The sequence below is a fragment of the Anarhichas minor genome, unplaced genomic scaffold, assembly GCF_050575085.1.
Source record: "Anarhichas minor isolate MPS153535 unplaced genomic scaffold, ASM5057508v1 ptg000034l, whole genome shotgun sequence".
Lineage (NCBI taxonomy): Eukaryota > Metazoa > Chordata > Actinopteri > Perciformes > Anarhichadidae > Anarhichas > Anarhichas minor.
In genome coordinates this window covers 709,776-853,954 of record NW_027466480.1, presented here as the reverse complement: position 1 = coordinate 853,954, position 144,179 = coordinate 709,776, and the positions used below count along the sequence as shown (strand labels likewise).

The window sequence follows — 144,179 nt, the reverse complement described above, 5'->3', positions numbered from 1 at the left end:
GACCCTTCCACCACCCGATCCGCCCACCATAAGTGTTCTTTATCGATAGTTACCACTCTGTCACTTGGTCTGACCATTGCATTGTCACATGGATGCGTAATTCATGTGTCCACCTAAACAAAAGTCTCCGAATTGACTTTCTATTGGCATCGTTTTTGTCCATGGTGAAAAAATAGACAATTCTTGTCCAATGTACACAAAACCAATAGATTGCACTTTGTGACTATTTGACAACCTGCCGTGATACTGGGCCGGATGAGGTTGGTTGGACAAACACGTTAGATGATGGAGCGAACCACAAACAGCAAAGTGAACTTAATTAAATTAGAAGGGGCTCCAATATTGATACACAAAGCACTCCATTTGAATCCAGTGCTCCACTTTGCTGCAATGGGAGAAGCAACTTTGAATAGAGCATGCATAAGCTCATTGTAGCAGATCGATACAAATTATGGAGCAGGGCATCAACTGCTAATAGTTTTTTTGTATATCAATGACCTAATTAATTCAGTACAGTACTGTGAGAAGTTTGCAGAAAACAGTCAGCACACTGTTACACGGTTGATTTGTTGCTATCAACGAAATTATTTTTCCATCGCAAATTATTACGCATGTCAATATTCGGACTGCTTCTGGTGTGGCTGATTTTACTGCTGGATGTTCATTACACGCATACACATGCATGTGGTCGTACGTTGAAAAGCACAGACTCCATGCACTTCCACGTTGGCACACCCCAGGGTCGATTTACAATCTCCAAGATGACTTTCCCATAGTCCAGTGCTCCGGATGTTGCCCTTCCATGTAATTTGATTTCAGGGAAATTAACAAACTGATTGCACTGGGGTTTTGCTCCATGCAGCCGACCACTGCTGCAACACACACACACACACACACCACGGTGCTAATAGTGAAATGTGAATCAGTTAAAGAGATGATATGCACAATATTTCTGGTCCCATCTCGTAATCTGATGATGTCATGTCGAAGATTAAGCTGTCTAGTAGAAAAGGCGCTTACGAAAATCAGCTTGCAACTCGAAGGTGCCGTGCTTGATCATTTCACGGCTGTCACGTGTTTGTGTGCCGATGACCTGTAAAGCACTTTCCCAATCCACGCTCTGATCTTCCAAATGACTCAGGCTCAACAGCAAAAGCAACAGCAAAGTTTTCTCACGGGGAAAAATGACATGTGGAAGGCAAAGTACTTGTCATACAGCAGTTGAACTGATGACAGACAGGATACATTGCTATTAGAGCATGAATTTATGTATGCTAATACCTCTGTGTCATCAATTTTTCTGTCATTTCTTCTCTGTAAGCAGATGTTCTGCTGACTCCAAAAGCTTTAATACAAGGTGTGTGTGTGTGTGTGTGTGTGTGTGTGTGTGTGTGTGTGTGTGTGTGTGTCTGTGTGTGTGTGCGTGTGTGTTCTGGTAATGCATTAAAGTGTTCATGGGAGTTAGCTTTTGGAACTTTCGTATTATTGTTATTGTTATTATTATTTATCTAGCAAAGAACTTGTTAATTTTTCCCCCCCTAAACCGGCTGTACATTATGTTTCCAGACAGATTAATGTTCATCTGTTCAGAATCTTGTATTTTTGGGAGTTATTATGAGAGAATGAATGATTTCCCAAGTGTTCTGCGGACAATAACTGAATGGAAATCATGAATCCTTTGTTTGAAAATAGTGGATCGGCCAGATGTTTGTAATGACAGGGGGCTAATGGTGCACGGCACAATAAGTACTTCATTTTGAGCAAAGTATGCTAATGTTTGAGCTCGTTCAGCCTCATCTCGAGCACAAAGCAGAGCAGTTACATTAAATTAAAGGCCCAACATGACACTGCTGTGCCCTTTCAGCAGCAGTTGTCACATCACAAAATGAGCCGAGTTTCCATTCAAGTGTCAAGTGAATTTTAAGCAAATTTTAAAAAATGTCGCCAAAAACAAAATACGAAATAGGCTTGTAGCCATCAACTCATTTGAAGCGAATGAGAATCAGAAGTTGGCGGTGTAGGCCACGCTTTAGCATTGGGTGTAATCTGCCAGATTAGATTAGAAGAAGAGGTAAAGGTTGCGAACCGGAAACAAAACAAGTCATTGCAAGTCAGTGCTAACAAGTGGCTATATGAGACTACTGAATGTCATCACAGCGGCTAGTCCACTTTTACGCCGACTAGTCCGCCTTTACGCTGACTAGTCCACTGTTACGCTGTTACGGTGATCTTTAATCCAGCCATTCTCCTTTAAAAAAAATCAAAGCACTGTATTTTTTCAGTGAAAAGCAATGCAACCCAAAAGCAATGAGCCTTGAACACATCACAACATGATTGAAACGTACCATCATTCATTATACCTCTGGCTGAGAAGGTTTCGGAGAGAGCGAGCTATAAAACAGCAGTCAGAGAGCTGGAATGATATCAGTGTCTTGTTCATAGGCTCTTCTTTATCTGAGTGGATGGATAATCACCATAAATACCAAGTATGAGCCCAAATGCTCAGGGGAAAGGAAGTCCTCCTTCCTGCATTGTGGCACCCTGCACCAAAGACTTCAAATATTCCACACTCTTACTTCTCATTCAAACTTTTATTACCTCGGCCTGGCTCAGACCTTTTTGACTGATTTCTATCATTAAAGCTTGGTCGGGGTATCTGTCTGATGTTCCAATGAAAGCAGTGATAACGATAAAATGTCAGCTATGTCTGGTCCCTTTTTTGTTCGTTTACCTCCCTTTCCGCAGGCAATAATGGTAAATCTCAGTTTTCTGTTGCAGCCTGAGGAGGAAGTTTTATCAGATAATGAAGAGATCACATCTGTGAGTTTGGAAAAATGCAACTTTGCATCTATGATATTGTGTATCTAAGGGTGCTTTCACACCTAACCGGTTCGGTTCAGTTAAGAACAAACTCAGGTCAGTTTGCTCGGTTAGTGTGGTTTGTTTGGGCTGATGTGAAAGCTGTCAATTGAACCCCGGTACAAACCAAACAACCTAACTGAGATCGTCTAAAAGGGCGGACTGTGGCGTGATTCGTTTGTGGTCTGTAAGCAAAAAAAAAACGATAGCAGCTACGTGATTCAAGCACGATTTGAAGAGTCAAACTACTAATAAATTCATCTGCTCGTGTAACGTGTTCAGGAAGCGATCTTGTGATTTATTTGTATAAAGGGAAATAAATACGAGCACATCATCGCCAGTATTTTCCACGATTTAAAGGGTGAAAGCTGCCCCATTAAAAGGTTTGTGACAGCAATCCCGCAGTCCCGATTTTCGCAATATTGGTTCGCACCAGTCATCCAGCAGGCTTTTGTACAGTCCTGTCACTACCACTATTTATCAGAACATGTGGTCAATTCGCAGTCTTAGAATACTAATAATGCTTATAATCAGTTATTAATCAAAGAACATATATATGTTGGGATCTGACTATATGGCTTCGACATGTGCTGTGGAACAAAGAGAGAGAGTCAGGCCTTGCCTTTTGCAAGCAAAGGTTTCATCCTGATTGTAGTTTGATGAGCACCAACCCCCCAACTTTGAAGAAATTCACATTAGGGTGTGAGTTTCCTCCCCGAAATGCCACACTGCTCTCATTGGACGAGAGCAGGGATGCCGAGGCGGGACCTCCGGTAAGACGATCTTGCTCCCCCAAAAACTATGCATTCCTGAAGGTACCTGAAAGCAGCGCTGCAATCTATTTGGCCGAGAGCCAAGACACCCCAGGACCCCTGTGGCTCAGCCACTGTTCTACAAAACTACCTGCAACCCCCACCTCAATGCTCATTTCATTGAAGCTCAGAAGAATCCCCCCCTCAACCAACACGATTGCATCGTACCGTAAGGCGAAATAGATTATGGGCAGAGTTAGAGAGAGTTAATTTGTGTTTATTTTATCTTGTTTGTGTGCTTAAAGTACTGTTCATTTTTATAACGTGGTGTATGCTTTATGATCACCGACACTGGCGATCCCTGAAATTGCTAGTGTTGTGTAGAAGTTAGCGTGTATTTCATGCTACTGTGATTCGTGTCGAGACAGCCGCAGTGAGGTCGAAGTTGCTTCTCATCAGTTCAGGAGGTCAGAACCGCCGGCTGAGACAAAGAGTCGCGGTTCTTGCTCCCCTGGCTGAGAGAGCAATCTTCCGTACTCCCGCGCGGCGCGAAGGATCTTAATCTTTTGTTTTATCTCATTTTGTTTTGTTCCTTTCCCTTCTCTTTTACTAATCCACACACACACACACACACATATAGCTTTGAGCTAATGTAGCTACGTGCTAAACGGCTACCGGCACGTATAGACGCCAGGTCTCCTGTTGGCTATCCGCCATGTTTGAGTCTCACGCATGAGAGACGTCACCACGTCCCAACTACGTCATACGTCGCTGAGCTGTTCCCTCGCTCCTCCCCCTTACGCACACATACACACACACACACACGCACACACACACTCCCCCCCCCCTCTTTTCAATCGTCTGTTGATTTTAGATAGCGTGCTCATGAATGTATAGTTGTTAGTTTAGATATTAGTTGACTAGATCATTAGTATTAGAACGTAATAAACGCTTATATTTTAAAGAGCAGCTGTCTGTGATTACTTTGTGCATGTGTATTGTGATAATAGCTGTATATGTGGTCTGTGCTTGAACTTAAACCTTAAACCTTCACTCTGAATGTGTACTCAGACTATTGACATTGCAAGTGAACACTAATTATGAGACTTAGTTTTATCGTTTGGTTATTGGTCCCTGTTCGCAGGGTGGTGCCCCGTTATTATTAATAATCATTAATAATTGTTACTGACATTAATAATTCTATTGATGTCAAGAATTTAGTTTCTTAGATGCTGATAACCCAAACACGCTCCTTTACGTTCCCAACATAATGGTGCCCCCTTTTTGAGGCTATGTTATTCCCAACATATATACACATTGGAAGCATTAAGGTGCTGCATTAATGTCGGTCAGTAATTCAAATACGATTTCCCCAAGTGGGTCCTGGTGATGCCAATGACAATCACCAAAACTGTCCAATCAACGCATTACCTGTCATTCAGTATGATTCACGTTTACTCCTCTTGGTTTGTTTGTAAAATGTCAGAGTGAACAAGACAAGAACCAGAACTTAAATGCAACAATGTATCATTTTATCCCTTTTGGTCCTGACCAAATGAACCAAACTACAGGCGTGAAAGCACTTCTGTGTAAGTGACCAATAATGGGTGCATGGCTTCAGTATGCAGTAGAGTCAAACTCCTCTCATCATTATCACAATACTTCACCCCAAAACTTTTCTAAAGTTAATCATCTGATGGCATTGTGCAGCTAGCGTGAGTCAAACACACGGGGACTCCATTAGTTCTCAACTTGAACATTTAAACGCACTTAAATTATGTAAATTCAGTCACATTATGTGGACAAAATGTACTCAACAGGACGGAAAGCAACAAAATGACAATAGAAGGATGTGTGGGCAAATTCACCTTCAATGCACTTTTGATGTCTGTTCCTTTGTGTGACCACCACCACTACCACATTGCTCCGTAATTAAATCTGCCAAAGCTACTAGTCTCACAAAAGGAAGGCTGGGTCACAATGGTTGGACTATCCGAGGGTGCAAAAAGTGAATTGCAGTGATCCCTTTTACTGTAATTGTGATGCCGTTTCCTGAACTTAAAGTCAAGACCCTGAGGGGGCGAAACAAATCTCTTGCCCGTCTCTAAGGCTTTTTTTAAACCCCAAGTTTGCCAGTTTACTATCGATCTTGATGCCAAAGTAAGCAGCTAATTAGCACACTATGCTACAAGGTATCTCTACAAGGCAGTCAACATGACATGCAATGTGCTTGCTGGTTTGTATTGCACCGCAGCCGTAACTAATTGTTGTGACAGACCAATGACAGGGCCTGACAGGACGATGTAATGAGACCAGACTGGAATAAAGAAGAGTTTTATTTCATTTTCAATACCTGGCTGTTTGGATGGCTAATATGGAAATAGAAACCCATGCTGTCTGCGAAGGGATGTTTTACATTTATTACGTCATAAAGCTTGGTGGAGCTGAGGAGCACTGCAGATTTGGGTGATCATTTCCTGTTGGTTAATTATGACAGGCAACCACTTTTGCACACAAGTAGCCATACGATCCATCATTTTTGTTGACATATTCATAATAGCTACTTTAAGATTAACTAAAGGTGGGGTTGAACACTGTATAAGCCTTTCAATTAATAATTTCATTTATTTTTTAGAAAGTACAGTAGTTATATTGAAAGCTGTCCAAAGCAAGGTGTGTGAATTACCCTGAGTAACCAAAACACTACGTTAGACCTTTCTCTATCTCAAAACCCATCTGCCGTTGGTCTGATGAGGATTTTGCCTCTGTGGCTAACAGTCAATATTTCTGGGTGTAGCCAGTGCATATCTGGATAACTGGTAACAGATATCCGGGCAGAGACTTCCTCCTCCGTCATTGTTTACTGTGTGATTAGCAATTTGAAACACATGAATGGAGTAGGGGTCTACAAACGGATTGTTTTATGTTTCAATGCAAATCTTTTTTTTAAAAAGCAAATAAAAAGCTTGCATATGCGTTCTGCCCTCTTCTGCTCTCTACTGTTACCTGGATGATCGGTCAATACTACTCGCCATACAAACGGAAACCAGAAGGCTTCCGAGACCAAATTCTTGCCCCGTTGCCTAAATATTCAGCATTCATATCCAGTTTAATGAGATTAGACTCCAACCTGCATTGTTGTGTTCCTTCTCTGTTTTGTTACATAGTCAGACAGCCCATAGGCTGCTGGAGGATGGACATCTTCTCACCTGCCCTGCCTGCTATACTGCATGTGAAGTCCACCTCCAACGCTTTAAGAGGTTAAGTAGTTTCTCAATTTCAAGCAGAAAGTAAGTCTTTTGTGTGTACACGTTAAGCAAACTTGTAACCTGTCTTTGCTCCCTCAGTTGTCATCTGGCATTCACTTATCCGACATCTGCTGAAGATTGGTGAAGGGTTATTGTGAAACTGGCCTTCTCAAAGAACTCGTGACTTCAACCACGCTCTTTGATTAAAGCCTTACTCTTTCATTTCATTTATGCTGTGTGTGTGTGTGTCAGGGCATGCATTATAAAAGCATTTGCTTTTTATTTAAATATTTTTATTGAAAAGCTTTTATCTATTGACATTGAATTAGCTGAAAAATGCACCTCTCTCTCTCTCTCTCTCTCTCTCTCTCTCTCTCTCTCTCTCTCTCTCTCTCTCTCTCTCTCATGCGTGTGGGTCTATAATCTGCCCTGTATACAATACACAGGTTCAAGGCCTGGATGAAGAGTCATGCACCTTGGAGGCTCTGAAAGCTCCTTACACCTGCTCATGACCTTGAGAAAGTGGTAATATCATTGTACAGGGGCGTGCACTGATAGAGAAAGAATTTCAAATTAAGGAGACTGGATACAATAGACAGAATTTGCACGCATCATTCAAACTGAAGTACTCCTTCCGTAAAAAGGTAAATGGTAAAGGTAAATGGATTGAATTTAAATAGCGCCTTTATTTCGCTTTACAATTGTCTCTCATTCAACCATTTACACACACACACACACACTCATACACCGACACACAAGCTGCCCTGCAAAGCGCTGGCCTGCTCAACTTGGGGTTCAGTGTCTCGCTCAAGGACACTTCGACATGCGGACAAGAGGAGCCTGGAATCGAACTGCCAACCTTGTGATTAAAAGACGACCCACTCTTTTTACTGAGCCTGACTCTATGAGATGAGTGACATAACAATATTTATAAAGAACTTGAAACTAGTTCAAGTTCTTTATCATATGTGATATCAGTGTTATTATATGCACAATTACACATTGCACATCTCAGGCCCCCTCATTTTTAACACAAGCATAGTCATCGCGACTTTTTTTATACTTTTTCTTTAACTGCCGAGCTATTTCACACTCAATTACTGTGATGATCATTGTTGTATCAGTGCTTGTCATCAGAATGATTAGAATATTTGCTCTCACCAGCGATATTATGATCTGCTGTCTACTTGCATGGCAGTTAATAAGTTCACTATTCACTTATTTCAAAGTTACGTTTCCTTGACCTCATGGGAAAACGTCACGAGGTCAAAGAAAGATGTGGACAATTCATAAGAATTTAGGAAAAGCCAACCGCGGTGCTCAGAGAGTCCTACGGCACTTACACTGGGCTACAAAATCATGATGCAATAGTGTGCAGATGTTATTGACAAAATAGTTGATCCCCCAAAGATATAACACAGATAAGCAAGGGCTCAGCATTACTGCTCTTAATGAATAGACAATAACTGGTCTACCCAGCTCCTGCTCCTTTCAGTGGGTGCCTGGAAGGAGGTGGAGGGCATGGACTCTTTTTCAACGTCTGCGTCAGGCAGGAGGGACATTAGTATCTCCTTATATAGGATGCTTCAGCAGCAGTCTGGCCATTGTTTGGCAGTGAGCATGAGGCAACAAGGGTGGGGGGCTGAAATGACAGCCTCCCCCCAAAGTGCCTCATGCATGACATCAAACCTCAACCAAGTAGCTGCTGTTGCCTCAACACTGTCCGTCCCTGTGCTGGTGGGCTGTAATCTTCAACTGGAGAATGTTACTGAAAAGGAAGTTGAGGAAGAATCTAACTGCTCATAGTCACCTGCCTGTCATCAATCAGAAAATAATCTTTACTGTCATTGTGCTGATCAAAATCAGTTCAACAGCTCTCCAGCAGTGTGAAATCAATATTTGTCATTCCTGATAGCAAAATTATAATCAAAAATGATAGGATAGATATACCCGCGTTCCTCTTTCTACTAAAGAGCTGATCCAGTTGAACCCTTGCTTTTAATAAGGCATCAGTGTCTGACGTGTAATAAATTAATGATATTCCTGAAGACTGACATTACGCTCAAAATTAAGAAATAAGTAATGCAAAACAAAGTCACGTTGATCATTTGAAAGCAGTTTTCAGCAACAACAATGTTTATAACCTCTTAAGCATTACCAAGTTATGGCAACGGCAACTTACATGATCTGCTTTTGTCAGTCATGATGGTTTGTTTTCGTGCACTGCCGAATGGTGCGTCACTTTAAATGCTGTTGTCGATTGGAATTGTGGGACGGAATTATCTCCTTTCATAAAGGATGTATGCTGTGCTAAAGGAGATGAAAAGGGAAGCAGTAAAGCACCTTTCCTTACCATTTAGAGATTTGGAACAGCTCTTTTCATGGCCGCCACTTAGTTCATTTCAGTTAGGAACTTTCCAAGGCAAAAAATACTTTTGACCGCAGCCCAAGAGTCTTATCTGATATTGATTAATACAGTTATTGGATAACTTTTATCCAGAGTTATATTCACATTATTTTAAAAAGTAATTCAAACTCCTCTCCCCTGAGGTCTTATCACAATCCCAGCTGGGAAATCACAATGGTCTGACCAGTTGGAATTAATTGCCTTCACATCGAACAAGCAGAACAAACCTTTCCCACTGTGGATATTTTGACATGTCATTGCAGGAAAAAGCACATCTGTTAACCAGTAACGTTGATGGCTCTGTTCCATTCAGGTGTGCCAGCCCGCCGTGGCCGGGAGCCATCACGCATAATAGCAGGACCCTGGCACAGAGTACCTAAGTGGAATTCAGTCATCTCAATTCATGCTATTAGTTACACCTGTGTCTGAAAAGCCAGAATGTGTTCTGTGAAAAAGGTCTGTAACATAGAGATGCTTTGATTCATAAATGCTGGCAAATATACAAACAATACCAATGTGCAGGTAAATGCTGATATGAACATGAAAAAAAGCACAGTGTGGCACAGCTGTTGCAACATCTGGGGCATAGTTAGTGTCTGAGAGTGCTGTAGAAAGGGCCTCTCAGGCACTTAGGAGAGTTTTGACGCCAAGATATACACGCAAACACGTCTCCACAGATGTAGGACAGTGATGAAGTTGGCCTGGCAGCCATGAAAAGAGCTTTTCCAATTCTCTAAATGCTAAAGAAAGGCCTGGCATCACAGACAAACTACATCTTCAGTTGTTTGCTAAACTGCAGAGCTGTTAAAGGGATGGTTTGGATGTTTTGAAGTGGGGTTGTATGAGGTACATCAGCACGTCCCTAGTTTGGTGTAACAGACAGCAGGGGAGCAAAGCAATGTACTACTGTGGACAGGACGGAAGCAAAACATATTTTAGATACCTAATATTTTCACCTATTTACTTTACCATTAGACAGCTATACAGGCAATGTTTCCAATAGGGAACTGATCCTGTTACCACGCCGCTGCGTAGACCAGCAACTCCCGTGTTCTGCAAGGAAACACAATCTAAGGAGCGCCTGGAGGCAATATCTTCAAATTTGGCACAAGCGCCCACCTGGAATAAAGATCGAGCTGATCAGTTTTTGGTTCTCGTAATATGTGACGAACGCTTGGATTGAATTTCTTCAAATTTGGCACAACATTCCACTTGCCCTAAAGGTCAACGGATTAGAATTTGGTGGTCAAAGGACATTTTACTGTAACTGTAGTTTTCATTGGAGTCTTAAACTGATAATGATAAAATACATATTATAAATAAAATATATTGATTTGCTTGCATGGTGGTACTTCTGTCATCTCCTGCAAGTAATACACGGACTAACTATTGCTTTAACCTTACTGTGGAATTTAGAGGAGAGCGCTAGGAAACCAGCCAGGCTATGACAAATACAGCTTTTCAATAAAATGACCATGCATTTACATTCAGCTGCCTTTTCCCTTTAAGCATCATTTAACTGTAATAGACTGTATAATGAATGTTAGACCAAGCAACTGTTTGCCTTTCCATTTTATTGCATTTTTCTCTTTCTCTTCTTCAAAGTAGTCATACAAAATATGTTACGTAAAGCTGCTCGCAAGAGGAAAAACTTTCTGGTTGCAATCTAAGAGAAAAAAAATGCTTCCCAAGGCCTTTTGGGAAAAAGGCAGAACATCTCCTAAAAGTGTGAATCATTGCACATAAATATAACCCATACGTGTGAAACTTTGAGTTTCTCTTAGTGGGACATTTCTTGCCCTTGTGGGGGACATTGAAGCTGATATAACCTGTGAGCATTAATGCAATCTGCAAAGAGAGGGAGACACAAACGGAGGGAGAGAGGAAGAAGGAGGTTTGAGATGGTAAGAAGAGAAACTAGACGGATGCAGAGAGATTTTGATGTGCACAGCTGTATCTCGGGTAGAGCAGGCATCTCTTCAGGACGGCAGTATAAGATGGATTCATTTGGCATTACGTCCATGCTGCCTTTTCTCACGGACAGTTTTCTCACAGTGATGAATCACATGGTTTGTGAGTTGCGGAGAGTTATGCCTCTTTAATTTCTTTTTGTTTCTGATATTTGTTTTCCGTTTTAACTCAACAGATTCAAAGGCTCTTATTCATTTTTAAGGGCTGGATTTTACTGCTTTCTGGCATCGAACAAAAACAACTTTGCATAGAAAGTAGCAATTATTTTTCATTAAAAAAGTGTAGATGGCTTGATTGCACGATAATTGATTGTGTAAAAAAAAAAAGATGATGCAAGTGTGAGTGCAATGTAGATGTGTGTGATGGTTTGAGGGATCATCCTGATCTAAGTTTTAGAAAAATATTTCCACATAAAAGGACATTAGCACTCGCATCACGTCACAAATTACTCCCCGTAAGTGCAGCTTATGATTTGATTTCATTCTCAAAAGGTAAACCACCGTCTAAATGCTATAAGAAAAAAGTAACCTATAGTCTCAGGAATAATACCGGTCCAAGCAATACAGAAACACAAGCAGTCAGCCCTCTTTCGCCAGATTACTGCAATCCCATTTCGTATTCTGCTCTGGTGCCATTTTATAATCAAGTGGCTCATTTTGTCCATAAAGAGTTCCTCATTCAGACTGGGAAAATAGAGTTGGAGACAAAGGAGAGGAAGTCATAGACAGAAGAATGATGCAGGACATTTAACCACTTCACTATCTCTGGACAGAAAAACACATCAGCACTTAATCGGTATGTGAGCCCACCGCTACGCAAGCTTTGAATATCTCATCTTGGATGTGCAATCTTATCTGCGGTTGGGACAAAAATTGATTGTCTTTCTCTCGCAGTGAGGGCTGCCCTTTTTAAACTTTTGATCCGTAGTGATCCAGATAAGGCCCGCACGGTGGGAGACTGTTATCACCACTTGACATATTGGATGCTAGAAAAAAAAGCAGACTGATCAAACATGCGTTGAATCAGCATTGGCAGCTTGGCGACAAGAATGCCGATTAAAATGTCATGACGCCACAGCGCTCGAATCACCACCTGCATATGTGTGGTAGAAGTAATTGCAGGGCTGCTAACTTTATTTTACTCTGTAATTTTTGAGAACATTTACGGAAAAATCAGCTCAAATTACATTTTAACACATTGACATTTTCTTGCTCTCAGAACCGGTGTCAATGTTGGCTTTCTTTCAGTCGGACCCGACTGCAGTCGGCCGGAAGTGCCAGTAAAAGCACACAGAAAGCAGACACTCCACAGATTCCGGACATATGCAAATCCAGCTACAACAAAGCATCAGCGAGATATGAGCCAAAGAACACCAACGACAGAAATCGCTTCATCAAACGATAGTTGTAAAATTTCTCTTAACGTTGCTGTTTTTCAGTGATATGTTTATTTTCCCGGTAATTCCACACTGAGATACGTTAGACCTACATCCTGTGTTACACTAAAATCAGTAAGAACGGTCAGGAAATTCTATACATTTCATGATTTGCGATGGTTTGTCATTTTTCAAAAAGTGTTTCCCAAGAAATAAAGTTTGAGAAACACTGGCCTAAATGATGCTTATAAATCACCCCGAGACCTAGCAAGAGGAAACCGCTAACTTGCTTCATTCTCTTTGGTGGTTTACGATGCTTTTTGTATCATTTCTTTTTGCTAGCATGTTTAATTGTGTTAGTTGTTGTGACTTGCAACAATAACTTTATGTGCCACAACCTGGCTCGAAAATATGTGACAAGAGAGGGAGACCACACAACTAACTGATACTAATGCAAAATGCTATATTAAGTAAGCATGTCTGTCATGCATGAGTGTGAAACACAAAGCACAAAACAAATGACAATCTCAGTAGGCAGGCCCAGGGAAGAGGCCAAGAATATCCTGCAGGTCTACTTTGTATGGCCTACTTAGCCCCGCCTAATCAGGTGAGCTGCGTCAGTGTCGAGGTCTCAGCTCCGCAGACCAATTGTCGAAGCAAAGGGGAAAACACAGCAAACAACAACACCCTATGCTATGTGAACAGCCACGGTATTGCCCCTCAATTCAGGCACTGCTTATCTTTTTTTTTTTTTTAAAGGAATGCTTTCCTTGAATGCTGATGAGTCTACAAGCCTGAACCTGGATAGAATCCTTAATGTTTTGCTTCGATTTTATGATGATGAGCTGGGCAGAGTTATAACACAGCGGCCAGCCAGCAGGAAAGTAAATATTGCTGATGCATCAGCCTTTATGCTGGAACTAGGAGAACTAGAAGACCAGAAACTAATGGTATGTATTAGAAGCAAGTCATCATTATTCTAGTGGACAACTGTGCAGTGATGAGGGGTAAGAAGACTGGAGTGGAGACACAAGCAACATAAATACAGGTAAAGCAAATGTAAATTGCAAAGGCCAATTATATAGATGATTTAGAAGAACAGCAGTGAAGAAACATCGTAAGGAATGAATGGATGAATGAAACCTTTATTGCCCCCAGGGGGATTTGCTTTACATAAAGAGCATGAGAATATCAGAAAGAATATCAAGAGAATGTCAACAAACATGTGACATAACATAAATCGTTTGGGAAATCGATAGAGGACATCAGGTGCAATTTCAAAAGATGTGCAGAGTTCAGACCATTATGTTGAAAGCTTGTAAAGCAGCTGAATGTTGCAAGGGACAAAGGATGTGATGCCTCTTTTAGGTTGCTCCCATAGGCATGCTATACCTTCGTCTGTAACACCTTGCCAAGTTCCCTCAGTTATGTTCTCCTTGTTTTGAAATGTATGTCCTTTTTGAGTTTCCTGTTTTATTTTGACACTCCTTTCCCTCTTGTTTAAGATAGCTTTACTTCCTGCCCTTGTGTGTTTCCTGCCCTGATCAGCTTCACTCTTTTTTCTACGACTGCCTATTTGCCTCACCCCTGTTTTGGATTTGTTTGCCTGAACTGATTGCCTACCTGTGAACCAAACCTCTTCCAGTAAAGACTGTTTTTTTAAACTGTCCTGGTGCTTTTGAGGCCTTGCCTCAGTGGTGGCTATACGGCCTTCACATTGTCCCGGAGATTAAAGTGCATATTCAGATCTGGATCTGCTATGTTCTTGTAAGCTGAATTCGTGATCTACTCAATTGTTGTGTACTTAATACTGCACATTGGTTCCCCTGTTATCTTGCCACCCAGCGAGGAGTTTTATCTAAAGCTATGGCCATTTCTTTATGATTAAAATCATCGAGTTTTTTGAACAACAGTTGGAGAAGTGTTTGAACCCAGCTCATCTGTGGGATGGTAGAAAACACGGTGGTATAGTCGGACGCACCTATTAGTGGTTTTCTGGTTACCTTGGAGCAACTTATTATTGCAATAGCATCGATTTTTTTACTTTAGAATACAATTTGACATACTGCTGTGGCAGCGTCGATTGTTGGTAAAAAGAATCTCTTGGGGAATATAAACCAGGGTCACAAAAATCTGTCCAATTTCCCATGCCACATATTATATGGGCCTTTATTAGCTGTATTTTAGGTGTGCTCGCAGTGTCTCACCATTACGTTTTTCCACCAATTGCTGTTTATGTACAAACACACACCTCGTCCAAGGCAAGGATCTCTGTACTTTTCTCAGAGTTTGACGAGTTGACAGCCTTGATCAACTTGTTCAGAGGTATTTTCATTGAACTAGCATAAAAAAATGAATTTGTTCTTCTTTTATAGCTATCCAACCTCTCAGGGATTCCTGAAAGGGCTTGAGCACAAATAAAAAGCCAGTACACTTGCTGCATTATGGAGATGGCGGTCCTGGTAGGAGAGTTACTCTCAAAATTCATAAAGCCTGAGGCCATCTCACTGGGTGCTAAGGAATGACTGAAGGTGGATGTCCAGAGGAGAGACCTAGAAGCTGTCTGTGGGAAGATAATGCAATCGTGCAATGAACAAGGCAGAGTTGAGAGGAAGACATGGGTAGAGAATATGTACACCTCGCTCAGAGAAGGATAACCCGTCCATGTCTGCACTGACCCCATCCTTGATTCAAGGTGAATCTGTCGGTTGAATTTTTATCTCAAGAGCCACAAGAGGCCCCAGCACCTCCGCGGAGGCCCTAGCATATCCTCACAAGACGGGAAAGCCTGCTCATCCTCCTCAGGAGGCCCCCAGAGTCCTGTTGAAACAGAGTGCCTTAGATGAGCTCAAGGATTGCATTTTCAATCCCAAACAGATTAGAAAATAGACATTGCACTTTACCTCTTTGGTCATTTTGCACATCTGTTATTTCCCTTCTTTCTCCAATATAACACACTCATACAAAAAAAATGTACAAGCTTGTTTTGACATGTATTACCTTAACCAGGGTACTCAGGTCTGATAAAGCTTCACCAAAGGGAATAGATTGTAGTTTGTTGTTGTTAGCTGTCACAGTTCCAGATATAAGAAATCGTTTTTTTCACTTTGAACTAGAAGTGATTACACTGAACATGTACTACCGACTGAAATTACAGAGGGGATTTTACGAGGTCACTGACCCATATGCCATAGAACCTTTAGTATTCAAATATATGTAGATCTACATAATACATTTAGGTAGTAATCTAAACCTCTTTTCAAGATGTCGGAAATGTTCCAAATCTGCTTTAGAGAGGCATTATCAAAACCAGAGTGCATTCTTCATTTAGCGGTTACTGGCATTATCTGTGCATATACAGGCAGTATATGCTATTTATGCAGTATAAGCTACTTATCAGATATGCATTAATCATCAACATCTAAACATGTATTTGCCTCTATATGGGACCAACACTACTGAAAGGGGAAATGATTCTTCATGAAGTCAATGATTGTTCAATCTGTCTTTAACTGTGTACAACCTTCCAAGTCATTTTTTATTCAGATCGTCCTGCTTTACAGATTGTTAAGCAAACTGTGTCAACTCAGTTAAAACATTTATCCTTCCCTGTAACTACCTCCTTCGAGTCGACTCTGCAAAGAAGAGGGAGAGAGCAAACCGGCTCCCAGTTCCGATGAAGACCACAGAGCTACCGCATTTATCAACACGCAGCAAAGAGGAGTTTTGCACTGACATGCTCAAGCTCCATTGCGACTCACTGCACACTGATACGTACAGACGCAACACATGGCATTCAAAGTGCAAACACACACACTTGGTTGTCTGATGAGCCAATAAAGTGCAGTGGTTCATATCATGTCATGTTAATGTTTTTCTCCCCTCTGGCTGTGTGTCTGTGTGCCTTTCTGTGAAGACGCCTACTTGTTGTTGCCTGCAGATGTTAAAAAGTCGACTAGCACATGCTGTCACTGTGGAAATGCAAGTTCTCCACATGCAGTTTGGGACTCTTAAGAGGTTTCTTTTTAGATAATTTGGGGTTAATAAAGTAATATATCTGATAGTGATCAAATACAGTAACCTGTTCACTTCGCATTGAACTTTAACAGTAAAGTATACTTCATGCTAACATCTTGTTCATGGCTGGTTATCTAAGAAACAAAAACCAAAATTGTACAAATTCATAAATGTGCTTCATGGCCATCTAATGCTGGACACACAGAAATGTCCCTCCTAAAATACAGTTAGCACAGCTGTTGTCTCTCTCAAACAAACCTGATATAAATATGAATATGAATTTTTGCATTTTAAAATGAAGAAAATGATCCAGTTATAGCATGTTGATGTAGAATGACCCGTTTGTCACTCGCTAGTCTGTCAAGTTAACGTCACGCTCTTTTCCCAAACCTCAGTCGTTTTAATTGCCCAAACCTAGACTTCCTGTGAAGCTAGCTGATGCTAGAGGGATACGTAGAGTGTCTTAGTTTGAAGCTTAGTGCGACTGAACAAGCTGCGTTATTTGATGCATTGGTGCATCTCCTTTTAGCTCTGTTTTGGTCTTTATTAACTCCTGAGTAATATAGCTGGATTGATAGCTTGCTACATGCTATGTTTACCAACACTAGCTAGTGGCTAAGTGTATTTCCCTGCGTTAGATGCTGGGAAAGTGAGAAGAGGTCAGTAATAACAGTAAAGTTACTGTAAAGTTGCATGCTGGAAAACCAAATTATTAAGCTGTTACTAAGTTTTACATTGTCACATGACTGATTATTCATATTAAATGGATTAGTGTAGCTTTAAGAAACGGCAAGGCTGCTTAATCTCACTTGTGTAATTACTGTTTATTTATGAAATTACAGTGGACAAAATGGCAGTTGACACAACTAAGATCAGATGAACATCATTGCTGTCACAAACATTCACACTTCAAATGTGTGTGTCAGCTGCAAAGTCTTAACACTGGTTGATTTTCTAACTTTTGAAAGTGCAGTAAGTGGGTATCTCCTAAAACTGCACCTCCATCAACACAATTTGTCATGTTACGAAGGTATCGTCTGTATGTACTGGATTTGTTGCTGCTAATCGTTGACTATGTAAGATCTCACAAGAAAAATCTCTTTCGCTCCCAGTAAGAAGTCTCATTATTTTCCAAACTGACGTGTCATCCTGATGCACAACCCAACCCCGAGCTAAACTCCAAATGACATGACCAAATTAATTTGTATTGAACCAGCCCTCAAGGCAGTAAGGACCGGGTAAAAGCTGCTTATTTCTGAGCCGGTGCAAAGCCCGCACAGAAAAGTAATAGCCACAGTGAGGTGAATGGGTATCAGCACCTGCCCTGGGGGTTAAATGATTGGTTTCTGCAAGTTCCTTCTTCAGCTTTCAAAGAAAACTGTCACCAGATAGTAATTGCACAGATATAATCTTTTAAGATAATGTTATCCACATACGAGGCCATTTTTGATATATAAACATCTACAATTGTATCCGTGTCTTGAGGCACATAGTGTACATTTACCTTTTCTTCCATACAATGCCCTGTATATTGCTTAAATTACCAGCACCACAAACACCATAAATTATGCAGAATTCCTCTACGGGGGCTGGGTTTGACCATTTTTCAAAATACCTCAGCCTGCAGCCACCAACACCCAGCTCTTTATCAATATGGAAAGTGTGAACACGTTTCTGCAGTCACTGAACAATTCAAATAATTATTGTGGTAATTATAGAGGCCGCAGCAGCTTGCCATGTCCTTTTTCATTTGAAACTGCTGAAACGCTACTGAGTGAGTAAAGCCAGCCAGAAACCAGCCAGCATTACTAATAGTGCTTTGATGGCCCTGATCTTAACTATGGTTGGTAAAGCCATATAGCTCTGGGTATCCAGCCAAAGTCACCACAATGAGAACGACTTCTAATGATGTCGAGCGCTTTTATGCTCTGCGTTGAATTTTTTTCAACTCAAAGCGTTTAGGGTGTTCCTGCAGAAGCGTGAGGCACCATAGAGTGATAAAACACGAGGCGCTCGGCAACGCACAACTCTGTCTCATTGGAAACAATTGCAAAAAGTAAAACACGCTCTGTCGGATCGAGGCCTTACTCTGTGAGAGTGAGCCCACTTGAGATAAGGTTGCACTGATAGAGAGGATGGATGCTCTGAACACTCACAGCTACTTTGACTCTGGCTGAAATACAACTGATATCACAGCTGTAGCTCAAATTACTTCAGTGAGGGAGGAAGCAATGGGGCTATTTTGCCTTGTTGCCGGCAGGGATTTTATGGTGAGGTCTGATCTGTCGATCAATCCATCCAATGATTTGGTCCAGAGAAACATATCTCAACATCAACTGGGCTGATTTCCTATGTGTATTCATAGTCCCCTGAGGTGGATTCTTAATCATTTTGGTGACTTGCTGACCTTTTGACCAATCCCACCGACAGTCAAAGTTTCCAAGATCAATTCTTCGTATATATGGTCTTCTGAGTGCCAGCATGAGGTCAATTGTATTATATTTTATGTAAATGTGGTCAGCAGTTTGACAGGAAGTTTGCTAAGCACAATCACGCTCCCCAGAGCATCTACAAGCTTTCCTGAACTTCTACTGGGCACCCCTTATCTAGTTCTTTGTAAGGTGCAACCGCTGTGTATATGTTACCACATTCAATTGTAGACACTAGATTAAGTGCTGCAGGAATGAGAGTAAATAAAATGAGTTAGTATTTTTCACTTCTGGTTCCTTCGACTCAAAGTCAGTGGGTTTTTAAAATGTTTTTTTGGTTAAATGTCTGAAATAAGGTCTTTTGAAGCTTTTACTAGTCCACCCTTACGTCCCCGTTGTGTATACTCGCTTTCATGCGATTTATAACCGTTTGTAACGTTAGCGTTTCACGTATGATGATTGTATCAACACATAAAAAAGTATCTTGATGAACAAAACATAATATATCATAAACTTGTGTTTGCTACGGAAAATCTGCAATAATAATAATCTGCAAATAATCCAAAAACAAATGTATGCTGTTCAAGCATTAACTATAGACCAGAGCCTTATTATGGAGCATCACATTTACATCACAGACATTTGTGATGTTTATTTTTATTTTTGTTTTCTTATTGACAATATGCATGTATTTGCCGAACTGTAACAGGAAGAATTATGGCTAATGAGCCACTGTTAAATGTTTACATTTTTAAAATAATGGATAAAGGTATTTATCATCATGCTATTACTTTTGTTTTCGCTGCTGTACCGAAATCACCAAAACTGAGGTACAAACCCAACCGTGAATTTTGTGTACCGTCACACCCCTTGTATTGATACACATGATGTCTGGAAAGCCATGTGGATATTGCCATGACATGTGGCACACATATGCATGTCCCCCTAATACAAATTTCCCTTTGTTCAAAACTTTGGTTTATCACCAAGTACCTGCAAAACTAATGACATTCTTGTCAGACACAGCTGTTCTGTGTTCAGTGCCAATCAGCTAATTTTAGCATGCTAGCATAACATTGAACAAATGCTAACATGAACTATGTAATTACCACGCTAAATCAACTTGAGCTGTCGCAAGTCATTACCTGTGTCCAAGCACAGGAGAGTATCTGCCGTCATCCATCATTATCTCTGACAACCACAATTATATTCCGAAATATGCAGACAGCAGGTTCTTACAGAAACGTGACAACAGGCCACTGATCTAACTGCATCCGTGATTGTACAGTAGTCATGTCCTGCTCCCCCTTGATCACATATCTTAGCTTCCCCTCACCCACACAGTAGTCCAGGTGGTATCTGATGTACAGTTGGAGGATGAAGAACAGCATCAACAAAGTGAGAGATCACAAACATGACACCTTTGTCAGGTTTTCTCATCTAGTTCTGCTGGATTTTGCATGTTTTCATGTACGTGCTAAATCACATTACACTGTGCTTTACGTCAATCACCTGACAGATGGATGTTCCAATAACGATCCATCAAGTCCTGCACAGCACTCCAGCTGCATGCTGACAAGATTTTAAGATTTTTTTTCCGTCTTGATTTTGATATGACTTGCTAGAGACATTGAGCGAGTAAAACATTTAAGGAGCAAGCCAGTTATTCTAGCAATAATTTGAATGGACAGGAGGACATGAACGCCAGGACATGTAGATCGTGTTGATGTTAGACAAAACATAATTTCTGTAAACATTGTAACTACGGTAAAAATGCTCTTGGAAATTCTGCCCACTTTTATGCTACTTTCACAGTACTTTTGTCAATAAGCGTGTTTCAATACAAACGTTTTTTCAATTATTATTTGGGTATTTTCGATGAAAGTCACCAAATTCTTTTTTTCTTTTTTTTACCATTGTGTATGATTTAGGAGGATTTATTGGCAGAAATGGAATATAATATTAACTTTTATCTCTTTCAAGAACCATTTTTTTGTTTTCGTCTGAGTCTGTCATGTTGCACCACCATGTTCCAACAGCAGCCCAGAATGGACAAACCAAACACTGGCTCTAGAGAAGGCCTTTCACATTTTTACGGTGATGTGGCAGCTTGAATTTGGTGCTTTGCGAATGCACCGGTTGGAAGACGAAGAACAAAAAAAAAAGAACAGGAATAGTGGTTGCTGGTGCTGGTTAACCACTTTGTGTTGTGTGAAGTTTGAGAACCCACATCTTGACAAAAGGAAGATAATGATTACTATTCATCACAAGAAACAGAAAGCGGATATCCTCATCAGCATCGAAGCAAAAACATGAAAAATCTAAAATGAAATTGGGACTGACGACCACATAAAACAACGATTAACTTTGATGAGGAAATTGCTGATGAGGGCAAATGTTTTCAGAGTGACGCCAAAGTTGCCTGCTTTCTGTCGGTGGTGCAACTCCAGCTGTAAATAGATGTTTCTAATACACTTTGACATTGTCACACCTGCTTCTTCTACGGTAGACAAACATTTGTCTTACTGCCACTCACTTTTAATTAAATGAAAGCCAAAGAAGGTCACACTGACAATACGTTTGAATTAATTGGAAGTATGCAAATTGACAACTCCTCATCCTCCTTGTCCCTATAATTAGTACTAAATCATATTGCACTTCCCAGGATCTTTCCTCGAAGAGTAAGCTTTTGAAATTAAGTTTTACTGAATAATAAAGGTTTTGGGGTTGTACATAACCGCAACGTCCCTGGTTCAAGAAAAGTTTACACAGGGATCAAGAAAATAATGAATTCATCAGTAAAACCACAAAATCAGCAGTTACATGCCATGATTAATTTGGCAGAAATGACCTTAAACTTGCACACAATTTCAAAGGAAACATCGCAACTTCCTACATTTCCCACAATGCCTTTTGGCAACCTCTAATTAGCCTAGTTTCATTCAAAGTTGGGTGCTTTGTAATGCAAATATGCACTCCAACTTTATTGTGAACACGGACCACAATATGTCTTCAGGCTGCATTGCATTGTGGGTGGTGAGGCTGCTGGTGGAGAAATTTCTATTTTCCTCTCATCTGTGATGGATTCCTCCACAGCAAGACTATCAACATCTTCATAGTCTTTGATTCTGGGGGACAGACACCAAAACTTGACATTTACATCACTGTTAGATGTTTGCTCACCGCCCGTAGCTGTTAAACGTTATGAAAGTGTTCCTGGGGATTATCAAGAAGTGATAACCTCAGAGCAAAATTACATCTTTTCACTCAGAAAACCCAGTATTTCATCTTTGGACAAGAAAAACTAAAGGCATCCCACAAAGTATTAATTATGAAGTCTATTGACTTTATATACACACACACACACACACACACACACACACACACACACACACACACAACTCACACACACACGGCGCAAAAAGTAAGGAAGCAAAAAACCCAAGGCTATGCTATGTGATTTATTCACTCAATAACCAGCAGGACGATCATTTTTCTCCATTTGGCTGCATTAGCCCTCTGAGAAAAACTGTAAAAAAAGGCTAGTAAATAAGAAATAGTGAATGGAGAAAAAAAGGAGTAGAATTACATTCTTGAATCTGACCTTCTACCAGCTGATGGCATGATCGCCTGATGGTAAAGTATGCATGTGCACATAAATCATGCGAGATGAAAAAAAAGTCACTTGGCTACGGAAATGAGGCAGGAGAAAGGTTTTCGTGAAAACTGCTGAGTGAGATGCAGCTGAATCCATGTCACCGTTGCATGAACAATTTATGTTCCTCCTTATTCCCTCCATCCCATTCCATTTATTCATTCTTCAGCCTACTTCTCCTCCAGCTTCACCTTTGATCCTCTAGCTCACTTTTTCACAGAAAGAGGGCTTTTTCCTGCCTGGAAGCAGCCCTGTGAATACCTTGTGCTGACTTGTATGTGAATACATAACCGCCTGAGGTTTCCAGGTCATACGGTGCAGTGAAGGGCAACGCAGGGAAGCAGCTCTGGGACTGAAGTTGGTGTTTTTTTTGGACTGGACAACAGTGTGTCTCCAAAACAGCTATGCGTCTGTTTTACAGGACCAAAAAGAGAGAGATTTAAATATAAAAATAGATGCATATTTAGAAATGAACAAGTCTGCAGGGCCGGTTTTGTGCCTAAAATTCAAAATTGATTTGAAGCAGTATTAATTGATGGAACAGCTGTAAACACAACATTGACAAATTATCACTGTATTAAAGTTGTTATCGTGAACCTCTCAGCAAATAGTTGCTTTAACCTTTCACAAATCAAGCAAACATGGAGCAACACTATCAATCATTGGACTCGTGTGAAAGTCCACGATTCATTCATATGTCATCCTTTTAGCTTTGTTTTTGGTCTCCTCCAGCTTCCATAGTTAATTGTTAATGTATATGAAGCTCAGTCAGGAAGACTATACTCTTGCATGCCTGAGCCCGTTGTTTTTTTCTCATACGTCTGCCAATCACTCCTCACGCATGCTCACTCATTATTTCCTTGCTGGCTAATAGAACTTATATTACTTTTTGGGTCATCTATATTAGGAGAAACTAACTTCTTAATCTTAGAGGGGGGGAGAAGCTTGCAGTCTAACCTACTAATCTTTCACAACTTCTACTCTATTCTATTCAATCATATATGTATACTCATCTATGTGGGGGCAGCTATTCTGTTATGTAGTTTATTCACTTCAACAGTGAGATTAAAGCTCTGATCACATATTCATGGTCCCCGCAGAGCATCTCTCTGTTTCCTCTTGTGAAAAGCTGCAAAAATGGCACCGCTAATAAGCTTTTGAAAAAGCAGAGAGGGAAATGAATCCAAGACACTCAACTCTTGAAAAATTGAAATGCCAGATTCTTGTTCTCTCAGCAGCCTGTCTTCCTGGTTCTTTTTTCTGTCTTTTAACAGGACATCACTGTGTTGTGATGGAAATGAAGCCACAGTGAAATTGAATTAGATGACTGCTGCTACCCTCTCATTTTCTCTGGGTTTTTCCATTTTAGGGTTCTATTATCCTGTTAGCATTTTCACGCTTTCTTTAGAAACAATTACCTACTTGCTGCTTCTGTTAAATGCAGTCATCTTGTCTCCTCATTTCTGCTTGCTCCTTCGCTCCACCTCCAGCCGAGCTCTACCGGCGTCAACGCTCCATCGTGCAAAAGAGGAGAAGGTTCACTGATGCTATATCGTCACCCAACCCTAACATCGTCTGCCTTAATGTATGCCAGTCAGTAAATGTCATTAGGAAATAAGACTGTCACAAGGGAAACAATGCTCCGACAATGTGGCGTTCCCTTTTTTTTTGCAAATTCTGTCACACAAGCTTTAAATTCAGGAAGTAAATAAACCCGCTGTTTAGAAGGTAAATATGGTAAGTAGGCACAGAAGTGAGTGGGTGTTTGAGGCAGTGAGTTGGTTGAAATGTATAAGTAAGAAAGTAAAAGAGTACTGTATGTGAGAAAGTGAGGAAAGCTGCATTAAATAGGAAGTGAACTGTGAAGGGCTTTTGTAAGAAAGTGGGCGAATCGATTAGTGTGTGAGTGTGGGTAAGTAGAAGCAGCGATGAATGAAAAGTGAGAAACCACGTGTTTAAAGCTTTGACCATTTCACAACGTAGATGAACCGGTCAAGTATTTAAAACTGTGATTGTTTCACAAGGTTAAATGGAACGGTCATGTATTTAAAGCTGCCTCAATGTTCATAATGTTTAACAGAAAAGTCACATTTAAAACGGAAATAGTTTCACACAGTTAAATACTACAGTCGCGTGTTAAAAACTACAATAGTTTCAAGACCTTAAACAAAACAGTCACATTTAGAACTGCATCTTTTTCACAATGTTCTATAACAAACAAGTTAAAAACTGTAATCGTTTCACCGTGTTAAATAGAACGGTCACATGTTTAAAACTGCATCTCGTTTTGGGAGTCATTGGCAAACAACCTATTCTGTTGTTGATAAAGTCACGTTGGATAAAGTCATTGGTTACTAATTAACAATGTTAACTAACGAACAAGCCACTTGCTATCCTATAGAGTGCCATAAACACAATTCTTTTCCTAAACCTAACCATGCCATAGTTGCTATGGTATTGTAGGTATCGTGGAGATGGAAATTACAAAAGACATATTTTGTCACAAAGTTTGGAGGATATATTCTTCATGATAATGTTTCATTAAAAACTGTTGATTGACAGCTATGGGTGCTTTATTTTGCATTTATAATGACAATGTACATCATACGGTTTCATTCTATAATTAGTGTATTCTTGATGTGGGACATCAACGTTTTTTTGTCTTTGTTTACTATATTACCAGCACTAATTGCTATTAATGTGACAGCTCTCTTTCGCCGCCTCTCCCTCACTGTGCACTACTGTCCCACATTTTGTTCTGCGTCCTGAAACAGCCACGAACCAATGTGATAATGTCAAAGATACTTATGTGCTCTCACCAGGAAATCTGCAGAGATTAGATAGACAGAAGGGAAGGAGAAAACAGAGTGAAAGAGGTGGGGACGGAGCTAGAAAGCGAGTTACCGGCGGGCCACCCTAAGAAGCAGAGAGTAGGAGAAAAGTGCAGAAAGCACAGAGGGGACGGACTCAGAGTTCATGTGGTTCAGAGGGAAGCTGTGATGTGATTCACTTAACTCCCTCCAGACGAATCCTTTTACCCCCTTCCTGCAATTACGGGGCCTTGTTTCCTCTCCTAATCCATCTGAATGTTTGTTTGTGTTTGTTTTTCTGGTGACTAGAGCGTGCATATACAGATGTGCGCACAAACACACACACACACACACACACACACACACACACACACACGCACACACACACACATGCACACACACACCATAAAGCCTCCTCCTGTAATAAATCCCTCATTACTGGCTGTAGTTGTTTTTTCTTTTTCCTCTCTGCTCTGTTCTGGCAGTTGGAGCTGTTTTCCCTCGCTCTGCATTATTAGCTTTGTGCTGTGGAAACACAATATGGGACCTCCGTCACCCCACAACATCGGGACATGGGGAGGGAGAGGGAGAGGGAGAGAGAGAGAGAGAGAGAGAGAGAGAGAGGGAGAGGGAGAGGGAGAGGGAGAGAAAAGGGAAAGTACACTCTAATTAGCGATGCAATGCTACTGTCGCCACAAATAATGATTCTGATAGAATAATCACATCAACTTACATCGGTGATGTTAGAGGGCAAGCGTCCTGATGGGAGTTTTAGAGAATTTTGGACACCAGATGGCACATCCGCCATTAAATAGTACTCCAGCAATCTAGTATTGCACTTCCATAAATATTCTCAAGAAAGATTGGCCTAAATCTAAGCAGCAGGGCTTGTTCTCTGCACTAGGATGTTTGGACTCTTTGGGTCTCCGTTCCCTGATAGCTCAGCTTTGATAATATATATATTTTTTGTGACATTAAAGTCAATTGCACTGTCTTTGCAGTACAAGTCTGTGGGGCATGGAAGAACAACATGGTTCGATCTAGGGCAGGGGCTCTCAACCTTTTGTAACTTAAAAGTATAATGTGTATTTATGTTGTAGGTTGCAGTTTGTAGACACAGCATTCAAGCATTCAAAACTCGGCCCTTAATTCTCTCCAGCTCAAGCTAGAGAGCGAAGAGAGGGACCGGCGTAAGTGAGAACAAAGCCGTGAATCAGAAGAATTAAACGTTATTTTCTGATTGGTTCTCGGTGCTGATGTTCTAAACCTCTTACTGGCAGGGGTGTAAACGTGGGGTCCAAATGCTCTTTGCCGACACCAAGGAGAAGCCTGAACACAGCAAAATAAGAGGAACATAAGAAAACACAGTTGGAGGGCAAGGTCTCTGCAAATATAGACACCATCACACTCTTCTAGTGGGTCATGTGTGATGATTCAGAGGGATTCTTTTTGCAGCAGTTTATCATTGTTTTTTTAGGAAATTGTTGCATATTATACCTTTAAGGCCCACTTCTGAGGAAAAATCAGAGGACCACCATCGCAAATAAAAGACAAGAAAATCATAACATGACCTAAAAAAAGAATCTGTCAGCTGTAATTACCAATCACCCAAACACTGATTGCCCTTATGAAGCCAACTGTAATGTATTAGGGGTCATATTTCCATACCACACCCTTTTTGGTTGCAAGACCAAAACCATTTTATGTCACTGCATCCAAGGGAACGTTAGCTTGCTAACTATGGCAAAACACGTTTATCTCTACCTGGTGATGCAGTGAAAATGATGTCTCTTAATGTGATATTCTGTATTGAGGTGAATTACAGACCACATTTAGACACAAAAACAATTACATTACAACAACTTACAATTTTGAAACTAACCATTTGGCAGTACCTCTGCGAGCCACCAGATGTCGCTCTGGGGCCTACCAATGGAATAGGGCACTCAATAATTCAGGTCTAAGCTTTCTTAGAGGTTGAGATCGTCCAACCGCTAACGTTCTGGTCATTAAGTTCAGTTCAACATAACAAACGCACAGTGCATGCATGCATGGGAGGGTCTTTCCAACCATAACGCCCTCATTTCCCTCAAGTGAGTTCAGATCCATGTCAAGGCTGAGATCAGACAGCTGGTCCTTTGGCAGATGTGGAGCTATTTGGAGACAGTGTGCTCAACAGAAATGGTTATTCGATTTCATGGGTGGCACATAGGCCCGTTGCTGATGAAATGCTCTACTTCCTTTTTTGATGATGATAACAACGCCAAGCTCATACGCTGGGCAGGTAGCGCTCCCATTTCAAACATCCAGACTGAAAGGTGTAGGAGTCTGACTACTACTGTGACGTTTTCAGGACACACAAGTAAATATATATATCAGGGCAAAACTGGCCTAATTCCAAATGGGAAATATCAGTCAAACACACATTGGCCATTCTGTTTCTGTTTTCGTCTTTGGGGACTGAGAATCTTATCTGCAGCTGCTCCACCGACAACATGAGACTGTGTAAACTTCAACTTTGTGTGAACTTCATGGGAACTATCAGCAGGGCTGGAATGATATTTGACCACACAGATTTCTTGGCTGACAACGTGACATGAAATTATTAGCAGCTTATTTATTTATTTATATGTTTTTAACGCCGATCGCGCCATCTGATTGGTGTTAATGTATAATAAGGGTGGTTGTGATTATATTTAATAGAATATGATTTATGTCTTTGAGGAAGTTACTTGAGTATTTCCCTTTTAAGCTGCTTTATGCTTCTACCCGGACGTAGATCCTTACGCAATTAGCTACAATAGCTATCCTTCACTGCTCATGCCAATTGCCAATCATTGTTATGCTGTTCACTCCAGGCAAACTGCTGTTGCTGCGGCACGAAACTTGATACAAATGGCTCCCTTGGGTGCTGCAGCAACACCTCTTCCATCAGCTGGAAGTGTGTTGAATCAACTTTGTGTTTATGTTATACAGACGTGATGAAAGTATTCAGTTTGTTACTCAAAGCTAAAATAGAAAAGTTTCATTGGAAGGAGTTTCTAAATTCTTAGGCTCGTGTTTCCTCCTGATAAGAGAGTTTTTGTTGTGTGTGTGGAGTTCACACAGTCTTTCCATCTTTTCTTCCCACAGTCCAAACACACGCCAGGTCAGGTGGATTAACATGAGTGTGAGTGGACGTCTGTGTGTGTGTTAGCTTTGCGGCGACCCCTCCGGAGTCTCTCTTGACACAGCTGCCTGCTCAGAGTAAACTTCACGACCCTGACAAATTGTGAAGTGGCTAATGAAAATGAATGCTTGCTTTCAGATGGTATTTAAATGGTTTCAAAACTGAACGGCTGATTCTTTTTTTTTTTTATCAACCACACACAAAATATCATCCAGTACAAGGTTACTCCCGTTGATCGACAACGTGCTCTTACATGTGTGTGTGTGTGTGTGTGTGTGTGTGTGTGTGTGTGTGTGTGTGTGTGTGTGTGTGTTTGTGAAGACATGTCCAGGCAAGCAACCAATGGTAGGGAATGATTTGACGCCAATTAACAAGATCACACCCACACCTTGTTTGCAGAGCACGAGTCAGCCTCCAGGTGAGGACGCAGCTACGAAAATAGAGGAGAAAATGTGTTGCACTGATGGATTGATTAATAGATGGTGAAAGGTGAAGGAATGGAGGAGTCGGGGGGGATTCAGGAATCATCCAAAGAGGGTAAAAGTATCTCAGCTGAAAAGGGTCATTGTATTTATTCAAAATCGCACCCTGCATGTTTCTACATTATGTCCATGGACAGAAGCGCGTGTTAGCAAAAGCTCTTCCTGTCTCCATCGAGCTATTTTGAGGGGTTCGACGTACGTGGCAGCTGCCAGTGTCTGGAGCCACTTATCTGACTCCAGGGAACCATACTCCTACTCACAATCATCACATAATGACACATGGTGACACTTTTTCCTACATCGCTTCCCAAGAAATAGACCTTTTGGAGCCACATGTCTCTGGTGTCCGTGTAACATGTGGAGCATATTACTTTGCTTGTTGTTTGTTTGAGAGACAGGATGCAATGAAGACGTCTGATGTGATCTAATCTATTATAAACCACTGCATGTATTGTGTGACATTATAAACAAGAGTTTGCGGTTTTGTGGGGACTTTTCTCAGGGGTGGGGATGGTGGTGGTGGTGCAGGGGATTTTTCTCCAAATGTATGACACAGTGCCATCTGCTGGTGGTCTCCTGTATCTGTGATTTCAGCATCAACTAGGTCCATTGTGCATATGCCCTGAGGAGTCTGAAGGCCACAGCTTGTTTGCAGTATAATTATAATCAAAAATAAGCTTTCAAAATGAAATAGGACTGCAGGGCCAGAATCCAACAGGGGGACTGGTTTCAGCATTATAATGGTCCTGTTGTATTACCCAATGTAGCATGGATAATCATGAGTCGAGCGGGGTCAGTGAGTGTACCTTTGTGAAGGTACAATGAGCACAATAGTTTCAATCAAGATACAGTCTACTTCAGCAAAGCACTGCGAGAACAATTTTTCCAAAAGAATAGTGAAATTTAAAGAAGTAGAGGTAGAAATATTCAGACTTTTAGTCTGTAAAATGGTCCCAGCTCCAAAAACACTTCCTACATTTCCCATAAAGCAGCTTGATATGATCTTTTCGTTAACAGTCAAGGTTCAAGGTTTTTTGAACATATGAGTGGAATGTTTGGGTGTCCATTTGTGAAACATGAAATAGTTGACAGTGCACTGCGCTTTGGCACAAGACAAAGTACAATATAGTTTGGTTTTTCTGTGCTGTCACTTGTACTAGTAGCATTTTTTTTAATGTGAGTTGATCCTCCATGCGTCATTCAGGGACAACATCACCCACCAGCACCACTGTTAAAAAAAATGTAGCTGCTGTCGGTGATAGCTTAACTGGCAGTAAGACAGACGTGACAGACGCCTCATACAGAGAAATACCGTCCGGCTGTGTCCGTGCCACTCGCTAACTCTGGGACTGACCAGAGGGGAATGTGTCAAGCCGGAAGGAGGAAATTAAGTATCTGTCTTTTGCTACTACATCAGGTGTATTGGTGAGACACCGAGGGGGGGGGGGGGGGTGCTTCTCTGCCTTGCCATAGTGGTTGGGTCGTGGGAGCAGCACAGTCTTAAACCTCCGGGCTAGTGTCTGCAGAACAAACTAACAGAGTGTTCAAGATGAGCAGCAGGGTGGGATTGAGCGGTTGAACTGTGAACTCACCCGTGTGTGTGTGTGTGTGTGTGTGTGTGTGTGTGTGTGTGTGTGTGTGTGTGTGTGTGTGTGTGTGTGTGTGTGTGTGTGTGTGTGTGTTCCTCCCTCAGGGGAGCAGAGGGCAGCTGGGAGACTCACTAACCATCAGACTGTTGCCAGAACAGCCTGCAGAGTTCGGAGGACGCGTGGAGCTGGGCAGACACAGAGGTTTGCTGAGTTCACAGGATCACTTTTATTTCTGGGAACTATCTTTGGTGAGTAACTATGTTTTTTTTTATTTTGTGCGCTGTATAATTAAGCTGTTTTTGTTGATATTTTGCCTTAATCGAGTACTGAAGAAATGAGTCAGCATTTCTGCACCTCGGTTTCCCTCGTCCTTCACATCTTAGCTTTGTACTTCTACTGATTACATTCACACTTCTTTAAATCTTTAAAGTGGTGTTCATTTGTGAACATTATCTTTGCTGAACAAAACTTGTAAATATCATAAACTTGTGTTTGCCACAGAGTTTATTCTCTGCAATAATCCATAATCCAATGGAAAAACTCCCATATTCTATGTATTCGATTGGATAGCAACAATCGATATACAGACGGGGAACATTGGGAGAGACAGCAGGACAACCAATAACAGGTTGGACATAACGGGTATATAGTATACATCTCGAAAAATACATTGGAAAATATGCTAATTTACTTTCTTGCAGAAATTTGGGTATGTATCGGGGTAATCTTTACCCACAAAAGGCAATACTACAAAATGTAGCAGACCATCACTTTTACATACCACTCAACTTTTGAGCTGATAGGAAATTTCTCACTTTTAGCACTAAGGGTAAAACGTAAACAAAATAAAAATCTCAATAATTTCTTATCAATTTATCTAGTATTTTAGTCAGTGCACAGGTTAGCTGAACATGCAAAATTGTGAAAAAAAATATAAATGTAATGGATTTAAATGGAGCTTTTGTTTGAAAAAAGAATTAGTAGGACCCCATTATTAGTATCAAATTACACATATCTTTACAGAAGGGGTACTTAGAAACAAATTATGATTTTATGATTTCATGATTTATTTGTATTTGTCTTTATTCATCCATTTGGCAGATGCTTTTGTCCAAAGCGATGCGCAAATACGGTCCAATCCAATTAAGTTACAGCAGATCGAGGAGAAGTCTTGGAGAATAAGTCAACACGTTCCAGCTGACACCAGGTTGTGGGTGTATAGTAGTAGTGATGTGCAATTACTTTCTGAGAGAGAGAGCATATCAGGTGTGTACTCTGATGACAGAGGTATGAACAGATAAAACAAAGCATTACCAATAAAAAAAACATATTTTTGCACTGACCTCTAGTTCTATCCCTGTTTCTGGAAAACATGTTTTATTTAAAAATATTTTCTCCAGCACTGTGAGCACTACAAACTACATGTATCTCACCTCCATTGTATTGGTATTGCAAAACCTGAGCAAACAAAACTGAAACTATCTGCATAGCGAAATACCACAAACTATGTGTTTTTGCAATGTGTGTGAACCAACCCTTTGACATGCATCACAGAAAACTTCACTAGATGTGCCAAAGTGTGTGATCTACTGGGGAACAACCAATGATTTTGGTGTTGTAATGCCCGACCCAAACATGCTTCCAAAACCACAGTCCTTCCGGCCTCTCCTCATGGCTAAAGGAGGAGGGCCGCTGAGCTACTGAAACAAAGCAGGTACAGTGTACATGAGTAATATTTCACTCCTGTCTGCACTCTTTCTCTCCCTTCCCTCTCGCCGTCCTCCTCTCCTCTCCTGTACTCTATATAGAACTGTAATTACAGTGTCTTCTTTTTCTTATTAGCAGATACGACTTTCATAATGGTTCCCTGGAGAGCCTGTCTAAACTTAATTACTGCTGGCCAAACACTTACTGCTGGCTCTTCCTCTTGCTGCTCTCTCTCTCTTCCTCACCCCCCTCTCCCTATTTGCCTGTCTCCCTCTTATTAGACAATGGCAGCTGGAGGGAGAAGGAGCCAGCCCGTCAGTGATACGACTCGTAGAGAGCCCTGCACAGGAAAATGAAAGCTGGTCTTGACACAGGCTTGACTCAGACAACACTGAACAACCGTTGGGGGGGTTACGGCTGTTGCTGTTGTGTGTGCTAATTTACTCGTTGATTTGAATAGTGTGTGTGCGTGTGCGTGCGTGTGTGTGTGTGTGTGCGTGCGTGCATGTGTGTGTGGTGTGTGTGCACATGTGAGGATCTATTCCTCTGCGCGGTGTAAGCCCTGAAATCGTGCTCTGATCTTCGGCTGAGTAGCCCGCTCTTTTAATTCCCATTTGTTTGATTTAGAGAGATTAGCCATTAATTACTGGCTCGAGGAATTAAGCACACACACAACCTCACACAGAGTGCGGTGCAAAGCTGTTAAATAGTGCTCATTACACCGGCCCTACGGCACGAGCCAAAGGCACATAGAGCTGAGATAGCATTGTCAAACAGGACTCGCACACACACACACACACGCTTGTATATGCAGACACACACACAGAGACACACACAGCTGCTGGGGGAAAACTATCGGCCAAAAGATGCTGTTCTGGGCGAAATCTGGCAGGTTTTAGCTGAGTGTATAACATCAACCTCCCGCGTGAGAGCACATGGGATTAGCGCCGGAGAGACAAAGCTGACCGAAGCCAAGACAGGATGAAGACTATCTCAAACACAAGGTACCTGAGCAAGCACAAAGGCAGGCTGTTCAGTGTTTGCACACAGAGCCCATCAAAGCTTTCCAAAAGCCTTTACATCATGTTGAGCTTCGCTTCACATTGTCCAAATGAGTCCTTCGGCCTGCAGAGAATAGAACGGAGCGGAGTGACACGTTGGAAAAGATGGATTTAACGCTGCGCTAATTAAATTTTTTCAACTCAACAATGGATGAAATTACAAAGTGACACGTAAAAATGGGCCGCTTGCAGCGACAAACCCGACAGATAATTAACCCCCACGCTCTGCGAAACGTATTTCAGCTCATTGTTTTGGGTTTTCTGGCCCGGAAAACTCGTGAAACTTGTTTCCAGCCGTAGCTGTCAGCAGAAGTGCTGATAAACCCACCGTGCACCCATCACTAAATGCTTCCAGCTAGCGGACATAGTGGAGCAAGGAAGTGATTTATAAGGGGATATTTATTTATTTGATCAGGGTTTTTTTAATGAAATGTTTCATCTAATTGTTCCCCTTGAAAACGAGATGGTACATCTCAAGGGGTTACGTCTCATCCTTGAAGTAGCTTTAAAGAAGCATCATTTAAACCCAACATCCCTGTGGGTCAAATATCTCACAGAACACTGGATCATGTTACATTTAGTCCATTTTATTGAATTCGCCAACAGACAAAGTTGTAAAAAAGAAAAAATGGACAAATACTGTGTAGGAAAGTACGGCACACCCCCAAAATATATGTAACCAATTGTAGGCAAAATAATGATGCCTTTAATCCAGATGACCACTGATAGGGTCTGTCAGTGTCTCTGTCTTGATTTGTGCAGATGCTGAGAACTCCTTCAGTGGCTAATGAGGTTCACAAACCTGCCAACACAGAGGAAGCACATAGTGACAGCTTCTTTATACGTGAGTCAGGCCCGGTCCTAGACTGCTTTGAATGGAGGGGCGTAAGAGATGTTGGTTGCTCACCAATGACCGATGTTGTAATATGAATGTTCTGTAGGACGGGAAGCTCTAACTTGCTTTGTTTTACGTTTTTATTTAAAGCTATCTACCAAAAAGTACAGGGCTTCCTGTGTTCGGTGGCGGAAAACAATTGGGCCGTAAAAGCCCAAATTTTGCATCTAGCACATTCTAATGCCATTATTCCAACATATACTGTATGCTGATCTTAATTACTGCATGTTTTAATGAGTTGGCCTTACTAATAGTGAACATGTTCTAAATTGCGTTTAATCTACACAGTAAAATTTAGAGCGGTAACTTTCCTCTCCCATATATTCTCCATTGATACATTCCACACCTAAATACTCTCTCAGCCAGACACATCTCTCGTCTCATCGCTCTGAAACAGCTGTGCCAATCACAGGTAAAGTGGTAACGGCTCTACTCTCGGACACCGCACTTCTCAGAGGCTGCGGATTCATCAACATATCCGTCCTCCATAAAGTCCGGCTAACTTTTGATTGTGTGGTCAGTTAAAGGAACTTAAAAAAAATGTCTTCTTCGTCCTCATGGAAACTCTAGATGTTCTGCGTGAACGTTGAGCGTTGATCTTGCATGTTGTCTTCTTTCTCTGATAGACCAGCTACACCTGCATAACAAAGTGAGTAAGATAATAATAATGCCATATGTCACGTACCAGCCTGCTTCAAGGCCTCCACCATCAATCCCCGTCCCCCAAAAGACCAAGGATCATATACTTAATATGTGATATGTAAGCTACTTGTAGTTTGCAGACCGCATTCGGATTTTCTTATTATGTGTTTGTAAATATATATTTTAGTATAAATGTGCGTTTGTCTGCATTGTATGCTATCCTTTTTGCTTTTTATGTCTGCCTGTGAAACACTTTACTGCTCATTTTGATATGTGTTGTATAAATTAGCTTTGTTCTTCAAAATCACAAACATATCCTTATAGCTCTACACTGTAAAATGTAATTGATGACCTTAACCCATTTCTGCTTAGCTCACGATACTGAAAGAAACTTGGTAAAATGAAGCATCGCGTTAGTTCATGCAGGACACGGAAGTCATACGTCCCCAGCTGTAACTGACAGCCAGCTGTTTGAATCATAGCTTCCAATCGGCCACGCACCAATCACAGCCCACTCTCACTTCAAGGAGGTTTATTTAAATAGGACTCCCTCCTCACTGATTCATTCTACACCAACGCTGTTACAGACCGCACTGCTGGCGAAGCTTCGCCTCCTCCACCCCTTTTTTAGTTCAGAGTTCATCAAATGGTTGAAATATTTACAAAATGTACTTCTGGCTCATTCCTGTAAACCCTTGGGCGTTGTTGCTCGGTGCTCCTCGTTTTAGCTTGGTAGCTGCTGGCTAATCCGGGGAGCATTCAAAGAACAGAGCCATCATCGCCAAGTTTAACTGTATGTCCATTTGTTGCAATAAATGGTTAAAATCTATGACGAGAGTGTTCCTGACTGAAGACCACTTTCTGGTGAGTAAAGTTGTTAAACTCATTTTAATTTAAAAGAATGAGTGAGATGGAACCATCCGCAAAGCCCAGAGAAACACGAGACAGAACTCGGTATATCTAATATTAACTAAGGGGGAAAAAATTAAACAATAATATCAAAAACACATTCAGTCAAAAGGACTTATAACAAAAACAAATTAAATAAAACCCTCCCCATGAAGCAGGAGGAACACGGTGCAGTCCAATTGACAATCAGCACTGTTGAGTGGGGCAGATGCAGCCAATCCCCAGGAACTGGTAACTCAAAGAAAACTGAATCAACTGCATAGAAGATAATGAACTAAAGTTAATGAAAATGAATATAGCAATAGACAAAGAAAGTTAAGTACATGTGAGCACTCCAAATAGATAACTGCTGTCACAAATTGCAAATAAAATTGTATGTTTTATGAACCCAAAATCTGTCAGTTTGAACATGTATGTATTTTAAGTGTTTCAGTGTAAAAAAGAAACCTAGATTAAGTTAGTGAAAGAGATGAAAAGAGTTACCACAATGTCTTAATGATTCAGTATGTGGTTGCTAGATCGTCATAAGGAAGTATGCCAAAAAGAAGTAATAGTACAATATGTCAGAAAATGTAAGAAAAGAAGTCATGTTGTATAGTAATAGTACGTCACAAAAAGTTATTCAATAGTCCGTCAAAATATGTCATTAAAAAGTGATATTAGAACAAAAGTTTTTAAAAAGTGCTATAGTATGTCTAAAAAAGTGAAAAAACAATCATAGTATAGACGAAAAAGTCATAGCATACAATGTTGTATATGGAAAAAAACAGACCAATAATATATGTCAAAATATAAAAAGGTCATATAATAGTAAGTCGAAAAAAAAGCAGAAAAACTATTATAGTATGTCAGTAAATGTAAAAGAAAGGCATTGCATAGGATGTTGAAAAAATCGAAGTATAGTACGTCTAAAAAAGTTTAAAAAAGTCATCGTATGTAAAGTAAATTTTAAAAAAGGCGTATTATAGTTTATCGAGAAAAAAGTGAAAAAAGTCATAGTATACTACGTCAAAACAAGTGAAAAAACTCGTCATAGTAAAGAAAAGGGTGAAAAAATCATTGCATAGTATGCCGGAAAAAGTGAAAAAACAATATCGGTATCGTATGTCCACATGAATCATAGTATATTGTGTGAAAAACAATCAGTCATGGTATGTATTTCATATAAAAAAAATGTCATAATATGGTATGTTCAAAAAGTGAAAAAAACATGATATGGTATGTCGAAAAAAGGCATAATACAGTATGTTTATAAAAGGACAAAAAAGTCATGGCATAGTATATCGAAAAAATTGTATAGTATAGTATGTCAACATTTTTTAATAAAAGTCATGGTATGCCGAAAAGATTTTTAAAAAGTCATCACTCAATCAATCAAGAATCCTTAACATCACATTGGCACCAAAGGCCTACAATATAGATAGATAGATAGATAGATAGATAGATAGATAGATAGATAGATAGATAGATAGATAGATAGATAGATAGAGAGGTAGAGAGATAGATAGAGAGACAGATAGAGCGGTAGAGAGATAGATAGAGAGAGAGGTAGAGAGGTAGAGAGGTAGATAGATAGATAGATAGATAGATAGATAGATAGATAGATACTTTATTCATCCCCAGGGGGAAATTTGTATGTTACAGCAGCAAAGATACTTCAGCAAACGAAGTAACGGAGTAAAGATATTAAGTATGCACAATATATACAATAAAATATCAGAGTAGAACATATTGAATATAAGAAAAGAAAATAACAAAAATACACAATATATACAATGAAATAGAATAGTGTTAAATTAACTAACTAGGTAAAAAACAGTAGTGCAAAGATCAACCAACAGCAAACAACAGTGTAGCAGTGTGTAGTCATGTGATGGATGATCTGGCCAGAGGGGATTTGTTGTACAGTCTTATTGCAGAGGGCAGGAATGTTCTCCTGGATCTGTCCTTGTGATAGTGGAGCTGAATCAGTCTGTTGGAGAAAGTGCTCCGCTGTCCCTGCAGTAGGTGGTAGAGAGGGTGGTCCGGGTTATCCAATATGGATAATAGTTGCTTCAGTGTCCTCTCCACCACCTGTTCCAGATTGTCTTGTTTGCAGCCAATGATGGAGCCGGCCTTCTTAATCAGTTTATTAAGTCTGTTGGTGTCTCCGGCTCCAATGCTGCTCCCCCAGCAGACTACGGTGAAGTAAAGTGCACTGGCCACAACAGACTGGTAGAACATCTCCAACATCTTGCTGCACACGTTGAAGGATCGAAGTTTCCTCAAGAAAAACAGTCGACTCATCACCTTCTTGTACACAGCGTTGATGTTGGCCTTCCAGTTCAGTCTGTTGTCAATGGAGACACCCAGGAACTTGTACTCCTCCCCCATGTCCACATCCTCTCCCAGAACTCTCAGCGGTTGTGGAGCCGTCGTCTTCCTCCTGAAGTCGACCACCATCTCTCTGGTCTTGGCCACGTTCAGAAGCAGGTGATTTCTACCGCCCCACTCCACAAAGTCATCCACTACTGCCCTGTACTCCTCCTCCCGTCCATCCCTTATACACCCGGCCTGATATGAATATCAGCATGAACACTATACATAAGTTAATAAAAGAAAAACTGTTTTTCTCTAATGCCATTTATTTTCCTTTCTTATAGGGACAGACTCTAGAAGACATATTTGTCAAGCTCCAACCAATTCTGAACTGTATATTATAAACATTTATCTTGGTATGGCAGCTTTTCTTCACATAAAGCTTTTCTTCTTTATGTCGATGTGCATTTTAAACTATTTTCAAGATACTTTTTCTATATTAAATGATGTATGTAATTTACAAAAAAGGCCCTTGGGTACACTGCAGCCACATTTCCTCCCGTTGGCCAACAGTTTGCTTGCATCGGAAGAGTCAAAGTCGCTGTATATCATTTACTATAGAAATCCCGGAAGTTTTCCGCGATGCTCGTATCGAGAGGCTTGTATTGTTTTCGACCAATGACGTCATTGAAGCCTCGCAGCCCGTCCGTAACACTTGACTGGTTCAGGAAGTGGTTCAGATTTTGCTGGGAGATTTTGTCAGTAATATAAACCCTGCCCTCTGCCCGGTTAAACCACTGCCACTTCCCAGTTTTAGAACACTAATATTGCCCCATAGCCACTATAATATACAAATATTGACCTAAGGCTTGGTTTACACAAAATTGATGCAGTACTCAAAAGAAAATTATTGTTTAATATACAGTTATGTTATATAATCACAATACACGAGATAATATATTTAGTAAGTGGATTACATTACCATTTCCAAATAGCCATAACTGTAAACCTAAGAATATACCTGCCTGTTTTACACTCTTTGGCCAATAGGTGGTTTTGTGTTTTATGAACAATTTAGCTTGAAAGCATCAATGCTTCATGAAGCTTCATCTCGCCATCATTAAGTTAGCTGGTAGCTGAAACCTAGAGGGGGATTTTCCCATGATGCATTGGGTTGAATATGCCAACCTGCCGACAAATAGGTGTGTTGCTGATAAGGTCGCTGACTACGCTAGAGTGTGTAACGCAAACTGTGCTGATGATATATCGGACAGCACCAATCAGCAACCAATTTGTACATTACTCAGACATTCTTTTAGTTTGAACCGTGAAACCCAGTTTAGTAAAGTCACTAAGTTTGAAACTATTTACAGAGAACAGAAACTTAGTGATGGATTCACAAATAGCTGGTGCGAGCCAGTCATGGAAAGCGTTCCTTCATGTCGACTACAAGAAACAAACTTGTAACAACCTTTATCTTTTGAGTTTTTTTGTTTTTTTTCATTCCAAAATTCTCTGAAGAAAATGTAATTCTCTCCGGTTACATATACCCAGTCCTTTAGGCTGCAATCAGCAGGGCTGGCTGTATTGTGATTCATGGCTGTGTTTTTGTAATTTACAAAAAAAAAAGGCCTCCGCCGCACCGCAGCCACATTTCCTCCTGTTGACTAACAGCTTGCTTGCATTGGAAGAGTCAAGGTCAGTGACAGGAGGCTATTACAGCAGCCCAGCTCTCATCTCGGGGACAGAAATTATTCTCCAAAACATGTTTTATTCATAACGCACAATGCCTCAACCTTAAAACACAATGTATTTCCCTTCTTTTACATGTGGCTGCCAGCACAGACAACACAAATATGAAAAAACAAGTACTTTTGATCACTTGCTATGAAAGCAGCGTGTGTGAAGGAACGCTGGAGACAAGGGCCTGTACTGTATGTGTCTGCTTCCCTCTAGTGGTCATGGGACAGGGATCTACTGTACATGCACAGCGGTTCATTAGTGAATAACATGGACCAAATGTCTGCAAGGCAACATCTGCAGAAAAAGAGTAGATGACACACAAAGAAAACTACAACAAAGAGAATTGTAATTTGTCTTTATTGTTTGAATTTCACCAAAACGTTTTCTGCATAACTACATCCAACAGCATTCATCGTTGTCGCCACTGTGACTTCATCAACGACAGCGTGACATCATCAGCGCCGCCACGATGTCACAGCATTGGCTCAAACGGCGGAGAAAGAACTATTGGCTGTCAGTCCATCCCAGAGTCCATAGTCAAAAAAAGCATCTCGCCGCTACCCGTGTAAAGCACAAACATTGCACATCAATTTATAGCATAGCATCAAGTCTCCCTTCTTAAAATCACTGCTTAAAAACCAAAAACCCACCCGCCCCCTCTCTTCAACATGGAGTCAAACGGAATGATTGAGTGGAAGTTTTTTTTTTCTCGTTTCGACCACATGAGTTTGTACACCGAGTATGATTGTTGCTGCAGATCTCCAGTGATGAAGAGGATGATGATGATGATGATTTAAAACACTAATAGCACCATGTGCACTCATAATGGTCCAGCACCGTCATCTCATACCTTTGCTTTCTTAACTATCCACGTCTAATATTCGTCATGTGCAGGCCTGGATTTAAAAATGGGCGGTCATTTTAAACACTTGGCTGAGCTGGAAAAGACGACTTTGTACCCGTGCTACTTCAGGTTAAATGGATGTAGATATTGAATGGAGGAATTTAAACTTCAAGTCAAATAGAGGCAGGGCCGTAGCCAGGATTGTAGAAATACCGAGGTCAACGGTACAAAGTCTCCTAATACGACCCCTTTCCCCTAAGACATTTTCTGGAAATGTTCCCTTAATGTATCAATTTAAATGCCTAAAAAGATTTCTGGAAGTTGTATCTCCCTACCTAGCTCTCTCAATGCTGTTTCAATGTTACAGTCACATTTAAGAATTTATGAAAAATATCAACTTGTGCATAACTTTTGTCTTATTCTATTATGTAAACTCCGGTCCCGTTCCCTAACTTGATTCTGCGCACACGTCACGTGTGTGGTCACTGGTAGCTACGGCCCCGTCTAGGGATCCCAAAAAAAAGTACATAGATTGTAATTTACGTAGCTTTAAAAAAGATCATTCAAAACCTTTCTGCTTTGATTATGCATTTACAGTTTCCGGCTTAGTTAAAAGCAATCCCAAAGTTTGTAGATTTATAGAATCTGAATACATCATGCTATACAACAGCATTTTTGCATTGGTTCTGCTCGTTTCTGCCAAGGTTTGGGCTCTTTATAAAAGTGCTCATTTCATGTTACTAGCTTCACTATTTCTATCCATACTATATCTCTGTTCCTCGCCTCATCATTTCCTATCTGATATACTGCCATTTGGTTTCATTTGCCACTTTTAACATAACACTGTATATCTTGGTGAAGTTAACATATGGCTATAATCTCCTCTGGTACCATCTAAGTGATGAGGAGCCTTAAATACAGCGTGCTTGCACAATTCCAGTTCTCCTCAGAAAAAATGAGGGTAAATATAATTTAGACTGACATTCTTTGTACTAAAACAATTACATTATTTCAACTATTATGGCTATTTTAGCTTTGTTCAAGAAGAAAGAAAACTGTAAATGCAGGGTAAGATCTGCCTTTTTACTGCATGTCACTCGAAACACTCCATCTGTTCCTTTATAGATTGGGAAAAAAAAGATGATCCAAATGAGGCGTGCATCCTTCAGAAGGTCCCCCCCCCCTACAAAACGCAGTGGAAACAAAAGGAAGGAAAAATGGCATCAGAAAAATGTCAAGCGAAGTATTATCCCTCCCACAGTACTTGCATAAATCTCTTCGTTAAATCATCTGCTATGTACAGTATTACACTTAATCGTTACATATGCAGCTCATCTGAGCCCGGCAAGTCTCTTGAACAGTACTAAACCATAGTCCAGTGACCAAATACGCATCCCTCTTCATCAAGACCAAAACAAACCAAAAGTCAAATCCTTATACAGTAGAACACAGTAGACACCTTTCAAGTAAAATAACTGCTTTTCTAAGAATACTGGTGTGTTCACATAATCTCAACAGACCTGAGTCAGACCAGAATTGGAATAGGTTCAAATCCAAGTCATCATGTAGTCAGTGATTTTTTTTTTTTAAAATCTTTAACTTGAGGAGCAAAACAAACTCTGCAGCGGCTGCAAAGCTACAAAACACAGAACTGCACGTGATTGGATTTTAATTAGAGCAGTCGACCCAGGTCTGCCTAATGATCAGCAGACAAAAACGTCATCATCGGATGATCGACGGAACATAGTGACGTATTCCTGTTTTTTACTACTGAATCTGATGAAGGAAATAAGTAAACAAAGTCATTCTTTTTTTTAAAGTACAGAAATGTCATCATAACCACGGACAACTAAGCCGCCGATTTCTCTGTTTTGAAGAATGAACTACATATTTTTTTGCCTTGAATAAAGGTGAGTGAAAGAGAAACACTCATTACGTTGTTTTTTTTGTACAGTAATCCATTGATAACAATCAATGCACAAAAGTAAAAGACAAAAGCACATAAATATCCAAAAACTGAAATTGAGACGGCTCAAGACAAGAGTTTTTTTTTTCCCCTTTTCCTTAAATCATTTTTTTTTCTCACTTAAGTTTAAAATACACATATTAACCAGCTGTAGAATGTTTACATACAGTAGGAATTTGGATTCATCGACAAAAAAAAAAGCACAGTTTTAAGTCAGTACAGCTTTCCTGGCTTTATGGTGGAAATCAGAGACAAGTCCAGGATGGTCCAGTCCAGTTCCAGAGGACGAGCAGACTACTGCCCACGGCTGGGGCACTACCGTACTGATAACGCAGCGCTGTGTACCATCGTGTGCTGGGCAGATGGCAGTTACTGTATGATGATTGCTGGGGCGGAGAACTGCGTTGAAAGTTGGCCCTGTATGTCACAATGTACTGTACTCACCCTGTTCATCCACACTGCACACGTGTGTGGCATTACGCAGGGAAGCACGGTACAAGCTTCACGCAGCACAGCTCAGTTCAGTTCAGCAGTGTGAGGGGGCCTCTTTCTGTACAACGGTGGTCCCCACAGAGGAGGCAGTCTACTTAGAGATGGTGACTATTGGCTCCAGAGGGGCCAGTGAGGGCCAGTGAGTCGACGGGGCTCAGGAAGCAGCGAGAGAATCCAGAAAGAGAGAGAATTACGGCTGAACAAGCAGAGCTTTGGACAGGGAGGTGAAGGCGCTCATGGGGCAGAGGAGTTGTGGAGGATGAGAAACGCGTTGAGCCGGCCCAGTGGAGAGTAGGGGTCGGCTGGGGATACCGAGGGGGCGGTGATGATTAAATCAGACAGGAGGAAGGCCGGGCCGGGCCGAAGTGTAGGAGTGGTGATAAAGCTCCAGAGTTTGTGGTGAGAGGGAGGTCCTCTGCCAATCCAAAGAGACACCTGAAGAAAAAACACATTGAGCACATAAATTAACCTGCTCCTCCATTACAGATTTAGGTTACATTTCTTTACTATGCAGCTACTATTTATGTGTCCGTTCAGTACAACGTCCTGGACCACCAGGATTTAAAATGGTGAAATCTGTCTGCTTAGAATTCCACTTTGGTAAACATTGACACACAAATACCTGCTGTTGAGCAACAGCAAGCCATCTTGACAGTGCTGACCTTTGAGGGGGATGAGTCCAAAACAAATTAGCTGTGTTGGGGGACTACCCATTGTTTTGATAACCCATTATTCCAAATAATGAGTGAGTTAGTTAGTGTAAGTGTATCCAGGTAAGCCAACCAGAGGCAGAGAAAGGCGGGTCATGCCTCCACCATGGTGGTAAAAAGATATATTTCGGGAAGGCCCAATGTCGTCAGATGTGCTTCTTCTGTTTGTTGCAGGGAGACTGTATATTATCGGAGCAATGGGTTTTTAGAACAATGGCCGTTTGTTTTCAGGATAACGGGCCTTCGGACAAATGGGACTTTTTCCGGACTATTGGGGTTACAAAATAGCCTGTGTTGCACCATCCACTTCTCCTTTCCCTCTTCTGGAATATAAACTGCCGCACCAAAGCAATGGTTTGCAGACTATTTTTTTTTTTTATAAACTGTGTGAACTTATTGTTCTGTTAGTGACCAATACATTTGCAAACTTACCATGAGCAAGTCCATTCACCCTGGGAGCTTTATTGTCCCTCTTCATTATGTTTTCATTGCACAAAATAGTGTGCAACGGTGAACAAAATGTACACAGAACAGTAGAAATAAAATAGAGAGATATTTATTATGAGTGCTCTTTAGTCTGAATCTAGACTGCTAACTGTATTACTCCTTTCAACCTTGACAAAGGCAGAATATACCATATGTTGTAAAATAAAAGCCCGAGATATATATTATTTGCAGGCGAGTATTTAGCATTTCCGTGACATTTATCCAGTGTGTAATGGCTTTAATCTGGTCATTTGTTTCAATTAATTACGATGGACTCTTCATTGTTGCATGCTGATATACTGTATGTCGATAAAGGCAGGTATATCTAACACCTTAATATATGATATCTAATACTATATATATATATACATACAGCATATACATTTTCCACTCACTATACAAACATGACAACATAAGATAGCAGTGCTAAGATTATATGACCCACCGAGCTATCAGTTCCCACTCAGTGTCACAGGCAGACGACTTCAGCAGATGGTTTCAAGATGACGCGAGTTCTGCGGAGAGAAGAGAGGAAGTGCTTCACACACCGGAGAAAAAGAAATACTGGCACAGGTAAAGTGTTTGCAGCTTGTCGTGTGTTAAAAGACATCATAACGGTGCTGCGTGTGTCTCACCGGTGTGTCGTTCCACTGCCGCGGCAGGTCTTCTGGCTCGGGTGGGTAGGACATCCAGGACGGGCTACGGTACGAGGACGGCGGTGACATGACAAAGTAGTCTGAGTAACCCGGGTGGTTGGCAGATATAGCGTAGACTGCTGTTATTGGGTTTCCTTTGAGATGTAAAGGTGGATTTAGCCAATGACTCAACTTCACTTCATCATAGCTACTGTCTGCATTTCAACGCCGGCACTCATACCTGAGTAGGTGGTGATGGACTGGTCGACGGTGACAGCGGGGAAGGGCGTCCTGGACAGCGGCATATAGGGGGCACCGTTGTGCTGCTGGGCCTGCAGGTCTAAGGACTCTGACACACGGGGCTTCAGACTAACATCGGGGGTGGAACTGTCAGTGGAAAAGAGAGACAGAGGTTCACCTGATATAAAGTTATCACACAACTGTCAAACAAATTTACAGCAGTTGCTGAATACAGCAGCACAAAGCTAAATCTCCACGTATTCCTCAAATTTCAAGTGAGAAGAAAATCTTTGTTTACTCCTTCGTTTCTGCTGCAATGAGGTGGAACACACATGTTAGAATGTCTAAAAGATGTAGGGGGGGTTGCAGTTTAGGTTGAAGCAAAGTTGAGGGTCAATTGCGGTTGAAGCACTGAAAGGGATTTAAGTGTGTGAGGGTAATCTCTAAAACAGTGATTCTCAACTGGTGGGTCGCGCGGACCCGTTTTCAGTGGGTCGCGGGTCTTTGCCTGACAAAAAAAAAAAAAATGTGATTTTATTTTGAAGGGCATTTTTTATGCAGCGGAATTATTCCAGCATTTATGGCACTTGTTCAGCGGTGCAGGAAAAACACCGACCAATGCGTTGTGAATCACATCACGTGATGCAGCTCAGCCAATCAAATATGGGTATTCTGACATTTTGACACTAGACTTCCTGACAAATATAAAAATTATATATATATATATATATATATATATATATATATATATATATATAATTTGGGTCGTGGGTCGCGGCTTGTCATTAAGGGGTGATGGTGGGTCCCACAGCCAGACCAGTTGAGAACCACCGCTCTAAAAGCATTTGACATTTTTGCTTCAAGTTTATTAAGCCCTGAAGCAGTTCAGTTGACAGACTGAAGTCAAGTCAAATCTATTTCTACAGGACATGTAAAACAACATGAGCTGACCAAAGTGATACAAACATAGGAAGAATACAGCAGGTCAACAGAACAGACATCTCCTCGAAGCAGGTGACTTGTTACCGGAAGAGTAAGAGATAAAAGCAGTTTGAAGGTCATTTAAAACCTCTATAGCCCTAGCCCTATTTTTAGGCCTCCACTCGAAAATTGCATACCCATACTTAAAGACTGTAGATCTGAAACTAGAAGGTCTATTTTAATAATTTTGATGGTATAATACAGGTAAAACTTGTGAGAGACTTGTTCAGATGTGTAAAGATGTGTATATGTTGCTGGTTAATAGTGAATGAAGATGGCACACAGCTCAAATTGAAAAGTTTCAGGTTCACCTGAAAAAAAAGCACTTTTATTGAACTTTTTTTTTTTAAATGATGCAGATTGAAGCCTAAAAATACTCCACAGTCATAGCACAACAGGTTTGTGGTCTCTCCAAGCTAATTTTACTTAGATTGAGTGAAGCAGGCTGTAATGTAATGGTACTACTTTATCGACATGCAGAGCGGAGTGATCAGGTGTGTGTGATGTCAGATGTGGGCGTGTACAGTCCGCAGTCCGCACTGGGAGTTGTATGAATCCAGTCAGTCAACAGTCTTGGTGTTATGCTAGTGTTGAGCTAATAAAGTTAGCCAAAGATACTACGGTCTCCTAACTTACTTTACACATAACACTACATGGTGTCAGAAGATGGCCAAATTCCCACCTCCCGAAAACTTCGACTTCTCTCGCCCGGATCAATGGCCGGAGTGGCGCCAGAGGTTTCATCGCTTCAGGATAGCAACGAAACTCAATAAAGAACCCGGAGAAGTACAGGTCTGTACGCTTCTCTACTCGTTGGGGAAAGAAGCCGAACATGTTTTCAAAACGTTCACGTTTATGGAAGAGGACGAGGAAGATGCAGATGATTATGAGACTGTAATGGCGAAACTGGATGGGTATTTCCTACCGAAAGTGAATACGATTCATGAAAGAGCACGTTTCCATCAGCGCACTCAAAAGCACGGAGAAACCTCGGAGGAGTACATCAGAAGCCTGTATGAGCTAGCTGATACCTGTGCATTTGCAGATGTGAAAAATGAAAATATCCGCGACAGGTTAGTCATAGGGATATTAGATAAAGACCTATCAGAGAAGCTACAGCTAATGCCAGACTTGACGCTCGATAAAGCGGTAGAGCTAGTGCGGCAGTCTGAGCAAGTAAAGGGGCATATTAGCCAACAGGGAGCTAATGCTAACTGTTCTGAATTGAGTGAAGTAGCTTACGAGCAGCGTGCGCAATACAATGAAAAACAGAGAAACGGACGCTGGCATACAAAAGAGGCCAGAGCGAAACAAGGTGATAAGGGACACAAATGTTCTAGATGTGGCAGAGTGCATGCTAAAGAAGACAATTGTGCTGCACGTGATGCAGAATGCCACAAGTGTAAGAAGCTAGGACATTTTGCAGCAGTATGCCGTTCCCGCGTGATCAACGAGGTCACAGCACCCTACAAGGGGGGAGACGGGAGAGACGTTCAATTCCTGGGGGAAATTACAGATGTGGACGACTCAAACAAAGCATGGACGGTAAAACTGCCGGTGCAAGATATTAAAATAGAATTTAAAATCGACACAGGGGCAGATTTAAGTGTCATTTCAGAAAAGACTTTTAACCTCCTGACAAATAAGCCACGACTGAAAACTGGTGTAACCAAATTAGGCAGCCCAGGAGGTAGAGTGAACTGCAAGGGTTACTTCACAGCTACTACTGAGTGGAAAAAGCAAACATTCAGGTTTAAAGTAAATGTGATAATGGCAGCAACCTGCTGAGCCGTAATGTAGCTATTGCTATGGGCCTAGTTAAGCGAATAGAAGAGATCAAAAGCACAGAGTATTTGAGTGAGGCCAGCCCAGCAGACATAGGCAGACTGAAGATAAAGCCAATCAAAATCAGACTGCAGGAGGATGCTGTACCCTACAGTGTGACTACGGCAAGGCGTGTGTCAGTGCCTATGCTCCCTAAAGTAAAAAAAGAACTGGCGTGATAGAGCCAATCAAGGAGCCCACGGAGTGGTGTGCTCCGATGGTTGCTGTACCCAAGAAGAACAAAGAGCAGCCAAGGATTTGCGTTGATCTAAAACGCCTGAATAAATCAGTAAAGAGGGAGAAGTTTATTATGCCCACAATAGATGACATCCTACCTAAACTCGCAGGTGCAAAAGTGTTTTCCCTTTTGGACGCAGCAAGTGGTTTCTGGCAGATACCACTAGACAGAGAGAGTGCCAAACTCACTACCTTCATAACTCCCTTTGGAAGGTATTTCTTTAATAGACTGCCATTTGGAATCACAAGTGCACCAGAAATCTTTCAACGTGAAATGACGGAGCTCTTGCAAGATCAAGAAGGCCTGGCGGTTTACATGGATGACATCCTTATTTATTCAGACTCGGAAGAAGTCCATGAAGTGAGACTCCAAAAGACTCTGGACACACTGGAGAAAGCTGGTTTAAAGCTAAACCACGACAAATGTCTCCTGCGTCAGCGACGACTCAACTACCTTGGACACTGCATCGATGAGCATGGCATTCGGCCAGATGAGGCTAAGGTCAAGGCCGTCACTCAGCTTGAGCCACCAAACAATGTCACTGATCTGAGAAGGATCCTGGGGATGATACACTACTTAGGCAGGTACCTGCCAAACCTGTCTGACGTCACCAAACCCCTCAACGACCTACTCAAAAACGACGTGACATGGGCATGGAGTGCAGTGCAGGAGGAGGCCTTTAAGAAGGTAAAACAACTCATCACAGAGTCACCTGTACTAGCATTCTACGATGTGAGTAAGCCTACCATTATCAGTGCAGATGCTAGTAGTTATGGCTTAGGTGGAGTCCTGCTACAGAAACATGATGAACAGTTGAAACCAGTAGCGTTTTGTTCCAGAACACTCACTGATGCTGAGCAACGCTATGCGCAAATTGAAAAGGAGTGTCTTGCTGCAGTGTGGGCCTGTGAGAAGTTTTCCAGGTACCTCTATGGACTAGACTCCTTTACTCTACAGAGTGATCACAAGCCACTTATTCCCTTGATCAACTGTAAAGATCTCGACTCAGTGCCTATGAGGTGTCAGAGACTTTTACTACGTATGATGCGTTACAACCCTACAGCTGTGTATGTGCCGGGGAAACAACTTATCATAGCAGATACACTGTCTAGACATCCCCAGGCTACTGTCACACAGGAAATCGCGGAGCTGACCAGTGAAATCGAAGCCTATGAGAAAGCAATCCACGAGTCATGGCCCATTTCACCCACCAAGCTCGACATGGTCAAACAACAGACCCTACAGGACGCAGAACTGCAGATGGTTCAACACTACGTGATGTCGGGATGGCCCAAATATGCTGTTAAAGTGCCTAACAAGGTAAAAGACTACTACACTTCCAGACATCACCTCACGGTTTCAGAAGGACTGGTGTTGTATAATGATAGAATAGTAGTACCACGGATGATGAGGTCTGAGATATTACAGCGCATACATGATGGACATCAAGGCATAGTGAAGTGCCGGGAGCGGGCTAGGTGTAGTGTGTGGTGGCCTGGAGTAAGCAAGCACATCCAGGACGCTGTCAGCACATGTAAGGACTGTCAGGAGTCCAAGCCAACCCAGAAAAGAGAACCTCTGATCACTACCCCGCTACCCAGTCGCCCATGGGAAAGAGTAGCAGCCGACATATGTGAGCTGAACAAACAGAACTTCTTGGTAGTTGTAGACTATTTTTCACGATATATAGAAATAGCCTACCTCAACGACATGTCAGGTGAAACCACGAGAGCTAAGCTGAAGAACATCTTTGCTAGATGGGGGTGCCCAAATGAACTTGTCACAGACAATGGCCCCCAATTTTCAGGCAGAGCTTTCGTGCAGTTCTCTAAGGAGTATGATTTCAGACATATCACCTCCAGTCCTCACTACCCTCAAGCAAATGGTGAGGCAGAGAGAGCTGTGCAGACAGCCAAACGGATCCTGAAACAAACTGACCCTTTCTTAGCCCTCTTGGTCTACAGAGCGACCCTGCTTCAAGCCACAGGCGTGAGCCCAGCTCAGCTCATGCTTGGCAGACAAATCCGTACTACAGTTCCTACACTGGAGGCTAATCTACAACCTGGATGGCCAGACCTCCACAAAGTGAGACAGAACGATGAGAGGATGAAACAGAGCTACAGGCGAGCCTACAATGACAAGAATAACGTCAGAACTCTACCAGACCTTCAGCCTGGAACCAGCGTTGCTGTGAAGCTGGATGATGAGAGAGGCTGGACAAAGTCTGCTTCGGTCATTAAGCAAGGTGACACACCGAGGTCATACCTAGTCCAGACGGATAAAGGAGTACTGCGCAGGAACCGTCGCCATCTGAGACCTCTCCAAAGCCCTACAGAGACTTTCCAGGAGGGAGGGGACGAATGTATAGTGAACGATGGAGAGTTAAGTTCACCTGGTTCTGATGCAGACACACCTCCTGTTACATCTCAAGATACTATGACACAGACTGCAACACGCACAACCTCCAGCGGCAGAGTTGTAAAACCACCAGACCGATACGGAGAGTATGTTAAGTAGTTAGGACATAGTCTGCATCAAGTGGCAGAATAATCCACTGCAGCTATGTTGGTGACTGGTAGTCCACCCAGATCACAATAGTTCAGGATTGGTTTATGTTAAATGACTGTTTCATTAATACAAAATAAAACTGTTAAGTGCCAGTGTAAGTGCCACAAGAAGTTTAAATCCTGAAGAGATTTTGAAAAGTAAATGTATATTGTTATGATACTGTGTTACTTAATAGAGCATTCGTTCTGAGTTTTACAATGACCAGTTAGACGTACAGAAGATGTTGACAGACGACATTATGCCTTTTTGCAGCATGTCTTAAATGACTCAAAGAAAGGATGATGTAATGTAATGGTACTACTTTATCGACATGCAGAGCGGAGTGATCAGGTGTGTGTGATGTCAGATGTGGGCGTGTACAGTCCGCAGTCCGCACTGGGAGTTGTATGAATCCAGTCAGTCAACAGTCTTGGTGTTATGCTAGTGTTGAGCTAATAAAGTTAGCCAAAGATACTACGGTCTCCTAACTTACTTTACACATAACACTACACAGGCCAGCATAAATGAGGTCTGAGTACAGAGTTTCAAGCCGAATTCTCATTTGTGGAACCAGATTTTGCGCTGCTCTATTCTAATTTTATATACTATATAACTACATATTAACTATATATTCACTTGCTTTATCACTAAGAGTGTTCAATACATCATAATAAAGCAGTTTGGCATAATTTTCAGCCATGTTCAGCTATTTTCAGCTGTCATAACTCTCATCCATGAACAAATCTCCTCTCAGTCTGTGTCTCTTTAAGCCTTTGGTAAGGCCTGTTTCATCATGTGACACCTTGTTAGCTGCGGAATAGTCCATTGAAAGCCGTCAGGGGGAAAACTGAGAGCCACTAGTCAGTAAAAATCTTGATACGCTGGGCTCAACCCCCATGCGTAAAATAGATTGGTCCAGGAGAAAAATGCGCCCCATTTCCTCATGGAAGGTCACAGCACGTTCATTTGAATGCAGGCAGATAGAGCAGGAAATGGACTATAATGCAGCAGCAAATTTCAATGGATTAACTGTTTTTTTCAGCATGACAATCACCAAAAGGTATGCAGACTTTCAATATTTTTTCTGGAGAGCAGTGTATGGTTTGTTGGCGTTTGTCATGTAACTTTTGAATGCTTTGACGGAGGTCAATTTGGACACGCTGGGTCAACGCCGTATCGAGCCCTAGTGCGAAATCATGTATCCATCCGCCATGATCGCTGCCGGCTTTGTGATGAAAGATGAATTTCAGGTGCATAGTTAGCAGATTATGTGGAGAAAAATCCTGATTTTGTGATAAATCTTCTAGTTTATTGAATTAGTTTGTGTATAACTGTGTATAATTCTGTAAAATGGCTGGCATGATGATTTTGCCCGGACTTTTTTTTTTTTATTCGGTATTTAATATGTCTGGAGCATTTTTGATATTTCTTGATGAAAAGTCCATTCGGAACCTCGGTATCGGTACTCGAACCCCAAATGGGGCTCGCTCGGGCTATACAGGTTTAAAGAGTAAGCACTGAAAGAAGCAGAGCTCAACAGTGTCTGACACGTTTTGAAGCTCTCCAGTTCCAAAATTTCCCATTTATTCACTTCATTGACGTTTTAGAAAATCCTTACATAAAGAGTTTTAAACATGGAACCAAGCAAACAAACTACGAGATTAAATTGAGATGATAAAACATTTGATCTGGAGCAATGGAAAAAGAATTACAAAAATGGAAAACAAGTCAAGGAAACTAGACTGTGTACATAATTATTTTAAGAGTGAATGAACTTCATATCCAATAAACTATTGCGAATACCGACAAGCCAACTCTAGAAACTCCCCAAAAACTTTAAAACCAACTGTTGTTAATTTAAAACGAAGACCGATTCAAACGGGTTCGGTTTGAAATCCGGGAGCAGGCCATGGACCAGCAAGTAGCATCACTAGCCGTTCGCGGGTGCGGTACACATTGCCATAGTGACAGCAAGCTCCATCAATAAGATTACACTGTAGGATTGTGGGTAACGTGCAAATAAAACGTGTTTTTCTGAAAACAAGCTTCATATCATACAGACTATATATACCATCGCTTCACAATCGAATAGCTTGTGATACGTCTACCTTGGATGATAACAACATTATGGTTACTCATCAAAAACTTAAATTAATCTGCTGCCATGAAAAACATCTTTATCAATGAAACTACACAGTGGTGTGACATTGCATTCCTTCAATTAAATGACACTCTGAAACATGAGTATTGATTTTAGGCAACAGTCCTCAACCCTTCAGCGTACTATTATCAAGGGACAGCTGGTAGACTCTATAGACAACTTCGAGTACCTTGAGATTTTTATTGGAAAACGAGCTGAATCTTAATTGTAACAATATACTGGGCTATCATCCAGTCTACTCGGCTATCATCTAGTCTGTTCTCTGTTCTTCCATCTCTCTGTGGTTTGGATCGACCACCAAACAGGACAGAAACAAACTACAACGGATTGTCAGGTCTGCAGAGAGAGTCATTGGTGCCAGCCTGCCCTACATCCTGGACTTGTTCACCTCCAGAGTCAGGAAACGGGCAGGAAAGATCACTGCAGACCCTTCACACCCTGGACACAACCTGTTCCAACTCCTCCCCTCTGGTAGGCGCTACAGAGCTCTGTACGCCAAAACCACCAGACACAGGAACAGCTTCTTTCCACTGGCCGTCACTCTGATGAACAATTAATCAGTCAAACTGCACTACTACCTCTGTTTGCACTATTACCTTAATTCCATGGACACTGTTTTTGTATTGGGTTATGTTATTATATATATATATATATATACACTTTTTGACTCATGACCTCAACATCTGAAAAAATAGTGAACAGGTTTTTATCATCATCCTCTTGCGCCTCTTCTACCTCCTAGAACCTCGGCACCTGTACATGCAACGCTACAGTAGGAAACCGGAGGACAGATGATGTCGTTGCCAGGGCTCTCAGGACCATAATGCACCATGCATACTAAGGAGGTATTAAAATGCTGCGTTCCTCCTCCCAGAGGGCACAGAGGAACTGATGTATGACGAGCTGACTTATTAACTACTTACACAGTTCTGTTTCTGGTTTTAAAGCAAGTGTAACGGTCGCACACACACATAGTTAGAGAAATGTAAAACCAACAGAGACTGTCTCTGTCACGCAAAATACAAACAACTTCATTTTGTCCTACATATCAAAATGTGTGCATTTCCCTGCCGAGTATGTGTTCGTTCCTGTGAGTCTGTAGTCAATCGCAGCTGGAACATGTTTACTCGTAAGCGTTGTCGTCTCAGTTTCTCCACTAGATGGCAAACATGTCCCTTTGTGCAATCCACCACAGCTGAGCAGTCATGACTCTCTGCCGGCACTAAAGTGCCCAGCAACACGGTGCACACAGCAACAGCATTTAAATGAAGAAGCTGCTCAGTTCAAATGATGCATGCCAACATATGGCGGAGAGAGAGAGAAGCGAGCGGCACAGAGAGAGAGAGTGGATGTGGGGGGCAGGCGGTTCAAATGATGTTGATTAATGTTCTGTAGCTATTTTTCAATCTGCATTCTCCTGTGGTCCCTACCAATAAATGATACATCCATCTGATACAGTGATTAGCTCCAGCGCTGCATTTTGATAGGCTGGGAATTCATTATTAAGGATTGCTTTCAAATGCCATGTGTGAATGTTTCTTTTGACACAGTGGACGCTTCGTTAATTGGTAGAGCATTTACTTCTATGGCATTAGTCCATATCTTGTCCTTTACCGAAGACGCAGTGTTTTTATTTGTTTAAACGTTTTTATTTTTTTGTGATTTTGAATAGATAGTGTCTGTAGTCGTGTGGGTGAGTGTGGTACCGTCGCAAAGAGGTCCCGGGTGGCGGTCCTGGTCTTGAGGGGATCAGCGGCGGGGGAGACCCGATGCCCATATCAGGAAGCTGGGTGAACCGGAAACCCTGCAGGAGCCAGACATGGAACTTAGACACATTCAGAAACTGTCATGTGGACTCTACGGAGCACAAAATGCAAAGAAGAAAAGTGGAAGGAGCAACAAACAAATCCTGACAAACAAAGATGGCTGGAAAATCAGATGGGTGTCTGATCAGAGCAAAGCCAAATATAAATACAGATTCAAGCTGCGTGAGGCTTGTTGTCTGTTGGTGGGTGTTTAGTCCTCAGTCTCTTTAATCTCCGTAAAGCTTCTCCCTTGCCGATCAGCAGTTGGCAATTCACACACTGAGACCACTTCCGCTGGCTTTTCTGGCTTTTTTTTGTTGTTGTACCAGGACTATTAGCCAACATCAGCATTATGCTTTGGTCACTGAGTGACATTTTGACATAACATAAAAGCTAGAATTCAGATTTTCAGAGGTGTAAAGTTATGAAGTACATTAACTCAAGCAACAAACCTTTAAGTACTTTTATTTTATTTGAGTATTCTCATTTTGTGCAACATTGTACTTCTGCACCTACTACTGTACCGTATCCCAATAACAGCAACCTTGTGGCTACAAAGATTTACCTTACATATATAGACTTTACAAGCAAAGCCTATGGTATGATCATAAAACACCACACATTTTTAAGAAGCAAGTAGAAGATAAGATAAGCCTGACATGGACCTGCTAATTGATTAATAAAAAATGTAACATTCTAAACTCATATTAAGTTCTTTTTGATTCATATTTTTTTTTACTTCTAAGCGGCTATAAAATGTTCTTTATATAAGCAGTGGATTAAATAACTATGTGTAATCTAAAAGGTGTCGTTGAGAGGTGAACACACAGTAAATCATTAGCCAACTCTGCAGTTGGCTCCGGCTGTACGGAGGGTTTTAGTTTCTTATAGCTAATCGTTTTGGGGGTTTTTCGGCCACAGACTTTACTGTTTTGATTCTCTCTAACAACTCTCAGCTCCTGTTTTCCAACTGCACACTACCTGTCCAGCACCAAACGTCAGACAGAGTTAGCGACTAGCTGGGGAACAGCATTTTGCTGCTAAAGAGCCTGAGATTTTTCTCAAGAATTGGTGGAGACCAAAACAGAGCTAAAAAGGAGAGTGAATGTTGGACCAAACACGACTCCAAATGAACGCTAATCTTGAACGCTAAACTTAAGCCACACAGACTGTATACAGTCTATAATTTCTCATAACTTTATAAGGTGATAATATGTCCATTACTTTTATTTTTTTACAGCTTGATGGCTTTCTTAAAGTGGCCGAAAAGTCATGTAGTTGTTAGTTAATAGTTAATAGTATGAAAATATTTTCATGTTTTTGGAATTAATACTAATGGTGCTTTTGCCACTTTAACTTAAGTAAAGGAGTTAAACACTTTTTTCCACCTCTTCTGATTTCACATATTAAATCTACTTTAATCATGAAAGAGTGGTTTTATCCTATTTGAGACAAAAGAGTACATTTTCACTTTTATTCTCATCTTGTCTATCAAGTAAAATGCATACTTGTCACAAGTGTATATTTTGCCTCTTTTGTGCTTTTAATAAATCTTTATTACCCATCATATCACAAAGTATTTCAACCTATCCTATTCGACAACGCTGTACTGAAGACATAGCAAAAAGAGCTTTTTGAAAACAAAGTCTATCATATTTCAGTCGAAAAGCTGTGAGCACCACCTAAGGAATTCCATTTACCTCCATTGTATTTTGGTGGAGGCAGTTATGTGGGAAACAGATATGCATGGCTAGATACCACTAGAGAGGTAAGTGAAGGAATCTGCCCTTTAAACTTCCTGTTAGTGCTCACCGGTTTGGGCAGGCTACACTGGTGCATGTCCTCGTATCCTGCACTCCTCTGCCTGCCTCCACAGGGATGGTTCATGGTCCCCGGGGCGCTGGTCACCCCGTCACTGTAGTGGCTGGTGTGGGACGGGTTGTAGGCTCTGTGGGCATGGTGGTGATGACGGTGGTGGCTGTTGGTGAAGATAAAAAAAAAAGTTTCAGTCGACAGTTTTCCTGTTTTTCTGCTTTGTGAAAAACAGCCTTAGCTTGGGATCATTCTTAAACAGCTCTCTCTATTCTTTCCCACACAATACTGTAAATGAATGCGGATTTGCAAAGAAATAAACCGACTTACTTGGTCGGTGGAGAAGGGGGGTCGTGGTCCGGAGGCGCCAGACTGAAGGCGTTGCCTAGCAACATGTGCATCTGCGTGCGGACCTCATCAATGGATGGCTGGGAGCTGAGTGTGGAGGAGTCGGAGCCGCGGTGAGCTTTCACCCCCAGGCTGCCAGTCCCGGTGCCAGTGGACCCGCCTCCGTAACCCAGGGAGCTCATCAGACGGTCCATGTTGGTCTCCACAAACGGTTCTGGCTCGCCCTGCGAAGCACAGCGGGACAAGGGGGGCGGGGGCGCATTCATCGATGAGGACAATGACACCGAAATCACACGCCTTTCCATCAACTCAAAGTTTGCACCTGTTTGAACTTCTGGTTTCCTGAGAAACAAATGCTCCTGAGACTATACGAAGGATGTTGGTGTTGATGCAGAAGCTGAAAACAGGCAGCACTGAAAACAAATTGTGAGTCAAGATGGTCAGCAGCAGAAGGTCTGCAGCTTCCCAGTAAGTTTGAAGTAACGGAGTCTAAAACAAAAGTTTTCAGGTGTTTCTCTCTCATCATCAGGTAGAATAATCAAACCTACACCCACTCAGCAGGTTCTCCTGCAACATGACTACATCAGTTACAATAACATGTACTATTCACTCAGTTTCCAGTTTATTAGGTGTTGATTCCACTGTATGATCATTCTGGTGGATGTAGTTTGTGGCGCTGTTGAACTGTATTGTGTTATTCTGACAGTGTTTCTGTTTTTTTAGCCTACCCTCACTGATACAAACAAGGTGAACAAGATAATGTGAACACCTGTGGGTGCAAAGCAATACAGTTTCAACATTTTAACCTTCATGAATGATTGTTTTTTGCAGAAGAGTTGGATTAGACTGCATTAGATTGGTATACCTAATAAACTGCCAACAGAGCGTATTTTCATATATTCTTTTAGATTTATTCAGTGATGAGTCACTGGATTGTTTTGTCTTTTTTTGCGTGACATGCCTCTTTATTATGTTAAACTGGATTGAATTCAAGTTGATATTGGGTAATACAGTATAGCCGGATTGAGGATCACAATATTAAAGGCACAATGACTACGATTTGTCGGTTGCTGCTATTTCAACATTCAGAGTTGGCCCCTCCTCCCCGGCTCTAGGCGGGTTACGTTGCTCCTCAGCGGGGGAAAGTCAAACCCAGATTCACTCTTGTTTTGGAAAGAGCTATATATTTGCAGCGCTAAATTTGCCTTGATTTGGCGCATTTTTGTTGCTTCCTGTTGGATCCCTGCGTTTGACCCGGCACCAACATTTTTATAGGAGATTGACGCCCAAAATTGTTCCAAAAACTGCAAAATGAAAAGAAAAGATAAAATACAGGCAGAAGGCGGGGTATCTGCAGATACAGACACCGCCACACACTTCATAAGTGATGACTAAGGGGGTACTATCTTTGTCTATAAAGATGTTTTTACTCACTGTGCCTTCGATAGTTGCTGAATATTTTCCAAAATGGATAGATATTACATGTATGCAGAATCACATATACAATATGTAAATTAATGTTCAATGCAATTATTGTTGATATACTTGACTTGACATCAGATGTTTGACAAAAACTTCATTAACTAATTTTGTCAGTTTTTAATAAAATCAGCATGGACAACGGAATCTGTTCATATCACTCCACTAATCGCAATAATAAATAATAATATAAAATGATTACCCAGCCTGACCACATTGAATCCCCGAACATACCCTGTAGAAAAGCCAAAACAGTGCAAACCCACAGACATGAAGCAGGCAAACCAGCTCCAGCTCCAAACCAACGTGAATACAGTGCACTGAGGTGTGTTGTACAAAGCAACAATTCTAAAGCACGAAAACCAAACCGACTAGGTTCTACGTACCTGTATCAATACCCACAAATGTACATGCTCCTGCATAAACACACACTGCTCTCCTTGTGTCGTTTGGCACTTCCAAGGCTGTTAGCTGCTATCGCGCCTCCCATCTGAATCCATGAATAGGCCATAATCATATTCACACTCATTGACATTCAGTCGTAGCGCGGTCACTGCTGTTACTGTGGTGCAGCAGAGGAGCAGCATAAAGAGATCTCACTCTATCTGTACCCATTTTATCTCCCCCTTTCCTCCTTTCTCCATATTCTGCTGTATGTATTAATGAAGAAATCGCTTTTTCCTTAATCTTTAAATGTAATTTCCTCCCCGTCGGTCTCCCTTCCTCTGTCTTTATCTCTCTGTTGGGTGCAGGTTTATGAAGTTCATCGGGAGGTGATTTGATAATCCCCTAGGTGTGAGCTCACGGCATCAGAGAAGGCGGGAAAGAAAGGATTAAAGTTATAAATGCAACCAGGAGATTATTTTATTCGTTTGACAAAAGTGGAAGAGCTTTACTTTGCCACAGCCATCATGAGAGCCTTCAGGGAAGAAGGATCCGGCAGCGGTCTCATCATCATCACTCTGTGTGACTCACCGGGTCAGGGGTCGGACCTCAGCTGCTGTATTACAGTTTGTTACAGGATCCATCTTCTAAATTCCTCAAAGCTTTGCATGGTCTTGCCTCTGGGTATTTTTTGACAGTAAGTCCCTCACATCCTCCACACAAACTTATAGAGGTGCTTCAAATCACTAAAATGTTTTTATTCGCTGTCTTTTCCCGCTTTTTCTGACGTGCTCTTCAGCGCACCACTGACCTAATTTCTGGTCTGAGTGTTTTAAAACTACAAGAAAGAACAAAGAATCAGGCTTTCATCAGAAGGTCTGTGACCTCGCGACGTTACTCACATCGTAGCCGTTGTTTCGGATGCCCCTCCTGGATCTTTCTCTCAGCACCAGCAGGTCCATCTCTGTCTCTACTGGGCTTGGGCTGCACAGAGACTGCCGGCTCCAGTAGGCGGGCTCCCGTGGGTGGGAGTACCTGATGGACAGGCGTAAGAAAAGGGAGAATTTGGGGTCAGAAAACTTCAACATTTGAGTTTTAGGAAAGTCAAAATCGAAAAATCACGGAAAATCAACAACGGAACTGTTTTGCTGTTGTCCACATACAAAACAACAGTCACAGTTTATTGCTGATAATATTTACCCTCAATTTACTTTAGGCTTTGTGAACTCTTGCGCTCAGTTTTACCTGATTTTATTTGACCAAACTTAAATAGATCAAAATTTTGAAGAAAGGAGCCATGTGACGGGTGATAAAAACAAACAGTGTGCAAAAGCAGGAATTCCTTCAGGCAAAAATGTACTTAAAAACCCTGTAGGTGCTTAATGCTGTGGTGCTTCTGCACTTTGAATCCCAGACATCACTAGTCAATCAAACTACTCCGAACTGTGACATCCACAGATTTTCTGCAAATAAGATTCATGAACTGTGCAAAAGGTCGGATGTGTTGAATCAGTTAGTGGACAAAGAGAAGCAAAACAGACACTGATCAGTATGAACTGTAAAATATTAATGTGCTGACCAAATATCACCCCCAGTTGCTTAGCAACTATGCTCCACAGCTACACATCTACAGTATATGTATAATTCTTGGTGGAAAGCTTGTTAAGCACTGCCTAAAATTATTTAATCATTATTTAAGCTTTTAGTGCAGAAATAATGATGAAAAACCTTCATATGCTTTAATAATGAACATTGGACTCCGCTTTAACAGGGAAGTCGAATCTTTTAACTGTCAAACATTTCTACATCGGTTGATTCCTTTGATTTGTTGAACCATCTGCGGTGCAGTTATGGCCAATGAAGCCTGTGAGTGAACATTCCTATGTTTTCGATGTCTACTCCATACCTCTTATGACATCCTGCGAAAGAGGCCCTCTTCTCCTCAGCAGTCATTGGCTCCTTGAGCCCGTTGTCGTGCCGACCGTGCCTGGCGTTGCGGTGACTGTAACCGTGGCTGCCGGTCTCGGACAGAGAGAACTCTCCGTAGCCCTTCCTCCGGGCCTTCTGGCGCAGTTTGTTCCTGTACTGCTCGATGTCCGACTTCTGCTTCAGCCCGCTATGGTTTGCCTGCAAACAATCCATTCCAGTATTGAATTCAAGTAATCATTTTTTTCCATCCGCTAAGAGGGGACCAACAGAGCTGCTGCCATTTCTTATGATGAACTGTTCAATTTTTCAAAAGGTTTTTTGCCCTTTTTTCTTTGTGCCCAAAACAAGGAAGGATCCGTCTTTTCCAAGACGGATCAATGTGTTTCAACAAACATTCCCTACAGCTCGATAATCAGAGAACGTGTCACACCCTAAACATGATATTCTTCTGCTAATGCGCACTCAATCAATTGCAGATGAACTGGAAAACTAGAGAGCCCCCCCCCCCCCCCCCCCCCCCATGGGATTTTGTGGTCTTATGTTAATAGATTGGGGGATGATTTATCATCAGCCATTGTATCGCTTTCTCGGCTAGAGGTGGAATAAGGAGAGGGGATGTACTGGATGGCCAGGAAAGTGACAGGGGTGAGAGATTAGAAGGGGAGAGGATTTGTAGCAACAGCTAAATTCAGCATCAGTGCAATGAGAAAATGTTACGATAATACTACAGTACAGGAAGGGCAGCAGACGCCTGAAACTGATGAATGTAATGTGGAGAATTTCAGTATTAAACGCATTATTAGTAGGATTTAATAACACCCCTAGTGGTGAGTAGAAGTTTTACAATAATAAATATGTTAGTCACAATATGTTTCCATATGGAATGTATTATAGGTTTACAATATTCTTACTTATAGAGGATATTATATGTTACAGTATATTAACTCATTGAATGTATTAAATCATAGAAGTATAGTCACTGTAGGTATTAAAACACTAAGAATAGTCTTGAGGGTCAGATAGGGATTCTGAGTGAGGTGTCAGACATGCAGCAGCAAATGGAGGCGACCTCATCGATGGAGGATGGGGCCAGAGGGACGGTCAAATGCCAAGCTGACCAGCAGGACAGAGAGGAGGAGTTCAAGATGTTTTGCGAGGAGCCAAGATGTTTTGCTAAGGGATCGATAATGGGAGGGGGCAGAATTCAAATGAAGCCAATCACTAATCGCCACGGAGGGTCATTCACACGTTTTATGACAGTATCGGACACTTTCCGACTCTCAGGGGATACAAAAGACAATGTTTTAGAGAGTTTACCTCAGATCACTGCAGCTCTCATTTTCAGCTAACTGGCCGCGCCGGACTGTGAGGAGATGCGTGTATGTGGTCTCTGCTCTCGAGAACATTACTATTGATAGTTAATTCAGTTTGAAAGTGAACTTTGTGTAGTACATTAAATATTGTTTTAATTTTGGACCGGGTCCAGCTCATTCTTCTGATGCGCGTGCGCAGTAAGAAGCTCGCAGCAGAAGAGTACCTGCGGCCTGCAGGCTCCTTCATCCTTTGTTCTTAAAAACCTAACAGTAACATAAAGCACTTATAGCATGAAGCTGATGTTCCTCGACAGCCCTGTCAGATGAACTGAAGTACCCCTTCGCAGACATCACCCATCATACTGCAAATGTGTTGAACCCATAGAGTGTATATGAGAAGTGGACAAAGTCCTAGTGACGTCACCCACTGGTTCGGCATTTTGGCCGTCGCCATCTTGGATTTTGACTGTCGCCATCTTGGATTTTGACTGTCGCCATCTTGTTTTTTTGCAATATATATGGCTCTGGTAGCGGCCTGTCAATCACAAGGTAGCCACACCCTAAAGCATACTCTGGTTTATTGTCTGTTTTACTCTAAATGGACCAAAATGTTTACTGAGGGAATAAATCAAGTTGCAAGTTTAACTCACTTCAGCATTGGCGTCGCTTTTCAGAACCGGAGGCTGCCACCTGGTTCAACCACGCAAACTTTAACTTTTGGTGGCATCTAGCGACGTGGTTGCAGATTGTAACTACCCTCTGTCCACTCCTTCCTTTCCAAGACTGCAATAAAGTGAGCTGTCCTTATCATAATAACAATACTATAGGAACAACAGAAGTCAGACGGCTGCTGGTGGTGCCATTGTTTTGCACTCCTCGGCTCACGTTACCGCAGTTTCACAAACTTGTCAAAGAACTACGGTGGCCTTCAGGTAATTGGAAATCAGGAAAGGCCAGTGTTTGGATTGTCCATTTTGAGCTACTGTAGAAAGATTACGGTACAACATGGCGGACTCTGTGAAGATGACCAGCTCTATATGTAGATACAAATGGCTCATTCTAAGCTAATGAAAACACAAAGATTCTTAGTTTCAGGTGATTATAAACTAATGAAAATATAGTTGTGAATATTATATTTTATTTCTGTTCATAGATGCCCTGACATTTTACACACTGGCCCTTCAAGGACCAATGTTAGTGCTGAAATGCGGATAACAGCGAGGCATCCTGTGCGCTGTACGCAGACCAAGCCCAACCTTCACAGTATTTTTCATACAAGGAGTAGCTTTGTGGCTTCCTCTTATTTAGAGTGAGATCTGCTTGGGCAGTGTGAGAGCGAGAGCTGGCGACCCTGATTTAACCAAAACGTTTTATTTTTTAAGTTGTAATTTCTATTGCAATACATTACCAAACAATAAGACTGGAAAACATCTGGCATATTTACGTACGCAACTACAAAATGCTGCTGTGCTGTATCTGTGTGACTCATAATGTTCTAGTTTTTGCTCTGCCTTGTACTGTCAGTGCTGCGTTCTCACCTTACAGCTGAGTGCGACGAAGCCTTGAGGGTGTGTGTACATTACGTATATGTCAGTGTGTGTGTGCGTGCGCGCGGACTCACCTCCCCGTTGAGGACTACAGAGTCTTGGCTGTGGGATGAGGCGGTGGGGTAGGAGTAGGTTGGCTGAGCAGTCATGGGTTTAATGGTGATGAGACGCAGAGAGCCAGAATGGTCTTCGTACGGGTCTGGGAGGAAGACAAACCGGTTAGCAAGAGTCAGACAGAGGCATTACATTATTACATGATCACAAATTCAGTCAGTTCCCACATTATTCACACAGCAATTTTGTTCAAAACTCTGATTATAATTGTCAAATTAGGGGGAAAGCTTGCGGGTAGAGGAAAATATGTATTTTTGATTTGGGGGTGAACTGTGCTGTTAATTGAAGCTACATAAGCTGACTGCAGCCTTGTATTGAACAGACAAATATGAGAGTGGCATCTATTATTTCCCAAAATGTTAATGTTTTATTAGGTACCGTATTTTCCGCACTATAAAGCGCACCGGATTATAAGGCGCACCTTCAATGAATGGCCTATTTTAGAACTGTTTTTATATATAGGGCGCACCGGATTATAAGGCGCATAGAATAGAATAGCGTCGTAAGCGTGTCTCTTGAAAGGTGCCATTTTGGGGTCTTTATACACACAAGTGGTGTTGGACTAGGAGTAAGCACAGTACCGGTGTTTACCGCGGTGCGGCTTTGTAGTTTACCAGTCGTACTGAAACATTTTGACAGAGCGCCGTGTACAACCAGTATGGATCAACCAATTAACCAATTGATCCATATATAAGGCGCTCCGGATTACAAGGCGCACTGTCGTTTTTTGAGAAAATTAAAGGCTTTTAAGTGCGCCTTATAGTGCGGAAAATACGGTACATGTTAACACTCGGGTGTTGTTTCGGGACTAGCAGAAAAACACTACCCAGTAAATGATGAAAGTTATCAACCAAACAAGAATATAATAGGATTGCTTGTATGTAGCGTAGGGGCTGTGTGTGTGTGTGTGTGTGTGTGTGTGTGTGAGACAATTTTATGTATTGGTACCAGGGTGTTCATGCACAATTGTGAAAGTTGGCTTTTCTACTTTCTCCCTGTTGTTTCTATGCTTATGTCGGCCTTGCTATGCACTCCAAAATAATGCCATTAGTCTAAATCTGGCTGAAATGAAAGTATCAGGACAACCATCCAAATTTAGATTGGAGCAAAGCTCTACTAATTGTGTTCAGGTCTCTGCAGTTTCATGTTGTTTTGCTTGATGAGAAAACATCAGCTGTGTGGTGTGTGGTCTGCTTCTTAAAGTATATGAGGCTCTATATGTATTTGTGTGCATGGAATTGCAGGGAGCAGCAGATGGACAGGGTTGTGCTGTACTGGGTGCACTGTGACTCACTGCCTGTCTGACATCATATGGCAGACTGCTTCGTTGTAGGGCTACAACAGTCTGCCATTAACTCAGCTCCAAAGCCCACACTGTCACCATTATTTCTGGCTGCAACTCAGCACGCTCCATTTGCTGCTGCTCCCTCCCGCACCGCCTATTAAGAGTGTAACAGCTAAGGTCAGGACAGGTGGCGTCACAAGTGGCAGAGGCCGTAAACCAGATCGGAAACCGCGACACTGCATGTAAACAACGTGTACTCTGAACACCGGCGGCTGCTGTCAAACCATTTCTACTACTGTTTTTTTTTAAGTTGATGTATCCATTTTGTTATATAACTGTGTAGGACATAAACATACTTTGCATTTACACCTTACAGATTACCAAAAGGCCAGTGTCATTAACATGACGCTCTACAGAGAGAAGGCCAAGGATTGATCTGAGGATGAAGATCAATTGTCAACTCGTGAAATACCTACGCTTGGATAGTGGCCCTGCGCTTCAAAGTATGACGCTCTACGTGCCCCTCTAGCATACGATTTGGACATGTCAAGGACGGCTTGTCAGTTTTCGCTCCTTTCATGCATACAGTCTCATCTCAAAGTAAACTTCCAATGTTGGTTTTTAGGTTTACTTATACAACAAAACTACTTGGTTGGGCTTAGGAAAAGATCGTGGTTTGGGTTAAAATATGTACGATTGTTGCGTAACCGGCGATAGTTAAGTACGTAAATTACATAACAGAACTACAGTAAAATAAGTCAACAGTGACTTGGTTTCACACGGGACATAAACAGCAGGATCCTGGGGGAAAGTCCTGCTTTTGTGTCTTTATATACACCATGAGAGCAACCATGTGTCCATACTCCTTTAATTGCTGATGTTTCTGCAGCATAATGTGACTGACTAGTGAGAATGTGTCTATCATCATTGTCTGCCACCATCAATGCCCAAATGACACCGCACAGATGCTGCTGTAATTTAAAAATCTTAATAAACAGCAGAGTGGATACCACTTTCATGTCCACACACTCATTATGGACAGAGCCAGTTGACTCTGGTCACCAAGAAAAACATTCCAGAATTTGAACCCCAATTTGAAATCTTACACTTCTGTTTGAGTGCAGATTAAACAAATGAGATACAGTGTATAAATCAACAAGCTCTAGAGGTGCTGACATGTTTTAAATTTAGAGCGAGAGAAGGTCTTCATGCTAAGCCAAGCTAACCAGCTCCTGGCATACTTAGTGTGCTGACACGAGAGTGGTATTTGTCATCTCACCTTACTTTCTGCAGGAAAGTTAATAAGCTTAATTTCCAAAATGTCAAACTATTTCTTTAACCCGGGTAATAAAATCACAGCAACCACATCAGTCCATTCTAACCTTCAAATCACATAACAGCTGCCAGAAAAGCTGAAAATGTCAGACAAGACTAAAAAATCGAATTAGTTTTAAATCAAAAAAGTAACCTGAGCACCAAACGCATGCAAGTGAAAAGAAGAATTGGAGGCAACTTGTCCAATATTCTCCTGTTGTATTACAGAGGTTATTATGAAATGCATTTCAATTATATTTCATCTCCACACTGATCTTGTCTTCTTTTTATCCATACTATATTTGACTGTCCTTCATATGATGGATCTATGCTTCTACTTTACTGGATTTACAGTTGTATTAATCTGTCATTTTCTTAAACAGCACTCCGGTCTGCCTTTATCCTGTCTCTCTTTTCATTTTTTCTAAAATCAGTTCAGTCCATCTCCGGTTCTCTGTGAACAGTAGTGAGAAATTGAAATAATTATTCATCCTCCCCTCCGGGTATCCGTTCGTTCGCTTGCATAAACACTATAAATCACACAAATTACTGTGATCTTTGGCTTGCTGATGCAAAAGAGATTGAAAAAATTCATAGCGTCCTAGAATGTCATTGAGCATAAGCGATGTTGCAGCATTATCAGTGATCAGAGCGATGCATATGCAACCAATTGTGAGTCTGCACCGCTGGGAAAAGATCTGCTTGGTAATCTGTTGAACAAGTCATGTCAAAGATGCACTACATTTACTGCCACCACTGATAACTGCTGCTGCAGATACAAGTGTGTGTATCTAATAGTCCTGTTATATAGCTGTATAGATGAATACTACTCCAATGTATGCATGTTAACAGTAATGCATCGTGCGGACATATAGAATTGCATTTTAAAATGTGGAGTTATCTATTTCTTCTAATGGTTCTGCCACGGCAATGGCAACTTCCTTTCTTTAAAACATACTGTAAATGTGATGCACACTGGGAACATAAGTAGTAAGTAAGAACATAAGTACTTACCATATAGTAGCTAACAAGTGCAACTTCATTGTAATTGTTAGCTAAAAAGAAATCTAAACTTTACAGAAGGGAAAAGGATGGATGGGTCAAACAAACATGACCTTCACCCGGGAGGCCGCTGTTCATGTGCCGTGTGAAACCAAAAGTCAACACGTTGACTTATTTTAACTTAACTACGTTAGTACGAAACAGCATCACTGATGGGTGTGGCACACTCTCCATTCAGTAGTGTGCTCTGTTGCACCCTACCGAGTACTTCATTAAGTAGTAGTGTCAGTCGTGCCTGCTGCGTTTTTATCCGTTTTGTGTTGACGTTGGTTGAAATGGAAAATGTGTTGTCAGCGTGCATCTCTGACTTGATGGAGATAATTGCTAATATACCCACAACCCCAATAATAACGATGGGGGGAAATTACAGTGCTAATTTGTTTTTAATAGCTACACAGTGCATCAACGTCTTTCCACCCAGGATGAGGATCCCTCTGAGTGTCACAGGTTTAACGATGAGTCATTTTTCTGAGGCACAAACCGTATGCTGTGGGTTGTATGGATTTGAATAACATCTAATCTGGCAGTGTGCTGTCACAACTCTCTGACAACTCCCCCACTTTCCTGACTTTCCTCTGTGATTCTACTCAAAAGTAACTTAAGGCACATGGCACTGCCAACCGCTGGCTTTTATCGCTTACTGCATTTTCAGCTTTTGTATCCTGGAAGGAAGTAAGCATGTCTGTTTTGATTCAGTTAAGGCCGATGACCGCAATGTGTGTGTGAGTAAAACGACGTGATGAGTATACAATGATGCAGCGGCAGGCTCAGTCACTGCATGTGTGAGTGTGTTCACTCATGTGCGCTTCATTAGCTCATAGAAATTTTTCTTTTTCTTTGGGTGAAATATTACAGTATGAGAATGTGGGGGGGGGGGGGGGGGGGGATTGACTTTGTGGTGGGTGCAAAAGTAAAGGAGAGACAGAATTCATCTCTCGCTATCCATCTATCAGCGTGTGGGTCTGTCTATCCATCTAAATATTCGTCCGTCACATATTCCTTTCCCTCTTTATACTGCGTCCCTCCCTCACTGTTTCCCTGTATCTTTCTGTCTATCTCTTAACCCCCCCCCCCCCCCCTCCATATTTCCTCTCCGACTCCATCTTCCTCCTCACCGTTGGTGCTCCTCTTGTGGAGCTCCTCCTTGCCGTTCTTGCTGCTGCTGCCGGTCGCCGTCCTTCGGGCCGAGGAGCTCTTGCTCGTGTTCAGCTTCCCGGAGCCGCTACTTGACACCGAGCCGTCCTCCTCGCTTGGCAACCGCCTGCAGTATCCATGGCAACAGAGAGAGGCCAGGGAGGAAGGAGAAGGGAAGGCTCGTGAATCTCTTGTGTGTACACAAGCAGTGTATCATCTCACAGTTAATGCTGGCAACACACTGTTAACTTTAAAAATAATTAAAAAAATAAGATCATGGGTGTGCATATGTGTAATGTATAAAAACACATACAAATAATAGAAACTGTACCCCAAAACTACTATCATTCCAAAACATGAAAACCAGCTAGAATGCGAAATTCAAAGTAATGTAATTTAAATCCAAAATCAACAGCTTCAGCAAGACTGTATTGCCTGTGTTCCTTTTGTTGTTTTGTGAATCAGTTATTCTTTGCATGCCTGAGCTTGGTCTTTATGGTAATTATGAAAATAGAAATAGGGAATTCTGTAGTATCACTGGTTTATAAAACCTTACTGCTGACAACGGTTAACCTTCTGGCAAGCCAGTTAAGACATTTATAGTACGCATTTACTGTAAATGGACATTGGCAAGCTTGTTAGCTCATTTGTTAGCCTGTACATCCAAAGCCAAATCTTGGAATTGGTGGAAAAACGAATTAGATACTAATAAGCCAACTACCTATCACCTTCTGACTCTAGTACAGGGGCCCAAGGAGGGCCAGTGGGGGGCCAGGCCACCCCTTTCCCCCCCTCTTGTCCCACCCCTGGTTGCCAGACAACTGAACAATCTCATCAACGGTGCTGTGATTGTGGCTCATAAATGCTAACATTACCTGCTAACTGGGCCAACCATACGACTCCTGTATTGTTGTACTGTACTGAAGTTCGTTCTAATATTTTGTAATGAGGTAATAATGTTTTTTTATCGATAAGATCCCATCAAAGAAGCATGCTGTATGAAAGCACAGAAAATGTAGGGACATTCAAGGCAAACTGCAAGGACAAGTAGAGCAGCAACAATCCTGATTTTGTCGGGCAGGTTCTTCAACAGCCAAGGGCCTTGATGGAAACAGCTCAGTATGCATGTATGTCACACACACACACACACACACACACACACACACACACACTTGACTCTAGAAGAGTCAATACACTCAAGCAGAAACATATATGAAGACATAGTTTGTTCTTGCCTCAGACAAACCAGGCACGTATACCACGTACAGGACACTCTCTCACACACACACACACACACACACACACACACACACACACACACACACACACATTCACAGCCTTGGGGCATGTAAGCCACAGCAGCTACACAACGTGACAGGCCTGTCTACAGGTGGTGCGAGATGCACAAATCAGCGAGACCGGACATTACAGAGCCACAGGCGAGGCCGACACCCCGTGTGTGAATACACAGACACACGCACACACACACACACACTCACCATTCACACGGAGTGCAGCCTGAGCAGCGGTCAATCGCTGGCCGGGTCGCAGTAAAAGTCATGAGGTATTGAAGCGAAGAGCCGGAGGGATGGAGGAGAAATAACAGTATGTGTTCCATGTAAATTTGTGAGTGGGAAGGCCAGAGAGAGGAGCAACAGAATCGATAATCACGCCGCTGGAAAGTAATGTTCATCTCCGTGCCTCTCCTCTCTCTCTTTTTTTCTCATTTGTGCCTCACACACTGTAGCTCTCGGGAGGATGCAGTGAGCAGGATGAATGCTCCAGTCCTTGGCCCCGTGGTTAGCATTCTGTCTGCACCTTTCTCTTCTCTCAGACAAGTGAACAATCTGCAGCTGTTGTTTGCAACACAGTTTCACCTGCTTGAGGTGCAGATCACATCGCTCCTGCTGTGTCGAGAACACAGCACAGTTGATTTCACTACAATTATCTTTGTAGGGAAACTTATCTTGTTTTAAGAAAATACAAGACAACATTAAATAACTCGCAGACAAATTATGTTTAAAAGTAAGTGTTTTTTTGTAATACGTACACATGATACATTATATATTAGATACAGTATATTAAATGATTTTTTGGTGAAACAGAGTCATGGACCATATGCCTTTTTGGAAACCTATATCGTTTGTATTAATATAAACACAAGAGCACGTCAAAATTGTATTATGGGGAATGTCAAATCTTGTACTTTTTACATATTTTACTATATTTGAGTTACTATGTGAATGTGTGGGAGACATACATACCAACATATTTCATGAAAAAATGCAGATACTATGCTATAATGTATGTGTTGTATAGAGATGAATTAAAGGGATGATATGAAATATAGAGTAATATTTATGTTTTGTGGACTGCCATTGGTTGTGTATAGTTTCAGGGACCTGGTGTTGTTAATGCTGACTCATTTCAAGACTCACTGGGCTATTTGAATAATGCAAAGCAATCTTTAATGTAATTAGTAACAGGCTGTCTATGGTTTCCATCCAAATGTATTTTTGAATGCTTGTTTCCATCCACTACCAGTATTTGATTTCTCAGAGTTGGTTATCGGAGATAAGCAGTTGCATGCTCAGCATTTATTCCGTCAATCTGTTTTCATTTCCCTTTCTCACGTGCTTTGCTTTGGATACACCAAATTTTCCACCTCAGCCGAGCAAAAACAAAAAAAATCAAGATTCTTTCAGATTTTCAACTTTCCACCCATTTATGCGCCAATTAAAAACATGCATCAAAAAGGCAACCTACTGTATGTCTGTGTTTTATAAATCAATCCCTCGTTCACTCATTCACTACTCCATATGATGCGATCAATAGTTTAGTCTATAGTGAGCAGTAACATGAGATTTCAAACACTTACTAATCATCATCATTTAGCATCCCTGACTCGTTCAGAGTCACATCTGTGAAATACAAAGAGAGTGATTTCGAACATAGCTTATGTCTTTATCATTGTAGTGGCCATTTGTCGGCTAAATCAAACTTAAACAAATAATAATCAAACGCCACTGATGCACCACGGTCGGTATTTTTACGCAGCCAGAAGAGAGTGAAATGTCCAAGCAGGATTCCGATTTTTGTATTTATTAAATAAAGCAAACAAAACAAACTAACTAACTTAAAGAACAAAGAAAACTCCTGTCGTGCTGTCTCTCCTGTCATGTGCTATGCTGCTGGTAAAAACTATACGCCCACCCCGGTGCATGCTGGTCCTATCTGTCTACTCCTATATATATATAGCAACAGGTGCCCACAGTAATTACCCAAAAAACAATATAACTAAACAAATTACTATTAAAGAGAAAAATAATCTTAATATATGAAACATCTACAATAATTAAACAATACTACTTATAAATGAAATAACAAAATACAATATCAAATAAATAGCTCCAACAATCATCTATTTATTTTGACAACTGGGCATGTGGTATATAGGATTTTTATTTTTCTCCCAGCTTCTTTTCAATCATGGGATGTGTATCATTTTTCTTTTTTAATTGCAGTGTAAATTCTGTTTAAAATGGCACGGGATAACACACTGAATTGACTTAATTACAGAGTGAATGAATATTTCTAGCTATGCAAGCAGCGTGGCTCTACAGATGGCACATGAAATGTCTCAAGAACAAACATATATGGCGCAAACATCCATGTTCCCCACTTTAACAGTAATTATTTTGCTAATCAAATAACTTTTCCTCTAACTGCATTGCCAGGTTAACATTTCGGTTACCAAACACCTGTAACACTAAAGACATTCCCATCAGCCTCAACTGTACTTTAATGCTAAACATCCAACGTTAGCTTCTGAAATCTCAGTTTACTCCTCACTATTGATATTGAGTATCCAATAGGGATACTTAACGAGTGAATGATTTCAGACACAGCTTTAGTGAGGTGGTCTTGTTCAGCTCATCCATCTTTACTGCCGTGGGCACTTTCCTTTTCAACCTTTTTTTTTAATCTTCTGATCTAGCACACCGAGCCTGTTTGTGCATGTGAAGAGAGAAGACACAAGTGTCACTCTCCATTCAGTTATCCCTATAAAGTGCAAGAATAATTGCATCCTTTGTTGTTTTTGTGGTGCAATATTTCCCCTCTCGTCCCATCGCGCTCCACTCGGCTCTGGTTAGAGGATGAAATACCGCCTCATCTCCTAATTAATGGACACCCAGGTGGTATATATACGGATATATATATATACATAAACATAGACATAAATATATATATACATACATGATGGTAAAGCTTATTATTGTACCATGCCAGCTCTTCGGGCATTTTACGTCATCATCGTTACGCTGAACGGGTCCCTCTGGCCATAGCCGAGGTTATAAATATACATGTGTTTATCCTCCTCGAGAAGCAAAGCACAACTAATCCCACCTCTATTTGGTTTCCGTTTGGCAGCGTGTAAATATGAGGCACCGTCTTGTGCACGCGTTTCTGAATTTGCATTTCTGTGAGAGGAGGCATGCCGCATCTCATTTATGACTCCAAACCTCCCGGAGGATAGATGTCACCGCTGAATGCCGGGCTGGTGTGTGGGTGTACCTTCTTCTAGTAGAGAAATGTATGGGAAGTTTAAAAAAAATAAAAATATATGAATATAATGTTTTCATCACTCTCTTCTTAATGCTTTCTGTTTTTGAACAGATTAAAACTCGTAATCCCTGCGAAGTCTGTTGGGAATAGGACTGTTTGCACATTTTGGTAAATACATTTTAAACTGTGCGATTGCAACAGATGTTTAGAAATCATATTACAAATCACGCTTTTAAAATAGAGGACAGTAACAAAGAGGATTAGTGAAGGAAGTATTGACTAGTGCAGAGACAGATGAAATATGTGGACTCCAAATGAAATGCCAAATTGAGAGAAATGACATAAAACATAAAGATTAGCAGCAGTTCCTCTAAATTTTACAATATCTCTCATCCCGGCTCTGATCTATATTTTATCCCAGACATACAGTACACCAGTCTAATCCACTTTAGGTTCTCGGTGCCTGCGAGGATGAATGGACATCTGTGTAGCTGACAGTTTAGATCAGGACAAAGATTAGCTATTTCAGTTTGAAGCTGGTAACTGATTGGTGCGCTTGAATTTTGTCTCCACTTTGAAAACAAAACAACTCAAATATCATTCAGTGAACTTTGAAATTAAGTTGCAAAAAACATACATTTTCTCTCAGTAAAAGTAAAGTACCAACACTTAAATCACGATTGCTTCTCAACTGCTTATTGTTCTGGATCCGAGGGACATCAGGCTCGTTTCTTTTCTGAAGACAAATTATTTTCATTTATTTTTCCTGTAGATAATTATCTGCACACTACCTAATGGATTTGCAAGTCTTTTTTTCCCTCCTGAAAATCAGTCAGGGTTGCAATATTTGGCAGCATCTAATTCCATCTCACCCGCATTTCCAAAATATGTGTGGGCGAGAGCCGAGGCTCGACATTCATTCATTTTCAGGAAGTATTAAAATCCAGCACTGGTGATTCTTGCTAATGAGAATATCGTAAAAATCCAAAAATGTTATTCAACCACAGAATCACCTGGACTTAAAAAGGTGAATCTCAGTTTGTACTTTCCTGGCTTAAACAATCTTGACACACCTATGCCATGCAGGTGCATCTGTGTGTCGGGGAGAAGAGCCGAAACATCTTTTCAATAGAGAAAAGCCTTCAGTGTCTTTGCTCTTCTATAAATTATGAAATACTCTCTAGTTCAAAAATAACTGAAGCTCTTGCAGCATCTACATTAACCTCTTTAGGAACCGCTATTGTTTTGCGTGTGATTGCTCTCCGTGTTGCATCACACACACTTAAACCACGGCTGTCGGTAGCTCCTCACAGGACGCTGCTTCGTCCGAAACCACTCAAACGCATCACTTGAAGCCGGACAAGACGGATATTCGTGTGATCTCACGAGAATCAAGCTGCCTCGCAACGTACCCTGTGAATCATCCCAAGTAATAACCTCACCCACACCAGGTTCTTATACACAAAATGTTTTAATCATTTCTGTATATTTCATTCTAAAATCTCTGGGGTTAAACCAGTATAAATCTGTTAAAGGTGCTTAAAGGAAACCTTTCCAACCCACCAGAGATATGTGTCAGACCACGGCTCAGATATGTGTTGGCCTGTTAACAGCTCAAAATGACTGTTGCAGTTATCTATTCATGCTAAAATGCTCCATGTGGCACCTCTATTCTCTTTTGCTCTTGCAATCAGTGTGTCAGCACTGTCACAATCAGCAGTTCTAAAATCCTAGTACTTTGCTTCATCTAAATATGTGTGTAAATCCATTTTGTCTTCCGACTGTCTCCAAACAGCTTCTTGTTAACACTGGACTCATCTTCAGCTCATATCAATCTGTGCGCTGCTTGCTGTTGGCTTCTCTCTGGCTTAACACTGCGATGCGCGAACAAACACTGATGTCTGGTCCTGCTAAAAAGCTCGGGGTTGTGTCGCCGGCATGTACACCGACTGAAACAGCTGCTCGCGGAACTTTGCGGTTCCCCCTTCGCTGGGCTTCCAGCCGGGGACAATATGTCTGCTGAGCTCAGGCTGATTTGAACGGGCAGGCTTTGCCAAAACATCTACGTTTGTATTGAATTATGTATGATGATGTCAGCAGTGTGATGGAAGTTGCCTCTTTTCTGGCATTCGTCCCAATTGAGTATTAATGACGGTTTGTTGCCACAGCAATCAGTGACAGCAAAGCGGAAACCCCGAATTCTGACTTTACATACTACTACTACTACTAATATTATGGGTAGAGGGTTTCTAAGCGAATTGATGGACAAATAATACCGTGTCTTTTTTTGAGGAAGGTTCTTAAAGTGTCCGAAATGGATAATAAAGTTGCTATTTGCAGTGATTGCTCAGCGTCGGTTATGCGACGAGGAGCCAAATTGCATTCCAACAAAGCTACAAATTTAATGACCCCTCTGAAGAACCGTCACCTCAACAATTATGATAAATTTGTGAAGAACAAACAGGCACCAGTTAAAAGTTGCCCAGTCTATGTGAACATTTTAAAAAGCATTGTATTTTATTTATTTTATTGTAAAAAGGCATAATAATATGTTAATTCCACTACAGGACGAACTTGATTTTATCTGCAGTCGGCATTCAGACAAAATTTGTTGGATATAGCGGCATATCAGCAAAAATCAAATATCGTACATGATAATAATGACTTGCTGATATCCAAATTGTGAGCTACCGTACTATACTACTATACAGATCCAAAAACAGACAGATCAGAACACATTTAGGCAGCCAGGAACCATCTTACCCTCCTTTGTGTATGTCAGCAGATGGAGGCCTCTTGCTGGCGGTCCCGTCCTGGTGGACCTTCTTATCTAATGACAGCGACAGTGGAGCATCTCGTACAGGCAGCCCCAGCACCAGCGTCTCCTTGGTGACGGAGACTGCGTCGTCACCGGTTCGACCCATGTGCTTCTTGGCGTAGTCAAAGCCCTGGACAGGCTGGCAGGGGAAAAGGATAACACACACTGGGAGTCAGAAAAAAACACTTGAGTTGTACAAGGTCCCAGCTACTGCAGATTGTAGATCAATCCATGCAGGAACTGAATTGTGGAGCATACTTTTTAAAACTTTGTATTTCTTGTGTTTCTAAAATGTGCTGTTGTTTTCAGTTTGCCTGTTGGACTGATGGACCTAAAGCCACTCGATGCATAAAAACAAGCAGCGGCTTTTCAGGAAATGAAGCACATGCAAAGACAGCAAAAGGCAACACAAGATACAGTTCCACAGTGCAGTTTTTCATCTTTACTACACAGCACAGCCTGATAAATGCTTTGAAACTACTGGACGTACTGTCAATGTAATGTACAAGCCACAATAATGGGTGGTAAAGCAGCCACAACATATCTAGCACACACCACAATGCATGTATAGCAAACGATAGCTGATGTTGGTAAGAGAGTATCAAAGTGGTATGGAGTCGCAAGATAAATTCAACAGTCAGAGCACACAATAGCTGACAGATGCACATAGTGTGAATGTTATTTCCTCAAGACATTTTTGAGAAAATGCTTTGTGAAAACAAGAGGGCAGCATCAAAAATAAAAATAAATTGAATAAAATGAATTTCTGCCTTTGGGACATGCGATTTGCTGGAGCAGAGCAGAAACATCCAATTCCCATTCAGTTTCACCAAATACATGGTGCCAAATTTGCGTCTCATCTCATTTTACAACATAAAATGCAGCCTTAGAAAGATGAAACAGTAATGCATCAGTGATGCAGTTGTGGTTATAGCATGATGTAAAGCTGTCCTTCAAAATGAAAATAAACCTGCTGTGTGGAGTAAAATGAACTACTTTTTAACACAGCAACAAACGAAAAAAAAGCACCAAATGGATTAAGTCTGTTGTAACTGCGATCTGATCAACAGTAAAGAGCTGGACAGCTGAACGGATGACAGAGCTGCTTGCTAACATGACTTAGTCTCCTGAATAATAAAGTAAAAACCTCCAAGATAAGCGTTGCCTCAATTTCAGATAAAGGTAATTGAATGAACCTCCCCCCACGGAAACTAGTTTTTATCACTCTCCGAACACCACGGCTGGCATAATGAAAAAGTTGGATAAAAAATAAATAATAAAGCTTAACAGCACCTTTGAAGTCAGGGGGTTTTGGCATAGAGAGACAAAGAGAGAGAGAGGCAACCGATTATGTGTTTTGCTAAAGCCTCCAAGGCCTGGACACATTCTTTGTATTGCTTAATGCCTTTCGCATTACGGAATAGAGTACGAGAGGAGGGGGGGAATAAAGGCCCCATTTAAGTTACACAACTAATCAGCCGAAACCCAGATTTTTGTTTTGCCTTCTATTTTTAGCGGCCCCGAAAATGGGACGCCTAATGCATTTGATGATGCGTGCTAAATTCTGAGTGCATGTGAGGTTAGGCAGCGTTGGCATCCGGCTGACGGCGCTGTTAATAATTCATCAGTCATACACACACCGCTGTGCCATCAGCTAGCTCAAACACGCGAGGCTGCAGGATGAGTGTCAGGAAATTGATACATGCTAGTATGGAACGCACACACACATTGACATTAGAGAGATTAGAGGGAGAGAGAGCGCACCATGGCATTATATATGGATCGTGTGTGGTAGTGCATGCACCTTTTACCCGCTGAAGTGATGTATGTTGACAGTTTTGACTCTATCGTGTGAAAGATGCATGGAGAGGGCAAACATTAATTTGCCTACGGCCTCATGCTGTTCATAGGTTGAGAGGGAGATTAGCTGCTTGCGTGTTTGTGACGAGCGAACAAAGGGCAGCAGGCTCGGCAGGAGGCGGGTGGTGCATTAAATGTGCCGCTCCCTCCACCCAATATGCATTATGTGGATGGATTTATGAGGAGCAAACATTAGACGTAGCGTCGGGGGCGTTGAACTAAGACCGACGACCTGATGCACACTGCAGGTCAACAGGAAGAGACGCGCCACTCAGTGGCTGGTGGGTAATGGACGTCATGAAAGGGGACAGTATGGATTCTCAGAAATGACAGGGCCGATGGGTGTAACCTTGAAGAGTGCGCCTGACATTTCGCGACACGTATGTTACCGCATTGGCTCAAGGTCTTTTCTCTTTCTGTCTGTTCTTTTCTCTTGTCTCACTCTTTCCTATTTGTCTCAGCCTCTTCTTCCTGTCTAAACCTCCTTTCCCTGTCTCCACCACCATCCCTCCCTCTAGTTCCACCGTCCACTGACAACGTCTCAACTTAACAAATGGCCATCTTTCATCTTGTGTGAATGAGATTTGATTTAATGAGTTTTTAATGAAGACTTTGGCCTGCCTCTGATCAGTCTGTCAGGGATGGATGGCGGTTTTCTTCCACATCCGTTCAGACCAGCGACGGAGAAAAACAGAGCGAGAGAGAAGAGTGCAACCATGTCTTTTACTGAAAGATGTCATGTGAAGTGACCGTGTGCACGACCCGGCTGCACCACCAAATTATCCACACTTATTTTCCCCGCCCGCTCTGTCAAACAGAAGCTTCTCCTCTTGTCTAATTTTAACTCAGAGCAACAGCCAACAGCAGCTTGATGAGGTACAGCAGATGGACAAGATATGCTCTACGCCCCCCGCAGCCATATTGATTTAGATTCAGCTCTAGCAGGGCGAATAGTGGCACACAGTGCCAAAAGAAAAAAGAGTGGGTACATTAAAGAAGTGAAAAAAGACAGAGCAGGGTGGACTGGGGCGCACACCAGCACTGGTTTGATAAACTCCTCCCGGGGCAGGTGTGGAGCATGATGCAGCAAACTGCAAAAATACCTCGAGGCCTTCACATGGCACTGCATTGTACTTCCATTGAACAGCTTACAAATAGAAAATGGATTGTCTCTACTTTCGCTGATTCCGCCCTCTATTGTACTCCACACGGAAGCCGGATATCTGAGGCTCTCACGCATAAACAAGGAGCCACAGAGGGAGCAAAAGCCATTTTGAAGAATGTTCCGACTGCGCAGCGGACGTGCAGAGTGATGAGGTCAGCCGCACTCACTGCAGAATCACTCTGTAATGCTTAAACACACATGCAGACCTAATATAAGCCATAGTATCGATCAGCAGCAGCTTTAGCTTGTCCTGCATGGTGACGGATAGTGAGAGTGGGCTGGGAGCAGATCACACGCATGAATCAAGACACACAAATACACACAGTAGATCAATTTAATGGAGTCTACTATTTTTTGCTTAGGGTTCTGGTAAGTATTCATGTAATATTGACTGCAGTTACCTCAGGCTTCAATGCATTGTGATCAGATCTCAGTCAAGTGTAAATGTCCCTGACTATGAACTTACATAATAAAATCTGATTGGTCAAGTTTTGGTATCATGGTATCATGCTGTTTTTTTGGGGGGGGGGGGGGGGGGGGGGGGTTTGCTCAATGATCCCTTTCTGTTCAAGCTTCATAGTAAAAGTAAAAACGACACAATGATAAAATAAATGGAGAAAAGTCTTGATGAATTGAAGTAAATGGATGCCACTTTACAAACAGCAAACTACATGAAAACATCCGTTTACTCACAGAGCATAATAATATTAGCACTCACTTCCCAAGCATTATGCACCCCCACCAAAACCTTGTCCGCCGCGGAGGCATGCGAGAAAAACAATGTTTTCTTTACAAATTCAAGATAACACGACGAGTAACCGATCTACAAATTATCATTTTTGGGGTGACGTATTCCTTTAAAGAGCAATCCAACGCCTTTAAAAGTTGCAAGTCTGTTTCACCTCCCACTTCGGACCACACCCAACCACAACCATGGGTGTGGCCAAAAGTTAGGGTTTGTTTTGCACCAATTTTATGATTTCCTGGGAGTATGTTGAGCAAGAAAATGCGGTCAAAATCCACAAAACAAAGCGCTGAAGCCAAAGGAAGTAAATCACGTGGGTATCTTCCAACATTACAGTCTTTAATGTATGAAATTCCCTTGTTTTACTAATCCCTCCCCTGGAGCTCAGCTCAAAACTAACGAGCGACACAGAAAGAGGGTGTGCTTTATGGGTGCTGAGGGGTCTAAGACGCTGAACACGTTATCGCAACGTCCCCAGTTTGGGTGGACTATCACCTCAATTCCTGCCACATATCAGAGTGTTTATCGTCTGCAAAAGCCCAAAACGCCGCCAGTATGGACAGTGGGACCCATTACAGCGACCAGTAAGTCTTTCAATGCACACGTTTGGTCTTATTTTAAAACAAGAAAATGTTTTAACCTGTGCTTTAATCAGGACACTAGAAGTGTTTAACTCCAGTTTGCCACATAAGCTCTTCCCAACTGAAATCCCCGTGTGAAATATTTATCTCACTTGCTCATACATGCCACTGCTTGGGATTGGAGGGGGGTAAATACCGCTGTGGATAAGAACAGTGATTGCAGCCTCACGGCACCACTTAACAAATCTAATATTTCGGGACTCTTTAATATTTGATGCGCTCTCTCGCAAAACACGGCATAATGTTAAATGTTTACAAAGGGTCGTGAAGGCAAACAAGACCTTAGAGCTGGGAAATCTAAATGTTGATATAATAACGTAGTATAAGGAGATACAGTAAAGTGGGGACAACATGTATTTGGGGTCTTTTACACCCTGCTGTGCTTTTGACACCCGTTCTGTTACAAAAAATGTCCTGCCTTCCCATCCATCACTCCATCCGATAATTCACCACACTTTGCCTCTCGAGGGATAAAGACGGGAGAGGCTGGACCGAAATAACCTGCAGATCCGCTGAAATGCTCCACCACAGCAACAGTAGCCATGGCTCTTTGTAATTCAAAGCGTTTTAGCTATTTATTTTTTCATCCCTTCTTTGTGGCCATTGCTCTGGGTGAGGTACATAATTCAGTGGAGAACCTCATACATCAAAAAAAGAATTGGGTTGGGGGTCTGTGTTGGTTTCCTGCTGAGCCAATGTGGGATGAGAGAGGCTTCATCTGAGAGGATAAAACGGCTGGCTTGAAAGGGAAAGGAGCTGGCAGATAGGCAGTCTAGGCCGATGACACAAGCTTGAGTCACTTTTTATGGATGCTACACAAATAAAAATAGATTGGTCTGGTTTGCAGGTTTTAATCCTTCCTTTCCGCTATTCATGTTTACGAGCGCCCGGTTAAAAAATGGCTTCTTCTGGACAGCAGATTCAGCTCATTTGTCTGTTTTTACAAGCTTGTCCCTCCTTGTTAATTCAGCCAATCGACTCGAACCAAAACAATTTAAATCTTGAGGGTACGTGCTTGTGAATTTTACACCCCTATTATTTTAGTTGTTTTTTTTACACCTTTCCTCACTGGCCCCTCCTCTCTCCTCCTATTGATCTCCTACAGCCAGTGAGGATGGAGGAATAAGTCATATCCAAAGCACAGTAGCCACATGCACAATTTTACCCAGCAACAACAACAGGCAGCACATACAGAAATAAGCAGCCCACAAGGCACTAGTCGATCAACACAGTCGGTCAAAATCAACAAACAACACAGCAACCCATTCATTCAATAATGCATTCAATAGTTAGTTCAGCAATCCACCCAACCAGGGTCTAGTGAATACCTGGTGGTGGTAACTGCCCTCCCTTCGATATGAGGTCTAAACAGGGAGAGAGTTGGAAGGTCAAGGTCATGCAAGGGTTAAGATAATTACAGCATAGAATAGAGTACAATGAGAGATGATAAGATAGGATAAGATAAGATGCGTTCAGTTTTCATAGCTTGGCCATCACTCCTATCTGTGTTAATAACATTGTTATAATCAAATAAACTGCTGGTATCTGGGAAGATTTTTTGACATTGCGAAAAAGAAAAGCAGTGCGACTGAGCGAGAAACATGAGCAGTCAGATGATCAGGTTTTAAAGGATAAGGCAAATGTTTTTTTGGTTTTTCATCATTGTAAACAAATCCTATGAATAGACCAAAACAGGCGACCTGCTGGTTTGTTGCTCAATTTTCTTTTTGACCTCCCTACTCTGTTTCTGGCAATCAGACCTATTCAGAACTCCTTGGTTGGAAGAGTTGCGATGGACCACTACGACCTGCATGACAAGGGTCACATGACCAACGGAAACAGCCATCTCTTCAGCAGGCTACGTTCGTTAGCCTCACTAGCTTATCTACTAGCAAGCCATTAGTGGTCGGCCGTCAGTAAACATGCTAACAGTTGAATCTCTCCCCACAGTTTACAGACCGACTTCCTCGTTCAAGTTACCGCATCATACAGACTGTAATTGTTCGAGCACATAGTTAACAACTAACAACATTTTGATTTTTGGTTTTACCTCAAAATAAAATAGTTTTGATAATCTGGCTAAGCAGTTATTGCATGTTCTGTTTATTCGTTCACACAGAACAGCACTGCATTGTGGGTACACTTTCATTTCAGGCTACAAAGGCATAATTGCTTGCTCCGTAAGGAGCATCAGAAACACTGTACAAATATTTATAGAGATACAAGTTTTTTTCTATTAGTGCTCAGAAGATTAGGAAACATTTTATTGATAGTCAGAGCTTTTAAGTCTTCTTTGATCTGGAGACAGAAATATTATGCGTGTTGGTTTAATCATAACATTGAGAAGATTCCTTTGCTGGGTATTGAAAGTTTGACCAACCAGAGCTCGGTCAATAGACGGTTTAGTCTTGCCGGAGCGGCAGTCTAATCATGATATCAAATGTCAAACACACTTCAGGATTAAGGAATTCTGATCACAACCGAGTCACGTCAAGAGCCTCTTCAGAACAAAATGAGGTTGGCAATCTTATCGCTTGTTTAACACTTCACTGACTGCAGTGACATAAGCAGCTGTTGTTCTGGCGCCAATGCGCCGCACCGTGACCTGATCCGATCCAACCAGCTGGTGGCAATCTATTCCACACTCGCTCATTTGAAATGATTGATTCTTATTCAATCTCAAATGTGTTGATGTCGAGCGAACGCTGCTGTCGCAAAAGGGCCAACATCACCCTAAGGTTCACTTCCACTACACTGAGCCCTGTCCATTTTTTTCTCTCGGCCGATTAGCCTTCAAAGCATGCATGATTAGCGATGACCACGGGCTATTGGGCAGCAAAAGAACAAATGAGCCGAGCCCACACAGATTAGATTATATTTTTCTGACCCGGAGAAACAACTTAACACAATCGCTTTGCAGTGTGACGTGTCACTCAATCAGAAGTTATGTAATCTTCATTGAAATATCACTGAGGAATTGGCTTCTGGGAAAAGTTAAGGTGAAGCAGTGCTGTCTGAACATTTTGGGGTGAGACTTAGGGAGGACACAACTGATTATTATTAATAATAGAAGACAATAGAAAGAAGAACAAGAAGATGGAAAAGGGATACATAAGAGCAGGAGAAAGGGATTCAGTTGGACGACTGAATTTGACGGTCTTACCTTGGAGCGCGTTTTGAAGTTCCTGAAGGCGCCAGTTTTGAAGATGACCCTGTTCCTCTTGCACAGAATGAAGGACACCATGACGATCACCACCATCAACAGGAAGAGAGGCGTCATTACGGCCATGATCCACAGGTTGGTGGGCGGCGTCTTTACCACAGCTACAAACACACAAATATCATTCCTCAGTATTTGATTGTGCATCATTCCTGAGCGGTGAATCCGCTAAATGACCCTCCAGTGATTACAAAGCACACACTTTGCAACGAAAAGACAAGCAGAAATAAACACTGTTCAGTACAATCAAGGGCGTCATTTCCTCTGGGGATGAGGGGGGGAAATATGTCCTCTTCGTTTTTATAAAATCCTATTTTTGTTCCTCTTGCTTTTATAGTTCAAGTTAGATTTACAGTTCCCACTTCTACAGAGGATACAGAGGACGAAGGAGCTGATGGGCTGAAAAAATACTGCAAACTCATTTTTGTGTGTTATTGATAGTTGCTAAGCTCCGAGAAAAATGGTAAGCGAAAGAAGCGGCAACAATAAATAACAATAGCACTTGGAAGTCTATTTCCACATCAATGGCAGTGAAGGACAGTGCTCGGTTTAGTGAAGATGCACCTGCATTACTTGTCCATTAGGCACAAGGTCCATCACAAATAGAACAATTACATTTGTATAATTAAATTTCATAATATTGTGTTATTTTCCTGATGGATATAAATATGTAAAATGGCATAAAAAGCAATCATCATCTCCATACTTTAGTTTGTTTGTGTGCTGGGAGGTGTTTTTTTTTTACTCATGGGAAGAACAAGGCCAACAGTTTCCCCTGTTTCCTTATGCTAAGCTAGGCTAACCATCTTCTGGCTGTAGCTTCATATTTAGCGCACAGACATGAGAGTGGTATCAATCTTCTCATCTAACTCTCAGCAAGAAAGCAAATTAGCTTATTTTCCCAAAATCTCAAAATTTGTATTTAACTGGCACCAAAATTGTATAATATAGACAGAAATGTTATAAAAGAAAACAAATTTGTAGACTTGAAATCTACATCCAGAAATAAGCTTTAAATTAAAACATAAAAAACGTGCTTGTTTTTCGCTTGAATATCTTTTTTAAATCATCTTTCTTTGAGCTCCCCTTGCCAAACACAACTTGCCAAAGAGATGTGTTTTCATTTGAAGGACTAATGCAGTTTGTTTCCACTGAGCCGGTTAAGGCATACTAAATGAATTTTACAAGAACATTGTGTTCGGTTCCCGGCCTGAGCACTGTTAGGAGGGGCTGGAAAGGCTTGTTGTTGGTACCTCTCCAGTTTCTTAATTTTAGATGCTGGGGAAATCTGAGGGAGAAACGGTGAGAGGGAACGCTTTGTCCTCACCAGCAGCTAAGTCTACACAACTGCAATTTTCTGAATGCGAGTTTGAATTTGTATCGATATTCTGAAGCTTGATTGGGTGCACACTGTGTAGGGTATTGTGGAAATGTATGGAAAAACAAAAACCTACGCAATGTCACGGTAAGCCCGGCTTGAATTCAACAGATAAATCCTTAAGATGTCCGGCAATGTGGTGTCTCTACAATGGCTGCTGAATGAGAAGTGTGTTCTGTGAGTTGCATCTAAAATATGTATGTAGCCATTTCCATAAAGGCTACAAGCAAATGAAAATCTGTGTAAATCTGTGTGTAAATATGCAAAAGGAAAACAGAGAAGAGTCCTATTTGTAAGCCTATTATTTCTATAGCTGGAATAAATCAGCAAGTACATGAACAAATAGGAATAGAACATATGTGCATATTTTGATATTGAATTTCAATGTCAATAAACCATGCATTTATTTAAAAAACATGATGAATAATTGATACAAATCAGACTTGGATTTAAAGGAATATTACAACATTTTGGGAAATATGCTTGTATGCTTTTTTTAACAGAATGAGAAGATTGACACCTCTCACATATCTGTACGGAATTATGGAAATGCAGCCTCCAGCAGGTCAGTTTAGCTTCGCATAAAGACTAGAACCAGGGGGAACAGCTCCGTCTGAGGCTAAAAAACAATCCTCCAAATTAACAGGTGACTTGTTTGTTGTTTGCCAGTTTACAGGGGGTTGCTCCGAAGAACTACTCAACCGAGACTGCACCTCTCAGAGAAAATATCCACCGCTAATAGAAATGTTATCCATTTACTTAAAGGTTCAGTGTGCGGGATTTAGTGTGATTTATTGGCAGAAAGGAAATATCATATCCATAACTATGTTTTCATTAGTGTATAGAGAGGCAAAGTCCCTTTACTCATCCCCCATGAGACTTTATTTTGGAAAAAATATGTACAGTAGTCAACTGCGAGAATGAAGCTTTTTTTCAATTCCAAAGATTTTTCAATGATTTTTCAATGATTTTCCAATGATTTTTCAAAGATTTTTCAAAGATTTTTCAAAGATTTTTCAAAGATTTTTCAAAGATTTTTCAAAGATTTTTCAAAGATTTTTCAAAGATTTTTCAAAGATTTTTCAAAGATTTTTCAAAGATTTTTCAAAGATTTTTCAAAGATTTTTCAAAGATTTTTCAATCGATTGTTGAAGTTTGATTGACGAACTGCTTGCACATTGTACGTGACCAACATTGGCCGTTACCTTGGCTTGCTAGCTAGATAGTTAGCTTAGCTATGTTCTACGCACAAATGTACAGCAAGATAAACAAGCTTACGTTCGGCCTGCACTTGCACGAAGTATCCCAGTGTCAGAGCCATGGTCTGGGAGTCCAGACTGCTGAGGGTCTTGGCAGCGGTGGATCCAGTCACGGGTGCCCCGTTCAGCTGGGTGTAGTAGGTCATCTCTGCCGGGTTCTTGGGACCAGGCAGCCGACGCATGCTCACCATCTGGAAGAGGACAAACTAAGTGTCCAACATCTCCAGCTGATAATGGCATTTTGTAAACAAAGTCCGTCTTATGCATAGTCTATCTTGTTGCATGTGCAACATTTCATCTATAGCCAGACTGATGGCATACACAATCCTTTATCTCATCAACACCAACAGACAAAAAAATCACTTCCATATCTACAGTGGCCCAATCAAAATTCTGAATCGGCTCGGCTGCTTTGATCATGACGAACCGTTTGCTGCGAGATAACTGCACTTGGGGAAGACACTCAAGAATAACTGAGTCACTTGAAGTCTCAATTTCCTTTCATCATACACCAAACGTTTTTATTTTTATTTTGATGAACACGGTTTAATCAAGTCTGGTAATTTGATTTTGTCATAAAAAGAAAGGATGTGTGATATTAAATGGCTGGATGATTCCCTCCCCCCTCTCCTTCATTTCTGCAGCAATAAAACTGGTCATCTGTGACTTCCCATGAAGGCTCGAGGGTGTGTGAGGCATAAAGCCCAGGAAGAGTCAGTCGTTGTCTTAATTTGCTCAATATGGAACACCGGGCAGGGGAGGGAAATAATAACAATAATAACATACACACAAACGTTTATACTTCTGTGCTTATAAGTGCCTTATTTCAATCCCTAATCTTCACCCCTCAGTATTAACTCAATCTAATGCCAACATTGGCTTATTTTTAAGTAACCCTACTCTCTTAGAACAGTAGAAACATATCACATTATTATTATTTTCCATGGTGTTCAGTGGTTTTATTTAATAAACGATGAAAATCTACATGCAGAAGACTTAAGATATGTTTAGCATGTATTAAAAAAAACGTTTCTCTATTTATTTGTTATGTTTGAGATTGTGCGGCAAAGCAGGGACAGTTTTCAAAGACACTGACATGTTATGGGCAACCTTTTTCTATGCAAGTAATTATCAAATTTACTATAAGGCTACAAGTAATAGTTATTTTCTTTATCGATTCATCTGCGGAATATTTTCTTGATAAATTGATAAATTGTTAGGTCTTTAGATGTTAGAAAAAGGTGAAACATGTAGATGACAACTCATGAAGTCCAACTTGATGACAATAAATTGATTGTTTTGTTCGACCAACAGTCCAAAACTCACTGATATTCAGTTTACTAAAACATAAGATGACGAAACTGGAATTAAAACCGTTGAAGTTAAGAAAAATTCAAAATTACTTATCTGTTGATCAATTATTCGTTCCGGCTCTAATTATCTTTCTGTTATGTTTCGGACAACTCTTTAGCATGCAATCACCAATATAACTAGAAGGGCACTTGGAAAGTCCAGACCTCCACCAAGGCTGCCTTTATTCGTCAAAAATAATGCATGTTCATCTGACAAAGACAAACAAACCTCCTTGGTGCAGAAAATAATCAAAATTTCAATTCAAAACTTTCCCTGCTCACAAAACGGTGCTGTCCAGGGTGCTGAATGTGGAGCTGTCAAGCCAATAGTCATGTTGAATCCGACTAATGATTATCCTCACTATACACATGCATAACCAAGTGCCCCGCCAGCAGTGGGGCTCTATTGATGGCACTGACTGTATGTGAACCATTTTTGTTGAAGACTGAAACATCTTGATACATATTGGATGGATTGCCATGACATTTCATGTAGACATTTAGGGTCCTCAGTTGAAGAATCCTACTGACCTGTTCCTATGACTTACAATCTAGCACCAGCAGATCATAGTTCTTACAGTCATCCAATGACATTTCCATATCTACTAGATCAGGCATCACCAATTGACGGATCGCGGTTTGGACCCCTAGGGAGTGACGGTTCTATCCGAACCTGTAGCCAATTTCTGATAAATGAATGAAACAGAGCATTGTTGTATTTTCGACAGTCCAGGCTATGGATTCTAGGCTCACCAATGAGCACCTGCACATGTGCATGACAATGACACTTTTCTTTGTTCAAGCCATGATTTAAACTACTGGCCCATTTCTATCTCTAAAAAATGAAGAAAGAAATGTCAATATATATTTAAAAAAAAGAGAAATGGCTGCTCAAACCTCTGTTTGCACTTTTTCTAAAAGAGGAACTTTTAATTTTTTTTATTCAGATTGTATTCTTATTTTCTTTTACTTGAAATGTAGGCCTTAAGTTCATTGTATTCATTTTATTCATGGTAATTATGTATCTATTTGTTTCCCATACAAGCGCCATACAAGTTTGAGTTAAACAATGTTGAAATGATATGGGAATGTATGTTGTTGACCTTATTTGATAAACGTATGGGAAGGCTATTGGTATGCAATGTAGAAATGAAGAGGTTCGTACCTCTGCTGGTAGGACATTTTCGTAACATAGCCTCTTTAAATTCTGATTGAATACCTCTGTACTTGGTTCACAGAACACAAATCCTCATGATTTTGGTAATCTCCTGACTTTTCATCAAGCACCATCATCAAGTCAAAAATGAGTTTGAATTAGCTTATAACCAACTGCAAAGCTAACGACATGCCCATGAATATCAGTGGTGCTTTAACTATACTTTCATGCGAGTAAGCATGCCAACACGCTAAACTTGCCACGCTAAACATTACACCTGCTACATCAGCATGTTGACATAACATTCATCATTTAGCACAAAGCACAGAGACCCTGAGTCCTATCATAAAACTTGCAGAGGTTAAAATAAATAAAAATAATTTAGTTGACAAAGATGTGGTCACTTGGAAAGGCGCAAACTAGTTATTTTAAAGCAGAGAAATGTACAAACGCAATCCCGTCTCCGCCACTAAGGCACACAATGACGCACAAGAATCTCACTCCCATTTACCTGCACGGTGTAGCTCCCCACGGTGGTGGCCCGCCGAGGTCGTGCCGTCCGAGGGCCCTGCCTGCCGGCTACCAGGAAGAGCTCAGCCAGCCGCTGCTCCATCAGACTGGCAAAGCTCTGGTAGTTGGCCTCCAGTGAGGAGCTCTCCACATCTTGGATCACTGTGAGGAGAGATGAGAGAGGGAGACGGAGTGAAGGGACAGAGGATGGGAAAGGGAGCAGAGAAAGAGAGAGGGACAGAGAAAATAAGTAAAAGGAGACGAGGAGAGTGTGGAGATAATATCAAAGGGAGGCATTGATATGAAGGAGAACAAGGGAGGATAGGGCGGAGAGATAAACAAAAGACAGGATATGAGTCGAATATTAGAGAGGACTAGATGATTTTCCCTTCCATTTAAAAGCTGCCCAGAAACTTCTATTACAGCTGCAGCGACACACACACACACACACACACACACACACACACACACACACACACACACACACACACACACACACACACACACACAGGTGCTCGCATCAATCTTGCTCCTTTGTGCATCTCTTACTAGGGGCTATAAGTGAGACAGAGCACTGGACGGACTTCACACACACACACACACACACACACTTCAGCATCATTCACACCCGGCCGTGATGTGATGTGAAGTGATCTCTCCCTCTGCCCCAGTCAAGAAGCCGTGAATTATACATCAATAGGTTTTCCCAGGAACAGAACAGCTATAGACTCTCTGGGCACAGAGAGCGCGAGAGTGGGAGTGAGCAGAGAGAAGTGGCGGGGGGTGGGTTTGTTAGGACAGGGGAGGAAAATGAGAGAGCCAATACTATTCTGCTGAATTGCACAACAACGGGCGCCAGGGCTAACTGCTGTTTTGTCCGATCAATGCGGCTCTTGATTACCGCTGATCACCCAAGTAGCACTTTTGTGTGTGTGCGAGAGCTATTTACCTGTTATCACCCAATAGTTCTTGGTCACCATCGACGTGTTAAGATTATGGTATTCAAGGGCTGGAGAGGGAGAGAGAGAGGGAGAGAGAGAGATGGAGAAAGTTAAGCGTTTTTTGCAGATTTTAGAAAACATAATATTGTACACAATTATTTAAAATAAAAGCATTTAAAGCTATTACGAGCAACTTTCATTTGTGTTGACTTTGGCGGTCCCTGTGGACGAAAGCGGTAGTGCTTCTTTAGAAAACCCTTTCATTTGACTGCAGCAGGGTGTGACAGTCTGCCCCGATCAGTCCCGGTCCTTGGTTCTCGCGTGGCTCCCTTTCCTCGAGCGGGGCCCAGCAAAGCATATGTTTCTAGTGAATCTGCATGTTTTCGTCTGATATCGTACGGAATCCGACGACAAGCATTAAGAATAACTGGATGGAAATAGTCAATCTTCTCGCTGAGGGTCACGTTTACTTATGAAGGTCATAAAGAGGCATCAGTATGTTTCATAACCAGTTAAAAGTTCTTCCCAGTAGCTTCAATCAAAGTCATTTAATCTTGTTTTAATCAAAATACGAAGGCACAAACATTCTTTAAAATGTCAGATTATGTCAGGGTAATGTCACGGCTGGATGAATGTTAGCCACTCTGAATTACCTTTACATATCCACATAATTAGCAAACACTTGAAATTAACATATCTGCCAAGTTATGTCTGGGTACTCACATTTGAAAATAACATTAACCAAAATATGTTTCCCTCAAATTGCTTCAGACTACACATGGCAGTCATTACATGCCTGGAGTTAAAGTGATACCGTATGACAGGTTTGTGTGTATTAGGGCTGCCCCCTAAATGTCGGAACAATGCAGGATAACGGAACGACAGGCTGTAGACTTTAATAAAGAGATTATCGTCTTAAAAAGACACAACTACAGAACGAACTGTGATGGACACAGAGAGGGGTGATGGAAACGGAGGACAGCTCGACTCATATCTTCTCGTCCCAATGCTCTCGCTCTCAGCCGGCTAAACCTGTTTACCAGAGCCTGGTTACCACCTCCTCTGCTGCCGTACGGCAGGACCGGCTTCGGCTGACGGCCTGTAGGCCTGTCGGCAGCCAGGCAGGGGTGACGCTCCATAGTGTGGTAGGTAGGATTTATATTATATATATTATATTACCAGGACACACACATTTAACTTTGACTGTGTGGTTTTGTGTGTATTTATATCACAGATGATAAACAAAGGCATTAAAGAGTTTGATAGCTAAAACACAAGACTCATATAGGCTGTGAACGAGGTTCAGAGTGGACTGGGACTCGGCAGTGAAAAATATGTTTAATCATAGGTAAGCTTTTCTTTAAGGAAAAACAGCACTAATACTATTGAGTTTCTATATGAATGATATTTAAATATTTAAATGCAGTTTGAAAAATAATTTCTTCAGGTAGTAGTTCCTGTTTTGTTGAGACATTCAGGATGTGACAGATAGACTACAAAAATATATTAGTCTTTACTTTATTATCATTTGCAAAGAGCAAGAGCTGTCATCTTTTATTTGATAGCATCCACATGGAAATTTCGAAAGGAAACCATAATAATGTGCTAAATATACTTTTAATTTGGGTATTTGAATATATCTGAGTCAAGCTAAGACATGATTTGATATTTGTTTATTTATAAATATGTATTATTTATCATGATTTGTTCATTAAAAGTTTTTTTGGGGATCCATCGAAGCCGTGTAAATGCGACAGCAGTTTGTGTGTGTGCCGCAGTGACAGATCTGCAGGGGGGGGGACGTTTAGCATTGGCCCTTTGGCACGGATGATCAAATACGATGAAACACTTCTTGTCAGGTTGCATTGTGACCTCTACTTTCTTACCTCTCACTTCCCCTATCCATCTACGCCGGCTATCACCCTTTCTCTCCGCCTGCGTGCCTCTGCCCCTGCCTCACTCTCTACCTGTTTACCTGTCCGCCTATTCCTTTCCCTAAAAAACGCCTGTTTCCTTTACGTCCGGCCGGCTGTCTCCTTCCGCCTTTATCCACCCATCATCCCCCCCTCATCCGTCGGCCTCTCTACTCATCCTTCAACCTCTCTCTCTCTCTCTCTCTCTCTCTCTCTCTCTCTCTCTCTCCTTATTGCCCATCTGCCTGGTTCACCATCTGTCCCCCGCCTAACTCCTTCGAGCTGGCTGTCTGCCCAGAGTTGTGTTTCGGCCCGAGTCAATGGCGGCGCAGCAGTGGCATAGCTGCTGGAGTGCTTCTGCTCAAGCCTTCCCTGATTGCCCTCCGTGCGCGAGCACATTTACATTCACCGAGCTCTCCTCCGACAACAAGCTCACATAAACACTTAAGGCAAACGGCGCTGAGATGTTAGGGTTCAGACGCATTCAGTTGCCTTCGGAGAATCAGCTCAACGTGCCGAAAAAATCCAGCACATTCATTTCATTGACGCTGCAGCGGTGGGGGAAGGAATAGATCAAATCTAATAATAATCAAAAGTATAAGGCTGATGTTATTTGTCTTGCTGTCAACAAACCAATAATGAATTGTCGCTATTTCAGTAGGCCTACTTCCTGACTTCCCTAACCCGTATGTGGCACTGAGCGCCAAGCTAATTCATTGTTATGGACGATGACAATCTTAAAATAAAAAAAGTTGTCAAACTAAAATATTTCCTTTTTTCTTTTAAAAGGCTCCAAAAATGTTAGCACCTTTTTGCAGTGTATACATTTGCTCTATTGTTGAATGGGAAGTGGGTAAGAGGACTGCACCTGTACCGTTTTATTCAGTAGACATCGAGTCCTCTGCATGTAAATAGTGAAGATCACACGAGAATTGATCGTCCGTTGATGCTCTCAGTACAACTGCTCAATGCGTCTGTATCAAAACATGTCTGGACTATTCCCTGTTATGTCTTATACGATTCTGTAATCTGTTCCTCATTGTTTCACCTTTAGTACAAAATAATAATAATGAATAAATGCTTCTTAAAGAGAACAGACAGGGTTTCCGTGGTGATGCCAAGTGGGTTTGGATGTGACCGTGTGAAGTGTGATGTTTTAGCCCGTTGGGTGCTGAGAGTAGGCACAAATAGATACTAATCTAATCTCGCTGGGATAAAATTAGCTCATTCGGGGGGACGTGGACAACAGATTGCCTGCGGCACGATTCCGATAATAGGAGCCGTACAGCTGTTTGCCCTTTTAAAATCTCACAGATGGCATTGGAGACTGGAGTGGAAGACGAAATGAGCTCATGTGGTTTGTGTGTGGTCTGTAGTCGGTCACTTGTGTTTGTGACGTCTTTCGGTAATTGCCACAATGCCTGTGTACACTGCTATGTGTCTTTCAAGCAGACCCATGCTTGAGACAGGAATTATTTTCTTTACCAATTGACCTAATTGCTCAACCCACCAACATTTTTCCAATATAAAATATTTGGGAGAATTTCCTAAAAATTGTATCCATGTGCACCGAATGTGCATTATCAAATATCTTTTATGATGTCAACCCGATTACTTAATTTCACAAACATAAACTAACTTTCTATCTAGTTCTTGGTCTCCACCAGCTCCTGAGGAAAATATCTGGTTCTGGGCAGGATGCATACAGTGGCTATATTAGGGTTTGCTAAAAAAAAACCTGCTACTGCTATAAACAAGGTTGATGATGAAAAAATGATTAGAGCTGCTTTAAACAAGCGCTAGCATGGTCCTAAACCTAACAACACTTATGTGAATCCCAGTCTTCAATGTCAAAGTCCAGTTCTTTGCACCCCAACCAACTGCCTTGCACCGTCAACTTATATTCAGCAAATTAATTACAGTGAAGTTACTATTTTAAGGGAACTATTTTTCCTCCTACATATGTGTGGGAAAAACAAATTAGTAGAATATTAATGTATTTTGTAGGAGAGAGGTTTGAAATCTGAGCTCATTCTATTCCGCCTGGAGGCCATAATATATAATCCTTCTTTACTTTACACAATATAGAGTAATCTTGAATTCCCCCCAGGTCAAACATACACTAAGTCATGAATCATGCATTGCTCTGCGGTGGACTCAATGGTTCTCAGTAGCTCTGAGCAAGCTCTATGGTTAGAAAACAAACTGCAGCAGTGGCCTTATGACAGGGCAGACGCGCCCAGTCGGGTTCAGGTCCCCTCTTCAGCTAAAAAATATCTTTGTGTCAATATTGTAATCCTTCATAGCTGGCGGTCCTCCATCCTACGTACCTCCAATCTCTGTCTGGGGAGCCTTTTCAAGAATAAAATAAAGCTCTGAATGTTTTAAGCTCTGTACAGGGATGTGGGCACGTTTTTTTTGTGTTTTTCTTAAGTCAACCTTCACAGCTTGAGGGGAACGCTGAAGCTAGTTATGAACAAATATGACCCCGTTAACACTTCCTTGACACATTTAGTGGTTAAAAAGATGTACATCAGCACGCCCAAGTCTGGTAGCGGGGCCTTTACCTTATAGAATAAAAGTATAATGCAAAAGGTGAAAGAAAGCAGTCGTAAAGTTAGAGGATAACCAAAATGTTTATGTCTAAAGAGTCACCTTTCAACAATAAATGAACACTAGCTTCAATGGAGGGAGCATCTTTGCAGCGTGTGAGACAACATGATGTCACAGCCGTGGAATGCCAACACCAATTTTTGTGAAGTGACGTATTGTTGTTTTTGATAGAATCCGGCACGTTGCATCGACTCAAAGAGATGACGTGCTACCGCAGCATTTAGCTAAACATTACAAACTGGTTATTTGTGCTACACATTGCAACTGTCAGAGCCACGTGCCTCGTCCGCAGATAAATTACTCATTTTCATTTTCTCTTACCGCCCTCTGTGAATAATTACAGCGGCATCGTAATTGCCCGGCAGTGCCTCTGAGAAGATGGCTTGGAGGTACATCAAGCAAATGAGTATCAAGTACTCTGACTGAACTTTAATTTGTTGGCCATGCACCATTAATTGCGGGGTTAGACAATGCTGGCCAAGTCTCTCCGTGCATCCATAAGAGCAGAGCGACTCTTTGTGACTGTACAGAAACGAGCCATGAGAGAGAGGGAGGAAATGTTCACGAGCAGCGTTGCCAACTCATTTAGCTGCTGGCGGTTCAAAACATCACTCGCTTGCTAATTTGCATATTATAGTATTTGTGACCTTTCACTGTCCTGTTTGGATTTAACATAGAATTAAATACAACAAAAGAACGTTCACTGGTATTAACCATACTCATTTGCTATCAAGTGAATTGGAGGTCCAAGCTTTAAAGAGTCAATTCACTAAAGTTTCAAAAAGCTAATTTTATCATTACTACTTAGTGGTATCCAGCCATGCAGGCAGTTCTGTTTTTTTTTTGCTCAGGTGTGGACGTATCAATTTCTGAGATTTATATCTCCCACCAATATAATGGAAGTAAATGGGATGTTTTTAGTGAGTTCATAATCCTTGATCAGAATTGATCAGTGGCGCTACTCTTTAAACGATGACGCTCTAGGGTTCCCTCTGGCGTCAGTTTCCGCTTGTGTCTTTTTAAAATAAACTTCCTCGTTCACAGGAAACACATTGTTTCCTTTTGTTACATGCATACTTGTAGAGTCTTTTCAAAATAAACTTCAGATCTAGGTTTAGTTATTTTAAGGTTCACTTACGAAACAAAACTACCTTTTGGTTTGGGTTAAAAAATGCTACGCTTGCGGCATGACTGGCGTTACTTAAGTACGCAAGTTACGTAAAACAAAATTTGTCAACGACGTTAATTTGGTTTCACTCGGGACTCAAACAGCGGTCTCCTGAGTGAATCCCTTTGTTTGTTTCACCCGTCCAACTTTTCCTGCCAACAGCCCAACGCAGAGTTTCCTCTCTCTTTTCTCACTCTTCGCCAGTTGGTGTGACCGTCTAATAATGACGAGGATGGGTTTACACTGGAGCTAGTTGAAAGCTCGGTGCGTCTCATACAGACGCTAAAAGGTGCGTTGATATCAGGCGCCGAGGGGCACCAACCAAGCGTCAATATTTGACGAGTTTGGAGTGAGGAGGGGTTGGAGAAGCATGTCTTTACAGAAATAAAGTCTGCATTACTCTTGACAATCCAAAATATATCTAGAAGGGACAGTAACTTTGGTAGAATATAGTTCCAAACAAATCTCAATTCACGGGGCATTTATTGGGGTGTTTCCAAAGGTGGATTTTTTGACCACGTGTTGTGCTATGGAGCAATGGTTTTATGAGTGGGCGCCCATTTTTGTTTGTATCGCACACAAGTAGTAAGCGGGAGACATGATGCACATTACTGCTGTTTTACGCCATTTCACTGATCAACAGTTGTTGCAGAAACATACAAAGCAACTTAGAAATGCCGTAAGCTGTCAACCATGGATGTAGACATAACAGGATTTAAAATATTCAAAACTAGGAGTTGCAAATGTTTCATGAGGAAACACTGAACACGCTCGTTCGCTCTCTAGCTCTCCACCTTAGGACCATAGGGTGCATCATAATTTCACTTACGCTCAGCGATGACCATGGGTGGGTAGAACAGAAAGTATCCCACCAGCTCCGCGGTCAGCTGGTTGAGGAGCCCGCTGGAGATCGTCCCGTTGAGAATGGCATCCTGGTTCCTCACCACATACACCAGCGAGACGGACGGAGAGCCCGGCTCCTGGGACACGCTCTGGATCTGAGGATAAACACGTCATTTTTTGGAATGATTATTCAATTCTTTATTTATGGCAAGCACATAAACAGGGTGCACATTTATAATTAAAACATTCATACAGAAGAAGCTAAACATACCAAACATCTAAGTTGCCCCATAAAGAATACATAACGGTGCTCCGGACACAGTAAGACACCTTCAATGAACAATGTTTTTTTTCTTTCTTTCTATAATAAGACCTGCACGTTGCTCTGAAAACAATGTGACTGAGTCACCCTAATAAAGCAGATGTCGATACGAGATACAAGGACCTCCCATCGCATTTCTCCATGAGCGTTAATATTTCAGAGGATTAATTATGAATGGAGCCTATATCAGCCTCCGCTTGCCCAGACCCACTTTATGATTGTGACGGTGTGTGCATGTATATCCTGCAGTCATGAGAGCACCTTGACGATCAGAGAGAAAGAGACCGAAAATGAGAAAGGAGCTGGGAACAAAGGGACGGAAAGTAACTGAAAAGGTTTAAAACATGAGACGGCACTGTAGAAGAAGGACTTGTGATTGTAGCTCTGGAAATAACAATGCATATGCAGCTGCAATCACTCCATCCTTTAAGTGTATATTGCTATCAATAATTTTTGACTAGTGTGACCTTTCATTGCCTGATAACAGAGAGATGATCGGGGTTTTATTTATTTGCAGTAAGTAGCTGTATTGTTGTAAGCATTCAGAATTTTGACACACCCGTGAACATGACACACATGGTTGTCTGCATTCCGCACTAAAAAACAGCCTCCATGAACCCGACGTCGTACCTCCACCGTGAGCCTGTTGTAGGTCTCCAGCACTTTGTCCTGAGCCTCGTCGAAGGCGTTTTCCAGCCGCTGCTCCAACATCTGGACGAAACTGCAGGAGTAGATGTTGTCTGTTGGGCCGACGAACCTCAACACTGCAGGGGGGGGGGGAATTATGTTTAATTGATATTGAAATGGAATTTAATTTCAGTCTGGGAATAATAACAGCACACAAACAATTAGGGAATGAAAGAAAACAAATGACTCCCTACAAATTAGTAATTTAATTGACATGATGCCATTTTAAAAATGTCAAATCTCAACATATTAGAGCCATTAATTTAATAAAAAGTTTGTTTGTTGTTTCCAATTACACCACTACAATATAAATTGTATTTGTTTTATACCCCCCATACTTTCATTCATTGAGTAATGTACAGAAGTATAAGTGAGCAATGTAAAGTGTAAAAAAATGCTTGATTTAATCGCGATATACTTTGATCTCTTTTCTTTGACAGAATTTACAAGAGGCTACAGTACATCATTATTATTATTTACAGTTCAAACGGTTTAACACAAATGCATCCGTAGCAATGAAACAACCTACAAGCTGTATCTGGAAGCTGTGTTTTTGGTATTAATGAAAGTGTTGCTCTAGATATACGTTGTGACCTAAGCAGCAAGACAGAAAGAGGATTATCGCCACTATCTAGAATGAGAACAACTAAAAAGAGTAGTTGCTTGTCAGCGTCACGCAGTTCGGCACTGAAGGGGAACAGGGTAAACAATGGTGAGCCCATCAGCAGATTATGGTGGATGTTATTAATATTGTCTCAGTCCTCTTACTGCAGTCGCCCTCCATTCTCTCCCTGCACTCTGTCTTTATCGATTTTTTTTTATTTTTAAATAGACTCTAAGAAGAAGAGGTGGAACAACATTCTGACCTAAATTCAAACGTTGTGGTGCTTATGAGCGCAGGCTACGTCTCCGAAGAAAGGCAAAAAGACTCTGCACCCTTCCCTAGTCTCATAGTCTGCGATACATTGCAGACACCAACAGCGTTGACCCAGTCTTATGCAAATTGTGCTGTGGATGGTGAATTGGCATATGCTGTGTATTGATGGTAAAGTGCCCACTTTATACACAGCTGCACACTAGCATGGGGATCGTCTTTACTGCAGTATGCATCACACTATGAAAGCGATGAAATATGTAACTTGGCCGTTTATCATAGTTCAGTTGGTATTACTGAAAACGTTGAGGACCCAACGCAGTTTCCCGTTGGTGATAAAAGCTTCTGTGTTTAGGATTTGAAAATTTCCAACAATGACGTATGCTGTAAAATCCCAAAAGACCTAATTAGTTATTTTGTTTTTCCGCTGAAAAAATATCTGTAATGAGAACAATTTGAAGCAGTATTATTTTTATTTTTATTTTTATTTATCATAGTTTTTTAGGCAACAGGGATGTACAATCACTTAAACTTAATATGGCAAAAGTGGAAGCAAACAGCTGCCTAGTCACACATCCAGGAGACACAGAGCAACACAACCATCTATTTGGAGTCGTGTTTCCGTCCACATTGTCAACAGAAGTCCAATATTCACTCACCTGTTAATAAATATCTGTTTGGCTGCTAATTGCTGCTTTAGGTCGACCAGCTAATTGCTAACTTTGTGTTGTGTTGTGTTGGTGCCGCGCAGGTAGTGTACAGTGGGTTTATCAGAGTTGTTTCATGAAAAACAGCTACGTGATGCTGCTGGAAACAAGGTTGATGAGAGCTAACCAGAACATTAAGGTTGCAGGCCATCAAACCAAAACAATGAGCTGAAAAACACTGAAACGCTCTGTAGAGCTGGGTGATTATTCTATGTGGGTTTATCACTTTGAGCGACCCCTTTTATATTGCATGTACTGTGCTGTCATTAAAGCCATTGTTAATACAGTATAAAGATGTGTATTAGTGCACATACTGGCTTTAATTCAATCAGTAACCCCACTGCAAAATCTATCAAATTCTGTAAAACAAGCTGAATCAACACCAGTATGATTTTTTAAAAAAATCCTAGTTTAGAAAAGTAATGGTTTTCCAATCTGTGCCTGTATCTTTGAAATAGCAATGTGTTAACTGCACTGATTTCCCTACCCATGTTCCCACAAGACTCGATTTAGATGTGTGTGTGTGTGTGTGTGTGTGTGTGTGTGTGTCTGTGTGTGTACGTTCCGAAGTGTGTGTGTGTGTGTTTTGTTAAGAGGCTTAAGAGGCTGACTAAATGAATGGACCAATTTGCCTTTGCTCTGCAATCATGGGAGTTTGTATGGGATTTAGGGTATCAGAGAAGAGTAAAGGAGAGCAGACATGTAATCAGAATTTTCTAATTTTGTCTCTGCTCTACTCTTCCCTTGTGTCTCCCTCCCTGTACTCTCATTGCATTTTCTATCTCTCTGCTCTCCTTCTGCTCGTATTCTCTCCCTCCTCCTCGTCCTCCTCTTCCTCCCTGCACATCTCTAACCACTGCTATTCCTAGTTTTCCATCAGGTCCCATCACCTGTTTTTAGCTGCAGGTGGATGCTTGGAGCGGGGACCCAGGCTGCCACGGGAACCAGGACCACCTTGACCAACGGGGTGTGCTGCCTGATGTCCGACAGCAGCTTGTCGAAACCGTAAACGTGCAGCGCCTCGACCACCCGGGAGGAAACGTAGACGGTCTTGCCACTGGTCACGTAGTAACCCAACGTCACGTTGTGGGGGCTGCAGTCGTCGTGTTCCACCTGTGTGAGAGAGAGAGAGAGAGAGAGAGGAAAATTCAAGTTGTAGCTTTTCTTTTTTTGTTGTTTTTTTACTTCGTTTACATCTGTATTTCAAAAGGGACTGTGTACATGTATTCTAAAAACATGGTGACGCTAGTACGTCTGGAGGATTCTTGTTCTTATTTCAAAGCAAAGAAGACCCAGAAGAAACCGTATCAGAAGAGAAATCAGTGCTACCAGGTGAAACAAGACTATACAGGGGAAGAGGTGGTGGGGTGCATCCCTATTTAAATACATGTTGTACTCGCTATGGGTTTAGAACACAAATGCACCACACTGAGGGTATTTATAATCCCTTTTTTTTTTCTTTCTTTTTTTAATCTGCCTCAAGGGCATAGTTTAGCTTGAGCCTCCAACAGGGATAACGCTGACTAACTGTGTCCTGGAAAAACACGGGTAGACAACAATCGGCGGTGAGTCAAGACTCGTATTTCTGGAAGCATCCACCACCCACCTGCCTCTACCCTCCACCTCCGTCCACACTGGAGCAGCTGTGGCTGTTCTTACTATGGCCCTCTCCTCATCCCTCTTCCCCTCTCCTCTCCTCGGCGTTCACGTCCCTGTGTTTATTTATGTCTTTGTTAACAACTAACTCATCCTATGCAGCGTCCATAACTGGTCACTGAATGTTTAATAACACAGCATGTAATCATACATATTTTATTAACCTGCCTGAGAGTTATTTGCCCATGTGTATAAACAGTGAATGATCCTGTAATAAAATAAATAAATAAGCCTATATAATAATAATAATAATAATACATTTTATTTGTATAGCGCTTTAAAAGGTACTCAAAGGCACTTTACATGGTAGAAACAGAAACAATGAAAGCAATAATAATATAAACAAGGCAAAGAGATGAAATTATAAAAGTGAGAAACTAAACAAAAACATACATAAATAGCATAACAGATTAAAAGCAGATTTAAATAGATGAGTTAACAATATACATGGGTATTGTGTAATTGGTTATTCATAAATCATTCATAAATGGGGAATGTAATAATTTGAAGAATAGACTCGCATCAGGTAATGTTTCCATCGTAATGCATACCGTTCTACATATAAGCAATTAAAAACAGCAGGTAATATAAAAACTACAATGTCCAATCACACGCTCCTGAAGTCATCGACATTCTATAAGCACTCATCAGGGTTAAGCAGGATAAATTGCGCCTACTTAACAACTATGTTACTACAACAATACGATGTGTGTATTAGAACATGCATGCGGTTTACTGACGTATCTGGATAACTTGCTGAGTCATCCTCAGAACAGGCCTTTTCACGTGATCCAGATTCGCATTGATCTGCAGAGTTATCGAGATAAAGGAGTAAACCTGCTTCCTGTAATAGACCCTGCTTAGAAATATACAGTTCACAAAAAACAAAACAAAAAAAAAAACACAAAATTTGTCATATGAATAATCTATGTCCAACAGCACACTCCTGGACAGTAATCAATAGTTATCATGGACAAATCGTTGACGGACATGGCTTTTCAAAATAAGGGAAAATTAATTGTTCATATTGATAAATAAATAACTAATTTAAGGTAATTTTAAGATACACCTTAAAACTCTTTTATTCTCTTTTATAACTACTTTTCAGAACATTGCTCTGGAGATGTTGGAGTTGTTGTTGGGCCAAACTTATAAGGAACTATTGAATCACATATATCAAATAAATCAAAGACAGCCCGACAAAGGATTTGAACACCGAAGGGCCAAATGAAAAAGAACGCGAGAGGTTTCCAGCCAGCTACAGAACGAATTTGTGCACAACGGCAGGAGTATAAATCAGGCATAGCTGTGTGTTAATAACTCTGTGGTGCTGTCTGTGGTGCTGAAGTAGCAGATGAATAAATTGCACCTTTTCCTCTGAGTCTAGCCCTTCTGCCAGTTTCGTCTTGGATCTATTATATTCTGGGGGCAACCCTGCACCCTGTAGAAGCTGCAAGGTTTTTTTTCATCTTTCTTTTGCATACCTGAATCCATTAAAGACAACCAGACCTGCCCTTGCCCCCCTCGCTGTCACTTCTTTCTCCCTGCCAACATTTTGCAAGCCGCAAAACTGGCCAATTTCCGCATATGATTATGGTTAACCGCATTGTTCAATGATGCAACACATTAAACACCGCTGCATGCTAATTTCATGCTGTTTGACGATCTCCGTCGCTGCCGAAGCCAATATTTGCCCATCAACAATGCCTGAAAACACTGCCTGTGGCTTTTTAGAAAAAGAAAAAAAACTCTCTTTATACCGCTGCTGTCTCTCAACGGACTGATCCAGATTGAATAGCTGATGGAGAGGATAAGAACTGAGATATGTGTGTGTGTGTGCGTGTGTGTGCGTGTGTGTGCGTGTGTGTGTGTGTGTGTGTGTGTGCGTGTGTCGCAGGGGGTAGATGAAAATGGACGGGAGCTTAGAGACACTCCCGGTGCAGGCTCACAAACAACTGGATAAAAATAGAAAAAGCAGGCGGATGAAGTTGGAAGAACAGACAGCGCCACGAAGAGAGGCAGGTGGACAGACAGAGAGACGGGCACAAACAGACAGGCGAGACAGACAGGTTGGCAGAAAATCTATCGACTTAAACTGAGGGAGCAATCAGATCAGATCGGGGAGCTGACAAAGAGGGCGAGAGACAAAAAAAAAAAAACTATCCGCAACAGAATAGGAGGGGAAGAATTTTCCATTATCTTGTTTGTGTGTGTGAGAGAGAGAGAGTACGACTGTGTGCGTAAAAACCTCTCTGACCAAAACAACGCCTGACTATTCAACAGGTTATTTGTATTCAGACTCCAAACGCTGTCTGCATTAGTCACCTCTCCCCGTTCTTCTCCAGCACCGCTCCGACGGGTCCTTGCGGAGTATTGTGAAATGATGACACTCAAGAATAGGATGTCTGCACACGCGGAGAGCCAACACTGTGCCGAATTTAAAATGTAAAGACGAGATATTATCTTATGAGCGTCAGATAGGAAAGCACCTTTACTCAGTATAATGAAGCAGAGAGACTCTAATTTACATCAAGAATGTACAGACCTGTTGGAGTCAGTGGGGAGTACATTGAATGCTAAGGTCAACTGTGTGTACTAACAGCAAAGCAAGCTAAAGCTCTGAAAAACATTTGACGTCTAAGAGGGCCTATGAGCCCATGTTTACTAGCCACTGACCTGTGTTTAGTAGCCAATGACAAGGCTTTACAAGCCCCTGACCTGTCGTCACAAGCCTCTGACCTGTATTTAATAGCCACAGCTCTGTGTTTACTATCCGTAGACCTGTGTTCATTAGCCACTGACCTGAGCTTACTAGCTACTGACCTGCATTTATTGTACTGACTTGTGGTTAAAGCTGGGGTAGGCCATTTCTTTCTCTGTGAAAAAATACCACAATAACCCTTAAGCATATTGTTAATCAAGTGGTACCGCAGGGTAGGCAGTTTTCTTGAAAAATATATTAAGAAAATGTTGCTAATATTCAACTACTAGAGCAATGGAGAGAAAATGTTGCTAATGATTTAGCCTTCTGCTAACCGTAACACAGAAAGCTAAACTATTATAGAGATGGAGAGAATATGTTGCTAATATTTTAGCCATCTGCTAAATGTAGCTGTGAGTTTGTCGGAACCATATGCAGAAGGCTAAACTATCAGAGAACTGGAGAGAAAATGTTGCCACATCCAATGATTTAGCCTTGTGCTAACCGTAGCTGTGAGCTAGCTGTAGCCAGTAGCAGAAAGCAAAACAATTACCAACATTTTCTTTCCCTCCCTGAAACAGGACAGAACTAAATATAGCCAAAATAAACGTTAGACGGACACTTGAATTACAACATGCTGAATTACTTTTTGCCCCAATGATGCCAAAAATAACGTGCCAGTTTTAATAGACTGTGACTTTTATTTACTAGTCAGTGACTTGTTTATTACCCACTGACATTGGTTCACAAGCCACTGATCTGTGTTAGGTGGCTTTGTTTACTACCCAATGAACTTGGATTACTGGCCCCTGTGGGTTCAAGCCACTGTCCTACGTTTACCATCAATTGACCTGAATTTACTACCCACTAACCTGTGTTTACTAAATACTGACCTATGTTTATTAGCCTATGACGTGTAGTTACTGGTCACTGACCATTGAACTTGGACATATTCAAAGATTAATTTAATTTAAGAGATTTTAGCCACTGACGCTGTTTTTTTAAGTCCTAACTAGTCACTAAACCGCAGTTGCTGAGTGAGTTTTTTTAACCCCCTAACCTGTGGGGGTGAAATGCAGCTGAACCTGTAAGAGACACTGACCTGTGCATTGGCTGTTGAGTCATTCAGGGCTCTCTGCAGGGCGTGGCTTAGTCCTTTGGAGAGGTTCTGTTTCAGGATCAGATCCAGGCAGTTCCTACGCAGCTCAATGGATAGAACTGTGAAGAAAAACGTTATCATTGACTGTGCACGATGTGTTCATATTTGGCTTGTTAACATTCTGTGAAAAATCTCACTTTGACCCCAATTATTGCCTCAAATAATAATATGTCAATAATATTTCCATAAAACAGGAGCTTGGACTTTGGCTTCTGGTTAAATGTCTCCTTGATCACTTTGCAGCTGCTGCCAACAGTAGAGGCTTCAGTACTTCAGTATCACACCATCTCTATAGTATTTCACCTGTATTCATGATTACTTTGTTTCCTGAAAAAAGGCATGCCTCTTTGGGACACAAACTATTAGAGAGATGGGGAGACTATGTTGCTAATATTTTAGCCTTCTGCTAAGCGCAGCCATGAGCAGAAGGCTAAACTATTCGAGAGATGGAGAGAAAATGCCCTGATGTTTTAGCCATTCATCTTAACTCTTTCCCCCAGATGTCTAAAACTACTCCAATTGGAATCTCTTTTTTTTCTTCCACATTTATTCTCAGGGTGATGTTGTTTTAGAGTAGTACCTGTTCTGACCCAGAACTTCTCGGTCACGTTGCATGGTAGAGGACTTTCCTCTACGCTGGTACTGGATGGAGGTTCAGTGGTCGTGGTGGGAGGCGGCGTGGTTTCGATTGGGATGAAGAGTGTGGTGGCAGGTGCCTTTGTTGTTGTGGTTGTAGTGGTGGTAGTAGTGGTAGTGGCAGCAGTAGTAGTAGTTGCAGGTGTAGTGGTTGTAGTAGTGGTGGGAAGCGTAGTAGTGGTGGTGGTGGTGGTGGTCGGGGGGATCGTAGTAGTGGTGGTGGTAGTGGCAGGTGTGGTCGTAGTGGTGGTTGTTGGCTGAGTTGTAGCCGCTGTGGTCAGTTTGAGGCTTGTTGTCAGCCGGGCGGTTGTAGCAGCGGTGGTAGTATTTGGTGATACTGTTACATCGCTCCCAGTGGTCGCCGCCTGTGTCGTCATCTCAGCGGCGGTCACAGTAAGAGTGGTAGTTGAGGGCGTTGTGGTTACTGTCGTCAGCTGAAGGCCCTCATTGGTCACAGTGTCCGGGCTCGTGGTTTGAGAAACTGTACTGGATCCCGATGGTGTTTGTGCTCTCGCTGTGGTGGATAACGGTAAAGTTGAGGTGGTGGTGGTGGTGGGTGACAGTGGTGTGTTTACGGTGGTGGTTGATGTGGCCGTGTGCAGTGAGGTGTTTCTGGTGCGCACGGGCATGGTGGTGTTCCACTGGTGGGTGGAGAAAGGGCTGGTGACGTTGGCAGGAAGTGTGACGTCGTGGTCGCCCACTGTGGACAGGAGTGACTCGGGGACGGTGGGGAGATCCCAGGCCGGCCGGCTGCTCACCGACTCCTCTGCAGGGAGGAAAACATTTAGAAATCAATGATATTAAAGGATGTCCAGCGGTATTCTTTAGTATACTTATTTGATAATTACCGGTAATCCCTTAAGAAGGCCAAAACCAACATCGAATCGATCCTCGACATGACGTATCTGTGGAGCCTAATACAGCTCATTCCACTGTGTTGCAGAGCAGCATTGTTGTCCAAAACTACCAATAACACAGCAATGAGTCACACTGTTGCACTGAATGACTTCATTACCATGAACGCTGTCCCGCCACCATAAACACTCACTAAACCAAACCCGTATTAATAAGCAGCTGAATATAGTCCCCAACAAATGCAGCATTTCCTCCTGTTTGAGTAACGTTTGCTACAAACTACAGCGGCCAGCTGTTTTAGGAAATTAGTCAGCCTGTTTTAAAAAACGAAATAAAGAACTAATGGGCTAGGGAAGTCAGAAAACGTTAAGTCGGTCTACCGAATGGTTGGTTTTGGTCTTCTTATTGCATTTATTAAAAATAACAAAAAGAAACATATCGCCAACCTTATCCTTCAACATATATAACATGAGACTATATGACAATGCCCAGAGACAGGTCTAACAATGAGGATGGTATACAACCAATATGGTGTATTGCGTGAACTTCATGAGCCCCTATACCCTGCTCCCATCTGGCTTAGACTTGGAAATCTGGATTCTATTTGGATTTTTTTAAAGTGTAAATGCATCCGAGATGCATGCAAAGATCCATTTAACATTCATCCATCCTCAATTTTAAATACATGAGATGAAGAGCGCAGCAGTTTAAAAATGCCCGTAGGAAATAGAAATCCAATTCTAATGTGTAAACGAGAGGAGCATTTTAATGTCAGGGGTTCATTTAATCCATCTAAATCATCTCCAACACGCCGAAATCAGACGCATGTCGATGAGAGGCGTAAAGGAGGCTGGAGCGAACAAGAGGGAGGCAATCAATCCTCTCAGGCTGAGAGACATCCACATCCCGTCTCATCCTCCCGCGACTGTGATGTGAATCCATGCGATATTAGCGTTTGTCCACTCTCATGTCGGACGGCAAAATGATGTGTGGAGGAATTACCTTGTTGCTGGTGTCATTGCTACTGTGGTGATAGGGCGGCAGGAAGTGGGGAGACATGGAGGTAGTGGAATGGGACAGGACATGGTGATGAGGATGACGGAGAGGGCAAAGATGACGGTTGATGATGACAACATGATGAAAGTTGATGACAAAATGATGATGATGATGATGATGGGATGAAGACGATGGTGGGTATGGTGACAGCAAAGGCTGAAAATAACATGTTGATGACAACGGTTATTGACGTTGAAGATTGAGATCCCAAACAACTGACCATTCGCTAAGCCCCACCCCCTTATGCACTGTTGCAGCACTGTCAAGTTTTTCTTTCTCTCTGGAATATATTCAAAGACGTTTATCTAGCAAGAAAATCGCCTAGTCGGCAACACCGACAGAACGTCCCTTCAGGCCTCACTCCAAAGACACTCCCCTAAAATTATCATAATTAATGCAAACAACAAACACGGCTGTTGTTAGTACTCACAGCTGTTAAGATCAGCCTGTGGAAGATTCCAGTGAAGCGCAATGAGTGCACAGGCAGAGTGTGCACAGGTAGGCAGGTAGCTTGTCCAATCATTATATCCGCCCCAAATGTAATGATTGGCTTATTACAGTCCTGCTACAGCCACAGATACCATATTTCTTCCTTTTTTGTTAGAGCATGTCACCCTTGATTGCTGTCAGGATTTTTTTATGAAGATTACCAACCCTGCCTTTAAACCGGAACAGGTAAAAGGGTCTTAAATATGCACTTGATGGCTAATTATTCATGATATTGTGCTGAAAGACTAAAGACTAAAGCTACATGTGAAACACATCCTCACTATTGATGATTCATGTAGAGGAAATGATGACTTTCATTGCTCTTGTATGCTCCTAATAATTAGGAATGAATCCATACATGAATGCATGGGTGAATCTAAGAATTAATACATTTTAGCTTTTGACTTTTTTGGGTTTAAAAAGGCTAAGAAAAAGACACTTTTTAAATGCAGTGTAGTGTAGCTCTAATTAGAGCCCCATGCACATCGTTTCTGCATGTGGAGAAATCAGAGCTTGACAGGCCTGCTGCTGCTAAGCTATGGCTGCTGTTTGGGGGAGGGGTTTCGCGAACAATCACTTACAATATGAAAGTCAATGTTAAAATAGGTTGAAATGACAGAACAACTCTGCACCATACCCAAACTGAAGCTGCTATTGCTGCTGGAGGAGTTGCTGTTGTCGACGACCAGGGAGACGTTGTCTGGTCTTGCTGTCTGACTGTCTCTTTTGCTGGCTGGAGAGGAGGAGGAGGAGGAGGAGGAGGAGGAGGAGGGCAAAGAGGATGCCTTTGTTGTAGCTGGGGAGGAGGAGGAAGAGGAGGCAGCCTTGGATGAGGATGAATAAGTGCCTTTGGTCCAAGCAGCTTTAGACAGCAGCCCTAAAGGTTTTCTCGGCGCTGGTGCCGGCGGCTCCGCTGTCTCATCGGTGGGGACCGATGAGAGGGCTGTCCGCTCTCTTTGGCCCTCGCCGCGAGTCTGCAGCCTCTGCTGCCTCCGCTGCCTCCGCTGCCTCTGCTGCCTCTGCTGCCCCGGCCAGGGAGCCGGGTTCCTGGGCACGCTCGGCAGGCCTCCTCCCTCCGCATCCACGGGACTCCATTCAGACCCAACTTTAGCAAAGGTCTCCGCAAAGAGTGTGCCATCCACCCCCGCGTGCACCCCTGTTTCTGTTTCTGTTTCGGTCCAAACCGCTGCTCGGGCCTCAGTGAAAACTTTATCCTCTGGCCAACGTCTGGGTCCGGCGTCTTTGTCTTTCGCCCCAGCTGTGTCTCCAGTCAGGGGGATGGCTGAGAGGTTGGAGGGCGCCTCGGGGTCCAGAGGCATGACAGCCCGTCCCATTGACTCCTGGTGACCTCCCTCAGCTGTAGAACATGAGGGACAGGGAGATGGAAGAAAGGGCGGATGAGGGAAAAGAAGAAATAGGGTTTAATTCGGAGTTCAGAGCAGTCTTTGACTCATCTCTCCTACGGACCAGAGAATGACTCCAGTCTCAGATCTTCAGTGTGCCCTATCCTGTGCCCCTTCCATACACATAAACACATCCATGCGCACACACACACACACACAGCTGGAGCCCTCAACTCATCAGTCATAATAATGCCACCCAGACTGTCCGACCACCGGGAGATTTAAAACTGATCTGCTCTCACACACTCATCATGAGAGCATACACACTTCTGGCAAGTGCACACATATGCATATTATTCCTCTTTTTCTCCTCTGTATCACATACACACACACTTATCTTAAGGGATTAAATAAAAAACTGCAATGGTGGAAAAATAGTAATAATGTCTAAAGTAGGTCAGTTATGTTTTAGAGGATAAAGCATAGGGAATTAATTCAGATGTTCCAGAGTGCATAAATTAGGACACACACACACACCCTAATCAGCTGTGATTTCATAGATACTAATCTGATCTGTTAGGTTAGCCATGCAGGCCCGTGGATATATTATTCCTGGAGCATACACAACCACTCGGACTCACAGCTCAGACTCATGAGACTGATATACATTTTACAAGCATAGTACGGTTGGATTATTGCAAATAATGGCAGCTCGATGGAGTTTTTTTTTAAATTTTACATCAAATGAGTGAGATACATGGCAATGGAGCAGCAAAGATAGAATCCAGTCAAAGCCTTTAGCTTCAGCCTTTATCTCCATTCTGTGAACTGTCTCCATCTTTTCTGTGGGCTCAAAAAAAAAAAAAAAAAAAGCCTGAAGGTTTGGCAGACTGAGACGATTATCCTGCCTAATACATTTAGTCTCAAAGGCACCTTGCAAAGATGAGAAGAAGAAAAAAAACACGGCTGACCGTCTGACTGGGCGACACGGTTTATCTCAATCTGCTCGTTTGTTGTGAAGCAGAGAGGTTCTGTTTTGGCGTCACTCGAGGCTGACGTCCAGTTCCTTCTGTTCTCAATGGAAAAGTGGAAAGCTGGAGGCAAGCGGAGTGTTTATTTTTTTTCTGTTTGATTGAAGCACACACTCATTTCAGCCTTCAAAAGTGTTTAGTGTGCGTCGCACACATCCCACGCTCCCCCAAGTCTCCACGGAGGGTTGGTTAATTAAAAGACAGTGATTTTAAGCGAGAGGGGCTTTACAAAAGCAGCTCTGGGCTTAGCTGCTCTACCATCCTCGGCACACCTGCTATAAAGCTTTTCACCACCCCGCTTTTAAGTACCACCACTGAGCAATCTGTCCCTTGTCATATGGTGTCATATCATAAATGTCATCGAGAGAGGAAATCAATCCATTGTCTATTTAAATGTCAGCCTTCTTCCTGGTCAGTGTTGTGGGTTACTACCAGCATCCAGAGCTCCATTTGTCAGTTTGAGGAAGCAGAAAACAACAAAGCTAGAAATGGCAGGGGCAATTACTCGCGCACCGCAGGGAGAATACAGTAACACGCTTGTTAAAACTTAACTGAAGTGTCACATTTGGTTTTTTCATCTCGACCAGAACCACGACAGCTTTTCCACATGTAGTGCTTCTTTGCTTGGGTCCAAACAGATGGTGATGAGAAAGGGAATAAATGCTGCTGACATTCATTTGAATAATTTTGGAAAATAAATATATGTTTTAAGAAAGAGAGAAATGTTTGATATGCTGCCACAGTCCTAAAACCATGGACAACGTGTGGACCTCTCTGCACTGACAATACCAGAGCTCTGTTATTTTACATCAATGGAATATTAATGCTGCACTAATCCTTTTTTTGTGTATATTTAATGCATCGAAAGCCTCTGTGTATTGTGAAAGGTGTCACATTTAGTTATAATCCTACAGAGAGTTTTCATCCGATACTGTTCCCCTCAGCTCTACGGGGATTTTAGCATCTTTTAGCGCATTGTTTTGGTTTACTGGCACAAAAGTTTTTCTCTTTTCAGCTACTACCTACTTAGCATTAAACGCCACACAAATATGGTTGCAACTAGCTGGAGAACTAGTTGAATGCGTAGTTGAATGCGTAATGAAGCATTCAGCAGCTGAAGAGTCATATTTTTTTCAGGAGTTGGTGGAGACCAAAAACCGAGCTAAAGGAAAGTGAATAGTGGACATTTCAGGTTGTTCTGTGACTGCTGGATGTGTAAATAGGCAATCCTTTGCTAACGTTTACCGTAAGAACTAAATGGTGATAGTATGACAATGTTCTGCTGCCCCCAAGTGACCCTTTAGAAACAGATCTTTTCTTTCAGAATATCTAACTATAAAGCAAGGAATCTCTGTCTGTGTGTTTTTCTTCTTCCTCGAACACCGTCCATCCGATCCACAACACACTTGGTGGATGTATTGCTGTGGACCCCATGGAGTGCAGTGTCGAATTTAGTGCAATTTGGACACGCGGAAAGAACAATATTAATACACTTTGAAATAAAAAATCGAAGGCATTCTGTGCAGGGGCTGGGCTTCAAACTGAGTTGAGCATTTTTGTCTGCAGCAAGCCTTTCCAGGTAGCAGCTCATTGACGGCAGTTCACTTTCGCTGCTGGATGCTGTATATGCTAACAATACAACTGAACTCTTCCTGACTTCCCTAAAGAGCTGAAACCCAATTGGTCCCCTCGCATTTTATTGATGGTCTTGCCTACTCTGATTTGGTTTTTAACTCGCACTCTCTTTGATTTAGCTATATATTCAAATGTTTTCGTTTCTTTTGGTTTATATTTTCTTTTTTCGGGGATTTCCATAATTTATATATTTTATATGTAATTATATTTGTACCTACATACACGTAATAATGATTCTTATGTATATGTGTATACATATGTGTATATTCTTATGTGTATATGTTTCTTCTTAGGACCAGTATATGCCATTAGAAACAATAAAACTGGATTAATAATGGGGCCCCTCATTCAATAGTTGGAAGCTCTTCAAGACAATAAACCCATGTGTGGATAGCTATTAAGAATTAATTAGTTTGAAGGTAGTAATTAAAGGATGAATGGATAAATGGAGGGATGAATGAATGGGTCGATGGATGGTTGGATGGGTGGAAGGACTGCACCATATGCATAGTTGTTAGCAGTATTTTCAGTGTTTTCTCCTCCAACAGCTAGCCACCTGCTCTGGCTGAGAGGAACATATGTGACTCTACCATCAGACCTCTGACAAAACACTAGGATAGGAGAAACTCCACTGAGAACAAATATGGACTGGATGGATGGATGGTTGGTAGAACAGAAAGTGTGGATTAAAGATGGATAAATGTGGATCAGAGCAGTACTGACCTGCTTTGTGTTTTTGGACAAAAACACACAGGAGTTGTTGTTTTTGCCTAGTTCCGTGTGTGAACACTCCGCTTATAGTAGATTATGAGAATTGTCACATGGAAATGGTGCACAAAGCGCCACTGCTCATTTAGAAGGCTTTAGGCTAGTGTCATTTTATGTATTGACCAATGTGCTTTGCCAGTTGGCATTGTGCCCACTGGTTCCCTGCTAAATCTCTGTAAATGCCAACACAACTCTGTAAAGCCTTGCCAGGTCACTGCCAGCTTTTGGACCATTCAGATTACTAATTCCCAGGTGCCTGAGATAATATAACGGTCAACGCCTATGGTCCATAGCCATGGCTTTGCCCTCCTCAGTCGTGTGTAGTGTACGAATGTGCCAAGCAGAGTTGATCCATGCTGCCACCCTGACTGTGAGCGGGACAGGTGGTAAGGAAGTGTGAGAATGGTACTGAGCCAGCTGGTCCTAAGTCAGTTGGGGGAGTCTGGTTGGCTGAAATTGCCAACTAGCCAACTGGTGGCAAGTTCTCATTATAGTAATTATCAAAGAGGCCAGATGAATTATAATACACATTTTAATCTCTGTCTTAGAGCTGTACCGGGCAAGGTTTTTCTGTAAAACTACACCAGACGTTCTCGTCTCATTTACAAGATTAGGCTGCAGTCCAGAGGATACATCATCCATAATAATGAGGAAGACACTGTAGTTTCACCTCATTAGTCCAAGCAAAATAGTGGTGCTGGCAGACATTGTTCCAGCCTCAGAAAGTGATGAAGCCAAAGAACACAATGTGCCGAAAGCTGTGCACACTAACAATGCGAAATATTTTTTCAGCATCCCCATTCGTAAATTTATTTAGATGATGTAAATATAAAAAGTGTGTGCAGATTGGCGGCATTCTATTCCAGGATTCAGGATTAGTGAAAGTGTCAAACTTTCAGAAAATCAGTTCCACCCAACTAGCGCTAGCTGCAAAAGTGCAGCTAAATGTCTTATCTCTGACTTTCTTACGTAAAATGCGTAACGTTACGTAACAAGCGTAAAGCCAACATTGACTTTTGGTTTCACACGGGACATGTGCTATGTCACTTTCTCTAACCAAATGCAAAAACGTCGTCACTCAATGTATCCGTGGTTTGCAGAAACGCACAATGCCAATTGTTAACAATTTGCTCAAAGTACAGCCGTGCCTGGGTAGAGCCTCACAGAGCTGCGAGCTTGGCTGTCTACACTTAGTATTGTTGGCCACTAGGTGGCATAAAACAAAACACACAAAGACAGCCTAACATACCTTTAGTTTACACAGCTATAACTAACCTGTTAGCAAACAACTGCCTACTTACAAATCCAATCCAGCTGCCACTGAGCAACCAGGGCATCCAATTTATATTTGGTGATCTTACTCTTAAGAAAAAAATGTATCTTAGTTTAGCTTAATAGGTCAACTTTCTTCACCACGCAAAGTACTTGTCTCTATGTTGTTTCAATGTGGTCAGTTAGGGGACGGTTGTATATTATTGTTAGCATGTTAACTGGAAAAGGCTGCCTATACATGTTTGATTTAATATAGAGTTAATTTCCGAAAGGCGTTGGACGATGGAATAATAGGATTTTTTTTACAATGCCAATGTGTTGAAATTACTATTTCTTCCCTTAAAAAGAAAGCCTTTGTGGTTAGAGTGGGAGTTTTGGTAACGAGTCAAAGCGATGTGGTACGAGACTCAGTGGGAGTAAGGATGGTCCCAAGCCAGTAGGCTTTGTCCAACAGTGGTGATGCCATCCAACAGGATGAAGATACACCATTTCCTGGAACTATTCAAGGCATCCATCTGTCTGTGTGGAGGCAAGGGCAGGAAGCAATTTGGATAGATTGTCAAATGGATGGATGGTCAGGTAAACAGATGAATGGATGATAATGAGAGTATCAGTAAGGAAGGATGAATGGCCGGCAAGATAATATAAGGCAAGGTTTGATCAGGTGTTACATCGTACCAATATGATACGATGGGTGTCTTAGACATTGTGTCTACAGGGATAGAGTGGTGCAGGAATGAGTCCTAAAATGCTGACATGAGTTATTATTTTTACACTTCCGTTTCCTTTGTCTCAGAGTCAATGGGTTTTTGGTTAGATGCCGGAAATAAGGTCTGTGGTTAAACCAAGCTTAGCTTGTTCTACGATATAAAATACTTCAGTAAATACTGACTGAACTGAATTTCGAAGCTTTTACGTGTCTTAAAAAGGGAGGTTGTTAAGAATTGGCTAAATTAGACTACAAACGGCATCACACCGACTAGTCCGCCTTTACAGTCTTGTTGTATGTACTCGCACTCATGCGACTGTCGTGTAGTCTGTTTATAGCCTAACGTTAGCTTTTAACTTCTTCCGATTGCATTAACACTTAAAAAATCATAACAGTGGCCTTAATTTGTGAAGATTAATTTGCTGAACAAAATGTGTAAATATCATAAACTTGTGTTTGCCAAAAAGCTTATTTTCACAAAGCTTATTTTCACAAAGCTTATTTTCTGCAAAAATCCAATCGAAAAAAGTCCCATCGTTTTTTTAGTCGACGGAATCAGCGCCATGCTAATTTTCTGGTTGGCCTCTATATGGACAACACAAGCAGTGTAGGAGCAATAAATAGTTTGTTATTCTCCAAAGGGATGCTGGCGAGTAGAGTCAAGTAAAAGTGTGCCATCTTTTCTCAGCAAAACGTGAGAAAAACAATGTCAACCAATGTGTGAACTGACTTTTTTCAGGCTTAATTGTTACGTTAAATTGGAAAATAGGTACAAAGCCACAAAGCACAAAGCCAAGCCAAGATGTGGTAACTGCCATACCCTGTCACTTCTTCACACAATTTATCTGATCTACACACATGGATGGATGGAATCGCTAATGGCTAATGATAAAGCACCTCTGTTCATTTTGAAAGTGACACATGCACAAACACATACATACTGTAGGATGCCTGTACACCGTCACCAGACAGGCAGAACAACCACAAGTCAAATTTGATTGGATCCATCTACACGGAAGATTCTGGAGTGAACTTATTATTCAGGAATCTTGCTCTGGAGGCACTATGTTGGAGGTTTCATCATTTTTATCCAACTAATCTGCATGTTTTCAGCGTCATCAACTCTCAAAAAATGCAGTGAAAAGGGGTAAACTAGTGCATACACGAGAGAGTAACTGGAGAAAATTATCTGTATCTGATGAGGGCCTAAATGATTTTTTTCAATTTTTTGAAAAACATTTAGATTTTCTTTAAATAGAGTATTTTTCTGTAATATTCTGGTAATATTTTTTTAAATAATTCACGATAGAATGTCATCAATAGAAAAGCCTAAAACAATAACATTCGGGCATTCAATTCTTATGAGGAATCAAAGCACATCAAGTGCTGAAACGCTACTCTACCTCTTAGGATTCTTCTTCTTTACCTTGGCTTCTACCCCTCACTCATCCTCTACTTGACTTGATGGGATTTCTCTTGGGATGTCGCGTGGGAGCTGCTTTGAACCTGACATGGCACTTGGACTGCCCTGACTTGATATTAGAATGCCTGATGTCAGACTATCGCCTCACGTTGAGCTCAGTGGAATGCAAATGTAAATCAAACACTTTGTATGCCGCTAACATTATTACAATGTACGTGCGCTATTATCTCTGTGACGTTATACTGTCCAGGTAACACCAGATAACTCCGAACAATAAAATAGAGGCTGTCCTCCCTCCCCAAAAAAACAACCCCATAGGTTATTTCTAAGCAGCTTAGTATGACCCATATTTATGTTTATTGAAAGGCGGAGACTTTTAGTGGTCGTAGGAATCATAACAGGAGCAAAGGAGGACGTCTGGTGACGTGGCCTGGTATAACGAGCGGCAAAGTCCGCATAGGGAGGAGGTTGGGGGAATGACTTTGACCCTGTTTGTCTACTGCGTGAAAGCAAAAGTCAACGTTATTTTCACTTACTGACTTACTTATGTAAAAAACTTAACCTAACTTAGATTAATTTACAAATACAACTTAAGTAACGTAACAAACATACTTATTTTAACACAAACCATGAGGTTTTCGGAAACCTAACCAAATCATTTCAGTGCCTAAACCTTGCCAAACTGCAACCGTTTCAACCGTTTAAGACTGTGACCGTCACGTTTAGGTATGAGGATTTGTTGATCTCCTGCCACCAGTAGGGCTGTGAAAATTGGCCAAAAATGTTGTTTAAATTTTTGTAAAAAAAACCAAACATATTTATGATTGTGTACTAACTAACTAACTAACCAACATTTTGAGCTGAAGTTTTGGACCGCAATGGACGAGGATTGGCTGATTCATGCCACTTAAATGAGGGGTTATCTGTACGATATCTCCTCATTTCACTTGGGAGCTGAAAGGTCCCTACTTGCTGTTGTTTACATTGTATGTCATTTCCAGGCGGCAGCCTCCGGCAACCTCCAGCAAAACGTGGAAAAAACGTCGGAAGACAGCCAGTACCACTACTTATACCCATATTTTAAGAGGTTACATCTACAGCCTGATCTCAAGCGCACAGATGGTGATGTTTGTTTACATGACGTAATGTAACGTAACGCTTGCCGTTAGGACACTGCTCCTCATACGGTCGTTGTTGAATTATTTCTCGTTCAGCTTGATGTGCGGAAGAAACTGCACATTTAATTTATAAAACCAACTTCTACTTGACGTTGAAGTTGTTTCAGGAGAAACACCATGTTTGTGGTTTACGTTCAAAGTTACTGTATTTATTTATGATCTCTTTTTTACATTAACATTTCCATTGACCTCAGCCCAATAAGACTGACAAGAATAAAATTAAAAGAACCATACTCCAGTATGTTCCTTTGCATAAATATTACTGACATGGAGCAAAATGTTTCTGAATAATTAATATACTGTGAAAGTGAAGTTTGCAACTTTTAAAACTCATTCAGTTGAAAAGTTATTAAAACAATTAGTCCTGCAGCTCCTGTACGTGAAATTGAGTAGGGTTTTGCTTTTGTCTGTGTGTGTGTGTGTGTGTGTGTGTGTGTGTGTGTGTGTGTGTGTGTGTGTGTGTGTGTGCGCGTGGTCTTTGGACTGGCATGGGGGGGAGGTGGAACAGTACAAAGTCACAAAATGTCAAGCCAAAATGTCATTTTTCACAGCTGTTATAGTCAAACATTCTGGGTGTTTGGGTCAATCAAACATAAAATAATTGCTGTGTCATGCTCTGTGTGCTGCAGTTCAAACGACATTACATGACATTGCCAGAAGTGCATGAAACAGCAAGTGAGGAGTAATTGCTCCTTTTTTGGCTCTCTGGCTTCGGACAGGTTTTATATAGCGAGCGAAATAAGAATCTGAGAGCTTTTCATACTGTTCATGTTCAGTTTCTACTTCTACACGCTGTCAGTGAAACAAGGCTCCTCCAAATCAAAGAGGAAGAGAAGGAAAGAGTCATAATTCCCATCTCATACACATCCATTGGCAGAAAACTTACTGAAGTTGCTTTCAACATAAGATGTAAACCTCATGCATTCACTATGAGAAAAGAAACAACGCAGAGACTGAACCTATTTGAGGTAACAGCAAATCAACCGCTCTGTTCAGCTCGACAGCGGGGCTGCTCCTGCTGCTGGCTCTTCACGCCAACCACAGGGATGCTGTCACCGGGGCAACCATCGCCACGGACAGGGGAAGGGAAACAGAGTGTTCTGTGCTCATGTGACGTCTGCTGGATGTCGTGCACGGCCTTGAAACACAGCTGTAACAACCAGGAGCGGCAATAAGGAGCTACGATGCTATCAGAACAAACACAACATCCATTTCAACGCAGCAACTCTGCGAGCGAGCAGAGCGCAAAATGAATTCATGTCACGTCATGAATATGGAGACACCGAGACAAGGTTTTATTTTACGGACCAAAAACATCTGCTGATTAAATGACGGAAACAAACATTTAAAAAAAAATCACAATCACCCTCAACGTTTCACAGGAATCAGATGACAACCAGCCTACAGTTGCGTCAGTGACCTGCATTTGCACAGCTTATCATAAGAGGCGGCGTTCAGACAGTATTTTTAATGGCGGGATGAAAACGCATATGAGGGCTTAACACACCGTGGCAACGGCTCAAAGATAAACGATAAACGGGCCCATAAATAGTTTATTAATCCGTCATAATAAAATGATGATCACTTGGGGGATTGCGAGCATTAGTTGGCTGAGAGACACAACAGAAACAAAATCGTTTGAATTCATTCCTCAAAGAGAATAATTGATTATGTAGTAGCTATAGAATTCATTAGAGGGGTCAGTGGTGATGAAAACAAAAGTAATAAAGAGTGTCAGCTGTAAAATATTAAATGTGTTTATTTCTAATACTTAAAATATTTAGACCTCAGGCAACTCTCTATCTATTTGATATGAGAGGCCAGAAGGGGTCAGTAGGTTCTCCCCCCCTACTGAGCGACCTACATAAATAAAATACCTCTACTTTGACTGGATTTCACTTTGCTCCAGAGATTCAGACATGTCAATGTGAGAAAAATCTTCAACATTAACAGTAAGATTTCACCATTTTCCCGCCTTGAGGTGTGGACTTTAAAGTCCGGACTAAATGCTCTGCTGTGGCGAAGAGGATCAACAATATAACAAAATGCAACTGCATCCACTCAACGACTTATGTGGCAAATTGGATTATTGGGCTCCAAAGATCAACACACAGTAAGAGAAACCGTTAATCAAATGTAACTGTGCTGAAAAACACACCAGTCCTGACTGGAAAATCCTCCAAACTCCATGAAGGACTTAACATGAAAAAGACAGAATACAACTCCTCAAGTCCCAAGCCAAGTTCCTGTGTCTTTCTTGCTCAACGCTAACTTTTAAAAGTGGTTTTCAGTTTTGAATTGCCGAAAACTGAAAATATAGTTGCCATTTTTAGCCACCTTATATTTTGAGGAATTGAGATACTATGCAGTTATATGGCAGCTTAATAATGAAGATGTGACATAAAAGAATATTACTTCATTACAGTAACTGAACAAAATTCTTTGTATTTTGTATTTTATCAGAAAGCTGTCTGCTTCCAGTTCTGACTGTAACAGCAATATTTTCAGTAACGCAACAAATTAAAAAATATATTTATTTTTGCTGTTTGTTGTCCCTAATTTTTACACTATAAAGTGTTCTGCCACTGATGGAAACCAAAAGCCAAAAATTGGTTGCCAATTTCTCAAAACTGTTACTGTCGAGTCCTTTAAAGTAAGGAGGGTTAGCCCCAAAGTTAGCGACAACTTCCTCTCAGGCCAAGGCTTAAGGTCGGCTGACCTTTAAGGTGGACCAGCCTTTGTCCTTTAAGTAACAAGCCTCTTCTCCGGGTTTTTTTTATTTTTCGAAATGTTATATATATTTAATCGCATTAATCGGCCAAAATTCAAACGAGCTACACAAAAAAAAAACGTAAGACCAAAACCTTCCTACCGGCTCTGTATGTTGTGGTACATGCATAAGCTGAGTATGATTGTTGCACGTCCCCATCTTCTCGTGAATGACATGTGTAAGCATAAGGAGGGTACGAGATTATATTACAAGATAAAGTGAGCAGAAAGGAAAGGGAAACTGACATAAATGCACCTAAGAGACACGAGACAAAATACAAACTACAGTCAAAGTGATTCAGGTGCAACAGCTGGTGGCAGATTATCATTACACAGCATTCCAGAAATGTCGGGAAGTTGGCAGAAAAGCATGAATAATGTCGCCCTGTAGGCTGCTTGAAACTTCCAGGTGGCAGTAAGTAAACGATTACAGGGCTGTCTGTTGGGATATCTATTATTGCTCGGTTGGTATCTAGCTGCCTGGCCCGGTTATGCTTTGCTTCTTATCAGGCATCTGGCCGTGTCTGGCAATATTTAAGCTGCCTGGCTGTGCTTACCTACTCCTGAGGCTTTAACATGTCGTCTTGGTACCTATTAGACTGAGCATATTGTTCAGAAATCTGTAGTTACTCAGTTAGTTAGCTGCTTAACCGATAGGACCGACCGTCGTGTTGTAGTGTGTTCATCAGCAGCATGTTGGCTCACCGTCGAGAGAGGTGTGCCAGCGATCAAAGACGGCACTTGTAGCTGTTCCTGCTTCTATTGAAGGCAGATAATAAAAGGCAGAAATAATAGCATCAATAAGGCTGATATTCATATTTAATTTCTTAAACAGCGCGGCTAGCTGTTTAGCATGCTCATTTCAGTAATTACAGTCTCTCTGCGACACAACACATAGACGTCTTTGACACAGTGTCAACGTTGTAACCTCGTCACATTTGTTGAAGGTTTTAAACTAAAATCTTGGCCAGATCTTACACATTGCACCTCTATGGCAGCAAAACAAATTGGAGACAGTTATTATTGAATCATTGTGGAGAACATCAACCTTCCCCGACTAAGTTGCATGATGTTAAATTGGTCTAAAGACTGCTATGTCACAGGAATTAGCAGGATATTAAATCTACTGGCCAGTAACAGCTAAATTTGGACAATCTGATTTCAATTGTTGTATATCCTTTTGTATTAAATGGATGATAAGAAACGGAGCGCACCGGTACACAAGCATGAAACCGGAGTAGCTGAGAACAACTTCAATGTCTAGGATGTTTGATGATTCATGTTTTGCACAGACAATCTACATGTACTTTTACCTACAGGGCCTGACCAGAGAGCTTCTGCAAGCAGAGAACAACACAGACCCACGATAACATCAGTGAGGCAATAAGTATGCAGCCATGCAACAATTAAAGACTAGACACAAACACACAGAGGCAGACAGAAGGCAGCGCGGCGCCTCATCTGTGCTGCTCCGTCGCTGGGTCCCGTGTGACTGGCTGGACACGGTCATGTGACAGCTCCGGGGCGCTCGTGGGTCAGCCAGTCTATGAACTGGGGAGACGTCCTGGGCTGCTGCGGCAATGTGCATGCACGCAGACCTGAATTGACCTGTGCACTTCCAACACACACGTGCACACACACACACACACAGACACAAGCCAGTCGCAGAAGAAGACTGGGGCACTCAGACAGACTCACGTTTTCCACTCAGTGGCTAAAATAGACCTCTATACTGTGACACACGCTCCATCTCCACTTTCTCCCACAGATGTAAACAGACACAAAACACCACTCTGTCTCCGCTTGTCTTTCCGTGTGTCACACACACACACACGTGTTTCAGATTGTGTTGGAAATCTGAAATTCTTGTAATAAAACTGTTTGGATCATGTTAGAGCCTCTCAGGAGAGCAGAGAGATGAAACGCAGAGAGGGAAGGGGGTGTGGAAAAGATCACAAGGCAAATCCAGGTAGATCAAGAAGCCTATTGATGCAAAGCCAGCAACAACAACAACAACAACTCTGGGAAGCTATATGGAAGTCGGGAAGCTTGATTTGAACATATTTGATAGCAACAATCTGTAGCAGTGTACAGGCAAGCCTTGCACTCAGTGCAGCTTTTCAGTCATTTTATGTCTCAATGTTGCCATTTGATACACAGCACCAACAGCATTGAAAGCACCGCAGATGGATAGACCATACAGTTGCGTTATGTATATTCAAATATGTGATCATGCAGAAAGTGAAAGTTAACTCTCCTTTTACACGTGAGCTGGCAATTTTCTTGAGCCCAAAAACGTATGTACTCTTATAACTGAGAAGTTAAATGAATTGGATATTAAACACATCGTTGCTCAATTTGACACACTCAGTGGTTTTGCTGCTACAGCCTTAATTGACCCTTCAATAAGTCCCGCCCCCTCAAATGCGGACTGGCCAATCATAGCGGAGCATCGGCCAGCTCTGACCGGGGTCCCAGATTTATCCGGATCTGCTGATTGTAACAGCGAATAAAGTCCAACCCGGCTATAGAGGAACAACGTTGCTTCTTCATTTCATTGTCTTCCATCTCGGTCACCAGGTGATGAGATGGTTCACTTTTGCACTGTGATCTGTAGTTTAGCTTATATCTTTATCTTTCTAAACTGTCAACACTGCTAAATCAGTTTCACATCCTGGATATATCCTTCAAATTGTAGAGGCTTCTGTCTGCTTCTCTCTGAAATCACTCTTTTGTTTTTCTTCATATTTCTTCAGAGATTGCAGTTAGTTCGCTTTGCTGACATGACGATTTTTATTTGTGCTATTGTTACACAATGATTTTGTACTTTTAAACATCCCATAATTGTCACTTGTGGTCCCAGTAGCCACTGTTCAGAGACTGATATAGGGCCTACTCTTTTTCTTCTCCATGAAAATTCATTGCCTTCTTCTTCCGTCCTATTGCAGGCGAAGTTATCGGCTATATTAGCAAAAACTTAAAATATTAGTAAAGTAAAGTTCCACTGTCAACTTTGGAGACCATTCATGCGATGGGATGACACCAAATCGCTGTCACAGCTGGTAAACTAACGGTAAAGTACTCAAAACCTCCTCTGTAGTATCTCCAGGCCCACATATTGATGACTCACACACAGACTCACAAGGTGGAAACAATACCAGCGTCGCTGTCATGGCTGGTAAATATACCACAATAACTTTAAGTCACTTCAAATCAATATGTGAACACGGCTATCATGCAGAAAGCTGCCGAGGGGGAAACCGAGATAAAAAGGTTGCGAGAATTTTTAGTTCATGTTTTTTATACACTCTGAGACTGAGCAGTCGGGGGTATTTCTGTTGAAATTTTAATTTAATATTTTATGATGCAGTTGCCTTTTACTTTTACCATCCTCGTATCTTAAAAGGCTCCAAAAAAAAAAAAAAGTCTACAACCCCAAAATATCAACCAACTCAGATTATAAAAGCCGAGCGATGCAATGCTATATTCATTGGTTTTTGGGCTCATGCGGAATCTTCCTGGGGTTGTCCAGACCCCTCAGACACAAACACAGTTGTGGAGGCTCACAGACTCATCATCTATAATAGTGGCCACCTTGGGGACCTTCACACTTGCTGCCTTGAGCATTTCGCCCCCCTAGCAGGAAGGGCTGGATGCATTTGGAAGAAGCAAAAACAAGATTACTTATTATATTATATATTTATTCAATTGGTGGTGCGTCCCATGAAGCGGGGAGATTATGGCACCTTCACCCTGAACATTTGCATGCGGTCACACTGCGAGAGACCGGAGAGGACTTTTAGAAGAGTCATAAGTTCATCCAAGACAAGTTTTCTAAAAGACTTTATGGAACACAGCTGATCGAGGATCACTTTATCAGACGCTTTCCTTTTCAGAGCTTGGGTCATTTTCATATTTTTACACTAAGTTGCATTGACCAAATTCTCTAAACTGGATAAACATATAAATATATATCAGTTGTTTTACCACATGAATGCCACCCGTTCATGAGTAGGTGTGCGTTTGCGAGGTTTGAGCATTGGCATAACTAACACTGACAAACTAGCTACCTGCTCTGCTCTATTTGAGACCTCAGTGCTCCGGGTTCTGCTTTCGAAAATCAGCAGTCGAAAACAACCCATTTGGCAGCGTCAGTGATAGGAGGCCGACTAGGGGGACCAAAACAATGACCGAATATCACTACAGCTTGTAACGACGCATCATCAGAGCTGTGCTGTGCCGCGGCCGGAAGGGAGAGGGAATTGTTTGACATGAAGTTATATGCTAGAAATACGCTCACATCAAGCTAAATGGTCCATGACTTAGATGGAACATGACGTGACAGTAAAAGAGATGAATATGAAAATATATGCAACTATACATAAGGCCATGTTACAACATTAGGACCACGAGGCACATGTTGGAGTGGGAGAACGAATGCTAATAAAACAAAGCCCTGTTAGCAGCTCTAGGAGGCTATCCTAAAGCTAAAGGCTAAGGCCCGCATGCGCACAATTGCAATGCTAATGCACCGATGTTGGAGGTAGCTGAAAAGTTTACCATGGTCACGATCTTAGTTTAGCATGCTAGCATTAGCTAATTAGCACTGGAAATAAGGTACAGCTGAGGGGAATGTCGTTTTTAATGAAATTGAAATTGAATTTTATTATACTCGTCATATACATTGTACATATACATGAAATGTAACCTCTGCATTTAACCCATCCCTAGCTTATTGGGAGCAGTGGGCTGCTGAGAAGCGCCCGGGGAGCGGTTAGGGGTTCAGTGTCTTGCTCAGGGACACTTCGGCACAGGTACTCGGGTAGCAGCCAAGGTAGCAGCCAAGAATCGAACCGCCAACCTTGCGGTTGCCGGACAACCCTCTCCACCTGAGCGACGGCCGCCCCACAAAAAAGTTTATCTTGCAAGTACTCGGTCATAAAAAAAAAAAACAGTAGTGAACTAAATTTAAAAAGCACTATAGATAAAAAGTCAGCGGGTCACCATAGGGTTCATCATCTGGGAATCAGGAATGTCTAGCTGGAGTAAATAGCTGTTGAGATAGTTAAGTCTGGACCAAAGTGGTGGACTGACATTTCTATAGAAACACTAAAAACACTGTCAAACCACTCAGCAAACCATCTCATATACCATACTTATTTAGCATGAAGTTCATTTTAGTTATTCATATTTATTTGACTTGATTTTAACATTCTGTGCATGACTTGTACGACCCCGACACTCATTAGCAAAGAAAATATTCTAAGCTTGAGAAAAAATTGGTGAATGCAACAAGTTCTCTTAAATCGCTCATTCTTGAATGAAGCACATTGTATTCACTGTAGGATTTTGATATTTCAGATATCACCAAAGGATAAAAGAAAAAATAACTCATACATTGAGATACATAGAACAGGACGTTGGCTCTGCTCCCTCATAGCTCTCGCTCTTCTTATTCCATTATTATTTAACTATGTGACAAAGGCTACATCCATTTTGAATTTCATTTTCTCCATCCCGCTGCTAAAAAGCCCCTTGTAATTTACAATTCAGCACAGAGGCACCATCCTCTCTTCGTCATGGAAATGTTACTCACATGGCTGTAGAAAATGGGAGCACTAAAGGTCAATTGATTCTCTCTGTTATCTAATGTGTTGTAATCCGTCTCACTGCTGAAAACGCTGCACTGTGGGTCATATGCTTATTGAATTAAAAATAAATGGAGGACTGTATGTCGCTGTATTTTCACTAACAGCACTACTACAACACATTTCCTTTGTCCTTTCTGGGAAAGATGATCAAGCACTGCAGCTCGGTGACTGCAGATCAGCGGGCCAATAAAATACAGAGAAGCCTGATGAAGGTTCAGGATGAAAGATTTCACCGACTTTTCTCCAGAGCGATTAAGTGATGTCAGCCTCGATTATGCTAATTTATTTTTCTCATTTATTGGCTGTAATGGTGGTTAAAATGCAGACCACTTGGCCCCGCGATAAAATCCATCTTTAATGGCGGTCACAGCTTTCCCTTTGAGTTCACACACACTCTTTCTAAGAATAAACCACAAAAACCCTCAGATACATCACTCGGCATTGAAGATGACATTTTAATACTGCACTTTAAACAATTAAGGATTATGGTTTTACTAAGCTGATCACCTTCCTGTCTTTTTTATACAAGATGCATCTCATTAAAATTGCCTGCCACACACACGCACACACACACTGTACATCAGTGAACTCCGAAACCTTTAGCTCATGTGGAGCGACACACAAGGGGGACAAAAACTGTTACATCATCTGCCTAAATCCATTTTCTCTGGCACACACACAAACAGAGAAAGAGCTGCACATACAGTTTCAGGGACAATAACACATCCACACACACACACACACACACACACACACACACAGAGAAACCCAGACATCCATGCATGCAAACAAACACGGCAACGAGCACAGCCGAGACATACAAACATAGTAAACAGAGGACGACTCACACAGGAGCACAGACAGACTTACAGAAGAAAAGCCGCAGAACAGGAAACACATCCAAACCTAAGAAACACACACACACGCCAGCTTAGATCCCTTCTCTCGCTTCATTTCCCACAGCCAACCTGCTGCTGCTGAGGCCTCGCTTGCATGACAGCAACTCTGTGATGACAGATGATGACGGATCGCTGAGGAAGTGTTCACATGACTGTATGTTTGTGTGTGTGTATAGTTGTGTGCTCAGGAGAATGGATGGATGTTGCTGAGGTCTTGTTTGCTTCTCTGATGGTTTTAAAGAGTTTGTCCTTTTCAGACATCACCTTGTCATCGGGTTCTTCCATCCCAACTCGTCAAATACGGCAGCTTGGTTAGTAACCCTACCGGTCGGACTATGAAGCTCCAGGTACCCTTCTAGAGTCAGGTTTGCACGTGCAGGGCTGCCTCCAGTGGCCGTGGTAGCTATGACAGTAGCAAAGGAGAAACTAGGGAGGAGGTTGAGGTTGATGGATGGGTCGAATAGACACAGTACTTTCACCCAGGACACCACTGTTTGTGTCCTGAGTGAAACCAAGTCAATGTTGACTTAAGTTAATGTAACGTACTTTACTTTCGTCGTCACATAAGTGAACACTCACTGTGTGTGTGCGTGTGTGTGTGAGAGAGAGAGCCTGTATTTGTGGCTGTGTGTGAAGCAGTATTGATTTCCCCAGTAAAACACATGCCAAAAACTGCTGCAGGATGCGCCCACGTGACTCTGCACGAGCCAATACGTGAGCTGGGTGAATTTGATTGGCCCGCGATGGCGCCTGATGTGTGTTTTGCCCTTACTGTGTCCCCTGTGGTGTGTGTGTGTGTGTGTGTGTGTATGTGTGTTTTATAAGACACATATGGTGCGAGTGCTGAGTACCATTTCATTACAGACTGCGGAGATCACAGATATTAATCTCATTAAGCGCAGTCGTCCTCATCCTGAACCTGACTCACGCGCCGTATCGGTCACTGCCCCCACCCGGCGATGCTGTCGGGATGGCGATGTTGATGAAAATGAAGCCTCTGCCGCTCTTTAAACCACAGTAAAGAGAATAAAGTCTTCACTAATGAGTGTCTGCCCGTTATGTAACCGTCTGAAGCATAAAATCACGCTCAGAGCAGAGTGCAACATCGACACCGACAGTTTGTGCCAGTTAAGAAGACAAAAAAAATGTAACTCAGCAACAGCACTTTATCCTAAAGTATAAAACAATACACAAGCCAAAGATACTGTTCTCCACTGTTTTCACCTTTCATCTGAAGGCTCTCGGTGCATAAACTCAGGCCCCCTGGTTTCCAAACGCTTCTGCCTCAAAACAACCTCTGATCTTCGCAGTGAATTTCATACAGCCATCTGACACCAACGGGTACATCTCCTTCACACGGACCCCAGAATCTAATCTGGGTTGTTGAGCGCCGGGGCAGTTTACAGCTTCCTAACACCTAAAGCTAGGTCTTGAACAGCATGTATGATTATGCACAGTTATGAATATTTTATGTAGATTTTCTTTTCTTTTTTTTCTTCTTTAGGGATGGTAAATAGACAGCGAGTGTGTGCGGTCAGAACCGCACGGGTCGACTTTGATTTACCCAGGTTGCAATGCAACTTCGCTCCACCAGACAGATCTTAATGAGGAGAATAAGCTGCCATGTGGAAATGGATTTACTTAATTGCCGCTGATTGTGGGACTTTTTCTTTTTTTTAACCCGTGCATGAGATGGGTTGAAATGCATAATCCTTTTTTTTTTTATGATTCGATTTAAGCACAATCTCATTTATGAATATTACTGTTTATTTGCCGTCCATTAATGTCGTGGCCCTGAATCACCATGGTCTGGAAGGGACTTAGATATTAGCTGCTATCTACATGCACCGAGTGTGCAGGATGATAGACCAAATCTTGGCAGAGGGCAAAATTCGGATAAGCTGTACATATGCGTCTTCATGCTCCCATCACTGAAGAGAATATTTCAAGCATCAGTGGGGAAACAGAAGAAACGCACCGCCATAAACATGAGTTTGGTGGAAAAAGGTTATTTCACTATACTGCAGCTGTTATATCATCACACTCAGGTCGGTCTTACGTGCGCCTATTTCTCATCGGGTGATGAAATGTGGCATTGCCGTTTCCTCCAAAACGTTTGGCGCCAACACAGGAAGTAGTGCGCCTTTTATGTAGTGAAGAAGAAAGCGAGATATCGTGATACAAAAGTACGTCGTCTAAATTCTCAGGAAGTCTGATGGGAGACATTTGGAGGGAATGTCATTTGAAGATTGTGGCTGTGGTTTTTTGCATCAAACTTGCAACACACGGCAAACTGGACGGCAACTGGCAACCTTCCAGTCACAAGCTTCTCCAACCTTCAAGCTCCATTACTCCAGAATATAATAGTGCAGGACGGGTTCTCTCTGTATAACAATGGTGGAGAATAACGTGCAAAGGTCCACTTGGAACTTTTTTTTCGGTTTAACGAGTGACCGTGTTTAATTGGTGACTCTCAGCCGGAAGCGTCCACGGTTGCTTGTGGTAACTTACGGAAATGGTTGACTTACATAATAAACACGGATGATAGTGGTGTAACGGATCGATGGATCTGTACGGATCCCCCCCTCACGGTTCGGCACACATGTGAACCGCGGATTAATTACACAGTTTAACGTTAACTATCACAGTGTGAAATAAAGTTTTACAGACATCGTTTTCTATAAGTTACTTTAACAAAGTAAAAGAATAACTTTTAGAATTGTTGATGGTTTACAGACTTCAGAGCGGTTGAAATGATATTTGGGACGGTGTCAAAAACAGCCTGGAGCCTTGTAGACCAGCTGCTATAACCAAACAACAAAGGGATCTGTATCTGCTGGAATACCGCTGCTGGAATATCGATTCCGACCAACCGAACACGCAACAACCAGACATTTTAATGCTGGTGGGTTTAATTCAATGTTTAAAGCTCGCTAACTCGTCTCGATGGCCGGGTCAGAACGCCACTTCCGTTGCATGCGCATACTTTTGAAGACGTCAGCTGCAATGGGGTCTATTTCACTTGAAACTGTCATGTTCATTTTGCACTAAAAACCTCAATTAAATAAGAACATACTCAGCCATTTAAATTTGTCAAGTCTAACGAACGACGGCCAAACAAAAATAAGACAGAAGTAATCTTTCCTTCAAGTCACTTTTCCATTGTGTTTTAGGAAACTGCTGCAGTGAATGAATGTTATTACAGAGTAGCAGTTGACATCCATGTTTGTCCAAAATGTCATCACTTCATAATTGTATGCTATTAGCAGTTGTGTGAAATGTCAAAATTAGCATATGAACTATTGAGTTATGGCCGAAAATATGTTTTGTGGGATCACAGTGACCTTGACCTTTGACCTTTAACTACTGAATGCTAAGTTTAAACGGACGTTTGTGACAAATTTGAAGAAATTCTCTCAGACATCGACGGACGGACAAACGGACAAACCAGAAAACATAATGCCTCCGGCCACGACTGTCGCCCGCGGGGAGGCATAACAATGCAGCTGTTACCCACACAACTGTGACTTCAAGGCCACATGTCAGACACACAAATGGAAAGACACTTGGACAGACGGGTGCACTCACACACAAACACCCACAGAGCAGCGAGTGAGTGATGGCGTGAGGGACGGAGGTGAGCAGCTGCAGTGATACATGGCGAGTTGAAGGAGGGGAGGCCAAGCGGCTGTAAATCCTTCTCTCTCCCAGGCAACCCTTTGGATTACATTTTCATTCCATCCCTTTGTTCTCTTTCCCCTCTGCCCCCTTCTTCCTCTGTCTGATGCTATAGACGGAGTAAACCTCTGCCGTCTGCCTGTCGGCCCGTTCGGAGACTCGACGAGCCTCGTTTTCACAGAGAGTTTCACTCTTGTTGTATGAAAAACAATTGTACATGACTGAAATCTTTGTCTTGTGTTTATTTGAATAAATACAGCAATTACAGAGCTAACGATGGTGGTGATGATGATGAGGAAGTTGAGTCAGGAAGTCTGCTTATTTTGCTCCCCCTTTTTTTTGCTCACGCTGTCAGTCTTTTCAACATTTCCCATCTAATTTCGACTTCATATTTAGCCAATAAAACAGAAATGAAACTTGTTCCGAGCTCGCCTTGACTCCCGCTGTCCTTTGGCGCTGGCGTTCGGGCTCCGCACGTCAACCCCAGGCTCCTCTATAGAGGGACATTTTTTTCCAATCCCAGGGTTGACACTTCATCTCTATAGTTGTCGTTCCCAGGGGACAGTGTGCACTCTCCATCAGCGAGAGGGGGGGGGGTATATATCATTTATTGCCTGTACAGGACTCATGATGGGGTCGCGCCAAAACCATTTTTTTTTGTCAATTCAATCACGCAGCTTCTAAAAGCACAGACTTACGTCAGCACCGAACAGTTCTCTCAAGGTGTTGTTACTGAATGGATTTGCTGACCTTGAGGAGTTACGGATGCCCAAATTCCATTAGTTCCATTTCAGCTACGGAATAATGACTGACATTTCACATTTGGATCAGCAGCAAAATTTACTTGATTTTTCGCTCTGTCCGTCAAATTTGTTTGTTTTTGTAGGCGCTGCCAACAGACTGGAACAAACAAACAGGGATGAAAAAAATCAAAGAAGCAAGAAAAAAAGAAAGTACAAAAATGTTTGTGGTACATTCGCACGTGCAACATGTCAGCATTTTATCAGGTTAATGAAAAGGGAGTCAGTGCTTCAACATGTGGTGAACATATCAAGAGGTGATACATTATGATGCGTGTACAAGAAGTTTGACTTACAACAGTATAAACCCACTACTCTGCTGTCGTATTATTAATATGTGGCATTTCATTTGTAGCGCGCTGTAAATATAGACTATCAACATAAATGCAATGTGCTCATATACTCATAAAAGTGTCAGACGCAATCACTTTGATTGAAGATGACACACACTGCACTGTGAGCAAAATACAGTATTTGTCGTGCACACCAAAGAGCAAACCTGCATCCTGTTTACGGTGCTCAAGCTCGGATTTCTAAGTGATCTAATTGGTTACAGGTGTTTTGACAGGTGCATTTTGGGTGCAGGTGATTGACGATCGAAAACGCATGAAAAAAAACGAAATGATATTTTGTGAGGTATCATATTGTTGTGTGAGGACACGTTTACTATATTTACTATCCGCCATTTTATTTGAGCCTTGGAATTCTGAAAAATGTACATGGATGCAGAAGCTGTGCCACATCGATGATGGAACTGACTCGGATCTCAAATTACTGCTCACTATACTGTGAATTATTGAGTGGGTGTTGTAAAGTGAGTAGTGAATGAGGGAACGAGGGAGAAATGGGAGAAAATGTGTTGTGCACCCTTTAATTTAGTCTCTGGAATTGGGCCAATCCAATTGAAATCAAATTATTTGTGGTGTGAAACAAGCTTTTTTTGAGCTGTAACATTCAGTTTGAAACTGGAGGGTGAACAGTAGAATATTATCATCAGATCTCTTTTGTTATTATCGGCTACCAACTTAAAGGATAGGGTATCTCAAACCTCAAAACTCCAGGACTACCAGTGCTACTCATATATATATATAAATCATATATTTTTGTTTGTGTAATTGGAGTGTATCGACCCTTTAAGAAATATACATTTTCCTCTTTTCCCTAATTGCAGGCGACGCAGAGGTTCAATGTTCAACGCACGTGGTAATTAAAACGCTGCACCTTTCTTGTATTGCACAACATCTGGAGGGATGCAAACAGATGTCTCGAGTTCGCTGCGAGAAGCTAAGGCCACGAGGATACCGCGAATTCCCTGCGGACGCGTCAAGTTCGTGCGCACTTCACCAACCACGTTGCGTGACACCAAACCGTGTAGTGCAACCGTGTGCGCACACACGCGTGAGCTTTGAACATGAAATGCTTGGAAAGGCTTTTGTACATCAAAGTGCTTCTCACATGAAAATAATTAACCTTCCTTAAAACACACCGTGGCGAGGGAACACGGCCCCCCCACCCGCAGATTAGAAAAACACAAAGTGTGGCTAGTTGGGATTATAAGAATCAATTTATGCAAGAGAGCTTCAGCCTATACCCGTGTGATTTGTGACGGGGGGGGCTGCCATGAAGAAGCCAGGGAAATATTTACAATCTCTCTCTCCACCGCTGATTTAAGAGTCTCTCTCAATATTCCTCACTCTCTAACACACACACACACTCACACACACACACACACACACACACACACACACACACACACACACACACACATCCAGGAATAGATTAACTCCAGAGTGCAGCAGAAGGAGCTGTTTGTGTTTCCCGGCATCATTATGTGCTTGATGGAGGGGTTAAAAGGTTGAGGTGTAGAACAGCTCAGATAATGGTCAGCCTGGTTGGCTCGGTCACAGTCACACAGAAAAAAAAGAAAAGAAAAAACAACGAGAGCCAGAGCCAATGGTGCCGTGTCAAGAGATATCATCTTCCTGCTGTAATGAAGCGGCTTCTCTGCATTTCTGCCTGGTAACAGCGAGAGGAGTGACGGCGCCGCCGGTAGAGACGTTCAAACACTGTCAGCAGCTGTCATTACCTGCGGCGAGGAAGGGTCCCTCCTGGGAGCGGATGTGTCGCAAACGACAAATGTTCGCAAAGAGGACGGGCGACGCCGTGAGAAACCCAAGGCTACAACAAAGCACGTTACATCATCATGAATAGGGATTATTTCATCGAGTCACCACTGCCTTGGCTCTGGTTTAAAAACGGTGTGGTATGTAATAGCCAACTTTCCATCTGATTTCTTTCTTTTTTGTCCTTGTCTGTGTGACAAGCTCTGGCAGTGCGTAATCAGAGAGGCACAGAGAAGTTCAGAGCAGAGTGCAGCCGAGCAGAGCGGCCCTTCCTTCATCTTGCATCTTGGCCCACATGCAGGATCTTTGGCCTTGGATCGATTCCAGCCAGAATATCCTCCTCTTATATGTACTGCGACACCTCTGATCATCCGAGCTCTTCAGATAAAAGGGGGGGAAAAAACAAACAGCCGAGGTCCCGAGCACGAGCAGCCGGCGTAAATCAAAGCTGCGACACGAAAGTTATACATCCCCGATAGAGCCGAACCTCCTCTCTCCCTATAGTCCAGGTTTCTGCCATGACTCTTGTTACAAGCGTCTGCCAGCGTGTAGCGTGAGGCTAAGGTAAGAAACAGGCAGCAACTGTAAAGCCTCCATGCTGCGGCGAAAAGCAATACTACCATTCTGAAAATCCAAGTCCATGCAAGTACGGAAGTTAACGTAGTAATGTGACGACTAATACTATGCCAGCACTGAAAAATACTCGCTTCTAATTGACTTGACTGTAAGGTGTTATGTCGGGTTCAGACTACACAATATTTTTGTCCATTATCATGGTCATGGTCAGATTGGTCGTTTATAGAGTCGTAAATTCTTGCCGAAAGACGTGAAAGACGTATACATTGGTACCCGACCAATCACTGCTTGCCATCTTTCATGACGTTCGTGACGGCATCGGGAAGGAAACAGATAATAGCGTCTGAAGCACTATGCAGGAAAAATAAAAGAAGAAAGGACTGTGGACCAAAGACTGTTCGGGCATACACCAATAACAAACCGATAACGTCACCTGCACATTGCTCCCACAGTCGTTTTCGCCTTTTTATTTTACTTTTTTTATAGAAATAAAACCCATAGTTCCTTTTTTGCGTTTCAGGGCCCACGTTTATCAAATTAAAAACTTTATAAAATACTAAATAAGCGTATTATCGATACTTAATCTGAGGATTTGGTGTCAAACAAAAAAAAAGAAAAGCTCATATTTGGCAATATTTTGGATTCAAAGCGCTCTGCAGATAACGAGCGCCTTCGACAAATGTCTGTTCTTGTAAAATGTCTGATGTTATCTGTAACACCGGTTTTTTAACCGGCAGGAAAATGTCCTCACTAAGGCGTCCTTACTGTGGACCCGTTCTTGGGTCACACCATGACGACAGTACGGTTTGTCAATCCTTCAAAGAGAACTTGAGGTAAAAATAAATGTTTTTAGCCAGCAGTGAAGCATAAATGTAGCTATAGCCAGCCACCTCAGGGTATTTTATGAGCAGACTGTCAATGTCAGCCATAGGCTAACGTTACATTGTGACTCCGATTGGACTTGATGGAACACGTCATGGAAGGAAAATAAAAATCAGACATGCTTGTCTTTCTTCGGGAACGCTGTTCGGCGTCCACTATGACACACTACGTGGAATAAATCGATCATAATCAGGCTGGCATTGTGCAGTCTGAGGGAAATGGAGTATGGAAAGTATGGGGATGTTTTACACTAAAGGGGAACTAACTGGTGTCTAGCTGTCCTCTGTCCTTTTACGCAAACATTTCTCAAAACTACAGTGTGTGATCATGGTAACGAAGAAACGTGTCACCCTGTGCAACATTGTGACTCACCTCAGAGCATTTATTTTAATAGTTTTTGGACAGCAATTGAGCTTTATAGCACAGAGGAATAAAATACATCAGGCATTGACAACCCAGACAACATTGCACTTGGGAGTGGACTTCATCAAGAGCAATACAAATAGAGGCTATCACCAGCCTTGTTCTTTTAAATCATAAACTGCCTTTAATTAATAGAATAGAACTGAATCAACTTTATTGTCCAGCCGAGGCAGCAAAATGCAAACCCAAAAATGTCCACATGGCATTAACAGAACAAAGACCTCTCAAAGCAGTTGCATTCGTACCTCAGGTATACAGCCTAGACTCTCATATTTAAGTTTACTGTTCTTTGTTTGACCACAATAAGTGCATTTGTAGATCCTTATTTTTGCCAGGGTTATTCTGTAGCGTTGCCCAGAAGGGAGCAACTCAAAGGGTTTTGTCATTGACAACAGAACTTTCCTGTGCACAGCTGTGCTGTTGAGGTCATCTAGTGGCTTTTGTTGTTGCTGTCTTAAAAACCCGTCAGCTTGATTCTATCTACTGAAGCCAAGTGCCCATACCAGACAGAGATATTAAAAACAAAGATGCTGGCTGGACTTAATCCGTTCTCCTAGCTTGGATACCCGAGCAGAACTTGATGACTTTTAGGTAGTTTTTGTTCTGTTTTCTTCCAGTAGTCATGTGACCATCATATTGTAATCTTGCTTACATTATCACCTTGGATCACAAGCGGTTCCTTCACCAAACTTGGTGCTGCAGTGCTTTATTTTCCAATGTTGGGCCTCATAACCTTCTCAATAATAGATCTCAAGAGACGTGTTCTGACACGAGATAAATCCAGTTATGGTCCTGGGAAACCTTCTGGATCAAATCTCGGAAACTCTCTTATACCTTATAGTCGAGGAGGACACGGCGAAGCGTTGTGCCGCTCGTTGAGTTCATCTGGGTTTCTAAACCGATGAGCGGAGCGATCGCGCGTGAGCCGGGATCCTTATGAAGCCGAGCGGCTGGTGCCAAACAAAAGCGAGCTGCAGCACGGCAAGCACTCTCGTCTGTCACCCATCATCGACGTTTCTCATCACAGCCGACGGTTTTCCATGCATTCAACACGAGTGCGGTGCTAAAGAGCGCCGCGTCCGTGGACCTTGTGGGATTCTCTGCGACTGCAAGTCAAATACTAAAAAAAAACAACTAAAAAAAGTCTTCTTTTCACATTTAGTAAAGCCCTGCAAAGATTTGATGGAGTTTATCCTTCTGATAATCCAATGCAACCCCAGATTTGGTACGATACTGTGACACAATTTTGTTTCCAAATCAGCTTTGACGGTGTAAAAGCTGGATCTCATCAAGTTCACCTGATCTGACTCTCTCGGCTTTCTTTGCTGTCTTTCTCTCCCGTGTGGGCAGGTAACACGGCCGCAGACTTCTGACTAGATGCGAGAAACTTTTGCTGAACTTTTAATCAGTTTCACAGAGCTCTGATCCTAAGCCAACTTCCTTTTGCTCTCAGAAACCACAGGAGACAGAGAGGAGCCAGGCCACGCTGCACCTAATCAGCACAATCGATCGCTTCCATTGATGATGCCGGATAAATGATAATCAGCAAAGGATTTCTCAGGGACTTTGAGGCCGGCCATTCTATTCCTTACCATTCCGTCATAGATCCGTCCATTTAAGGCCAAGACAATATGTAAACATGTCGTCTTTGTGCTCAGCCAGTGAGAAGATGGTCCTGAAATCTTAAACTGATCTTTAATTAATTTTTTTAAACCAAAAACAGAGCGTTGAAATGGGAAATTCGTCTGAGAATATGTAGGTAAGTTCATGAATTGTTACATGTACTCTATAGATGATCTGTTGAACGTCTTCAGACAAAGCGAAACAGTTGAATTGTTGAATCTCAACCAGCCGGCAACCTACGGTTCTGAAAAGTGAAGCCAATGTGGAAGTGTCTTAAACTTGCATTCCCTCTAATGGCCATCAGGGAGCGACTCCTCTGGTTGCAGAAAGAAGTCTGGTTGTATAGAAGTCTATGAGAAAATGACCCTACTTCTCTCTTGATTTATTACCTCAGTAAACATTGTAAACATGAGTTTATGGTCTCAATATAGTTTCAAGTCTCCTTCAATACAGCATGATGTTCATTTAGTAGATTATGGTCCATTTTAGAGTAAAATAGACATTAAAGCAGGGTATGCGTTAGGGCGGGGCTACCTTGTGATTGACAGGTCGCTGCCCGAGGCAAGCCGTCGCTAAAGTCCTGGATGAAGGTGAAAACTTTAGGAGGTCATGGGACTGCTTTTTGGCTTATAGTGTCGCTGGGGATGATCGGGTTGTACTTTTGTTAAAGTTAAATGTTTATTTTGGTCGTTCTAAATATGTGCATTTATTTCAGGATATCTTATGACTTAAGGTAATGCTGTCTGTTCGTGTGTATTCAATTAAATAAAAACTTTAATTATAAAAAAGAGATAGCTAGACTGGTTGCCAGTATCTTTAGTGAGAAGATGGGGCTCTGATGGGGTGTACGGTATGGCTTTGTATGTCTGTTTAGTAGATTTACATATTAGGTATGTTTACATATACACCATTAAAGATTTGGGACCTTTTGCTTTTCGTCAAAGGAATATAAAAGGGGTTCGTAGAGAGGCATGTTTTTACTTTCCATACCGGAACTCTGGTGTTATATCGGTCATGTTCTGAACAATACCCAGCCTTACTTGTTTCCAATATATAAGTCTCTCTGTTACTAATAATAGATTTGTATGCTTCATTTATATCGTGTATATTTATAGGGACTCGTGTGTTGTCTCTAGCAGCTGTACCATCAGACTATATAGAAACAAAGTGAGAGCTGGCTCTCTTGCTCTTCCACTTTCTTACAGATTTACGAGAGGACGGACATGAAAAGAAGAAAAGACAATCTACCATCTACGCCACTTGCTCGTGTTCATTTTGAGCCCATTAGCTTCTGGCTGCAGCCCAATCCTTTTAATCATCCGCTATTCCCCAGAGCCCTCTGGACAACTCTGGTATACGTCTAAATTATGGCAAGAAAAGCTGCCGTGGGGTAGGTTTGACTTGAAGTGTTTGTAAAAGATGTCGAGTACGGGAAGCGGTGTGGGGGGGGTCACAAACACGTATGGACTTTCATTTGAAGAAAACAAGAGTTCAGTTCAAACCCACCAGCACGTTGGGAGAGCACTGCATCTCCGCTGGTGTGTCATCTGATGCTGATTATCAGGCAACAGACTGGAACCTGGCACTTACTCGGATGTTATTTCAATCCCTGACTGACAAACGCAGACACACACACACACACACACACTGAGAAAAGTACTAGCTGCAGATCTGTTCCCATGGTAACACGGGCCAATAGATCTCAGCTATTGACTGAGGATGAAGATCTCTGTAGACCTATAGCAAAAGAAAAAAACACCACCTACACACACACACACACACACACACATACTGTATGTGCCGGCGGACTGTGACGCTCACACACACACACATCCATAATACACACACACCGGCTAGGCGTCAGCCTCCAAAACATCCTTTTTTGTGTGTTATAAATGGAGACGGAGAAACAATATAAATGTTTTCACTCTACAAAGACCTGAAACAGCTGAATGCTTGAGTAACCAGGTAACGGAGAGGAAGTCAAACCTCCCCGAGCCGTGCCATGGAAGGGCTCGCTCTTAAGTGGCACAGCAGCATGATATGAAAGAGGATGTGTGTGTGTGCGTGTGTGTGTGTGCGTGTGAGTGGGCAGTACGCTCAGGGGGAGGGTGGGCAGATGAACTGTCTTTTTTTCCCAAATAATTTGGCAGTCATCTCCGTGTTCTGCATCGCTGCTTTGATTCGAGCGTTTACTACATTTCTTTCGAATCACACCCTGTGTAGCGGCGCCATTTGTATCAGATCGAGGAGCCGGTGTTTCGTCGTTTACCGATCTCAGAGTGAATAAGAAAGATTGCCCGTGGCGGTCTTCTTCTTCCGACTAGTTAGCCGGTCAATCACTTTGACAGTTATCAAATATTAAAACCGCAGAAAGCAAACAGAGCAGCGAGCAAACCGCTGAGCAGTTTAATAGGACATGTGATGTTTGATTTTGTTGTCAAATCACTCAATGTTAGGGAAATGAGAGGGATGATTTTGAAGGCTTGTTATTCTAAAAAAGTATTTGTGGACGCCGTGTTCAGACAGGACACTTTGTCGTGTGGTGCCAAATTATGTCCATTAAAGCAAATGATTTCTGTGGGTAAAAGAGCAATCTCAGTGCTGCTATGGGATTTTCAAATGTCCCACATGAATAGATACATTGAAGCAGTGAGGAGACGAAACCTCAGACCTGGCCACTTCATTGCCACCGCATATTGCATAACACTTATGAAATATGATATTTCGCAATCTTGACATGAAGCATATTCACTAATATGTGATGTTGCCCTCTGGTGAAATAAAAGGAGAACGTTTGTTTATCTTCTTTTTATTATTATTAGTTGTCTAGTGACAGCTGAGGTACGTACGGACTATATGTTTGTGTTGTTTTGGTTTTATTGGATCATTACTTGTTATTGGGGAAATTAAGCAAATAGATAATCTAAAACAACCTCCGCAGCGCCATGCATGTCTCACACTGAAAACCTTTCCACAGCTGTCTGGGGAAATGTCCCAGAGTAAAAAAATACAAATAAAACTCAGTCATTATTCCTGGAAAGAGACATTTGACATTTTTGTTTTTTTAAATGTCATCTTCAGTGCAGCCAGCGCCGGCATTGAAATTCCATTCACATCCAGCGCCAGTTGGCATCAAGTCTGAGAGGCCAATATCTCCAAACCTCTGCAATTACATAATCCAAACTTTAAACTATCTACATTGATGAAAAAATGTATATCAATGGATTCCAAATAAATGTATTTAAATCTCGATTTTGTGGATGTCTGCTTCTTCTGTTGTACATTTATTACAGCTGAATTCATACTTGACTCTCCTTGATTTTAATTTGTTTACCAGAACGTGTCAAAACATATCTAAATGGAGGCACACTTGACTTCGTATACAGTCATGGCCTACTCCAAAGTTTAACCAGCTCAAAATTGAAATGACAAACAGTGATGCCTCGCCGTTTATCGAGGTTGAGGTTTATGCAGCCATAAAGCTCAGTCAAGCACCTTCCAGTGCTTTGAAAAAAAACATTATAAGCTCCTTTAATAAAACCTGAATCAAATAAAAAAAGGCTAAATCATGTTTTTTAAAAGGGAACAAAAATATAACTTGTTTTTTGTTGTCTGTATTCTATTTAAATTATAAAATTGTTTACTAAATTATAAAAATGCCATGTCCTCTTTAAGAGCTGCAGTCAAAGCAATGTGCCTGAGATATGGAACTGTCTCTGCTGCTGCTATTTTTATGTTTTCCTCGGGTGACTGTGAAGACACGCGGAGGTCGTAAATTATTGATCTGTGCCCGACTATGAAACGTCCCATATGGATCTCGTTCGAGGTTGACGACCTCGGGGCTCAATGCTCCATGAATGAATGAAAAGTGCCCTCCTTTAATGCAAAGAAACGGCCGCGGTGAGGAGCGCGCTGTGGCGGCGCGGTCCGCCGTGCGCTCCGGGAACGTGACATCGGTTGGGGCCCGTGTTGCTACAACACCGATTAATTAAACACAACACCGGACGTAGATTAAGTGCAGTCAGAACATCAATCCCAGCATCCACCGAGCGCATCAAAATGACAGCCACATTTTACACAACACAGCTGCTTAGCCAGCTCCATTAACCACCGATCTTCTCATAAACTGGCTAATAAAGAACCGCATTATTAATATGATACATCAAACCAGATTGAGACTGGAACGGGAGTCGTGTCATGTAGCGTTTATGTGTTTTGTTTGTATGATTATAAGGAATAAAGGAGCACTCTTACAGGTTGGATAATAAAGACACAGCATCGGTGTCTTACCGTCAGCGGCCAAAGAGCTCTGCAGCATCAGCATCAGCACCGCGCCGACGGTCACCAAGCGCCGGGCCAGCATCCCGTCCGGGGCTCGCGTCCTCTTCCCGTTCCTCGGCGAACAGACGGCCGACGTACCCGCACCCAGGGTCCATGCCGCCGGAGAGGAAGAGCGGGGGTCCCCCGTGTTATTTACCCCTCCAACCCTGGGGCCGCTGCCGGAGAGGAGCGCATGTTTTGGAGCCATCGGTCAACCAATTAATCCCGAGCGGAGAACGTCTAACGGCGCTGCTGCGGCGAGAGGCATCCGAACAACCTGCCCCCGGTGCGGACAAGCGGGGCTCCGCTCTCCATGAGCCCGCTGGAGGCCTGCGGGGATCGACACGCAAACAAAGATTATTTTTTTATTTTTTTTTATTATTGTTCCTCCCGCGTCTCACTGTTTCTGTTTCTGTGCGTGGAGTCCGATGTCCCTACTGCGACCGCAGAGCGCTCCTCATCTCCGCTGCCTGCTGCGTCAAGACACGGAAACGATACCGGAAAACAGTTTATGCTGCCTTCAAAATAAAAGCGTTGAATTCGCCTGGAAGTGGATTTGGCACGGAAAACGGTTGTAGGCCTACAATGCAAGGCAGTAATTATCATATATATTACATTTCAATATGCTAAAAACATCCCACTGATGTAGTAATAAAAATCAAAATAGATAAAATGACTCCGGCAGAAGCTGTTGCTCGACTGCTGTGGGTGGGTAGAAACTTATTTTCATTCCACCATGATACCATGAAGTCAGAGGTTATGCCTAAACGTATTAAGCTCAACAGAATTTTTGATGTATTGTTAAAGACCCATGGTTCCTGCTCAGATGTTTCATGTAGGAGTGAGTATCATGATCTCATCAGTTTATTTGCCTCCACATCCTGCAAATATGTTAATCCCAATTAGTAAACTAAGATTATCATTGTAAAATGCAATGGCATTAGCTATTGTCTAAACCAGGTGTTTAGTGGGACGCTGCACCCTGAGGTGAAATGGTACGAATATTACATATTATGTTACATTTAGTCCAAGTAGTCATTAGCATCCATTTCACAGCTAACGCACGACTCTTTCTATGTTTTCTCTTAATACAGAGTTTTGTTCCGTGAAGGGCTTTAATTATTCAGTGGCAAGACAACAACATGTTAAATATTTTTTTTAAATGGGTAAACTACTTTACTTCCGGTTTTGTTTCGGCTAGCTGCGGCTAGCTTGACGAAAGCTTCTAGCAGGTAGATACAGCTCGCGCTGCGTGTTTTGGTGTAATTACGGTGAAGATGACAGGGAGCAGACGGGTCACAACGGTCCGACTAATCCCCCACCGCAAAAAAAAAAAAAAAAAAAAAAAACTTGTGTCTTTTTCTTCTCTTTAATGAGTCGTAGCGTGAAGCCAGCTGCATCAGTAAAGGACCAAAATATCGGGGGCAGTGACGCCAGCGCTGCTCTGCTGTTTTTGGCAGATCTGAGACCAGCAGGAGGCAGGCGGCCCCTGGTGGGAGCTGAGGGCAGAGTCCCCACTGCCTGCACGCACAGTCACAGGAGTCCACACAGGGAACTATACCCGTTACCATAGGGAGTCCAATTTACGGTAAAAAGTAAATAAACAAATGAAGAAGAAATAATGGTGAAATCATTATTTTGCCGCTGACACAAAGAGTCAGTCAGGGCGCCATTTTTTCGAAACAATTGCAGAGATTTCTGGAGTATCTGTGCTCCACTGTCTTGACCGATGTTCAACCCAATCTTTATTAGGTGGGGCAACACTCGCTGCTTTACTCAAGCTCATTGCTCTGAGCGCACAGTAACACAGAACGATGTTAGCCATGTAAATATACTGTTTCACTGTATTTTACACAGTTACCTCTTCAAAGTTATGTCCTCGAGTACACTTAAGACATCGACAGGTCACCTTTATCGCAGTCACACACTGAAAAGACTGAATGTGGTGGCCTCCTTTAGATAGCTACAGGGAGAGAATCCTTATGATCTACGCCAAGAGATTATGTATTTGGACGCCTGCACCTCTGCGTCTGTCTGTCTGTTTGCGGCTAATCTTGCGTAATACTGGACCTATCAGACACATGATTTATGTGCCCATTCATGACTGTATGCTCAAGGGTCTCTCTTGGTTGCAGTGATACAAACTTTTTGAAAACATGTTTTATTGACCGTTTTATAACGTCATTGATGGCTGACCCCTCGTCACTCTTAACTGGCTGGTAGTGGACTGCTTCAGTTTGGACTCTTGTTTTTTCCGCTATGGATTTCAAATTGTTCCTCTCTTGATTTGCACAGCTAGGTTCGACAATTGCATGTAGCCTATGTATGCATGCAAGTATATCGCCTTGCAAATGACAAGCTGAACTGAGCGCCGACTATAACGGAGCGTGTTTTCTTATGTCGGTAGGAGGAGAGCTAGTTAGCAGCTGCTGGTGGCGGTCAAGCGGCAACCTCCAGTTCTGCAGAGTGAAGCCAATGCGGAAGTGTCTTAAAACTTGCATTCTATCTACTGTCCAGCAGGGGGGGGGTTGCAAAAATAAATCAGATTGTATAGACGTCTATGAGAAAATGACTTTACTTCTCACTTGATTTATTACCTCAGTAAACATGAGTTTATGGTCTCATATTAAAACATGCAAATAAAAAAAAAAAGAACACGCCAACGGCCGGAAACCAAGACTGCGACGGCAAATTGCAAGTCGAGACTTCAGACCGGCAGTCCACAAACCAATGGGTGACGTCACGATGACTACGTCCACATATACGTGGATACGGTCTATGGTGGGAGTGCTACGTGGGTTTGGCTAACAGCTAACGGAACTAAACACACAGCAGGACTGACCGTTTCTGTTCAGAGGAAGCATTAAATGGTCAACATAAGACGTTAAGACAGTGAACTGCAGTTTAGCTGCACGGAGACGGTCTACTGAGCACACTGTCCTAGTTGATCAAATGTTTCAATATTACCAACACACTTGTTGCATAAGCGTTTGCTCTTCCACACCGCCGCGTGGAAGTGAATGCTTGTTGGTTCCCAATCAAACAGTAATACCCGTACAGGACACGTATTCCAATAAAGACAACACTGACTGAAGCAAAAGATTTGTTTTTTCTT

At 41.9% G+C, this 144,179-nt stretch overlaps 1 protein-coding gene across 1 annotated transcript; it reads right to left on the bottom strand.

Moving 5' to 3' along the window:
* Positions 1-44,918: 44,918 nt before the first annotated feature.
* kiaa1549la (KIAA1549-like a) lies at positions 44,919-142,113 on the bottom strand. Its single transcript, XM_076106596.1, has 23 exons — positions 141,035-142,113; positions 108,596-109,315; positions 105,503-106,324; positions 104,866-104,981; positions 100,297-100,519; positions 97,769-97,902; positions 96,803-96,971; positions 90,288-90,347; positions 89,340-89,500; positions 86,340-86,511; positions 83,627-83,787; positions 81,792-81,827; positions 75,998-76,191; positions 68,650-68,795; positions 63,834-63,958; positions 60,877-61,097; positions 59,873-60,005; positions 57,090-57,331; positions 56,760-56,925; positions 54,849-54,946; positions 45,393-45,538; positions 45,152-45,306; positions 44,919-45,031 (listed from the first exon to the last, which is right to left on the bottom strand). Exons 1-23 carry the CDS (start codon positions 141,270-141,272, stop codon positions 45,002-45,004), a joined length of 4,668 nt encoding a protein of 1,555 aa, XP_075962711.1. The 5' UTR covers positions 141,273-142,113; the 3' UTR covers positions 44,919-45,001.
* Positions 142,114-144,179: the final 2,066 nt, after the last annotated feature.

What these genes read in the sequence shown, in the direction of transcription:
- kiaa1549la (XM_076106596.1), bottom strand. Translation starts at nt 141,272, where the DNA reads ATGGCTCCAAAACATGCGCTCCTCTCCGGCAGCGGCCCCAGGGTTGGA. An exon ending in GAGCTCTTTGGCCGCTGACG is followed by an intron (nt 109,316 to 141,034) that starts GTAAGACACCGA and finishes CATGTTCTACAG; the next exon opens with CTGAGGGAGGTCACCAGGAG. An exon ending in CGTGCAAGTGCAGGCCGAAC is followed by an intron (nt 83,788 to 86,339) that starts GTAAGCTTGTTT and finishes GTGTGTTTGTAG; the next exon opens with CTGTGGTAAAGACGCCGCCC.